Source organism: Toxotes jaculatrix, chromosome 14, assembly GCF_017976425.1.
Source record: "Toxotes jaculatrix isolate fToxJac2 chromosome 14, fToxJac2.pri, whole genome shotgun sequence".
Taxonomy (NCBI): Eukaryota; Metazoa; Chordata; class Actinopteri; family Toxotidae; genus Toxotes; species Toxotes jaculatrix.
Window position 1 is genome coordinate 18,395,909 of NC_054407.1, and position 142,806 is coordinate 18,538,714.

The 142,806-nt window shown below is 39.2% G+C and overlaps 7 protein-coding genes and 1 long non-coding RNA gene across 10 annotated transcripts in view; 4 read left to right on the forward strand and 4 right to left on the reverse strand.

The window, feature by feature from the left end:
* Positions 1-3,996: 3,996 nt before the first annotated feature.
* On the forward strand, positions 3,997-22,246 carry LOC121193079 (voltage-dependent L-type calcium channel subunit beta-3-like). Its single transcript, XM_041055203.1, has 14 exons — positions 3,997-4,073; positions 12,848-12,913; positions 14,320-14,442; positions 14,608-14,747; positions 16,198-16,259; positions 16,359-16,384; positions 16,772-16,852; positions 17,037-17,095; positions 17,215-17,324; positions 17,866-17,874; positions 18,747-18,898; positions 19,108-19,203; positions 19,823-20,011; positions 21,217-22,246. The coding sequence occupies exons 1-14, from the start codon at positions 4,056-4,058 to the stop codon at positions 21,919-21,921; spliced, it is 1,836 nt and encodes a 611-aa protein (XP_040911137.1). The 5' UTR covers positions 3,997-4,055; the 3' UTR covers positions 21,922-22,246.
* A 2,840-nt stretch (positions 22,247-25,086) lies between these two features.
* On the reverse strand, positions 25,087-39,535 carry LOC121193593 (macrophage mannose receptor 1-like). Its single transcript, XM_041055984.1, has 33 exons — positions 39,363-39,535; positions 38,149-38,496; positions 37,648-37,818; positions 37,259-37,414; positions 36,956-37,066; positions 36,691-36,828; positions 36,407-36,583; positions 35,968-36,122; positions 35,616-35,729; positions 34,792-34,907; positions 34,480-34,628; positions 34,190-34,389; positions 33,584-33,699; positions 33,334-33,406; positions 33,079-33,232; positions 32,809-32,847; positions 32,189-32,352; positions 32,011-32,072; positions 31,573-31,673; positions 31,289-31,431; positions 30,974-31,079; positions 30,265-30,389; positions 30,060-30,101; positions 29,859-29,897; positions 29,654-29,689; positions 29,059-29,161; positions 28,109-28,341; positions 27,488-27,653; positions 27,129-27,299; positions 26,900-27,016; positions 26,146-26,304; positions 25,964-25,990; positions 25,087-25,876 (listed from the first exon to the last, which is right to left on the reverse strand). Exons 1-33 carry the CDS (start codon positions 39,466-39,468, stop codon positions 25,614-25,616), a joined length of 4,380 nt encoding a protein of 1,459 aa, XP_040911918.1. The 5' UTR covers positions 39,469-39,535; the 3' UTR covers positions 25,087-25,613.
* A 2,416-nt stretch (positions 39,536-41,951) lies between these two features.
* On the reverse strand, positions 41,952-57,012 carry LOC121193596 (macrophage mannose receptor 1-like). The gene is made up of 32 exons (XM_041055986.1): positions 56,902-57,012; positions 56,254-56,613; positions 55,838-56,008; positions 55,431-55,586; positions 54,962-55,078; positions 54,053-54,190; positions 53,741-53,920; positions 53,309-53,463; positions 52,542-52,655; positions 51,647-51,762; positions 51,335-51,483; positions 51,039-51,238; positions 50,597-50,718; positions 50,134-50,212; positions 49,835-49,988; positions 49,601-49,639; positions 48,859-49,022; positions 48,690-48,751; positions 47,975-48,075; positions 47,540-47,682; positions 47,143-47,248; positions 46,497-46,624; positions 46,320-46,352; positions 46,127-46,171; positions 45,533-45,635; positions 44,784-45,016; positions 44,091-44,256; positions 43,709-43,861; positions 43,505-43,621; positions 42,988-43,146; positions 42,471-42,500; positions 41,952-42,379 (listed from the first exon to the last, which is right to left on the reverse strand). Exons 1-32 carry the CDS (start codon positions 56,972-56,974, stop codon positions 42,171-42,173), a joined length of 4,275 nt encoding a protein of 1,424 aa, XP_040911920.1. The 5' UTR covers positions 56,975-57,012; the 3' UTR covers positions 41,952-42,170.
* Positions 57,013-60,952: 3,940 nt separating this feature from the next.
* LOC121193595 (macrophage mannose receptor 1-like) lies at positions 60,953-77,219 on the reverse strand. The gene is made up of 31 exons (XM_041055985.1): positions 77,067-77,219; positions 76,190-76,546; positions 75,589-75,759; positions 75,184-75,339; positions 74,048-74,158; positions 73,404-73,544; positions 73,113-73,289; positions 72,489-72,643; positions 72,136-72,249; positions 71,725-71,840; positions 71,491-71,639; positions 71,197-71,396; positions 70,595-70,710; positions 70,268-70,340; positions 69,944-70,097; positions 69,287-69,325; positions 68,483-68,646; positions 68,298-68,359; positions 67,861-67,961; positions 67,555-67,697; positions 67,190-67,295; positions 66,049-66,176; positions 65,692-65,736; positions 65,449-65,551; positions 64,857-65,089; positions 64,451-64,613; positions 63,456-63,620; positions 63,226-63,342; positions 62,831-62,986; positions 61,780-61,809; positions 60,953-61,601 (listed from the first exon to the last, which is right to left on the reverse strand). The coding sequence occupies exons 1-31, from the start codon at positions 77,167-77,169 to the stop codon at positions 61,357-61,359; spliced, it is 4,293 nt and encodes a 1,430-aa protein (XP_040911919.1). The 5' UTR covers positions 77,170-77,219; the 3' UTR covers positions 60,953-61,356.
* A 27,138-nt stretch (positions 77,220-104,357) lies between these two features.
* LOC121193530 (peptidyl-prolyl cis-trans isomerase FKBP1A-like) lies at positions 104,358-107,472 on the forward strand. Its single transcript, XM_041055873.1, has 4 exons — positions 104,358-104,495; positions 104,601-104,648; positions 105,422-105,534; positions 106,172-107,472. Exons 1-4 carry the CDS (start codon positions 104,459-104,461, stop codon positions 106,295-106,297), a joined length of 324 nt encoding a protein of 107 aa, XP_040911807.1. The 5' UTR covers positions 104,358-104,458; the 3' UTR covers positions 106,298-107,472.
* A 1,369-nt stretch (positions 107,473-108,841) lies between these two features.
* LOC121193566 (plexin domain-containing protein 2-like) lies at positions 108,842-116,132 on the forward strand. Its single transcript, XM_041055932.1, has 14 exons — positions 108,842-108,938; positions 110,310-110,524; positions 110,866-111,009; positions 111,264-111,333; positions 111,663-111,785; positions 111,923-112,038; positions 112,116-112,215; positions 112,347-112,442; positions 112,669-112,750; positions 113,452-113,512; positions 113,613-113,838; positions 114,656-114,691; positions 114,991-115,148; positions 115,728-116,132. The coding sequence occupies exons 1-14, from the start codon at positions 108,842-108,844 to the stop codon at positions 115,941-115,943; spliced, it is 1,740 nt and encodes a 579-aa protein (XP_040911866.1). The 3' UTR covers positions 115,944-116,132.
* Positions 116,133-116,368: 236 nt separating this feature from the next.
* On the reverse strand, positions 116,369-141,451 carry LOC121193565 (rab effector MyRIP-like). 3 transcript variants are annotated; one of them, XM_041055930.1, is made up of 16 exons: positions 141,206-141,451; positions 139,751-139,916; positions 133,048-133,269; positions 129,874-130,010; positions 126,037-126,117; positions 124,930-125,027; positions 123,473-123,553; positions 123,044-123,187; positions 122,651-122,786; positions 121,707-122,260; positions 119,241-121,334; positions 118,633-118,812; positions 118,143-118,304; positions 117,577-117,675; positions 117,396-117,456; positions 116,369-117,280 (listed from the first exon to the last, which is right to left on the reverse strand). In XM_041055930.1, the coding sequence occupies exons 2-16, from the start codon at positions 139,858-139,860 to the stop codon at positions 117,267-117,269; spliced, it is 4,173 nt and encodes a 1,390-aa protein (XP_040911864.1). In that variant the 5' UTR covers positions 139,861-139,916; positions 141,206-141,451; the 3' UTR covers positions 116,369-117,266. The 3 variants fall into 3 exon arrangements, with proteins under 3 accessions (XP_040911864.1, XP_040911863.1, XP_040911862.1); XM_041055929.1 differs by having other exon boundaries at positions 116,370-117,283; positions 126,037-126,114; XM_041055928.1 differs by having other exon boundaries at positions 116,370-117,283.
* A 1,348-nt stretch (positions 141,452-142,799) lies between these two features.
* Positions 142,800-142,806, forward strand: part of LOC121193582 — a 1,285-nt gene continuing 1,278 nt past the window's right edge. Inside the window, exon 1 of the long non-coding RNA XR_005895297.1 lies at positions 142,800-142,806. This exon is cut by the window's right edge and continues 118 nt beyond it. This is a non-coding gene — a long non-coding RNA (uncharacterized LOC121193582).

Genomic DNA, 142,806 nt, shown 5'->3' on the forward strand with positions numbered 1-142,806 from the left:
CAAGCAAGCAGAAACAGTTTTCTAAGCTCAGATATCCCTAACAACCCCTGAATTTGGGATTTGGGATTGACAGGGAGAGACATTTATCTATAATAACATCAACCTCTGATTCTGTCAATCCTTCTCTACCTCTCTCCAACTAGTCTCTGCTGTAGAGCTCAGCGGCGTGATTACAATCAGAAACATACATGTAGGGAAAACAGTCACATACAAAATTACAAATGAAGTCTCTCACTGTCTTTCTTCTATCTTTGTGGGAAATTAATGGTCAAGAAATGGCGATTCTGTGTTCCAATTCAACGTAACATGTTTTTTTCTTTAATCTCATGTTAGGGATCAGTAACCTGCCCTCCAATCTGTGTTGGCCTGCCATGCACTCTGCTGACTGGCCCTCTACAGTCGTCTGCCCTCCCTCCTCCTTTCTGTCACCTCCTCCTTCCCCACTCGCTCCACTTCAATCCTGAACCACTCACTACCCCTCCATCTCTCTCTGCCACGGCTGTCCCTTCCCTCTCTCCTCTGAAACTCATCATTGTATTCCTCCCTTCTTTCCTTACCCCGTCTCTCCCTCCATTCGTCTCTTCTCTCCCATATGTTAGGAGGGCAGGATTGGCCGTTTGCTGGCCCCGGCCTCCAGCATCATGGAGGAGGAGCATCAACCAGATGTTTGGTTGATAATTCATACAGTGTTTATGAATCTGAAGAGAGCAGACAGCTACTGACAAGGAGGAGGATTCAGATGGAAGACTGAAGGAACTTTTCTGCATGTTCTGTTTCTGCCTGTGACAGGCAGTTTTGGAGTTATCCTATCTTTGTTCCTCTCTCACTCCCACTCCTCCTCCTTCTTGAGTCAGTTTTGGAGTATATCTAGCCGGGGTGTGATTGGAGGGCGATGCTCCAGGCAGATGTAAATCTGGTGAGGGTTGTTGGCACGGGGGAAACAGTGGAGGACGTCAAATGAAAAGCCTGTCTCCATCTCTGAGTGGGCTGCTGCTGCTGCTGCTGCTAAAGGTGGACTGGCAGTTGTGTGTGTGTGTGTCTGTGTGAAGACGCTGGGTGTTATCAGAAGTTGGGCCCTTGGCCTCTCCTCCTGCAAGCCATGTCAAAAGTGCCCAAGAACAAAAATGTCTCCTGGGTGAGTACTGCCTTTCTGGCTGGTAGGTGGGGGGAGGAGTGGGCAGGGGGTGGAGGGGGAGGGTTTTGTCGGTGGAGTGCTTTTTTGTCAGTCTTCAGTCTGCTTTGGAATTTTGTCATCTCTGGCTGCATTTTCTTATAATGAATGCTCTATTAGAAATTTCAGCATGCAGCCGTTTGGTCTCATGCTTATCCAAAATACAGTTGCTCTGGTTCGGATCAAATAAGGAGCATGTTTTATAGGCTAAGATTCAGGATTCCAGATGGAAAACTGAACAGACATAAACCATTGTCTTTGATGGCTCCTCTGCACATCTGCCTTAATGTGTCCAACAGTAGAGCGGTCAAAACCACCATCCTGCCCAAAATGAAAGCTCATCAACCAAAACAATTCACACCAAAAACCTGTAATAAGCCTCCAGTCAATGGGCGTGGAGTGGGAGGAGTTAACGTGTGCTGAGTTTGCATGACTGCATGTGAATGAAAGTACTTCAACATTTTGGTTCTGTCCACTTGCTACCAACAATGAGTCTTCTTTTTTTTAGGTCAGGGCAGACTTGTAGTTTCTAGCTGTGTGAACACAGTGTAGGACAGAGTGGGAGGTCGGGGTCTGGAGCTTTGCCTGAAATTGTACATGCCATCCATCTCTGCCCCAGCAGCCCTGCCCTGCTCTGGCCCCAGCTTGACAACACACATATATATGTATACACACATACACATGTTGTGGTTGTAAGAAGCTGAGGGACAGATGTTTGTTTATGTATGTGTGAGAGCACATGTGCACATGAACACGTGTCGTGTGTATGCACAGGGGGAGGGAGCCGAGAGGCCTGTGCTTTATGGGTAGGGTTAGGGCTCTGTGGATGATGCCGTGGTAACAAAAATTTAATTTGACAAAACAATCTCAACTTAAGGTCAGCAGCAGATTGAGGTGCCTGAATGGAAATAAGTTGATTTTCAGAGCAGATTTTCACAAAAGGTTCAGTGGGTTCAGATTACTGACAATATTTTAGCTTCCTCGTGTGTTTCACGAGTAGCTCCTTCAACAGCACAGGACGGATGAGACATCCTTATATAACATCTTCACAGTTGTGCTGAGAGTCAAAGTAAGCATGGACTCTGTTTGGGTGCTTTCCCGTCACTTGAGGAGAGCTGGCTATTGCTGGAAGAGATTTTGAGGTGTCATGGAGCAGATTTAGTAAAGCCCTGAGTCTGGTTCCATCCCAGGTCACAGGCTAAATGTCAGGACCTTGTAAGAAGAATTCTGTCTCTTCTCTCTAAAGCAGTAGAGATATTGATAAGGACACTTTTCTGTGTGTACCATCTGGTGCCTGTGTGTGTGTGTGTGTGTGTGTGTGTGTGTGTGTGTGTGTGTGTGTGTGTGTGTGTGTGTGTGTGTGTGTGTGTGTGTGTGTGTGTCTGTGTGTGTGTATGTGTGTGTCTGTGTGCAGCTGTGTATAGTGTAGGTCCAGATGAGTGTCTGACCCAGCGGTCAGTGTCACAGCTCCTTGCTCCACACTGTCACAGCCAGACCCAGCTGACCCAGCCCAGCATTTTCTTTTCCATTCTCACTTATGTAACACTCTCATCTGTGTCCCTTGGCTCCCGAAGCCCTCCCTGGTGATTGTGATACTTCACCATATCACCCATCTGCTGCCTGGCTGTCCGGGTTCCAGACAAATGGACCACGCAGTGTTGCTTACTTTTAAACAGTGGTGGAGGAACTATTCAGATTCTTCTTCTTCTTCTTTTTTTTTTTTTTTTAGGAATACCACAATATAGAAATGCATAAAATTAAAAGTGCTGTATGTAAAGCTTCACCAAAGCAAAAGTATGTAAGTATCACAATTAAAAGTACTTATTTTTCACTGTCCCCCTTTGGTGGTGGTGTGTTAAGCACCACTGTCGGCACCATGTGAAAGGGTCACTTCACACGTTACAATTATTATTATTATTATTATTATTATTATTTGAGTTTATCACACATTAAACTAAAAACTTATACCGGCGAAGGTGAAATAATCCATTATTTACATGATTTTACAGAAGAGTAAAGGCAGTTCCACTCAGTCTGGGGTAACTTGAGGATACAAGAAGAAAATCAGTAATGTGCAGAGGGCAGCCTCTGTGTGCGGCTGATGCTTGGCAAGTACAGAAGTTTTAAGTAGTGACATAATGACACTGAACCAATGTGGTGAGAGAATATCGTGTTTGAGCTCTCTGGGTGATGAAAGCAGGGTTTGCCTGTAGTTGTAGTTTACGCTGTAAATCGGACACGCAGAGGAATTATGCACTACTAGCTTTTTAATTTCATCTTTCTATTTTGGAGTCAGGCCATTATAATACTCCCATTTGCGCAGCCAAACCTCGGGAAGTTGTTCGGATGCACACGCACACACTAATCAGGCATCACACGCGCAGAGGACGGAGCCAACCAACTCTGGTCAACAGCGTTAATGAGACGTTCCTCACTGCGCGTTATTTAACAGTCATGAGCAGCGCGGTCGGGTCGGACACCTTCTTCGGTGCTTGAGGTCAGAGTGAGCGGTCTGCGGCGCAACAGATGCCGCACCGAGAAATAAGCCTTTAATACCCCTAGGACTCGGGAAAGGGTAACAACACTCAACTCACAATAGAGACTTAAGTGAAACCCCTCACGCAACTCATCCGTGTCTCCGGCGGTGTCCTGTGCGTCGCGGTTGCTTGGGAGATATCTCACCTTTACGCACGAAACGACGCTCAAAGGAACGACGTTTTTGTAAAAATATTCAGCGGCATCTTCGGATACATGCACCTGTTCTAGAGGTAAAACCAGTCTCATGGCATACTTGTCCATGCCCCTTTTACTGGAGCCAGGTGAACGATAATTTGAACTGGTCGTTACAACCGTGGGATAAGACTAGTGGACTGCTTTAATCACCATGCCACCCAAGAAAAAGGTAAAATATTTAAGGTTCTTGTGTTTTTCGTGTGCGTGTGTGTGTGTGTGTGTGTGTGTGTGTGTGTTTGTCTATGTGTGTGCTGAACAGGAAGGGTAGGAGAATACACCATCTGTTGCACTGGGCGTTAATCCTTGTGTGAGGCCTTTCCACATCATTGCACTCACTGAAACAGTCACAATGCGCATGGCAGAGAGAGATGCATATCCACATGCATGTATCATGTCATGTGTCCAATTGAATACCACAGGCTTCAGAGAGAGTGTTGCATAACTAATGGCCTGTAAAGATCAGATGGATTAAATCTCTTTTCTTGCCCATTTCTTTCCCTTATGACTCTTGGACTTAGTGTGAACTTGTGAAATTGTGTAACTTGTCCTTATTTTCACTCCATGTATGATTGAAGTTTTGCATTATAGCAGCAGCAAGTGTAGTTAGGTCTCATTCCCACGTTGCACAAACCATATGCTTACTGTACATCTTTGTTAAGTAAGTAGAGCAGTCATTGTATTATTTTTGTAACCTATCGGTCTTGTAGTTTGATTGAATGTGGAAAACCAAAAGTAGCGCCACAGTGAGAGGAAAACTAGCCCTGTACGTTTCTCACTTATTACTGTTATATTCAAATGACCAAACTAAGCATCCACCTAACAGTCTACCCCGTAGAACAGCACTTACTGCTGACTTACTGCTGACTATTCAAACCATCTGGATGAAAAAGATTTTCTATCCACTGCATGACAAAAAAGATTTTTAGCCTTCCTTGGCTGCAACAAATTTTTTATTTGTCATTCTGAACGAGGAAGATTTTGTGTCCTTCTGGCTACTTGTAGAGGAGAGAACCTGAGAAACTATAAGCTATAGAAACTATAAGCAAAATGTTTATATTAGAGTCTTTCAGCTCAGAGCTTTTAAAGCCTGCAACTTTACTGCTTTTGTTCACTGTCAGCACCTGAAGAACCAGATACTTCCCTCATGAGTTGGTGAGGACCCAAAAGAGCTAAAAGCGAGTGAAAACTGGGGGTACATTCAAGAGGTGGCCAGGAACACAACTCCAAATGAACTCTAATGTTGTTCAGAATCTGCAGGATGTGTGAATAACCAACACTTTGGTTGCTAACGTGTTGGCTGTTGCAACTTAAAGGAATGTAATGAAAAGACATGAGAGACTCAAACTGGAACTTGAGGCATACTGTCTTGGATTTCAGTTTGCTGGTTAGTGCTGGCCCACTATTTGTTGCCCAGAATAGGAAAAGCCTCTTAGTAGCCGTTACTGGGGCAGATACCTGCTCCTCTTCCAGGCAAGAAGTGGAGCAATAAGGCGCTGGAGCTGTCTGGAAAGTTCCAGAACACTCCTTGGTAGAGCTGTTTCATTTGGCTTCCAAGTTTATAATTGTATTGTTTTCGTTTTCCCCCTGCTGTATGTCCGACTTTCTTGTGTTGACAAAAAATTTGCTCAACATTTTTCATATTGCAGACGAGTGGCAGAGATGACAGTTGCAGTGACAGAGGTGGTTTAATAATTGCCTCAGTGCAAACGGGAGAAATGATCATAACAGGAATGGTTGGCAAAATGCTTTTTTATAATCCCCACACTAACCCCCCCACCCCCTTACACCAACTCTAATCATGTTGCATCACAGTGCTGTGCAGCACGGAAGAGTGGAGAGACTTGCTATCTATGAACTATAAATGAAAACATATCTTTTACAGGAGGCAATCAAGCCAGGAATTAAGTCATATAGATGATGTTAATGCAGCTATTGTATTTCTGTCTGATGACTGTCAGGGAGCCTGAGCACATGGAGTCCAAGCAGCAGTGTTGGCTGTCTGTGAGGAGTTTGCATTTGTCTCTCTCTCTCTAAATCCTGGATTGACGCATGCTATCTTAATCTCCTTACTCAGAGACAATCATGACCCAGAGAGAGAGAGCCCAGATACACATTGCTTTTTCCCTTGTAATGATTTTTTCCTTTGCAGTCTATTTTTTTTCTTTTTCACATTCTTTCAAATGTGCAGATTCTCTCTAAAGAACAAGTTAAATGCCACGAATGAGTATTCATTACCTGCAAATTGGAAATGGTGATGTTATGTTACTCTACTATCATTATTGTTGCATTTACATTCAGGGTAAGGCCTGAAGTCGCTCTACAAGAAATGAATCCAAAAGGTATTGACTGTTTGCTGAACCTCCTCCTCTAAACAGAAACTGTCCACTCATACCTGAGCAAACCGGACTTACACTATAACAATGTGATCCATATAGAAAGGGTTTGGATGATGGTTTCGTTTTTTTTTTTTACCCTACCCAAAACCGAAAATACAAAAGCAAAAATAAAGGTAAGAATTGGATGAAGCAGTGTTTCTATCTGCTCTAACAAAAGCTGCAAACATTAGCATCCATTCATTTCAGAAACAAATTATATTTGTGAGTGTTAAATTTGCCACAGTAATCAATGTAAAACACATATGTTGTGTGAGAAAGGAAAGCTTGACATGTAGGGGATTGGGGCTTAGGTAACAGTCGATAAATTGAAGTTGTTTCCACTTTTAAACTCTTCGTCTGACCACAAACTGGAAACATCAGTAGTAAAGATCAAACCCATATTAACATACTGTACAGATTTGCTGCCTCTTTCGATCTATAATTGGAGATCTAAAGGGCTGCGATGCAGCCTTTAACTCCACAGACGGAGTCTCATGCCAAAGTAAAGGTGGCGGTGCCAGCCTGGCCATATCTGCTCTATGGTAGCATCAGGCTGAGGGCGTGGAGCCAGTCTTCTTCAGACAGATGATGCCAAGCAACTGATTAGACAGGGCTTGGAGAAAACCAAATTGGAACACACAGTGCATGCAAATGAACGGGCTGATAATGACCAAGAGATCGAGTTGCAAAGAAGCCATCAGTGGAAAAACATAACATAAGTAAATGAGCAGCAGCTAAAAATAAAGGTTTTTCAGAATTCCTCACCTACAGGCAGAGCCAACACTCGAAAATATTTATAGGTGAAAATGAGGAAGTTTCGAACACCTGGGCTCAGTGCCAGCAGCTCATTGGAGGGCTGACAGGAAATTAGTCACAATTAGATTAGTGACCTGCTCTACAGACAACAGTGAACTGTTTTAAAGGGTGCTTCGGAAGCAGGCAGTGTTTTTGTCCTTTCTCATGCACAATTTTGTCCGCTGGGCCTCCCCCCTCAGCAGTTGAGATTCACCAAAGTTAACCATAAAATCCTGCATGATGAACCTATTTGGTAGGAAAGTTGACAGTGGCAGTCATGGTGTTTCCTCACACAGCAAGATTCAGAGCTCACTGTTCTCCTCAAAGTTGTCGTTTCATCTTATACTCAGATGCCACAGATCTGCTCATACTGGAGCCGCTGTGTGGTGATGTGGAAACTCTTCACCTAAGGTGTCTTTTCGTAGCTACAAATGAGCCATAGGTAATGGCAGCACCTGGGGAGCAGCCAGCAAGGTGCAGAGAGCTGCAGGGAGAAAGTAGCAGGAGCATGCACACTGCATCTCCCAGTGCAAACAATCAGAATAACACTGCCTACTAAAGCAAGCAGACTCTCTCTCTCTCTCACACACACACACACACACACACACACACATCCACCCCCTGTGGTCTGTCATCCACCCTTTATCTAGAAAACAGTGTGCTGAACCCTGCTCTCTCAGTCACTGTGGAGCTGTATGTTCACATAGTTCAGCCCAACACTGCTGCTTCCATGTGGACTCTGTTCTGATTCTGGATCAGTCTGAGGTGTGTGAGAAAGATGCACATACCGTGCAGGGTAAGCAAGAATCTGCTGCTGCTCTATTATTAAATCATCTTCCTTCCTGTTCGTCTATGTCTTCTTAAAATGCTCATTTATGCCATTTGTGCATGTGTTTATCAGTCTACTTATGGACGAATAAAAGCTTGAAAAGCTTGGCTTTTAACCGACTTGAACGACAGTTTGTCGTTAGATGTTTGACATCTTCAGCTGTGAGAAGTACAGTAGCAGTGATGCTGAATGCTGCCAAGCTGACCTAATAATACTGACATTCTCTATGGAGATCTGTCAGTTCAATAGCCCTTCATTGGATCTCCCACTGATTTAGATGTACTGCTCGATTACAGCGTATTTGATTAGTCTGTGAGGATGTAGTGGATTTCACTAAACACTTGGAGTTAAAGACTTAGAGCTGGAGATGTGGAGGATAAATTATTTCTCATGTCTTACGTGTATTTCTCTGAGGATCACAGCATATAGATTAAAGTATTTTCATCTGTGGGAGTCATTTATGCTTAGGTGGCATTTTTCTCTCAATGGTTGCCATGGAAACGGCTCCCCATTTGTTGAGGGATTGTGCAGCAGGAATGGTATCTTTAGTGACACAAGAGCACATTATTTGCTGCAATGGATAATTTCTACTTGTGCTGAACTTGGGATATTTTGCCAAGTCTGGAGAAGAGGGATGGATGGGTGGATCATTTTTCTGTCAGAGATACTGTATACTATTTCTGCCCTAGTGAGGAGGCATTTCGTGAATCATCACTGTTACAGCTTTACACTTTCTTAAGCTCCTATTATATTCACCAGCTTTAACGTCTGAGATCTGGGGAGACAGTGACATCCTTAGACATATGGTAGTCTTATAGTTGAGGTCATTGGGGCAAACAAAACCAGCAGACACATAATCAGACAAACTGTGAACAAATGCAATGTTTAATCATTATTGTTAGTTCTCTGATTTTTTTTTGGAAGACAGAAACATACTGCTTGAAAAGCATAAATCTTGTCCTGTGTGTTGGTTGTCTAAGTGAGCATTTCTTTGTGTTTTTCTGGTGTTCCAAAATATAATGTGCTCGTTATCGACCCCTGAGACGGGGTCGATAATGAGGTAAAACACCCACCGCAACTAAGGTACAACTCCATTGCTCACTTGACAAACAACCTTGAGCAAACCACTCAAAGGTGAGATTTATGATTTGGGGTTTTTTTAACTGTTTGTTTCTGTTTCACAAGAAAAAAGTCTTCAAGGATGAGGATTGTCTGGCAAACGCACAACACACAGCACATAACTTCTTCCTTAATCTTTTCTTGTCCTCAGCTTCAGTATTATGTGCGACAGGTCGTTTCTTAGATTGTCTTTGTTGATTTTCTTTAGTCTGAAGCTTATGTTTTTTTTATTATTTTTATTTTTTATTTTTTATTTCTTCTTTCTGTAGTTTGTTGTAAATATGTTCTTATGAACAGAGAGAGAAGAGGATCAATGCAGACATAATTTTCTAAAGTACTAAAACAAATGAAACAATAAAGACGTAAATATGAAGAAAAAAAAGGTCAGTCTGCTGTATATGTCTTTAATGTGAATATCATTTGCATCTCAGTCTTTCTTTAAGACCTAGACCAGAGTTCAGTTTGTCCTCTGGGGAATTGCAGTGCTCCAGGCCAGCCAGCTGGCTCCTGGTGACTCGATGGCTCTGATTATTTCAGTGTAGGGATGGAATCCATCTCCCCAATCAGACGCTCCTTTCCTAATGTACTCCCCTGGCATGTGCCGAAAGAGCTGTGTAAACGCTTTTGAGTGGGAAAGGAGTCACCTTCAGGTAGCACACGAGAGGCTTTACTTGTTCACATCATCCTTGTCCTCCACCTTCCTTTGCCCACCCTCTAAGCCATGTAATCACACTAATGGGCTGGGATGGGTCTCCAGCAGGGAGGGACACAAGGATCAGCAAAGGGAGAGGAAGGTGAAGAGATAGAGGGATAAATAAAGGAGTGGGTTGGAGAGTTTTAAAAAAGACAATAGGAATAGGAAATTCAACTTCAAAAAGTTAACTCTTCCGCTATGTTTTTAGGGCTAAAAAAAAAACAGCTTTCATATATTTCAAATAAAAGCACTAGCATATTTGATAAGCTGGAAACAGATTGTTTGTGGCATGTTTGCTTGAAAAAAACTGGGGTTTGGAGCTATTTAACTATATAGTGAAAGTAAAGTCGTAGCCTTTTGATTTACAAGTTTGAGCACTGCTGTTGATTTTAAAGCTCGTCCTTTTGTAAAATTCAGCCTAGATCTATGCTGTGATGTCCGTGCTCTAGGCTATTAAGATGGCCATGAAGTTATCAAGTAAAGATATGTGAATGATTTTGACATTTTCTTATAATACTCTAAGGTAAGACATGACTTTCATACAAGTGTAAAAATCCTATCAATAATTCATGTGATTCCCTAATTTTTGCTTCTCTTCTCCCAGACAGTACACATCTCTAAGTCACCTGCAGTAGTGAGCTCAACATTGTTTAATAATTCAGCGGGGGCGTTTTGTACTGTTGGCTGGGTGACTTTGGCTTGCAGGAGAGGCGGGTGCTGTGCGAACAGATGTCTACACCAGTCATGGGTAAACAAAAACCCATGCCTGGGCATAATTCTGCTCCAGGGAGATTTACTTCCTCCTCCGCTCTTATTCCCTCCCCATCATGTTGAATTCTCAGTCTTGACATTGTCTCCGCTGCATCCTCCTGCTGCTCTGTATACTCTAATTACCAACGCTGTCCCACCTTGTTAATACATCATGTCCTCTTCCTTCTTTTGTCACATTGTTTGAGGCCTTATTTGCATCCAAAATCAATTTTTCAAATCATTAAAAAAAATCTCTTCTATTTTATTTTTTCAGTTTAACTTTCAAAGCAATTGACTAGTTTTATTTGGCTCTTTTGCTTTGGCCTTGGTAGCGCTACTTTAGGTGTGTTTTGGTCTGTACTGGACTCGTCTTCACACAACTTTGACAAATTACACATTGTTTGAAAGCTCTAAGTCTTCTGACTCTATTTGTTCAAAGCATTTTAGGATCCTCATATCACATATTATTTTCATTCTTGTGCACAAAAACAGGAGTGTCTGCAGCAGCTTTATTCATTTTTAGGCTCCGTTTGTAATTGAGATTTAAGCACTTATACTTTTGTGTCCATCCTGAATAACTGACATGTCCTTCAGCCTCAGCTGTAGTTTGTGTTAAGTGCACAATAGCTTTGTTTAGCTGTAAGCCAGCTAACTACGAATTTCTCACAAAAGTATCTTTGCATCAGCTTGCTCCAGCTCTCCTTCAGTCTTCTCATTTAATTTCATAATACAGGCTATTAAAGCGGAGTCTTTGGGACTTGAAGATAGTTCCATCACAACTGTTGGCCTATAGTAATGACATGCTGCATAATCCATCATTGTCAAAGTCAGACCATCTCACGAGAGTCAGGCAGCGCAGCGTACACTCATTTGTAATAACGCAGAGAGCAGGACTGGGTGACGGGGTAAAGGAGAGCCAAAGGGAAATAGTTCTTTGCTGGTTGAGCATGAGGTCTGCACAGGGATCACAGTCTGGACTGACTTTCATATTCATTCAGTGTAGCCTCATAAGCCTCTTTAATGAACATAAAACACTTTGTGAAATATGGTTTTAGTAAAAAAAAAAAAAAAAACAAAAAAAAACTGATAGCCCCACTGCAACACTAGACTGATTTATCATTTGTGATCACGTTTTATATAAAATGTATTCATACTTTGATGGTCGGTAGTGTGCATACTTATAGAACTTGAACTACATTAATGTAATTTCTATTTCTACATGTCTCTTACATTAGCTAGAGTCTGTGGCATACACTAGCTACTATCTTGGGAAAAATCGTGATTTTGTTTAAATATTGTAAAGGTTATTACATTTTTAGGCTTTGAGTTGCCTGAAGGACGTTAGGTTGTCAAAAGTTTCTTCAGTAAAAAATCCACTTTTCAGTCAGTGCGACTTTTGCTCTACACCATGAACCAAAATGATAGACAAATGAAGGAATCGTTTTCAATGCTCCAGCATATGTAGATTATGTAGATTCACAAATCACACAGCTGGTTGTTCAAACTCTGGCTTCTCCTGTCTATGTGCTCAAGTGTCCTAAGACACTGAACCCGGAATTGTTTGTTGGAAAAAGACACTGGATACAAGTGTCTGGCAAATTAATGTAACTTAGCAAAGGTTCTATTAAGTAGAACAAAAACTGTGAAATGTATGTAACCATATGAGATACAGCATGAAATATTGAAGCTATTACTAAAGTTTCATGTCATTGGTGTGCACAGGATACAAATGTCACCATGTGTGAAAACATTTTGAAATTAGATTTGTGAATATTGACTTTGACACACCAAGGACTCAGGATCACTGTTTTGTTAAAATGCACCAGACTGTCTACAACGGAGAGAGCTGATTTGTGACTCTGGGATACAAGTGTGTATCTTGAATGCCAGATTGACGCGGGGGGCTGTGCCACCTCCTGGCTATGACACAGAGGGCATTAATTAGCATGTCTTTGAGGGGACAATCTAATCTCTGGGACACATGGCACATAAACCTGAGCATCCCAGGAGGGATCCGCTGCAACACCTCTTGACAGTTAAAGGCAGGTGGGTTCCAGGAAAAGGAACAGCAAATGAGAAGGCACATCTAGCAATTGTTATCAGTTCACAAGCTTAAAAGTGAAGTGTCCAGTCAGTCTGGGCTGGGATTGAAATAAATTTTTAGGAACTGATGAAACAAAATAATTTTATTTATCGTTTTGACCTCCCATAGGTTAAAGCACTGGCACAATCTTATTTGTCAAATCAGTCTTTTAAATTTTGCTACAACTTCTAAAAAAAATTTTTAAAAAACCTTCTTGTCTGACCTATATTTGACTTGATTCTTCTCATTATTTTGGTGTTTCATATTTTTTGATTAATCATCATCATTTCTCCTGCAGGGAGAGCGTCAGGATTCGGATGTCGTTGAGGAAAGAAACGCCCAGGTGCAGCTGGAGAAGGCCAAGGTACTTTCTCCCTGTTGCATCATGGTCTCACCCAACCTGACCCACCACTGCTCTCACAGACTCATTTTCCAGAGAGGCTGCTCTCAAGGACATGATTACATCACACACAGGACACACAGACATCAGGACACTGGATTAGCGGAGCAACATTCTGCTATTAAAATCAGTCATTGTTGTCTCCATCCTTGTTATCACTTTATGTGCTCAACATCTGGAGAACAGATAATAATGAAGGATGCTGATTATTGTGTTAAAAACTTATTTGTATTGCTTTTAGTGATGACAGGTTATGACGGGTTAAAAAAAAAAAAAAAAGACCAATCTGAGACTAATCCAAAAGTGAGCCATCCACTTTTTACCAGATATATACCTATTAATCAATAAATGAAAGTCAATTATAACTTCTTATAAAGGTGTGGGTGGGGTATCCACTTTTCTGGAGATATATTGACCATGAAGTCCAAACACACAAACATATCAAAATATCACAGCTCATGTCAAACTCTTCGTCCCTCTTTGCCTTTTAAGCAACGCCTGCTGATTCACATCCCGTTGAATATTGAATTAAATCCTCCCCCACAGATTTAATGTGCTCCCACTGGTGCTTTGTAATTAAGGCGGCAGACGCACTCGGCCTGTCCCCTGCTGACCCCACAGCCTCTCCCACAGCCTCATCTTCCCATAGTGGAGTAATTAGCAGCTTGATCGGGATGCCACTGACATTTGACTCTGATAGGATTACAGCACCAACATGCAGGCATTCAATCAGGGAGAAACATGCAGAAGCTACTGTGCAGCAAAGAGGAAGATGCAGTGGACTTTTTTTCACAGTAGACAAGTTGACTTGTCATAGTAGGAAAAGCACAGGGGTTACTAATAACATTAACTATGGCTCTGTTCAATTCAAGTGTCCCAGTAAGTCATGACAGTGTGATTGTGAGCTGGCATGCTTAATACCCTGATCCTGAAACTGAGGCAGCTAAACAAAGTTATTATTTACACCTGTTTCATGCTGTGCATACAGGTTCATGCTCCCAGGTATGCACACCATCATTTTATCCTAAATGTATAATGGTGTTAGTATTGTGCGGCCTGCAAGGAATAATTATAACTTTGTACCTACTGTACACAAGTACACAAACCATTTGTAGCAGATTACAGTATTTAATGTACTATATGTATGAAAATGTGCTTCTTTATGGGTCTAATTTTACATTAGTTCCTCTTCTCCACTACATCATTGGTTCTTAGTACTTGTAAGAAAAAATATTTTTAATGTGCAAATTCATGATAATGTCGGTTATCAATTTAAAGTGAGTGAAATATGAATTACTTTTTGTGTGAGCAGTTTTTCGACATCCATTAGTGACAACATTTTGTTCTGAACACCTGTCCTATGTCCCCAGTACAAGCCTGTGGCGTTCGCTGTACGTTGCAACTTCTCTTACACTCCAGCAGACGACGACAACGTCCCCGTACCGGGCCAAGCTGTCACCTTTGAGGCCAGAGACTTCCTACATGTCAAAGAGGTTTGAGACAAATAAAATTTGGATCATGGTGCAGGTGGATACAGAGTACAGTAGATAAGAAAGGCATAAAATGCAATAATACTGAAGTTAGTGACTAACATTGTCAGAGCAAAGAATGTGAACTATGTCTAGAAATCAATCTATTTGTTTGTTTTTAATTTCCAGAAGTTTAACAATGATTGGTGGATCGGACGGCCGGTGAAGGAGGATGGTGTGGTGGGCTTCATCCCCAGTCCAGTCAATCTGGAAACCATTCTCATCAGAAGAGAAGTCCAGGCAAGGAAAGCTGCCAAGGCCTTAGCCAAGTATGTATATCATGCTGCTCTTTCCACTGGATTCACCACAGGAGGGTTTTATAATAATCTTCATTTGTACAACACAGATGCAAACAAAACATCATTACAAAGTGATATACAGAGGATATTTCGGGCATTCAGCTGATGCTCTTTGAAAACATCAGGAGATTAGTCAAACTACATTATCATTAGAAAGATGATATCAGCATGATAAGGATCACACCAGGAATTGTTCTGTAGATAGAAGCAAAAAGTAACAATGGGGGAAAATAGAGAAGAGTGAAAAACCTGTTAAATGAAGGAATAACAATAATAAAGTAAATTCTGGCAATGTGCTGAGCAGCTTCTTGTCATATCTGTATTTTAAGCTTATCAAAATGTATTTATTCACATTAATTAGGTTGCCATTCAAAACTGTAATATTTCTGTTTGCATCCAAACAAAAAGTGATTACTGATCAAAATTGGATCTTTGTTTTAGTTATTTATCATTTTAGTGACCTACAAATGTTAAAAGCAAAACCTAATTAGATATGACAAGGGATTCAAATGATATTAAACCACAATCGTACACACAGTAGAATACAAACAACATCTTAATCATATTTTGCCTCGAGCCTCAGAGATCATCTACTAATCCTACTACCTGGTGCCAGGTTGCTTGTTCTGTCAGTGTTAGTGTGTTAGTTTGTGGTACATGCACATTTATTTGGGAACTGAGTCTTTTTAAACAATATTTGGCCCGTTATATAGAAAGGGCCCAAGATAATGTCAGCCACATGCATTTAGGTCCAAGTATAGTCAGTTTTATTTTTTATAGCCCAAAATATCAAAGCACAAATTTGCTTCCAGCTGCATTACAATCTGTAACAACAACCGCTGTCCTTAGGCCCTTATCATGTCAGTGGTGCATGTTCCCCAGCAAATTTGTGATTAATCAAATTACCACAAACAGAGTCATAACAGATTCTTTTTGTTTTTTTATTAGTTTCCCTGGTTTTCAGGCAGCCTTTGGTGTCCATTCATTCAGCACGGTGTATAATCAACTTTCAGAGAATTGTCATTCTATGGAAATACAAAAGTACGAATCGTTGGTCAGTCAATAGGTTGTTTTTACTTTAATCAGCTCAGCAGGCAAGAAGATCCACTACACGCTGCCAGATTTTGGCTTGACCTATTTAGGCTGACAGAAACACATCTAGAGGATCTTGGAAATTTGGATTTGGTGGCAACTGAATGTACTGAATCACTTCAAGGGATTTACTCTCTTAGATTTACATAGCCGTGTCTCATATAAGTAGATAAACAGTCTGAAAGCACAAAATCTTTTATTGCATAGACATAAAGTGCTCTATTTCCATCATAGCTGAATAATTGGAATTCAGGCTGTAAAGAAAACCCCAATTTATGAGTGAGAAAAATGAAACATCATCTAATTTTGGACTTTTCTCTCAATTCAGCAAAGCAGCAGCTCAAACAGCTCAAGATATGAACTCAAAGAAATACACTCCTCCATCACAAGGTCAGTGTGTAACACACAGTGTAAAAAGATTTTTTGTTGTCAGTTGTAATGATTGGTGGGTTAACAATCTGTACCGTTCTTATCATTCTCTATGAACAGCCAATCAGCAAGTGAAAAAGAAACCGGTACGTGACTGTCTGTTTATTGCTGTCTAGGAAAACTATATTTCTGTGGCAGCTGATCCTGATACATTGTGTTTTGGACATACATAATATTAAATTAAGAGTTTAGGTAAACTAGAAACATAACATAGCTTTAATCAGTTTCTCTCCCAGTTTCAGATTGCTAGAAATAATCCATGTTCATTTAACAAAATATTTGTGTTAGTGTCACCAAATGCAGAAAGATTATTGATCCAAAGAATAAAAAAAAAATAAAGAGTATTGACTGAGGCTGTCAAATAAAAACTTAATCCACTGTTAGTTATATGTTGCTTGTGGTTTGAACAGATAACATCTTGATGTACTGTATCTAATATACTGAATAAATCTTCTGTTTCTTTGTGGCTATAGGGGGAGCAGGTGGCTATGTATGATGTTGTGCCTACAATGCGTCCTGTGGTTCTAATGGGACCATCCCTGAAGGGATTAGAGGTGAGTCTCCCTCACACACAGTCTCACTTAGTTCCCAATAAGTTGTTTGTTTGTTTGTTTTTTACTTGTTAGGGGCCTAAGATGCTGTAAAGCTGAGAAATATTTTCAAATAATTATTGGTAGTTAGTGTTGAACTTGGATAAAAGGGGATTTTATTTAAAATCTGTTTTCTGTGTAATTTCAGGTTACAGATATGATGCAAAAAGCACTATTTGACTTTTTAAAACATCGATTTGAAGGCAGGTAAGTTCTGATTTAGTTCTTCAGTGTCACACCTTTTACATGGAAATAAAACATAATGAAAATCATGGCTGTAATAATAGTATAAAATAATAATGCTTGTTGCTTTATCTCTCCTCCAGAATTACTATTACACGGGTCACAGCAGACATCTCTCTGGCTAAACGGTCCATCCTCAACAACCCTGGAAAAAAGGCCTTAATTGACCGCTCCAACACCCGGTCCAATCTAGGTACATGTTTTTATCATCCTAACCTGCAGCCAGGAGTCGTGGCAAATAATCTTTGGTACCTCGTTTATCTGTTTGTAGAGCCTGACGGTTGGAGTTTACCTCATCAGGACACTTCAGATTGTATCAGTCACAGCAAAACAACACTTAATTGATTTTTAAAATAACTTCTTGTAATTGTCTTAGCCCTCTGGCGGTCTTTGTATTGTCCCTTGTGGTAAAGCTCACCCACTTGGAACTCTAATTAGGTTAAAACAAGCAACCGATACTCTCTGACCCAGGTGTGAAATTAATGTGTCAGACACATTTGCACTTTTTTTTTTTTGAACTTGAAACACTACTGTTACAACACCACAAAGATGAACCCTCATTTTACATGATAATAGACTGTCTTTGCCCCAGTAACATTGTACAGTAGGTCTAAAGTCTAAATCCCCCTGTCCCCCTTTGGTTAGAAGGAGACAGAATAGGTATAGAACAGAAAGGGGATAAGATTTACTTGGTTTTCTCTACTCTTGTCTTTCTCATTGCTCTCTCATCCCAGATGCTGCCGGTATGTATGACTGAAAGCACTGGTAGTCCATGTGTGTTTGAATGCTCCACCTTCCGTCCTTTCTTCTTTTGATTACCTCATATCAGCTGCCACTATTAACAGACACTGTTTTCATTTTTACATATACACAGATATTATCTTATCTTACTTATCCTACAAAAACTAGACTGAACTTAGTCAAGATTATTTGTGTTAGTGGGTTCACCTTTATGTCAGATGTAATTTGCCTTTGTTTGTGAACTTTATTTGTGAAATTTGTGAAAAATTCTTAAAGGGCTGAAAAATCCACAGTCTCCTTCATGCCCTGTTTTCCTGCTCTCCCTCTAGTGGCCAAACTTTATACTACTCCTCCCATGAGCGTAACACATCCTGGTTGTCATCATGGATTAGTTAGAAACATAAAAATACAACAAAGTTTTATTAGGTAGGCGGTCTAATCTGTTTAGGTTTTTTTCTGTGCCATTTGTGACAGGTTTGTGCACTTTTTGCTTGATTGTGTATTTTTTGATAACTTGATTATGTATTTCCAACCAAACCTGTTGTTGGGTGGTTTAACTTTCAAATTAAAGGATTTTAGATTTATTCCTCCTTTCTGGATCATGATTTCAAAAAATAGAGAAAAAAACATTGATTCTGTTATGCTCATATGTACCTTTGTACCCGTGTTCCAGATGAATTATAGGTAAATGATCAATACAGGAAATTACGATTAAAGGCTATAGGTCAATAATCTAAATACATCCTCATAAGCTAACTGTGAGATATGGCGTCTTGTTTCGAATGTAAGCAAGGAAAGAAAAGATGCACAACTGATGGATGGATTTCCGGGACCTTAGGTGTTAATATCATGCTTCTACTGTCTGTTTTTACAGCCCAGATCCAGGGGGAGGTGGAGCGTATCTTTGAGCTCGCCCGCAGCCTGCAGCTGGTAGTTCTAGATGCAGACACAATCAACCACCCTCTACAGGTGTCCAAGACTTCCTTGGCTCCAATCCTGGTTTACGTCAAGATCTCCTCACCAAAAGTAAGCTTCAACAGAAAGTGCTGTAGAAATAGATAAAGTACATTTTCCTAAAAGTGAGCTCCACTTTTTTTTTGGACTGGCTGTTCCTCAGTTTTCAGTATTTTGTAGTGTGTGTGTATCATGATCCTGGAAAATGCCAACAGCTACTGTAAACATGTGTCTTTCTCTGCTTCTTTGATCTCCTCCTTCTTTTCACTCCTGTTGTGTAGGTGTTGACCAGGCTGATCAAGACAAGAGGGAAGTCTCAAACCAAACATCTTAATGTTCAGCTAGTGGCAGCAGACAAGCTTGCCCAGTGTCCACCAGTGAGTACCATCTAGTGGCCACTGTGTAAAATTGGTGAAGGGAGTTAATGGACATTGGATGAACGAATGGATGCTACTGATATTGTGTCAAATCATGTCAGATGTCTCAGTTGTTGTCCAGAATTATACATTTGGATTTGTGAATCTGGGAATAACTGACTATGAATTCGGAAAAAAGCAGTACTGAGAAACAGCACTGATGTCATTTCCTTGGAATTTTTTTTCTGGGAATTTAGGGGATTTAGCAGCTCGGGGGGAGTTCACACATGATTGGCATTTTGTTTAAGCTGATTTCAGTATTTTTAGATACAGTCTATTTGAATTTTACAACTGTTAGGTCAACCAAAAAAAAAAAAAAAAAACATAAAATGTGGGAGGGCTTTGAAACAGCACCTAGACCTTCATGTTGGGAAACAAAACTAACAGAAAGTATAATTTAAGAGCTAATGAGATGAATAAAATATGAAAAATACTAATGAAAATTTTTGAAAAGACTTTTGGTGCCCACATATGCCCTGTCTTACAGATTATATTTTAAAACACTGTCTCAGGTGCGTTCTGCCTTGTTTCCTACTGTTGATCTTTAACTTATTCTTGTCCCTTTTTTGTTTTACTATAGGAAATGTTTGATGTCATCTTAGATGAAAACCAGCTAACAGACGCCTGTGAGCACATTGCTGATTACCTGGAGTCCTACTGGAGAGCCACACACCCTCCAGAAATGGAGCCTACCAACGCACTGGTGGCCCAGCTGGCTGAGAATACACTGCCCACCAATCCTTCAGGAATATCCATACGTCAAACACAGGTACATACTGTATATGGGGGAAAAGGCTATATATACAATAAAGTAATAGACTATAATATAATTTTGAAAGATTTCACACTGTCATCTCATCTCATCCCACTCATCTTATCTGTGCAGAGGGTCTGCTGAAGGTGGAAAGACTGTTTGCTATATAAATTCTGATTTCAGAGGGAATAGTTATGTTTAATGACAGAAACTTCACAGTGTGATGCATCTGTATTTGTTTCCATTTTCATCTAACATTTTCATTTCATTTCTTCTCATCCTACTCCACTGGAAAGTTGCTGAAATGAGATAGGTCTACCTCTGGTGAGTGAGATACCTTCAAATTCTACTGTAGCTACATTTTCACCATTCCACCGCTGTAATGGAGATGAGTTACAGTAGCGCCTTCTTTAGAAGTTAGCTAAAAATGATGTGTATGTGCTGTCTGAAAAAAACTTATATGCAAACATTTTCAATTGAAGGATAAAGAAACTCGCTGAAAATCAGTAAAATGACGTTTCAGAGTTGAATTTCCATTGTTCCCATTACCTTTGTAAGTTGCACAGTTTATGGCAAAAACAAATTTCATGTTCATCTCTCCATAAGCTCTCATCATTCTAGTTTATTTTCTGCCTCCCAACTTTTTCTAACATCTACAGTGAAATTACTTTGAAACCTTCAACTAAAAAAAGTGGTTTTAGTCAATTTTTTTCAGAGTGTAACAGCTGTAAGATTAGCTTGTCTAATTTTTTTTTTTTTCTGGTCTGCTGTACTATATAACTTTGGTTAATTTGGTCATTGTTGGCTAAGCTACTTACAGTTATGATTATTTTTGACATTTTATACAACAGATAATTTAGTAATGCGGTTAAGTCAAAAGTGAAAACTATATTACTAATGTAGTGAAATAGTGAAAATAAATAGTAGCTGCAGAGAAGCCTGAGGCAGTCTCTTTTTTTTTTTTTGCACAAGGCTGCGCTGAGTGTTCCAACATCCCGTGAGAAAACTGAGTATTATCATCCAAGAATATTCAAATTGCCTCTGATGTGACTGCCAATGTAGGCACATGGGGGCCAGCTGCCTCCCAACAGCAGCTCTGTGTGTATATTTGAATTTGTGTGGGCTTGAAAAGTGTAGTTGCCTGAATTTGAAGACACATGTATAGTACATACATGACGTGAGTAGTCAGATGACATCATGCTGCAATTTTTTTGTTCCAGGATGAGCAGAAAAACAAAAAGTCAACTGCCCCCAAGAGGAAGGGCTCCCGTGAGAACCATCTAGACCAGGACCCCCCTTCAGCCCAGGCTCAGGAGCAGAGGGCTGAGGAGGGCCAAAGAGAGGAGGAGGAACGGCTCCTGAGGACTGAACCAAAGAGACCCCAGCACACGCACCACCATCACCATCACCACCACCACCGCCGGATGGAGCACCACAGTCACATCCAGCACAGCCAAACATCCGGTGGCATGGAAATACAGTCGAGCAGGGATTATAGCCAGAGGCTTCCCCGCAGGCACCTGCCTGAGGAGAGGGAGGAGGAGGTGGAGGATCTGGCAGAGGAGGATGAAGAGGAGGCTCGCTTTAACCACCGGGGCCATAACCACCACCACCATAACAGCAACCACCATCATCACCACCACCACCATCAGCATCACCGTGGGAACAGTCAGCCACACGTCGAAGAGGACTACGAGCAGGAGCACAATGAACGCAATCGGCAGCACAGGCATCACCAGCATATTCCACCACGGACACACCACACGGATCACTATCCTGTACACAATCATCACAACTACCATCACCACCACACCAGAGACAGAGACAGACACAAGGACAGGGAAAGAGACAGAGACAGGGATCGCGGTAGAGATAGAGACAGAGATGCAAGACAATGGCACAGAGATTCTTATATACACTCATGACTGTTGTTTCTACTGTGGTTTGGTGCATGGTTTTATGCTGCTCATATTATAATGCACTAATGGTCAGGGCAGAGTGTGTCATCTTTGTAGAAAAAATTTCTCCGTATATTGTTTGCCATTTTTACCCTCTGCCACATGCACACACTTTGTCCTTCATTCTTATTCTTTACTAAAATGAATTTTAGCACTTGTAGGATACATTTTTGTCAGTTATTTTTCATTTAATTCATATGGCTCTATATGTATTTTTGCACAAACACTGTTCAAGATTAAACTGCATCTGTTCACTCATGAAATATTCTCTTCCAAAGAAGGGCGGCATTTTACTTTAGCTTCAGTTTCCATTAATCTGTCAATTGTTTTCTTTGTTAATTGTTTTGTCAATAAAATGTCAGAAAATAGTGAAGGTTACAATTTCCCAGGTCTAAGTGACATCCTCAATATCTTGTTTTGTCCAAGACCAAAACCCAAAGATATTCAGTTTACTATCATATATGCCAAATAAAAACATTATGTCTGCACATTGGAGGAGCTAGAACCAGCAAATATTTGGTATTTTTGCTTAAAACAACAACAACAACATTTGGTTTCAGCTTCTCAAATGTGAAGACTTGCTGCTTTTTCCTCAGTTTTATATTATTGTAAATTGTGGATCTTTGTTTTAGACAGCTGGTCCCACAAAACAAGCAAATTGAACACATCACTGTGGCCTCTGAGAAATTGTGATGTGTATTTTTTCACTATTTTGGATATTTTATATACAAAATTATTAATTAAAGCAAGGTTAATCCAAATGAAAGTAATCATTGGTTGCAGACGAAAACAGATTATGAAGTAATTAACTCATACTCTCAAGATAACAGGACAAAATAAAATCACTGAATCACAATCTGTTCTTGGCTTCCCATTCAATCCATTCTATGATTTCAGTCTCTACAAAGTTACACAATGTTTTGTCTAATCAAATGGTCAAATATGGGATCAACTAACTTGTATGTGTGTTTCAGTGTCATGTCTTACTCTGCCCCGTGTATTTAAAATCAGATGCGTATCTTCAGAAGCCAACAGTTAATTTTAAACATTGGTACTGAAAGTCAAACTATTTTTCTACTTGATTCTAAAGGGAAGTCATACTTTACTTCCTACTTTTTAAAATGGTGTTCAAGCATATTTATTGACCTGCATTTGCTCTGTCTGGAAGCATGAATAATCTTTTGGTGACACTGACCTGTGCTATATGCTGGATACTCTATGCATCTTCTTGTGATAAAATATATTGCTTGAATACAAACTCTATGCATTTGTACATACTTCATAATTGCCTTGTTAGATAAATGTAAGGAGAACCAGAGAGCCTGTTGCACTGTCTGGTAGAACTTGACCTACTGTGTATAATTGCTTTGAGTTGAGTTCCTTTCAGTATTATTTGTTATTTTTGTTTTGTACAGCATTCAGAAGTTAATTTTGACAAATATGCATTCTATTGTTGAAAATCATTAAAATGTAAAACAGAGAATGCGTTAAGTGGCATTTTGTTTGAAGATACTTGCATTCTGCCTTATTACTATTTAGACAACTAATTTTGCCCTTTCGAGAAAGATATTACAACAAAATAGCCTACTATCAGCTATCTCGCTGCTAATTCCTGTAATTACTAATAATACTGTATAAAATAGTGCAGTCACTTCTTCGTGTGTTGTCACTGCCATGTCGGGAAACAGCGCCCTCTGGGATGTAAGCGTTGGTAAATGTCATCCAGCCTGTGTGGACAAAAACGGTAATGCAGCCTTTTACCAACGTCTAGAGATGGAGGGAAACGCAGGTGAAGGTGTAGTTCTTTGATTCAAATGAAACTGCTAACGCCACGGAGCAAACAGTTAATGATAAATTAGGATCTAACCTTGAGAAAACGTCGATGGAGTCCGCGGAAAAGAAACGGCGAATTAAATTGTCCTACGCTGACCTCACGGCGAGCTTTAGAAAGTTAACGAGTCATTTAATCTTGAATGAAACAAGCGGGAGAGTTGAAGTTGGCTTAGCTAACGTTAGCTTAGATGAAGGACTGGAGATTTGTCAACAACCGATGTGGATACTTCAACCGCACGAAGGAAAGAGTGGATTACTTCGACTTCAAATGATGTGAGTTATATTTAACTTTGTGTCTGCCTGTTCGTCCGCGGCCGTGTGAGTGTTTACATCCTTGTGTTCAGTGTGTTCTTTTTGATGTGGGGGCTGTATCATATTGTGTTGTGCAGCCTGGACTCTGGAGCTAGTGTTACAGTCACTGTGTACTGTACATAGTCGCAGCAAGAGAACCAAAAGGGCTTTTATTTTTATTTTCATGCGTTTTTATTGGCTGTTCACTCACCCTTTGACTGTGTGTGGTCTGTGAATGAGCGTGCATAGAGTGTCTGCGTTAGTGGCTTCAATCTATGACTTGTACTCTGTAGGGCTTGTAGGCTTTCTTTTGTATACCAAGCATATACAGTTGTGCGCACAGGTTTTATGCTCTAAAAGTGAAGTGAAGACGCTTTCAAAAATAATGTCATCAGTAGTTTTTATTTGTCAATTAACTTTATACAAGGTGCACCTTGATTTGTGATTAAATCAAGGTACTCAGCAGGTAGGTTGTTCTGGGATCATCTTGCTTGGATCATCTTGGCGTGGTTTCCACAGTTCTTCTGTGGATTCATTCCAGATTGACTCCATAATGTTGTTATCGTGTCTCTGTCGGGGCCAGACCATCTGCCGCAGGACTCCTTGTTCTTGTTGCTGAAGGTAGCTCTTTATGACTGACTGTATGTTTGGGGTAGCTCTCATGCTGCAGAATGAGTTTGAGAAGGATGAGATGCCTCCGTGATGGAGAGATAAGAATCGAAATATCTCTGTCTAAAACTTTTTCATAGTTCTGTAGGTAAGAGTGCACAGGCCATGATGCATGTATTGATGGTTTTTGATGTGAATAATAATATCTGTGATTGCTCTTGGTCTGACTTACATAATCTATATCAAAGTATAGTTTTGTAATATTGTATTGTACATCATTTTATATGCAGAGAAGCAAGATAAGAAACATGCTGAACTCGTGGATTTTTAAATGTATTGAGCCATTGAAGAAACTCTTTCTCCTGCTTCTCATGGTGAATCCACTGGTACCTTTCCACATCAGTATTATCATTTATCATTATTAGAGACATAAATTTGCTGCCTGTTTAATAAAATCTTATGCAGAAGCAGTGAGTAATCTGGGACTCAAATATTTGATCCCTGTTTGGTCACATGCTGCTTGTCAAGCGGTTACATCATGATGAATGATGGTTCAGTAAGAAGATCATTGTTTGCCTTATTTACAGTTAATTAAACGTTTCAACGTCTCAACTTTTTATCTTATCATATCTTTAAGTTTTACACTGTGAGTAATCAGTAGCAAATGCAAAAATCCACAGCACATTCCAAGCAGTTAAAAACCTTAAAGAAAGGTGGATTAAAATGACACCCTTTACATTCAATGTTGTGTACATCAGTAAATTCTTAGTGGTTATATAATATACAACTAAACACAATTTCAAATTATCACAATTAAAGATTGTATGTCAGGTCAAGCATTGTACAGCTTAAATTGTTTTGTTCATTAAGGCCAGTTAGTGCCAACTGCAGTGAAACGTATCACATTTGGTCTACTGGTATATACATTACACAGTTATAACAGGCTCAGTGTTCTCTTCCTCTGCATTTGCGACCAGTTTATTTGTGTCCACCAGATCAGGCTGGGTCCGTTCATTGCTGAAGAAGAGTGGGTTGTCAAAGGCAGTTAACTTTTCAGGGATGGGTAGGCGGTGACCAGACTTCTTGAAGAAAAAGATGACGATGAATATCCCGATGACAGTCACAGTGATGACCAGTACAGCTGTCAAAATTATGTGGCCACGGGTTGGAGGATCCACCGGATGAGTTACTGTACAGATTGTACACATACATGTTCAGTGAAAAGAAGTAAATTATAATAACGAGTCAAATAAAAATGATGATAGATATAACTTACCAGCTGTTGTTGGCACTGTTCGTAATACTAGAAAGAAGACAAACATGCTCAAATGAACTTTTCTTTGATAGAATACTCCAAACATCTAGTTTCAGCATTATGTGGCACACACTTCTGTAACTGTGAAAACATTATTTTAAGTGAAACTTAATAATAAGTCCTAATAAGTATGATGGTCTCACCTTTGGGTGTTTTACAAATATATGCTTTGTCATGCCAGTTTCTGCCGCCCCTCCATTTTCCGTCTGACACTTTGATTGATCCATAACTGTTGTCATCAGGTAGACCTGCATCCCAGTTACTGTAGTCCATGACAGATTTATCCAACCACTGCCACAAGCCTTGGGACAAAGAAAAAATCTGTTTTGTTTTGTTTTTTTTTTTTTTTTGGACCAAATCAATCTTTAGTTTGATACTCAACATCATTTCTTTTAGTGTGAAAGGAAATAAAACTTTGTAACTGAAGTTTTACCACATGTTCTTCTATAATCTGTAACCTAACATTTCATACCTTCATTATATTGCGAAAAGTAAAAACAATTAATGAAAATAACAAATTGAAACAATAGATATGAAAACCTTGGTTTTGTAAAATGTCACGTCAAAGCCACATTAATTGGCCTCTTAGACTCAGGAATTGAAAACAATATTGACACATTAGCACCTTATAAAGTTGTTTTGGGAAAAGGTGTTGGCAGGCATTTGCCTAACAGCACACACAAAGCAACCTTAGCATCTGTTGATGTGTTCAATCTTCAGTCTTGTTTTAATCTTAACCAAATTGTGGGAAATGTGAGGGAATCTTCAGCTGCTTAATGCTGCACAGTGTTCCCCCCAGCAGTGTTGGGGCCAGAAAATCAAAAGAAAGTCAACTGTGGGCAACTGTAAGAGCTTAATCTTTAGCTTAATGTTTTTCCACTGAGAATGTGACTGTACCTGCGTGAGTTTTATACAAGCCGATCCAGAAAGAAGCATGGCTGTCTTGAAATTGTTTCACATTGCCTTGAATAAATTCTTGCTCAGTGGGGTCTTCAATGCTGGCAAGAGTTCCACCTTCACAAACAGCCAAGCAAGCAAACAAGAAAACATTTTAGATCCTTAGTTAAAGCTAAACACAGCTGAGTCATTAAAAATATGTTTTACATCATCCACAGAAAATCCTTACCATGTCTGACACAGCTAGCAGATGCATCTGGCCACTCAATCCTGTCTGTGAGAAAGAGATAACAATAACCCCTAAATGGTTGCCAGTTGGATCTTTGGCTTGTGTATCTGGGTGTTTCTGGGTCATTAGGGCAAAATCCTGGGAAATCACTTGATTCTGTTGGTGGTACATCTGTGAATGATAGAGACGGTGATGACACTGAGGTTACTTAATTATAGTACATGCTTTCAAATCTAATGCAAAAGCACCTATTTGTACGTCACATCTGAAATAGAATGGTGACCAACAATAAATTAATCTAACTTTCTGTGTTAATATTAAAACAGTATTCCAAATGTTAAACTTGACATGAGCTCTACCTGTAGACTTCATACAAACACTGGTCTTGTTCTCATTGCAGTCAGCAGTCTTCCATTTTCCATCCACATCCACATACACACAGTCTCGGTCTGTTCTTGGTTCCCCTCTATCCCAGTTGGATGAGGTCAAATGCCAGCCATCAACATATCTGAAATATCCACTAGTCTGGAAAGCAAAAATTGATCACTCTCCAAGGTCACAACATTTTTTCATGGAAATCTCTAATCTTTGGGATGTTTAGAGTGAATGATGAACCTTTTTTTTTTAATTAGATGACTCTTTTCCCTGTTCTTACAATTAGCTAGCAGTCAGCACTGCTGGAAAGTCTGTTAAATGTCTTCTTTTGTAAAATATGCCTCTTGTGGATCTAAATAATTAGTTTACATAAGTGTAGTAATATTGCTCCTAGTTATTTGTCTATTGATAATTTATATAATAAATATAAATGTCAACAATTACAAAATACAGTTTTTAAAGTGAAACTCTGTTATCAGTCATTGTTGCCAGTTATCAGCATTTTTGCTTGAACATTTACTGTACTCAACAAATATCAAATTACAAGCAGAGGTTATTTGTGTTATTTTTGCGCTGTGCTGTCTGAGACGCTTTGTGCCCTGTACCTGCTTTTTGTTCAGTCCAATCCACAGAGGACCTTTGAGATTCAGAGCCATCAGCTCTACATAGAGCTGTGACCACCCATTTCGAAGGCTAGCCAGGTTTGCACCATCACCTCCACAGTGCTTCTTGGCTTCATCCCAGGTCATTGGCTGAGCAACAGCCTTGATGGAGTCATTAAATATTTTGACATAGTCGGTGGGAACTGTTGGTTCAGGAGAGTCTGGGAGAGATGAGTCTGTTTAGGGTGGGAAATTAGACAAATTTAGCTCTTCAATTCGTCAGCTCTGTTATACAGACTCTTAAAAGTTACTATTTTCCATTTTCCTGAGAAGAATAAAATTACTCAGTCACACAATCATTTAACCATTCTGTCTGAATAATCGCCATGTTTTAAAATCTTATTGCTGAAATCACAACTTTGATCATAAATGGATTTGGAAATACTGATTACTATACAGTACAGTACACACAGCAGATCAGTTGCTTTAGGACAATTAGTGGTTTTAATTATCCCTCACACTTTAAAATGTAGTGAAAACTCCAGTGAGGCTTCTGCAAAAATCAGGCCTTTTGTCAAAGCTGTGAATTTAGTCCTTTTTTAGTTCCACATAAGTGCATTAAATGTCACTACGTTTCCCCAAATGCATTCCATGGAATAGATCTAGCCAAGCAATTGGAAAGCAGGTCCTGAATTTCAGAATTCACTTCATTACCACTTTTCATCACCAACAATTATCTGTTCTAAAATACACCAGCTGTTGTTTTCTTAGTCATGCACATGCCATACACCATACGCCTACTGTTATAGTGCAAGCACCCATAATGCATGCATTTTGTTAGTTACTTAATTAGTCATTTAATTAATCAACAGAAAATTTGATTGATGTTTTCTTTCTGACAAAACAATTAATTGATTAATCTCATTTAAGAGAAAGGGCATGCCTATGCTCACCAAGATTTCTAGCACAGACATATCCATTGGTGTCATTGCAGGACATTGATATCCATTTCCCAATGCCAATGTTAGAATCGGTAGTCATGCCAGCACACGTACCCTGTTGTAGTACAGAGAGAAAAGAGCATAATGAGCAAGCTATTGTGAGAATCAGGGTTATTTTCGAGTGATCGTAATGCATGTTCTACAGATAAATGCAGCCATGAAGAAGGATCTTTTGAACTTTGTTGCTCTTATGCCTTAAGTGTGAACCTTTGGCCACAGTGACAGACAGCGTAATTACTGTAAAAAATTCCAAATTTATAATAATAAAAAAATATGATCAATAGTTCACCAAGACACCAGTTATCTTAACAGGAGGATAAATTACCACTGGCTGATAAAGACTAGTTTTCCACGTGAAACAGCAGAGTTTCTATTATAATTTCTATACAGTATACTGTTATTAAACTTCACAGATCTTAGAATTCAGTTTTTTCAGCTGTTACAGTGCTTATGATGAAGTATGATGAATTATGGTTGTTTGGTTGTCACAGAAGCTCCAAGTCATTGCACAGTAAGTTGTATTTACAGTGTATAAAGAAAGCATTACCTCTTGCAGTGTATGAGAAAAGTGATAGTAATCCATCTGCAATCAAAAATCAAAAATCAGCACAGATGCATTTAAGTCATCCAAATGCTAGATAAACATTGTGTATGAGGCAAAACTTATGATAAGGGTGTGATGTATTTTTGCTCCAGTCAAGACAAATGAAATGGTATTACACATTACAATCAAATTATCAAAGTGGTTTTACCTCCTCATGGAAATAGTGGAAATGGTGATACCTGTGCATCTGAAAACCAGGATGTCAGAAATATTTAGCAATACACCAAAAATGTATTATAAACAATACAAATGCATATAATTAAGCTGTGGGTACATGAAGCATAAGCTCAGCTGTTTCTGCTCTACGTTGACAAAGCTATGCTTCAAGTACAGTAAAGTTAAAACGTACTGCCCAAGGATGGTCGTCCATCAATGTGATTGACTGCCGGCGCTGCAACAGTGGAGAAACAAAGAGTCATATTTTCATAAAGATACACACAAGAAACCTTTTGCACTACTAAAAACATTTTCAGTGTAGCAAAACCCTTTTTGGTAGTCCAGCACGTAACCCATGTGCTTAACATTTTAATACAAAAGTCACAGTGTCCACTTACCCTAGACCCCCAGTTGGTGTATCGCATTGGTCGGCCATCTGTCCAGTGATACCTAAGGTGTCTATTATACAAACCAATCCACAGGTTTGTCGTAGGTGCGTTGGCCATTTCAGTTGACAAGAACACTAAAAATGTAACATAAACTTTACACAATTTTTTGGCAGACCTGTCTCAGTTTATATTCTATGCATGTACTAAGACTGTTTATATGAAAGTGGCAGCATGGCTTTTATTGTTTGTCTTTCTGCCTTGTTCATTCCACGTACACAGGTGCAGAACATACTGTACATGTACAGGATATGGTTAGCTGGATATTAGCTCTAGCCGTTGTGATGTGTATACCATTTACTTGAAGACAGAAGATAATGTGAGGCTATTCACAGCTTGATCATCACGTTCTGACACCTTTGCTCTATTGAAGTTGTTTTTAATAAATGTTTTTTTACTGGATAGACCCCTAATGCCTGATTGTCTATAACCAAAAACTATCAAGATCTACCATATGTAAATTTTGTACTTGCAGGCAAACACGTTGAATAAAGAATAATATTGATTAATATTGATTAACGCAGCAAAAATTCTTATTGTCTCTGGCTAACACCAACAAGAAATTTATATGAAATATATAGTTTTATGAAATATGCATGATGCGCACTTCTCTGTATTATAGAAATGATAGTCTACTGGGAAAAAAATTTGTAAAACAAACCTTGCACATCCCTGGACAGAATTGAGGCAAGATTTCCTCCCATTGCTCTGCACTGAGTTCTTGCTCCTTCCCATGTCTGCCTCTGGCTATTATTGATGCTGTAACACTATAGGTGAAAAATCAACAGCTTTGTGTGATAAATGACAAGTAGATTATTTTTTAATCCAGTAACAGATCAGTGCTTAAGAGGCAGTGTTGTTAAGATTGAACGTTCATTTCATTACAGGTGCTGAGAATTGAATTCTGTGCATCTGTCAGTTGCATTCCCATCCCATCAAACAACTTTAACAACAGAACATAAAAATGACCTCATACCTTTGAGTTAATTTTTTTCCAGTTTTGTGAACAGCCACCTTTTGGAGGAACTGTTGGTGCTACAGTGGCATTGGGAGGCGGTGAGCCACTGCGTTTACAAATGGACTTATGCTCATACCCACAATTATAATCATGCCAGAACCCTGTGAGCCAATCAGAACATGACATAAATATTTAAGCAAAAACGATGTGCATTTTTACATCTAATTTCAGATGTATTTTTTTATTAAATTCACACATATGAAAGTATGCCACTGAAGATGAATCAGTTTCAAGTTACTCACCCATAGAGCTAGTCATAGCAACACAATTTTCATCATTGTTCTTGAAGTCAGGTTGATTTTCATCCCACCTTTCAAACACCACTGGAGAACCATCTATCCACCTTTTTGGAACACAAGACAATCAGTTGAAATTTTGAAGGACACATTCTTTGCACACTTACTTTCATTTCAGTAACTGAGTTGCGCTATTATTAAACCTGCACAAATCAGCAGAGTTCAGCAATATGTCACATAATTTTGATGCTTTTCTTTGGTTTGACTTTTTTATTTTTATTTTATTTGTTTATTTAACAGGAACGGTGCATAGCTCTCAGCCATACCAGAGTTAGCTACCAGCTAATTTTCATCTGTAGTCCCTGAGCAGGAAAAGAAACATCAAGTATTAAGACTTCTTTTATATCTTGTATTTAGTCCATTGTTCATGTAGTTCATACTCACGCAGATGTTCCATCAAGATCTACAGTCAGGCCTATCCAATACGGCTCATGACTTCTGTATGTCTACACACAGATAGCAGCATATGGTAAAGCCAGCACTACTTAAATTTCAGCATGTTATGCACTTAAATGCCATGATTGAGTAATGTCATTAATGTGGTATAAATGTCACTGCTTACCCTTTTCCATAAAAAGACACTTTCAGCTTCACTGCTGATAGTTACCAAGTCACCGTGCCTCTGCTGGCAGAAGTGACGAGCATCTTCCATGGCCTCTGACATTTGGTTAATATAATACTGATCTCCGTTCCATTCTATCCACCCATCTGATGTCCTGTTGTAGTCTGAAAACATGATAGAAATATGCAATGTATGATCAGATTATGAGTAGGTTCAGATTTCTAGTTGCTTTTTAGCCATGCAAGCAGCATCGCTCTATGGATGCCAGTATTGGTCAGTCAGTTGGTTGGTTGGTCCACCACTCTGGTCTAGACAGAAATATCTCAGCAAGTATTGATTTGATTTCCAGTCGTTTTACATCTGTGGCTTTGAATGAAATGTCTTAACAGCAGTTTGGCTTGACATGAAATTTGACACAGACCTTCATGTCCCCATCAGTAAATAGTAAAAATTTTGGTGACTTTAACATCAGCATATTTGAGCCATATTTAAATTAACATGATCATAGAACTGAATGTTAACAACAAATTTAACAAAACCATCCATTTAAAAACAGGTTTGGCTTAAGAGTGTGTTTCTAGTGTCTACTGTGTGGTTGTGTCGAGAAATGGCCCACTTACCAGGAGTGACAGGATCTGGAGGTGGATTTGGAGTCACTCCTGTAAGGACAGGAGATAATTATGCTCAGATCACTGAATAGAGTACTGGAGTGGCAGTAAGCATTGGAGAATGCATACACCATAATAAATGTGAGGAAGACATTGTTGGGAAGTCAAACTTGCTTGATTAACCTGCAGCAAATTTTACAAAAGACTTACACACTCTTCAAAACCTTGATACCCAAACAAGACAGAAAGAAAGAGATTCAGCTCATTCCTCAGTCATTTTACCTGCACGGATCTGGCACAGCCATCCATGGTACGTCTCACAGTGCACATCGTTCCAAGACCCGCTGCTTCTCTGCCTGTGCATTTTGAATTCAGCACAAGATTCCACATTATTTTTATTGTTTGGCTCGTCTTCCTCCCAGTGTTGGAATTGCAGCTGCAACAAAAGCACACAATAAAAGATACAGTGATTTAGAATTTCATAGTCTCCTAAACTATAAGCTAAATGACTATTGATGTAGAAAACTATTTACTCACTGGGGATCCATCGCTCCATACATAACCGGTGTCTGGGTCAGGGGCACTAAGTCCAATCCAGACGGTTTCATAGCTGTAATTGACAAACTTATGTTAATCATTTAAGTATAAAACCTGTTTGTAGATGTTTAAACAACAAACTTTTGTCTAACGTGATAGTTATCTGTTGAAGAGATGTTCAACTAGCCAAACTTCATCATCTGCTACAACCAGTTTTGTACTTTTTTGTATTTGCCAGGTCCTACTGTACCGTTCAGGTAGTGTTTCAAGCTCAGCAGCACTATGGATACTGAGTAAGTCTCCACCAATGGCCATGCAGTAATCTCTGGCCTCATACCAGGTCCTCTTTTGTGATGAATCAAACAACTTGACAAAGACAAGACAAAGAGGTTCAACATGTCACTTCACACAAAGCTCTGCTTCAGTATTTAAATTGAAAAGCAGTGTTTTATTGTCTTTGCACTGTTTGTATATATAAATGTTGGAGTAGTTTCAGTATTTTGTTTAACAACTAACCGCACTAAAGAAAACAAATTTTTGATTATTTGAACCATTATATTTAAAAGTGTGTATTTTAGATCAGTTAGATAATTACACCAAAATAGAATAGAATGTGGAATAGAAGATCTTACTAGATTTGGTTTTGTTATAATTCATTAATTCAAGAGTTCATACTAATGGGTGTTATGTCCGTATTCCTTTCAGTGTAGCTGCACCATGAAGTTATATCACTTCATGGAGGAGCAATGATTGCAGCTGTCATTAACTCTCAGTGTGTGTAGGGTATTAGAGTATTGTATAAAGATCCTAAACTTATCCTTTAATCTGAAGTAGATATTTATTCTAGTGGCTGTACCTTAAAGCAGTAGTTTCTTGGTCCCACTTTAGTCCAGCCGTCGGCACACCGTGGAGGTTTAAGAGTGGGCGGGGCAGGGGTTGCAGCTGCCCCTTCGGCCTGGTGCTTGCAAATGTATTTCTGCTTATTGTCACAGGGCAGCACATCCCAGAGGCCCGCAAAAATCCCAGTTGCCAAGGCAACACAGCCCTGTTGGTGACCTTGCATTGTCGTGGATAAAATTGTGAAGTGTCAGTTGTGATACCACTTTCTGTCACATTTTGCAGATGTAGTTTAAAATTTCTCCATACCTGGCATTTGAGCGTTCCAGTGAGTAAACCTCACCGAGTCTGTGTTGGTCCACACAAATTGATCAATATTTTTCTGGTTTGAGAGTCCTAGCCAGAAGTATTTCTCTGGCCTCAGCCCCACCAAGCTGACAAGGAATGCATTGTCCACCCTGGAAGTATTTACAATAGCAGTATCATAGTCATACAGTATCAAAAGCTTACGTAACTTGAAACTGACATAAACTGTTTTATTGAAATTCTGTTTTTAAATTCCAAAACTATTCTTAAGTCTCGCAAGCTCAGAGTATTTGGAATACAAATAATTGTTCTTACGCAGTTGAAACATCAGCCAAGTAAGAGCCTGAACTCTTGCAGTCATGTGTAGCTTCATCAAAGGTTTTGGTCTCTGTCCCTACGAAGTAGCAGTATGAGCCATGTCTCTTCCACCCCTGCATTGTTGGAAAAACAAAAACAGCAAAATGAAGATGAGAATCATGCAATTTTTCATAATTTAAAACTGTTATTGTTTTAAAAAAGAGAATAACACCTAGAAATGTTTCCATAGTACAGTGTATCTGGGATATGAGAGGATTGCCTGATTAGTGTCTAAATGTGACAACTAAAGCTACACATCAGTTTTCACCATATCTCATTTTTCAATAACTTTCCAAATTTATTCTATATCAAAAAAAATTGAAAGATACAATCACTAAAATCAGACAGAAATATTCTGTAGCTTTAACTTGGCCTAAATGCAGTGTTATAAAGTCAAACACTGGGGGAACTCTACAAAGAGGTCAAAAACACACACACCCCTGACATGCTATTGTTACTATTATAACATAGTAAAAAGCAACATTAGCATTTAGTTAAAGCTGTGTCTCTATCCATGTAAGTGTAACATTTAAGTGCCTTTTCAGTTTTCGCCTTAGTAAGAAAAAATATCTGGCTCTTAAGCTGCCAGGTGCTCCATTGTGTAAACTTGGTAACATAGTTTGCCTGCTTTTTCAAGCTGGAAAGATTGTGTACTGCCTCTATGCAGTACATATTGCTGCTTGAGTTTGGTGTGGTGTCTGGAAATTTACAAATTTTATTTTATGAATTAGAGATTATTTTATTTTTTGATAAAAATATAAAAATTAGTAAAGTTAACACACAGCTTTGCATCCTGCATCCTGCTCCACTTCATCTCCAGTGGGTCTTGAAGCACTCCTCTTCATACAAATGAAACCATGCTTTTCCTCACAAACGTGGTCAGCCCAGTTCCCTTTCTGCAACAGAGGACCATAAAATATTAGATACAGTAGATACAGACATATACAGTACACAATATATGTCCAGTTTAACATATGTACAGTTAAGTGGTATGTAGCTGTACAATTTGCCTTTTTGCTGCCCGATAAATCAAGTTAGTGTTTGTTCATTGTCACTTTTCCTTAGTGGGTGGATGTTTTGTGCATGTACATTGGTTTAATATTCTCACCATTATACTCACACAATGCTCCTTACCTCTCCGCTGATGAGAACACAGTCCTTTATATTGCCGGAGACGAAAGGTCTCCCATACTCCCAGCTAGTGAAGGTGACAGTAGACTGGTCACTCCAGTCAAACAGCTGCTCTGTCCTCCTGTCATTCAGTCCAATCCAAAGCTCATCAGTGGATGCTGCAGACATGAACAAAAAAATTATCTTTCCATGAACTATTTTCCAATAACGTAATGTTTCTTTTATTCATATGTATTTCTTGTGGAGCTTTCAAACTTGCTTGTTCTGCATTTTCTGCCTTCATTAGATAGCAGTACAGGAGAGATGACAGAAAATGAGGGAGAGGGCGATGCACTAAAGGTCCCTGGCCAGACTCAAACCAGAGACATTGTGGTTCATCGTAACCCAAAGAATCTCCTCCTTAAAGGTAAACTTGTGTAAACTATTCTTTGACTTCCCGCACCATATCCAAGTTGAGAGATGACAAAGCTTTGGTCCTCCACATTGCGCATGCTGACTAGGTCCCCTCCTTCAGTACGGCACTGTCTCTGAGCATCAGGCCATGTTATCTGAGTACGATTAAGGTGGAAGCAGTGGCCATTGTAGGGAATCCAAGGACTCGAACAATAGCCTGTCTCCACTGAAGATGAAAAGAACAAAGAAATAGAAGGACTAAGTGACAGATACACTATGTAGCTGTACAGCAACCAGAGGATGTCTAGAATATAAATAGTTATTTTTCTTTACCTTGTGTAGGAATTTCCTCAGCCCTTTTACTATAACAGATGTAGCCCAGTTTCTTGCTGCAAGGTGCACTCTGCCAGGAGTACTGTACAGCAGGATCGAGAGCTGCACAGTTGTGTCCTGGATCAGGAAGTGGATGTCCTAAAACCAGATGATACTGCTTGAGATTGCTGATAGAGATTGAGTATTGCTAATAAAATTTCAATATATTACTGTTTTAATTGATCAGAATATTAACACATTGTGGTGAAGTGGAGGAAAAACATACCCGAATCCCATTTCATATAACGGTAAGGCCCCCCATTGGACCATTTCCAGCCATGTTCTGGATCCAGGATCAGCCCAGTCCAAAGCTTACTGCCATCTCTCCCTAGTTGTACTGTTGGGGGTATTGGAAACAAAAAAGTTCCTGACTGTTTCAACAGTATCCATTCACACATTCATATTTATCATTGAATTTTATTAAGCAAACTGCACAAAAGGAACTGGTGCACAGTTATTGCATATAGTTATTGTATATTCCAAATACATGGTTATCAGTACATTCAATACGAAGTCATTACCACCTTACCTGTGATGTAAGCCTGCTCATGAGGATCATTGATACTGAGCACGGAGGCGCCCTGCTGTTTGCAGCTGGTCTCAGCCTGGGACCAAGTCAGAGCTGACTGTATGTTGAGCTGGTAGTAAGCTCCTGTTACTGGGTATACATTCCAGTCTTCTTTGGCTGTTAAGTAAATATACAAAATATGGATATGCAACTGTTGCTGCTGCAAAGTGTAATAGTCTCTCCTTAAAGTTGTGGATTTTTGTCTCCATTAAGTGATGGTGGTTTCCTTGACTGTGAATTACTGGACTACTAAATCAAATGATGCTTGTAGGTGCTCCGAAAAATAATTAGCTCCCAAAAGCTTCCATTACTCAGTTAAAGTACTTTAATTTTTCACAGGCAGTACTCACAAGTAGTTGGGCAGTAGCCCCAGCGTTCACTTTGATATTTTGTTTCAACTGCACACCAAGAGCGCTTTTCTGAGGAGTCAAACGTAGTGCAGTTTGAGAACCACTGGTCTCTGTACATGAAGGGAAACATGCAGGGCATTCCAGCTGCATTTCCACCGAGGGCATAAAATTCTGAACAAGAATAAGAATAAACAACATATGACAAACCACTTCAAAACGATCTTTTCCACAATTCAAACTAAGACTTATAAAACAATTATGATTAAATGGCATATGTTAAGTAAATGTGAATGCATGAATATCTATTAACAAGTTTACAAACCTAATATGTAAATATTACTTATTACGTCATCTTCATACAGTGATGGCCAATGCAATGGAGTCTCAATGGTGTTTTATTTTTACTAGAGTACTTTAACTTGAATTTCTGTGACAATAGTTATTATTCAACTGTGGAAAATACAAGTCCAATCAAAACGACAGTTTTATATAATACTGTACCTCTGTATGTTCTTGTGCAAGCACCACTGGACGTCCCTGAAATTGTGAGTTGGTTATTGGGTCCTATTGTTTTGGTGAGAGCAGCTGTGCTATCTGCAGTGAGCTCAATGTACAGCTCTTGGCCTTTGAGTGCAAGCACGGTTTCATTCTTGCATTCCCACTTTTGGAGTTCACTGTTTTCGTCACAATCGTAGAGGCTTATTTCACTGCCCACACTTTTCCCCTGGACTCCCAGGCACTTATTCTTCGTTTGAACCAGAAGTCGATCACCAGTCGTCCAGCGTATGTCATTGCAGTTGTTGACCAAACAAAAACCAGTGGCCTTGTTAGTTAGTTGAAATGGTGAGTCTGTAGAGAAAGAAGTGGTGTAAACACATTTTTGACAGATTTGGCAGTTTGTTGCCGAAGAACTCTGTTTATCTGTTTATACAGTCTGCCCTTGGAGTCGTTTTTGCTGTGTCTAAATTGTTTTCTATAATATGAACAATTGTATTGAGCGTTATTCACAGAGTAAACAAAAATGTAATAAGCAAGCATAGTTTACTTATTACATGTTCTTAAAACAATCTTATATCTGGAAAATATTAGTGCTAAAAGTACAACAGCCTTCAACTCAGCTCAGCTCAACCCAAAGTGCTTCACATGGCAGGATTAGGGAAATAAACACGAGGTGTAAAAAGTCATAAAAACCAGTGATTAAACGTGAAAAACTAAAACAAAAGCTGTAACATTACTCCAAAGTCAAGTTAAAGTTATTAAGGTCATAAAAGTGTGAAATGATGTTTTAATGACCTTGTTAAAATGAGAATTAAAAGTAAGATCTGAATCTAAACCCACTCTCATATTTGAGATTTCTGTTTTGATTAGTTTGCGAAGACCTCCAAGCACCATACTGCTTTTGGTCCCGTTAAAAGAATTTTAATGTTTAGTGTTTTCCTCCTTTAATTTTAAAAGGTTTTTATTCATCCTTGTATTAATGTCAGTGAAACAAGCAAATGAAAGCAAGCAGTTCATTTGGGTTATTTGGGGAAACAGAAACAAACATTTCTGTACAAAACTGAACTGTAAAAAATGTACAAACTTCATTTGGGTAGCACAGGTGACAACATGCAGTACACACTGACGCATGGTGAAGGACAATCTCATATACAGTGTAGAGTCCGCGTTTACTAAATCTCATGAAAAGCTGAAAGTTTAAAGTTGGAATACTGTACCGTCTGAAGCAAAACCCTGGAGCATTTGGATGAGGAGCACAAAAGCTGCACAAGTTATCCTCATTGTTAGCCTTCCTTTGAAATGTCTTACAGCAGAAACCTTCATCCATGCAATTCTTGCAGAGGATTTAGGAGCTGTGTGAATGATTGTCGAAAGTCATTCTTAATAGGACTGACACATTGTGTCTCGCGTGTCATCATGACGTTTATTTGTCTTGCATCTGACTTTTTTCTTCTTCTTCTTTTTTTTTTTTTTTTAAACATTATGCTTTAGGTGAACAAGGGGGGGCAAATTATTTTTAACAGGAACCCAAATGCTGATATTTGCACACGTAGCTGTTTCATTGTTAAATACACTGGATTCCCAGAAGAAAGTCCACATTACTATGTGGATGTGTGCCATTGCATAATAAACAGACTGTGGAAAACAGGAAGTGCTAGTATCATGCTCCAGCAAGTGACCTTTTAAATGACAGACTGTCTACGCAGATACCAAACACATGAACCAGAAAAAAGATTTGGGTTTTTTTTGTGGTAGTTTTAGACCCCCATTGGTTGTAATTAAGGTAACCAGTTATTCCACAAATAAATTATCTACAATAGTGTTCTTACTGTTAATTTTTGCTCATCAATTGACAGTTAATGTGACTTCTGTGATTCACCCTATGTAGAGACAGAAGCAGATGTGATTCAAATTGCGGTTGATGCAGCTGAAACATGATTCACACAGATTCTTGAGAACATCATGTTAGGCCGTTAGAAATTCTTGTCAATTTCAGCTTCCTGGAGAAAGTATTGTGCAATATTCGCAACAAGGAAGCTATCATAATGCTGACTTTGTGTTTTTTTTTTTTCTCCTCTGTAACGGATGCTGGACTTTCTCAGGAAATGATGACCAGAGTGTCCCCAATTTTCTGTTTGTTTTTTTTTGTGGTTAAGTCATTTTTGAACATAAGGTGTTGTTTTAATGTGTTTGATGGAATGGCTTAGTTGATCATGTAATGTTTTCAGTGTAGAAAACTTCTCAGCATACATGGCTCAGCAGTACAAGTGTGGTAACAAATAAAAGGAAAAATTACGGGTAATGGTTGGCCACTGACAACTCAGCCTAATGGCACCAAGTGATTGACTTTTGGTCTGGTGTGTCATAGCTCAGCACTGTCTCGTAGATAAATCTAAGATGCTGTCAGCCGGACACAGGAGCTGGCAGTACCTGACAGGTTCCTTAGGAAATTCTCCACTGACAAACGGAGATGGCATGGTCATGGTTGCTGCTTTCGGATGCCAATGCAGGCTCAGTTGAACAACTCTAGGCCATGCAAAATCAGGGCTGATGCACAGTTGTGGTAAATGAATCTGTCAGCTTAGAGAGGAAGTGCTGCAAATCTGTTCTCATTGGCCCACACCCTTAACCATTGGTTTGCTGATGCAACAGAGGGAAGTAGGTTCACATATATGGAAAACAGGGAGAGAAAACGTGTTTGTTTGAAGTAGTGATTTGATGTTGGAAAAACTAGATTAAACACACCTATCTCATGACTAATATGTACTCTATGATAATTATTTCTGTACTGAAAAAGATTTATACACTGTGTTAGAGTTTATTAGTAAAGGGATTCTAGACAGTAGGATTCAGTTGGACCAAACTGATGAAACTCGATGCGAAATCTTTCTGCTTGTTTCAGCACTATTTAACCATAACATTTCCTCTAGAGAGCTTTGGCCTCCTGCAAAATACTTCTCTTGCCAATTTTGTTGATGTTGTGATGTGATGTTAATCATGATCAGCAACTAAACTAAACTACAAGCTGACCAGCTGTCCAGTTCATCTGGTCAGCTTGTAGTTTAGTTGCTGCTGGACTGAGTGAATGCCATTCTGAATGACAAATATTATATGATACTATATGACAGTTTCCGCTTTTTTGGTGTAATGCTTTTGGGGAAAGAAACTCAGTTGTCTTTGTTGGTTGTTTTTTTTTTTTTTTTGTGAAATTTATCGTTTTTGCCTTACAAGTTTTAGGTGAGTGACCAGAACTTCTAGCTAAATACAGCTATGTATCATGATTCTTTAAGCAGGATGAAATGCACTAATGATAATATGTTATATTTATTGATTTGTTTATTGTTAACAAGACATTGCAACTCTTAGCTTTACGTAGCAGCTGAAAAGCAAAGATAAAAATAGACAGTACTATTCTAAGAAACAAAAGAAGGAACATGTTGAATTCTTCCCTGTACATTCAATCAACCAGTTTTTTTTTAGTCATGATAAACTGTGATTTTAAAATGATTTCAAGACTATCAGCCAGGGGTGTGCCATCTAAGTCACCTCACGATTCTATTTGATTACGATTTACAGTGCTATGATTCGATGATTCACCGATTATCAATGCATCTCGATTGATCATTTTTTTTCCCACATAGAATGTTTCTTTCCTCACTCTGTAGTTACTTGTAAACGGCCCTATAAATTCCTTTTTATTTTTTCCCAAATTCTGTTTTTCCCATTTTAATTTCTGGGAATTATGTTTTTTCCATTATAGTTTTTTGGAATCTACCCAAAAACAGTGTGTTTTTAATTTAACGATTATTCTATGAATCGATGAATCAGGCACACCCTTACTATCAGCCCAAGTTATACATCCTGGAGTAATAAATTGCTTTAACCAATTTAGCCACTCGTGACAAATTCTGATCAAACCTCTCCCATTTCAGAACACACTGAAATTATTGGATATGCAAATTTGAACTATAAATGTGAAATCTATGTACCAAGCCCAGGATGCCCTTCTGCTGCTTTCATACCAGCTAACTGGTGTCAGCCACATCAGGTGAGGACTGCTGATTGCTGATGAAGAGTGGGTTGTCAAAGTTGGCTAATCTGTCAAGGATAGGTAGATGACGACCAGACTTCTTGAAGAGGTAGAAGGCAATCACTGCCCCCAAGGCAATCCCAGCCATGACCACCACAACTGCCAAAATTATGTGGCTATGGTGATGAAGTTCTAACCCAGCTCCTGAGCAGTTTGAAAGAATAGGTGATGATCAGCCAAAAGATTTTATTCACAAAGCTGAGTGAAGTAAATGAGATCAAGAGGTGTTACTTACTGGCTGATGGTGTTGGTTTTGCTGGTAATACTATAGAGAAAGAAGGAAGATGTGATCAAATAACACTGATGTTCACAACAGTACAATTACTTCAAGTGCACAACTATAAACTAACATAAAATAAAACATATGTTAGTGAACCGAAGACCATGTGACTATCATGCACAGATAAGGAGCAGTGTACCAAAAAAAATCATACCTGTGGGTGCAATGTCACCCTTTGCACATTCACATATACTGCTCACCTACACACTCACCCTCTTTCTACTAGCTGGGAGTAAAAAAGAAAGAGCCTGCCGTAATTGCAGAGTAATAATTAATTGTTCCAGGACCACTTTTATTTATAAAGTGAATGTGCAGTGTGGAAACATTTGTTGTTGGTGCTGTGAGTTGAAACAGTGAAGTCAGTCCCTGACAGTCAGTCATCTCAAAAGACAGATATATTGTGTTGTGTGATCTTGGCATTATAGAAAACATCATTGCAATTCAAACTGTGTACATATAAAAAATATTTTACCTTTGGGTGTTTTGCAGATGTATGGTCTATCATACCACTTCAGTTCTGCCTTCCATTTCCCATCTGAAGTGCTAATTCCTCCATAGATGTTATGATTAGGCTGATCTTCTTGCCAGTGAGTGTACTCCAGGACTGTTTTGTCCAACCACAACCAATCCCCTGGAGAGACACAGATTCAGTTTAAAATGTTAAGAATTTTATTTAATTCTTTCTTTTTTTTTGTGCAGAATTTTCTTGATATGCTTGTGCTGTAACCTAAAGAATTATCATACTTTGTGAATCATTAAAAGAAATTATGAAAAAGATTGATTGGAAAACACATTAATTTAAAACAATAGCATTTTCCCCCAAGAACCCTTAAATGTATGTATGTATGTATGTGTGTGTGTGTGTATATATATATATATTATTATTATTATTATTATTATTTTTATATAGAATAATTTTTCTTTTTGTACAGTATTTTCCCTGGAGCTGAATATTCTTTTTCATATTAGAGCAGGCAATGTGACTGTACCTTTGTGATTTTTAAACAGGCCGATCCAGAAAGAGGAGTAGCTGTCTTTAAATGTTTCCAAATTACTTTGAATGAATTCTTGCTCAGAGAGATCTTCAATGCTGGCTAACGATGCACCTTCACAAAACAAAACAAAAGAGCATTGCTTAGGCAAAGACACAGGCTTTATATTTTCTGAAAGTATCTTTCATTGAAAATGCTTACCATGTCCTGCACAGCTAGTAGCTGCATGTCCCCACTGTTTTTCCACCGCGAAAAATATGTAACAATTACCCTTAAATGGTAGCCAGTAAAGATTCTGGCTTGGGTCGTCAGGGCAAACTCCAGGAAAAACACTTGACTCTGTTGGTGGCACATCTGTGAATGAGAGAGAGAGAGAGAGATAATGCTTGATTCAAATCCAGTACTTTGATGTAGACATTACAAGGTTTTTTTGTGCAGTTACAACCATCTGATACTAACACAGATAAACGCAGCAAGTAACCTGATGTTTACGGGATACTAAATTGAGTTGAGTCATGTTGGCTTTTAGGATGAGTTACGTATTAATTTATTTAAATTAACATTAGACTGTCATTAGCCATACCTGTAGACTTCATACAAACGCTGTTAATAGTCTGGTTGCAGTTAGCAGTCTTCCATTTTCCATCCACATCTACGTATACACAAGGTCGGTCCATGCTTGGTTCATTTTTACCCCAGTGAGTAAATGTTACGTGCCAGCCATCAATAAAGCTGAAATAACCATTGGTCTGAAAGCAGAAGAGATCATCCTTCATTCAGCTTTATGATTCAGCTTTTTGTTTTCAGAAAGATTTTTAAGGCAGTGAATGATGAACATTTTTAGTCATGTTTAGCAGCATGCCTGCATGGATGAAAACGTCTGTTGGTCAATACACGCCTTTAGTCCAGACTTAAAGATTATGTTAAGTATTGGTTGGATCATCCATGTCACTATACTGTAGACTTTCAGGCTACAATAACTATGTTACTCTATCTTGCAGTTCCTTCATTTTCTCTACAATACTGTTGAAAAGTTTTGAGATTTTATTCTACTGTACTAGATGGTATTTATGAATCTAATTATACCAGTAAATTAATTCTTCATGAGAAGTTTTCTTCTAATCACCAATAAAAGCAAAATCCTAACTGGGTAAGTCAGTGTAGCCAGAAGTAATAAACCTTTTGGTATGAATTTTTACTGCGGTCAGTAGTAGTCTCAAACAAGCATTAGCCGTTACTTTGCTTTGTGCTATATTAGAGGCTTTGTGCCCTGTACCTTCTTTTCTTTCAGTCCAATCCACAGAGGAGCTTTGAGATTCAAAGCCATCAGCTCTACGTAGATCTGTGACCACTCATTTCGCAGGCTAGCCAGGTTGGCACCATCATCTTCACAGTGCTTCTTGGCTTCATCCCAGGTCATTGGCTGAGTCACAACCTTAATGGAGTCATTAAATATTTTGTTATAGTCGGTGGGAACCGTAGGTTCAGCAGAGTCTGGGAGAGATGGGTCTGTTTAAGGGGAGAGTAGAAGCAAACTTAGTTTTTCCATTTAACTTAAGGTCAAGAACTGTTGTATAGAGGCTTAAGAGTTATTCAGTTCCATTTTCCCTAGATGAATGCAACTACTTAAAAAAAGCAAAAAACAAAACTGTTACATTTTAATATGCTATGTTTAAAATACTGTGCATCCTTTCTTAAATTTTGATTGTTAAAATTTAGTTTGAATCACATTTTCATTACAGGGAAATATTGATTATAATACTAAAACGTCACAGCAAGTTATCAGCTGCTTTAACATTGCTTTAATGGTTATTATTTAATTTTATTGTACATAGATTATAAGTGATTTTTCATTTTTGGGGAGGTAAAGAGTAAGCAAATAATAAAGGGGATGACTAGGCCATAATAGAAGCTGGTAGTAGGCAGATGCATTAACAAATCTATTAGATCAACTGAATAGGAATTGTGGACTCATCAGGGTTTTTTTTTTTATCTTTGATATCGGTATACACAGTATAGACTCACCAGGGTTTTGAAGACAGACAAATCCATTAGTGTCATTGCAGGACACAGGTATCCATTTACCAATACCAAAGGGAGGACTAGTATTGAGCACAACACATTTACCCTGGGGAGGTGCAGGCAGAAAGCAGTGAGGAAAAGGGAATACTGTGTCAGGATCCAATGTAATCACAAAAGGCATCATAAAACATTTCAGTTAAGGAATTCAGCACTTTTCCAATATTAGGAATAATAGTATGGTCTTGTTTACTGAAGGCCTAATATCACATGTAAAATCTAGAAATCCAAAAAATTTTGCCTTCGTACAGAGATCAGTGTCAGCCTGGCATTGTCTTGGCCTTTAAATGTAAACTGATTAGAGGATTGCCTGAGGAAATGTGAGGACACTCACATGATACTTAGGTAACAAATGGAGAGATGAATGGATGGATAGATGAATAAGGTCACCCAGAAATATAATATTTTTCTCTTTTTTGTCCTGATTTTGACTTGTTACAGTGTAAAATGTGGTGTTCTGATCACAAAAGTGAACTGTAATTTCTCTCCAATGCACGATAAAATGAGCAGCATTGCCCTCAACAGTAAACAACATCTTACCTTTTCCTTAGACATTACTTTTAGCCTTTGAAAATAACTGGTATCCTGCAGTGGAAACCCAGAGAAATTTTTATAAATACAGAAAAAAAATATCATCATAAACCTTACAAATGCATTTGACTTTTCACAACAGTGATCATAATACACATTTGTACATGACTATGCCTGATATAAAGTTAAATTTTAATGTTACCGAAAGCCTGTAGGATTGATGATAGCCGCGTCTCTAAAATTGAGACAACAGAGAATGGAGATACAAAGTGTCACACACACGTACACACACACACACACAACAAAACAAATTATCAGGAGTGCTACATAATCCACTTGCTTCACATTGTAAAACACAATTCAGACTGTGTCCACTTACATGAAAAGCCAAATTGAAATATGAGTTTGGTTGCCCATCAGTCCAGAAGAAGCTTTTGCTATGGAGACTATGAAGACCAATCCACAGGTCTGTAGTAGGTGTGTCAGCCATTTGAGTCATCAAAAACACTGAAAGTTTGAACAGTGATTTCAGATTCAGATATTTTCTTGTAGTTCTTTTTTTTCTTACCATTTTACATGAAACATAATATAATGTGCTGTTTCAGTGACTCTTGGAAGTACACTGTACACCTTTTTCTAATGTGTGGGTCTACTATGAACTACAGAAACCAGTAACATTCACAAATAACTTAATAAACAAATAGAGTCAGTCATTTGCCTTATTCAAACCAGTTTATTCTGGTTTGGTGAACAGCACTACCAGAGGCCACTTGCAGAGCTTTAGTTATGATTTACATTTTATAAACACCAGTCATTTGAGTATTTTAATAAACTAATTATTGAACCTTGAGCCTCACAACTATTACAAGCCCTCCATTTAAATCAGTTGTCTCAAAACAGTACAAAAGAAATAAGTAAATAAAATAATCAAATATAGGCTCAGTTGCCAATGTATCTTTGTTTGCTGCATTGTTGCACCCTGAACAGGTGCAGAGGTTAAGAGGAAAAAATTATGAGAAACAAACCTTGCACATGTCTTGAGGGAATAGAGGCCAAGTTTCCACCCTTGCGTTGGCATTCATTCCTTGCTTCATCCCATGTTAATTTCTGTTTTTTAATGATGCTATAACACTTGAGGAAAGAAATGATAAGTTGATTTCCAACTTCTGAAATACTCACTGTACATTGTAAGTACAGTACGTATATCCCAATTTCACATGACAAAACAACTTAATGTGACATCTTCAAACACCATTACAAAAAACCTACCCTTAAAGATCAGTACTTAAAAGATTTAGAAGTGTTGTCAAATCAAAGGCCTGTGTCAGTGCAATCACTGAGAATTTAAATCTGTCCTACAATCGGTTTCATTTCCATACCTTCAAAACAACACATTTATAAAGGTTAAAAACCACCTCTGACCTTGGAGTTAACTTTTTTCCAGGTGGGTCGGCAACCACCTTTAGGGGGCACTGTGGGTGCTACAGTGGTGTTGGCAGGCGGTGGACCACTACGTTTACAAATGGACTTGTGCTCAAACCCACAATTATAATCATGCCAAAAACCTGTAAATCAGTCCAAGACATTAAAATCAACACACATGATAATCAGCACTCAATACAATGTACATTTTTAGTAAACATCCAAGTTAAAGTTACAGTCTTTAGATTTTCACAGAACTAAACCACATTTTTGATTCTATTTGTAGGCAGCATTTTTTATGTAATGGTCGTTGGTAACCACCGGTGTCACCAAATCAACCAGTACTGAAATTCTAAGGAGTACAAGTTAATGCTTTGTTAAATTTATGATTTGCATGTGTGCCAGTGAAGATAATTCATGTTTTAGTTTACTCACCAGTATAACGTGACATGGCAGCACAGTTCTCATCATAATTCTTGAAATCAGGCTGACCTTCTTCCCACCTTTCAAACACCACTTGAGAACCATCCATCCACCTTAATGTAACACAAGCAAATCAACTGAGATTTTGTAACAAAAAGAGCCTGTGAAAATAATGACACACTGATTCAAATCTAAAGGGTGAAGCTATATATTGTTCTTGTTCCAGGTACAAATCTCCAAAAATTACAAATTAGATAGGTAGTTGAACAAAATAAAGAGCATCTTATTGTTTGGACCAATAACTCTGCCATTAACCTCTTCTGTCTATAATTCTTTTTCTGTCAGATCATTCAGGAAACACACATTCAGTCATTACACAGTTGTATTTCATTTCCATCCGTGGCCTTTTTTGTCAAGTTTAAATTTAAACTTTGATGCGGAATTAAAATTGTTAAGGACAACATGCCAACAGACACAGGTAACTTGTAACAGTATACTATACTCTATCTACTGCACCTTCCTCTTAGAGACTTGCAGCAGTTTGGATCTGTATCAGGCCAACCTTGCACCAGTACATATTTGAAATTCAACAAAGAAATTACAGAAAAGAAATGTCACATAAATTTGATACTTGTAATCACTCAGGTTTGAAATTACTTTCTGCCTATGAAGTCTGGATTTATTTTTATTACTGCCTTTTTTTCATTTATATTTATTTCATACTCACTCGAATGTTCCATCAAGATCTACAGTTAGGCCTATCCAGTAAGACCCATACTTTCTAGATACCTACACACAGAGACAGAGGAATATGATAAAATCAGTGATACTCACATTTCAGTTATTCCTGTAGTTAAATGCCACATACATAACACAGTATAAAAGTCACTGCTCACCTGATTCCATAGAAAGACACTTTCTGCTTCAGTGTTGATAGTTACCAAGTCACTGTGCCTCTGTTGGCAGAAGTAGCGAGCATCTATCATGGCCATTGACTTTTCATTAATAAAATACTGATTCCCATTCCATTCCACCCAGCCGTCTGAGGTCGTATTATAGTCTGAAAACATGTTAGAAATGTGTAATATATCTTCAGTGTTTGTTTAATATCTGATAATATCTAATTTTATCTAATTTCTTATTTATTTTATTTTATGTTAGTTGCTCTTAATGAGAAGTCTGGTGACTGTTGCTGGCTTGCTTGCAGCAAGTGTGCAATGCTAAAAAATCAATTAAGTGTTAGGACATCATGCTAATGCCACTGAGTCCTCAAAGTCCAATTGAAGTTAAATTGCATTTTTTCTGCTGTAGCATACATATCTGCTATGTAAATCATTTGTCCTTTGAGAAAAAAACCAGGAATCATAAGGAAGAAATTTGATATTTTATGTTGTCTTTGTGATGGCGCCCGCTAGTTTCTTAGCCAGTTGAACAAACACAAACATTCACCAAGGAAAAGTGCATCAGCAAGACAAAGTTCAACAAAAGATGTGTTCATGCTTGTAAATAAGGAGATACACAGAATTATTATTTTTCAGATTGTATCAGGATGATACAGCAGAGTGTTTGACTTCAACTGTTGTGTAAAAATACTGTGTTTCTAAGAGGTCTCATACTTGTACATAATAGCACCCTTACCACGAGTGACAGGGTCTGGAGGCGGCTTTGGAGTCCTTCCTGTAAGGACAGACAGGAGATTGTAACGTTTAGAATAGTGAGGTGATAGTGGGCACCCCGGGTTGAAATTGTGTTCATCTGAATACCTGAAGAGGATATTGCTGAAAACAAGTAACCCCAGTCACTCAGCTCACTCAACAACAAATCACACGCTTTTCTCTGAATCCCATGAAACCAAATGGCTATGGACTTTACCTGTACGGATCTGACAAAACCAGTCATTGTACTTCTCACACTGCACATCGTTCCAAAACGCAAATCTGTGCCAGTACCCTGTGTTCAATTCGACACAAGATTCCACATTATTTTTATTGTTTGGCTCTCCATCCCCCCAGTGTTGGAAATTTACCTGGACACAAAAGCAAGTAATAAATTGTGAAATAACAAATCCAGTTGTTTTTATGCACTTGAGTCACATAAACTACAATTTATGTGACTAACTTGATTTATGTGATTTACTCAGTCACCAAAGAAAGGGAAGACTATTAACTCACTGGGGATCCATCGCTCCATACATAACCAGTGACTGGGTCAGGGGCACTAAGTCCAATCCAGATTGTTCTGTAACTATACCTGAAATGGACAGGTATAGTTACATGTTACTTATTTAAATGTCAAAATATGTTTAAAAAAGTAGATTTAATAGTTACCTGTTAAAAAACTGTCCCAGTGCTCTCTTAGGTTCTAGCCAAATTTGAACCAGTTTTGTGTTTTTGAATCCCTTCAATCTAATTTTGTAATTTGCCATATACTATAAACTAACAACTTTTTCTGCCAACGATAATGCTTACAACCTCATTTTTATTTCGACAACCAGGACAAATTTAGAACATCTAGAAAGAATGAGAAGAGGTCTTCTTTGATGCAGTGTAATTTAGTTCAGAAAGAAGGGTGGAATTTTTACAGAAAATATTGTCTAATGCTGCCCTATTTGAATGAGACAAGGTCATACTGTACATTAGTTCTCTCTGTCTTAGCTCATCAGCACTGTGGATGCTGAGCAGGTCCCCTCCGATGGCCCTGCAGTAATCTCTGGCCTCATACCAGGTCCTCTTGTTTGATGATGACTCTGAAAACAGCTAAAACACAAAGCAAGAAGATCAACTGTGATTTAAGGTTTGGTAGTGTCTCTTTAATATTGATGCATCATTTTTTTTGTTTGTTAAATTAATCATGAAAAATGTGACATTTTCCTAAAGCCAGTGCTGACTTCAAACAGCTAATTTTGTCTGACCAACTGTTAATAAACCAGAGGTATTCAATTTGCTGTCATGAAAGACTGAGAAAACCAGAGGACCTGGAACCAGTAAATACCCCCCGGGGTGGCATGGGCGGTTCTTTGTGGTATAGATCAGTAGAGCAGATCTTCGTTTTTCACTCGTGTTGCATTTGATCCTACCTTATAGCAGTATGTTCCTGATAACACCGGAATCCAGCCATCCGCACACTTCGGAGGGGGAACAGTTGGTGGTGCAGAGGTTAAAACTGCCCCCTCTGCCTGGTGTTTGCAAATGTATTTCTCCTTATTGGTGCAGGGCAACACATCCCAGAGGCCAGCAAAAACCCCAGTTGTCATGGCAACACATCCCTGCTGGTGACCTTGTATTGTCAAGGGAGGAATTGTCAATTGTGATGCCACTTTTCTAACACACCTTAAAGAGGGAAGTTTAAAAAAAAACAAAAACTTTTCTGTACCTGGCATTTGAGCATTCCAGTGAGTAAACCTCACCGAGTCTGTGTTGGTCCACACAAATTGATCAATATTTTTCTGGTTTGAGAGTCCTAGCCAAAAATATTTCTCTGGTCTCATTCCCACCAAGCTGACAAGAAATGCATTGTCCACCCTGAAAATATTTACACGAATAAAATGACAAGATTTTGCATATCAGTGAGTGATGTACAGTCACAGAGCTGCATTTTTTTTTAGTTAAATCTGAACCTCTAAAATCTAGCACACTTGTTTTTAAGGATGTTCAAAATGTCTTGAGTGAAAATAAATGCTTTTACCCAGTTGAAATGTCTGCCAAGTAGGAATCTGAGCTCTTGCAGTCGTTGTTTGCCTCATCAAATGTCTTTGCCTCTGTCCCTACGAAGTAACAGTAGGAGCCATGTCTTTTCCAGCCCTGGGTTGTTGGAAAACAAAAGTGGAAAAACTTCATTAGCATGTCGTATTTTAGTATCATTTATCATGAAATGCAGATTGCATCTAATCAGAAGTGCTAAAGAAAATTATCATTTACAGATAGGTGCAGGTCTTCCTTAGCCTGCTGGTGCTGGCAGGCTCCTGTACGCCTGCCAAATGGCAGCCGACTAAAGAGTCCATGGCTAGGGTGGAATACATCCTTGATAATGCTTATTGCCCTCCCCAGGCAGCATTTATGGTAAATGTTCTCAATGGTGGGCAGTTGGGTCCTGGTGATCTGCTGGGCAGTTTTTACCAACCACTGAAGTGGTTTATGGTCTGATGCATGGTAATTGCTATACCACACTGAGATGCAGTTAGTGAGTATGCTTCCAGTGGTGCACTGATAAAAGCCCATCAGACCCAGTGAAATCGATTGAGATGTAGACTCCTGCCAGCTGTACATTCACCTTTCTCGGGGTTGCCCGAACATCAGAGGCTTGTCATGGCTACTTTAGCATTTATATCCCATGCATAGCACAAACTTCACTATATATACCCTTTTTCATTGGATGTTTCTTTCAACCTTTCAACTTTGCCCCTTTGTAAACTGCATGCCAGATAGGAATGGGTATTTCTGTGGAAGGTACCAAATATTCGCTTTACTTATTCAGAAACTTTGCCCAAGATGCAATAAAAAAGAAACAAGAGTTGGAATGTAATCAGTCATCTTAAGCCAGAGATAGACTTTTTTTCATAAATAAGAAGTAGTTTACGCACAGTTCTGCAGCCTATATTCTGCTCCACTTCATCTTCAGGAGGTTCAGATTCACTCATCTTCATACAAATGAAACCATGCTTTTCCTCACACACACGGTCAGCCCAGTTTCCATTCTGCAAAAAAAAAAAAAGTACTGTAAAATGTGTGGAATGCAGATGTACTGATGCACAGGCAATCTACAGTGTACAGTATAGTGTTAAACAAAAAGCCCTTAGCCTTCAATATATACAAAGTTATTATCTTACATATAAACATGTTTAGTCGACTATATGTATGTATGTAGGTCCAAACCTTATACCTGGTTTGGGCCTTGGCCTGTGGTCTCATTCTGAAGTGCGGCTACAACCGCTGTGACTTTTCTGCGAAGGCTCGCTACAAGATTTTGCAACCTAGCTGCAGGGATTTATTCCCATTCAGCCACAAGAATATGAGTGAGGTTGATGACTGATCTCTCTCCAATTCAGGGCATTTAAGGCCAGGCCAGTTAAGTTCTTTCCCACCAAACTCAGAAAATCATGCCTTTTGTCATTCTTTGTACACAGATTGGTATCGTGTTGAAACAGGAAAGGGCCTGCCCCAGACTGTTGCCTCATAGTTGGAAGCACAATAAATATATAACAATATGCACTGAACAAAAACATGATTTGTGGCTTTCTGTTTTTTGACCCGAAGCAGGTCAAATAAATAATGATAAATAATAAATAACAAATTATGATACTTTTACAAGAGGCCAGTCTGTGTACCATACCCACACAATGCTCCTTACCTCTCCACTGATGAGAACACAGTCTTCTTGGTCTGTGAAGACAGTAGGTTTCCCAAATTCCCAGCTAGTGAAGCTGACAGTAGAGTGGTCGCTCCAGTCAAATAGTCCCTCTGTCCTCCTGTCATTCAGTCCAATCCAAAGCTCATCAGTGGATGCTGCAGACATGGACAGAAAAATTTTTTATTTCCCTCAAGAAAAGTACAACAGTCTTGTTTCCCATGACATATTTCAAATGTGACTACTCCTTACGTTTAGAAAGCAGATATTTAGGACAATTACATTTAAGCCATTATTACTGAGACATACTTTACACTGCATGTTTTGTTTATATATTCTGAAGCACCCAACTTTTTGCATCAGGGTGGCACCAGAGGTGTGTTTTTTGTTGTAAAGACTTATTTCAAGCTACACTGTTTTATTGTCTTCATATACCATATCCAAGTTGAGAGATGACAAAGCTTTGGTCCTCAACATTGCGGATGCTGACTAAGTCGCCTCCTTCCTTGCGGCACGCTTTCTGAGCATCAGACCATGTTTTCTGAGTATGATTAAGGTAGAAGCAGTGGCCATTGTACGGAATCCAAGGTCTTGAACAATAGCTTGTCTCAACAGCTTTCATGAAAAGAAAAAAGAAATAGAAGAATTGAGTAACATACATCATACAATTAACCAAAGACAAAATAGTAAATCAGTAACTTGAGGATGGCACCACTAAAATGGAACAGAGAAAGGTCTTTTCTTTACCTTCAGTAGGATTGGCCACAGCTCCGTCAATGTAGCAGATGTAGCCCAGTTTCTTTGTGCATGTTGAACTTTGCCAGGCGTACTGTAGAGCACCATTAGCAATTGCACAGTTGTGTCCTGGATTAGGGAGTGGATGACCTAAAACAAGATGATAATTATACTTGACACGATGACACAGACTCCACTAATTCAGTTTCACACTAAGTGTAACGCATAAACAAATTATAAAGCTTGATAGCTTTATAATTTATGTGTTACAAGTAAAATGAAATAGTCACTGCATAAATAGGTCTAATAAGAATTGTGATATAAATAGAAAAGTTAGCGCTGTATCAACTGTCAAAGAAAGAAAAGAAGAAATCTGACTTAAATGTAATTTTGTAAATAAAGGAAATTTGTAAATATTTAGCAATTTGTGGAAATTAACGTGACGAAGAAATGATAATGATATTCTGGTTAATAGCCAGACTGACTTTATTTGGCAGTTTTTTCCACTGTAATGATAGTAATCTGCCTGACAATGACTTGGCATGGGTACATTTTTGTTGTGTAGTGTGTTAAGATCAGATCTAAAATACAGTAGGTTTCCTTGCAAATGAAGGTGCTGTAATTACAATGGTGTGATTTGAAATGTACACCTCATTCATTTCTTCATTTTCATTAATTTATTTACTGCAGTGTGAATCTAAACTGCTGAACTCTCAGAAATCCTCAGCTTCCATAAATATATTCAACCCATTCTGTGGGTTTTAAATATTAGGCCAAATGATACCAATTCTACAACTGGCTGGAAACATGATGTCTATAAGGCAGAGAGGATAAAAGACAGATGGAACAGATCAAACTTACAATTTATCTTAGCATTATCAGGGTAGCAACAAAAAGTTCTGAAGTGGAAATAAAACCTACCTGAGTCCCAGTTCAGATAACGGTAAGGCTTCCCATTAGACCACTGCCAGCCATGTTCTGGATCCAGGTTAAGTCCAGTCCAAAGCTTGTGACCTTGTCCCGCTGTTGCTAGTAGTGCTGTGAGTGTGTGTTTAAAAAAGGCACGGGAAATGAAAATGACATAATAATGAGTAAAGCTTTCTTTCTTACTGTCATAACAGAAAAGTATCCATGCTTTCATTTAAACATATCTATACAAACAGGGCATTGAAGAATATATAACATGCATATTTCTAGTGAAAAATTATACAGTAATCTTTTTTTTTTTTTTTAAGTATATGTTGATTTAAGTATTTGGAATTTTATAGACTCGATCACTTTATGTAGAAGAAATTATGAATGTTTTTGGTAGATATTCTTCAAACACCCCTGAACCCAGACATATGCTTCCTTTATCAGTATACTCAAAATAAAGCCATTACCACCTTACCTGTGACATAAGCCTGCTGGTGTGGATCGGTGATACTGAGCAGGGAGGCGCCCTGCTGTTTACAGCTGGTCTCAGCCTGGAACCAAGTCAGAGCTGATTGTGTGTTGAGCTGGTAATACGCTCCTGTTGTGGTGTCTTTGTTCCAATGTTCTTTGGCTGTGAAACATCCATGCAAAACCAAGCAAGTACCTTTAGTTTTTTTTTATGTAAAGTCAAGTTAAAGGTTAGAGACTGACTTAAATGTAAAGTCAGGGTGTCAGTCCGAAATCAAATGACACCCTGTTTATAGGAGCATTATTATCCTCAAGGCCTTCACATCAAAGTACATTTAAAGAAATATCCACTGTAAATAGGCCCTTCTCTCACTACAGTGTAATAAAACTCTATTTCTCACAGGCAGTACTCACAGTTAGTTGGGCAGTAGCCCCAGAGTTCATGCTCATATTTTGTTTCAACCGCACACCACTGCCGTTTTTCCGAGGAGTCAAACGTAGTGCACTCTGAGTACCACTGGTCTTTATACAGGAAGGGAAACATGCAGGTCCTACCATTTGCATTTCCTCCAATGGTGTAAAATTCTGAAAGGCCCAAACAAGGACAAATAACATAACAAAGAATAGCTTAATTAGTTTGAGAAAATATACTGGTAAAGTGTGAAAATGTGGAATGGAATCCTTCAGATAGTCTGTTTTCATTGACTGAGAATTTAACACATGCACAGTAAATTCCAGTGGCTTAGTACCAGTTTGCTGGAGCTAGCTCATATAGTAAAAAAACTGCATCCAGAGTCCCAAAAAACTGATTATGAATTGCAGTATTGTACCTCTGTAAGTTCTTGTGCAAGCACCACTGGACGTCTCTGAAATTGTGAGTTGGTTATTGGGTCCTATTGTTTTGGTGAGAACAGCTGTGTTATCTGCAGTGAGCTCAATGTACAGCTCTTGGCCTTTGAGAGCGAGCACGGTTTCATTCTTGCATTCCCACTTTTGGAGTTCACTGTTTTCGTCACAATCGTAGAGGCTTATTTCACTGCCCACACTTTTCCCCTGGACTCCCAGGCACTTTTTCATTGCCCAGTGTTGAACTAGAAGTCGGTCACCGGTCGTCCATCGGATGTCAAAGCAGAAAAAACGTTGTCCCAGACAAAAACCAGTGGCCCTGTTAGTTAGTTGGAATTGTGAATCTGCAGGAAAAGTTTGTTCAAATCATCAGTTTGCAGTTCTGTTTGTGGCAGAATGCAGAAAAAATCAGAAAATCCTCTCAGTAATATATAATTACAATGACAATAACCTTAATATTGAATTGTAACAAATCTATAAAAAATAGGATAACACAGGCAACAGACTGACACATGGTAAAGGCCACAGTCAACAGTCTGACATACAGATAGGTTTATCATGCGGTAAACATGACATAACTACTCTGTAAAAATCTTACAAAGAGCTTAAAATTAAAAGTGGCAATACTGTACCATCTGAAGCCAAACATCGTAACGTTTGGACGAGGAGCACAAAGGTTGTACAAGTTATCTTCATTTTCAGCATTTTTCCCAAATTTCTTAAAGCCAAAGACTCTATCCACGCATTGTGTGCAGAGGATTTGAGACTTGTGTGAATGACCATGGAAAGAAGAGAATTTAAATTGCACAGAAACATCCGGTTATATCATGTCATCACACCTTTTTTTTTTTTTTTTTTTTTGAATCAGCATCATTGTCAGATAAAGTAGTCAACAATGTATTTCAGACGAATAGGGAGGAACAAGCTTTGCTAAACCCAAATGCTGATGTTTGCATACTTGGCTGTTTTACTGTAATGTGCTCTCCTCATCCAGGAACACACATACAGTATATTGATATTACATCCATTTCTTGAGTGAGTGTGCACATGAATGCTGAAAAAAAAAAAAAAAATCTGAACAATTAAACTCTCTGTAACTGATGAAAAACGGATTAACATTGTATCTGAAGACCCCTAGAATAAAACAGAAAAATGGAAATAATGGACAGTGAGAAATGAGAAATAAATCTTTTTTTTTAATATCAACATGGTTCAACTATAGGACAAGTAGAGGAACATGGTACAAAAACAAGTCAAAGTCTTTCATCCAAACTGAGGCAGATCAATCAGTTATTTTTAATACAAAGTATTTTGTTTAATTGAGAGTATTAGAAGGAAGATATTAGATCACACAACTAAAAAATATCAAAGATGACACAATAAAAAAACCTTGTAACCTTTGGCACAATGCCTTGGCAAATTAGCAGTGCAACGCCGGTGAGAGTGCATTGGAAGACCTGTGACATTGTAAACATTGTTAGCGTGTTAACTATATCATATATCAGTTATGGCAATAACACAAATATACTGGTGTTATGTGATATTAACTTCATGATGCTATCTGTAATAATTAATCAAGGTTCCTAGTGTCACTATGTGACTGTAGAGGGCTCTGGTAATCAATTATATTAATTAATAAATGCATAAAAACAACAATGCAGATATTTTTCTGCTGGGCTTACACGAAAGCTAATTCTTGTTCTTAGTTTCTTCACCATCACTTTCCCACAATATGGAGAGACAGACCAGTACAGAAGTGACTCAGGTTTCGGTTGGCTACACAGAATATGTTTTAGGAGGTTTCTAGAGAAGAGAGCGTTTTGATCCTTTGCCCTTGATTGGGTAAAGTATTGTGCAATATTTACAAAAAGGAAGCCACCATAATGCTGACCATCTGTTCCTCTCCTTAGTCTGTGTGGGCAGACGCAAACTTCTTAGAACTGATTGACGTTCCAATGTCTGTAATTATTTTGAGGTAATATAATTTTTGGACAAAGGGTGTAAGGGTAGGGGGTTGTATGTGCTGTACAGATTGTAAAGTCCCTTAAGGAAATTTTGTCTATTGTGTGAAATTGGGGTATATAGATAAAATTGACTAAATGTGACTTGTACATTAATTACTGATTGGAGTGTTTCAGGTAATGTTTGATGATTTCTTGGTTGCACTTTGGCATACTAGTCAGCAGAGAGAACCCAGTACAGGGGTATTATAATAGTCTTTACAAGACTGAAAGGAAGGCTCATAGTCAACAACAAGGAATCAAGAAGAAACCCAGAGGGCTAAAGGTCCTGACTTGCCAAGCCAACTCAAACTGATGGATGCATTGTCCCACATTGTCTCTTTTTCCAAGAGTATCCTTTGTTAAGCGCTACAGTATGAGAGACATGTATTACCAGTATTACAGACATGCTCAGGCCTTTTGCACTTGCGTGATAGGAAACAACCAGTCCAATAGTCTGCTTTCTTATGCTGAAAATATGTTTGATAAAAAAGTTGCAGCTGGAACTATAAAATCTCACTTTATTTGGCTTTGCACAGGTTAAGTTATCGTGAATGTCCACAATAACAGATGTACTTTTCCTGCTGTGGCCTCTTAATATATCTGCTGTTAGAAAAGACCATACTGTGCTTGAATGCATCCTGTGTAGACACTTATGGAGGACTGAAGTTCCTGCCACTCCTCTGCTAACCTTCTGCTTTTGCTACATTGCCTTTAAAGACATTGTGTAAGTCACACAGACAGGAAAGAGTCAAAATGCAGAAAGACATTTTATCGGGTGGTTCTTCTGAATTAATGAGGTGTCACCTGGTGAATCAGAGTGATGTCCTGGAAAAAAGGAGACACAGGAAGGAGGACATGTTTAAAATGAATGAATCAACCTTAGCTGGGGAAGTGTTGTAACACTGATTAAAGCAATGATTTATATTAGGGATGCACCGATCCACATTTTCTCACGTCCGATCTGATCCCGATACCTGAATTTGGATATCTGCTGCTACCGATACTATTCCGATACCAGAGCTCTGTTTGCTTTAAATTTATTATTATCATTATTGTTAATTTTACATGATGCTGTAATAAATCTTCTCCACAGGCAATTATGATATGTATGAGTGTATGCATGTATGTCTGCATACTGTTCATTTTCTTCCTGCTGTCTGTGGGTAATATATTGCTGGTGTGTGAATCACCTGTCTGTGTTTCCTGTTATGGTGTCCCGCTTTGGTTCCCCCGCGGTGCTGCTCAATGCTCGCCTGCTAGCTGGCTGCAAGCTGTGGAATGGATTTCCTTTGCGGCGTGTTTCATTACTCAGCATCGCACTGAGACGCCTCCGTTCAGGAAATCCATTCCACATTTTGCAGCCAGTTATCAGAGAAGCTGAGAGGGAATCACTTATGGAGTCATTTCAGCAGCAACATTAGAGCACAGAAATGGTTCATGGATCGGAAATCTCCGCAGGTTGGATCTGAAATTTCCGATCCGTGAATAATGTTGGTATCGGAACCCGATACCGATACTGGATTGGATCGGCCCCATCCCTGATTTGTATAATAGTAGATTACTACTATGATTTGGCCTAATAAAAGAAGAAGTGGCCTCAGTAAATATGTGAAGCGAACTGTGAAAACTAGGGATGCACCCAATATTCGGCCACCGAAAATTTTCGGCCGAAAACCGAAAATGCACTTTTGGGCCATTTTCGAAAGACTTTTATCACGGAAACAACATGGCATGAAACAGGATGTTGTGATGACGCAAGCGAAAACCGCGGCCAGTACGAGCTTGTCTGGAAAGGCCAACATGACTGCGGTGTGGACGTATTTCAGTAAATCTGAGAAAGACACACGGATAGCGATTTGCAAAACATGTAATGTCGATGATCGACAGATGAACTGAATTCTTTTTGTTACACATGGATAATATATGTGCTTCATCTTATTGTAGTATTAACTAAGTAATTAATATCTAGTACCAGCATAGTATCTAACTTTTCACTATAATGTATTTAAGAACAATATATTAAGGAGCAGCTGGTTCATTTGCAGTTCAGTTGTTTCTGGACAGTGTAACACTGAATAACAGTTTAATTCATAATCACTGACTATGCAGTTTTTTTCTAAGCTGAGTGGATCAACATTCAGAAGCAATAAATTGTCATTGTCTTCAGTCCATTAGGTTCTGTCAGTTGCTGGTCTGCTTCACTGTTTCCTTCAGTTCAGTACAAAACACACATACACACACACACACACACAAAAACTTGCAAAAAGTAGGCAGCCCTATGAACTTGTACAGTTGTTGTTGGTCCTCTTGTATCTGAGTCCTCAGATTTGTTGTTGTAAAGGAGCACTTTCTTCAGAGTTGGCAAACAGCCCTATCTTTCCAGGAAAATTTGCTATCTATGGTGAATCCCCTCCAAATTTTTCCCCCTCACTGCTTCTCAGATGCTTGAGATCTGACCTGTGTGTTTCCTGCTTCATCCTCCTTCAGCCAACAGGTATTCTAAGTAGAACAGCTTAAAACAGGACAGTGGAAGGTTTAGACTTACTGCAGATGATTCCCAACATCTACAGGAATTACATTTTCAAAGAAGCTGCCTGTAACAGACCACCTTTAAAGGGAGAATCCTGTGAAGTGAACTGATCTGTTTCATTTTATTTAATAAGAAATAACTCAGTAAATGACCATTTATTATTTTGTGCCAAGTTTAATGCTTGTTTAACAGTGACAGGCAGAGAGATATTTGCACATATCAAATGTACAACCAATGAACAGCATCTAGTGGGCATAAGCATTATAACGTGACAAATCTGTACATTCAATCATAGATAAAAAGAAAAAAAAATCAAATACTCATTATTCCCATTGAGACATCCTAGAGCCTAAATTGTTCTGTTCCATGAGGTTAGACATTGCCAACTCCATTGAAACTCACACTTAGTGACATACTGTTAAATAAATGAATGTGGACTGTATATAGTAAAAAAAAAAAAGAAAAAAAAGAAAAAACATGAAGCATCAAAGTGTAATACATCAGTCTGAGATACAGTATAGTGTATGTCCCACTAGATTCTGCTACTATGTAAATCACAGAGTTATAATAGGCTCAGGGTTTTCTTCCTCTGCCTTCTCTATCAGTTTATTGGTGTCCACAACATCGGGCTGAGATCGCTCACTGCCAAAGTAGAGTGGATTGTCAAAGGTGGGAATGAGACGAGGGGACTTCTTGTAGAGGAAGAATGCAGTGACTATCAGCGATGAAGTGATTAGTATGATCAGCACAACTACCAAACTCGTGTGGACACGACTGCGAGGATCCTGACCTTGAGCATCTGCACAGATTCACCAAGTAGTGATCAATCCATACAATTCAAAACTAAATTTACGTTTAAACAGATTTTTTAAACTTACATGTAAATGTTGCATTGCATGTCATATTTTGTTTTCAGATATTACCATCAAATAATTCAAACACTACACAGCTTAAGGAGATACAATGGTGGAACTTACCAGGTTTTAACTCTTGATCTTGGGGTTTCACTGGAGGGAAAGAAGGGAAGAATGATCACATAACTAATCTCTTTTAAGGAATATAAATTTATAATTTTATCTGCTCTGCCAGTGCCCCTGCATCCAGGTCTAAATTCCCTTGGGAGCAAAACTCTGGCCTCGTCATTCCCTAGCCTACCAATAAAATTGTAGTATTAACTATTCAGCAGTACATAATATACATAAAATAACCTGTAGAATAACTGAGATATAGGAGAGGATCTGAGGTTGGGTTTTATTAATGTTTGGGAACAAGCGGGATAACTAGTTGCAAAGATTTCCACATATTGGTATACACTCAATACCCAGTGATAACAAAGCGAAAACAGAATTTTAGAAATATCACATTGACATAAATACATGGTGCTTAGTTGAAGCACATTTGGCAACCTCAAGTCTGCTTGGGTTTGACTCAACAAGCTTTCCACACCAAAGTCAGGGCTTAGGCTGGGCCACTCAAAGACATTCACAGAGTTGTCTCTAAGCCACTGACTTTGTTCAGCATTGTTTAAAATAAGGTTAAAATGGCTGGTAGTGTGATGTCAGAACTTTTTTGGAGGTTTAGGGGTAAAACCAATTCAGTGACCAATAACATGTAAAATGGGAGTTTGAGAATGAACATCAGTATCCACTAAAAACTAAAATTATTATTATTTATGTTTTTTTTTTTTTTTTTTTTTTTTAGCTTTTTAAAAATGGACTTTAACCAAGTCTTTGTTATGGTTCTGTCTTACTACAGATTAGTGAACAATTGACATGTGTGAGAAATGTTTATGAAAAGATCATCTATTATTCATATTAGAGCTGTGTCGATAAAATCGAGCGTACGAACTTGCGTCATCAAATTCACGCATGCAATGCGTGTCTGACGCCATGTTCATTGTTTGGACGCGAGTTCGTATGCGAGCACGTATGAATCGATTTTTACAAAATAAAATGAGAATAGGAGAATCGATTTTATCTACACAGCTCTAATTCATATATTTCAACTACGTGGGTATGATGATCTTACCTTTAGGTGTTTCACAGATGTATGGTCTATCGTGCCATCTGCGACCTGTTGTCCAAGTCCCATCTAAGGTTATAATGGCTCCAAAATCAGAATTAGGCTCATCTTCAGCCCAGTTAGTGTAATCCAAGACTGTTCTGTCCAACCACATCCATGTTCCTGGGGGCCAAACAGAAAGTGTGTTACTATTTGATGGTTTGCTAAATAACCATTTTATATAATTTATAATTTGCCTTATGTCTGCTGTGGTAGTCTGGTCAAGGTGTGTAAGAAAAGTAAACAAGGCAACAGAAGGAAAGAAGAAATGGAAGAAAATGATTTTGCTAAAACTGGTTTCATTAAGTACAGTGTTTTTTTAAAATGATCTTTTCATGCAGTGGCAAAGAGAGTGATTTTACCTTTATGGGTTTTATACAAGCCAATCCAGAAGGAGGTGTAGGTATCTTTAAATATTTCCACATTATTTTTGAGGAATTCTTGCTCAGAAGGGTCCTCAATGCTAGCCAGGGCTCCACCTTCAAAATGAAAAACAGTGCAGTGATGAGTCTGATTGTAACAATGACTAGTCAACTACACACCACTCGCTCAACTATCTTTTGATCTAAAATTGTTTTGGAGTATCTCTTACCATGTCTTGCACAGCTGCTGGCTGCATTTGCCCATTCAGTTTCATCCACCACAAACAAATAACAACGATCCTTAAATGGCAGCCAGGAATTACTCTGGTGGTAGTCTACATTCGTCTCTTCAGGGCAGACTCCTGGGTAGTTGGTTGACTGAGTTGGTGGCACATCTGTGAGTGACAGACAGTGATGATGGGATCGGCTAATAACAAAATCACCTACTGTGACATTCAGTGCAGTAAACTTGAAAACTCTATATATTGGGACCCTTGATCATTGTCATAACTATCTCTGATCCAGATCCTGGATGCAGGCTACAGTATTGTACCTGAGTGAACTGACCTTTCTCAAAAACTCAGTGCTCATGAATTTCTTTAACAGAAGACAGCTGGAATCACAAACTAAATTAAATGTGTGTATAAAGTAGAAAAACCACACAATTAGAGTTTGGGCGATGTTCACTGAATTCAGTAAAATGATACTGATTTAGGATCATGGGGCTCTGCCCATTGGAAAGGTCTAATTAGGTATTACTTTATGGCTTGAAAGAAATTGTTTCTTTTTTAGTCCACTTTATCTGAAAACTAAATTGTCTTGAAAACAGGGCTGTTTTTCTGAACTCACCTACACTCCATCAAATTAAGACTTGTTTTTAACTTTAAACCCTCCAGTCACGGGACAGTCTTTCCTGATAAATTGGTGAACAGCTTGCCTTCTCTCCAGCAAAGTCTCACTTTCAGTACTGTTCTGTTTAAGACTTTAATGAGCCCTAAATGCTTGACATTAGTCATTTTAGTGATAAGGAACAACATGAATCTAATACCTTGCATGGCAGTCATGCATCTGGGCTAGGTTAACTAGCTAACATCAGTGTGCCATAGATGTAGGAAAACTACAATGTAATTCAGCATTTCTAGTATAGTCACTTAAACCTACAGAGATTGACATTTAGTATGACTGATGGACTGCATTCATTAACATTGCCTGCAAACGATCATACCTGTAGACAGCATACAAACACTGTTCATGGTCCGATTGCAGAAAGTAGTTCTCCATTTTCCTTCCATATCCACGAACACACAAGGTTGGTTACTGCGTGGTTCATTTGTGGCCCAGTTGGCAAATTTCAGGTTCCAGCCATCAATGTACCTAAAATAACCGGTCTGAAAGCGAGGATGGATCAAATTATTCATATGCTATATGCTACAAAAATTCATCAGTGTATATGTAGCTTTTTAAAATATACTTTGCAGTATTGACAGATTAAACAAATGTACAGTTTTATATTTTTGTTGTAAGAGTAGACAGCTGCCTTGTGGGGCTCTATGCTGTGTGTCATGAAGGTAATAATTTTGGTAAATTATTTATGCAATAACTTAAAAATCACTTAACATAAAGGCTTATACCAGCTCTTTGTTCAGTCCAATCCACAGCGGAGATTTCAGATTCATAGCCAGCAGTTCAATGTAGGCCTGTGTCCATTCATTTCGCAGACTAGCCAGGCTGGCTTTATCGCTTTCACAGTGTCTCTTGGCATCATCCCAGGTCAGATTTTGAGTCACAGCCTTGATGCTGTCATTTCCCAGAGCTATATAGATGTTAGGATCTGTTACATCTGTTTGAGCCTTGATATTTGGGTCTGTTGAGAGGAAGACAAAAATCAAGAGATACATAACTTTTTTTTTTCATTATTATATTATTGTTGTCACAGGAACTATTGGTTCATTTTGTATAATTGAGCCAATTATTAACAAATTCTGCCTTGATATTACAGCTAACCATTTCCCAAACTATCTTTTGTCCCAAACCATTTGTTGCAGCCTAGCACATGGGCTGGAACTGAAATACACACTGATTTTTGGAAAGAATGGTTCTGTACACCAGTTACACTTTGGGGCTTTAATGTACGACATACTGTACTTTTGATGAAGATGAAGATTTTGCATGATTCATCTTAAGCTGCAAATCATTTATAAAACAGAAAAGGGGTAAACTCACCAAGATTTCGAAGACAGATAAATCCATTGGTGTCATTGCAAGACTTAACCAGCCATTTACCGGTGCCAAGCGAAGGGTTGCTGTTCATCACAACACAGTCTTCCTGGTTAACCACAGAGGAGTAGTTAGGATTTCAAAATATTTTCACTATGACATTACTATTTAAAACAAACAAAGTTACTTTCATGTCAAAAACTAAGTAGAAGTAGTATTTTACTTTAAACTCAATCTAGGAAATGTTACCTCATTCCATCTTTGATAAAAAGTCCCAGGACTACGTCGTAGTTTCTGAAGAGCAGAACAAATGTTTAAAATCAAAATATTAACATAGAAAATATACAGTATGTCCTCTCTGGTTGGAAGACTGTTGGAAGACTGACCACCCCCAGCATCACTCATGGGTGTGTTCAGCAGTGTTATCTCTTCTCTGTCACACTTAAAACTCACACCGAAACAGTGATGTAATGGTGTACTAACACACCCCGGAGTACACTTCTGCATCATTGCAGCAAGATGAGAAGTTAAACCTCTGGAGGTCAGCTAAAACAGGAATTACATCTGGTAATTTACATGACAGATGCACATATTGTATGTACTTACAGAAAAGCCCCAGTTGGTGTATCGCCTTGGTTTTCCATCAGTCCAGTAAAAACCATCTTTATTTATGCCGTTCAAACCTATCCACAGGTCTGTAGTTGCTACATCAACCATTTTGGTGGTCAAAAATGCTGAAAATTTCAAAGGTAGAAGGGACTGGTGTAATGATTGCAGTAATTTTCATATTGTTTTTCTTAATTTTGGCATAATTTCCAACATACAATACAACAAGGACAGTTTAATGGTTGATATACAAAAGAAACCTAACAGAAAACCATAATTATGTGTTCAGTCATTACAATAGATATTCTTTTAGAATAGAGAGAGTACCAATGTAACAACAGTAAATTACATGTTATAGCTAGGCCAGCAAGTGTTTTCAGTCTGTTTACAGAAAGTCTATCAGAGTAAGTGAGTCCTGAAAGTGTTTCATTAGCCTATTTAAGGAGGAGCCTCCAAAGGCTCGTGTAACATGTTATGCTACCACAGTGGAAATCCATTCATAATGAGTGAAAACAAGTTCTTAGCATCTCCTGGCATCTTCACTGTAGAAATAAACCATGGAGAAAATCTAAGAATTACATCTGTCACAAATGATGAGCTCAAAAATGTCTGAAAAATGCTAACTGCCACAGAAGATAATTATGCCAGAGGAATGGGAGTGAGAGGAACTGACTCACTATTGTAACTTGGTCAACTGACTAGTGGGTACTAGGAACTTGAGCCGTTTAAGGACATTCAACTGAACAACTATTTTTGTAAGCAGCCTAAACCTATTAAATTGTCAAATAGCTTTGGGAGGATGAGAAAATTGTAGTTCACATTCATTCACTATAAGTCTTGTTTTACCAGTGTTATTTTGTATGGCTCATAGTACGATCACTCACAAAAAATGTGAAGGATTACTTCAGGACATAGCACTTTCTTCATCAGTGAGAATATTTGTTTTGCTTTTCTTTGTGCTTGTGCCTGAGTGCGCTGTGAAGAACAGCAACTTTGTTGTGCTTTATAAATAATGTGGTGATAATAGTCCAAAACCACCTCCAAGCCACCACAGTGCCTAACCCATCTAGAAACCTATGAAAAACCCTGGATTGTATATGATTATGATCATCATAAAAATACATAGAAAAACAGACCAAACCTTGCACACGTCTTGTGGGAACTGAGACTAAATTTCCTCCTATGGAAATACACTGTCTCCTTGCTTCTTCCCAAGTGGCCTTCTGGGCAGTGTTGATTTTGTAACACTGTAGATGAGAAATTAAATAATGATTTTTCACTCTATAACCAAATGCAGTCCTTATTTCATTAAGGTTCCTTGCCATATGGTCCAATCATATATATGTTTTTTCTCTACTCAACTCTGTTAACTCTTAAATCTTTGTTGTAGCTGTGATATCATTGTCACCTCCCTGTGAAACCATGCCAATGTTTATCTCTGTAACAATCACAGAGAAAGTTAGAAGCTCATTCATTCAGGTCTGAAGGCTGACTGTGATTTCTAACCTTTGAGTCAAAATTTGTCCACGTCACTGGGCAGCCACCTTTAGGTGGTACTGTGGGGGCTACAGTGGTGTTGGCAGGCGGTGGGTGTCCTCGTTTACAAATGAACTGGCGCTCTTGTCCACAATTACAAGTCCGCCAGAAGCCTGTGAGCACAGCAGAAATACCATGACATCATTTTACTTTTTTTTTTTTTTCCATTTAGAGGAGCATGTTAAACTTATCCGGAATGTCTTCTCTCGCTTCGACAATTTGTTAAAATTGTTATTCTTCAGTTTATTAGTACATAGCGCTCTTTAGATCACGTACCCATATAATAAGTCATGGTAACACAGTTCTCATCAAAGGCATTGGAATTAGGTTGATTTTCATCCCATCTTTGTAGTCCCACTGAAGAACCATCCATCCACCTTGAAGCACACACAGTTAATATGAATTATGTAATCATGTAAACCATAATCACTTGACATCAGACCTTTTCATCCATCCTGTTGGCATTTTGCATGGTAAATAAACAGAGGACAGATAAGTTATTATTATAAGTATTAAATTTGTTTTTGAGTGGAAGGAGTGAGTTTGGGTGAATATTGTCATGCAGTTCGGTAACAGAGTAATATCTTAGTAGGATCTGGCAAGATGATCTAACTTCTGTTTTACTGTGACTATAATCTTTAAATAGGCTCAGCAGTTTTCTCTCTCCTTCTTAGATCTAGCTGTTACATTTTATAGCATTTATTGATACTTACCAAAATGACCCATCAAGATCCACTGACAAACCTATATAATAGTGCCCATAGCTTCTGGAAATCTGTGAAAACACACACAAGCTTTAAGACCCACTTTTCTAGTTAGTAAACTCTGTTTCACTATGTGCCAAATTTGAATGGGCTGTTTAGCAAAACAAAAAACAAGCAAAAAAAAAGAAACCTACCTGTTTCCATAAGAAAGAATTTTCATCTTTACTGTTGATAGATACCAAGTCACCATTCCTCTGCTGACAGAAGTGACGAGCATCTTCCATGGTCTTTGACCTTGTGTTAATTAAATACTGACTCCCTCTCCACATGAGCCAACCATCTGAAGTGGTATTAAACTCTGCAAAGGTTTTAGAAACATTGATATTTTGAGTTTTTAAAACTTTTTTTAGCTCCTTTTATAGAAAATGTTATGTTTTTAATGTTATTAAATACTAGCGATAGAATTGTATTAGCGACAGTTATTTAATTAAATTTTTTATTAAATTCTTTTTAAAATGCTGTTCATGACTAGTTAGTGCATGTCTGAGTTCATATTTCACTTTTTTCCAGGGTTAGGGGTTAAAAGTGTGGATTTGATGCTTGTCTTGGTCTTACAGTATAATAAACTGAATATCTGTGTTTTCGATTGTACGTAGGACGAAACAAAACATTTGAAGATGCCACCTTGGGGTCTGAGGAATCATAAACATTTTCACTTTTTCCTAACATTTTTGAACAAAATGATTAAGCAAGTGATTTAAAAAATAATAAGTTTATGAATTGATAATTGATAATGAAAAGAATCATTAGATGCAGCCTGACTGACCATTAAGATTATTTTGAATTCTACTCATCAGTACAGTCATCTTAACTGTAGGAAATTTTGAGCTACTACCCAGTTATACTTGGTCTAAGCAGCTGTGACTGGTTTCCTAATATGCTGCGCTCTATGCTTTTGTCACCCTGGGTGGGTGTGTGGTGATACAAAGCCAACTTACCCGCTACTGTGGCATTTGGTGGCGGCTTTGGAGTCACTCCTATGAGAACACAAACAACTGTCAGTTTCATTTAAAAGACAACTAATACAACAAACACGTCTGCCATTCACCCTACTCTGTACTCTGCTTTGGTCTAATCTTCATGGCAGTAGCTACAATGGGTAAGAGTAAAATGTTTGATTTGCCATAGGTTTTTACACTGGATACCCTTCCTGATGCAACCTGGGTATAAATGTATCTACTAAAGTGGCCACAGAGTGTACACACCGGGAATCACTTACTGAAAATTAAAAAACAAAAGTTCCTTAAAACAAGCAAATAGTTAAGATGGCTCTGCTGCAGGCATGACACCACCAGGGAGGATACCAAATGTCTACTGATGTTCATGAATCGTAGACTTCAGCCAGTCACACGAAAAGGATTTTCAACCAAACATTGAACACTTTCTTTACATTTAAGTTAACTTCCAATTACTTTACCAATTACAATAACGTCCAATTTGTGAGAAAGATGTGGCTTACAAGAAGCTTTTTTACCAAGGGAGAAGGCATTCACTACAACACTGAAGCTGGAAGTAAGCATGAAAGAACCTCTATACTCAAACTAAAAATAATTTCTCTACAGAAGAGCATTCAGTACACAATTTCTCAACTGTACCTGCGCGGATCTGACACAGCCAGTCATTGTAACTCTCACAGTTCGCGTCGTTCCAAGATCCGGCATCATCCCAGTTATATATTATAAATTCAGCACATGATTCTGCATCATTAAAATTGTTTGGCTCTCCTTCCTGCCAGTGCTGGAAGTTTAGCTGCGAACAAAAAAAAACAAAATCAAAAACAAAAAGATAAAAAAAAATACATTGTTTTATAGTAAAAAATTCATAGATTCATATTCATAAATTCATAGATTTTTTTAAAAAATGAGATCAAATCACTTGGGTTATCAGGTTAGTTGTAATAGGTAGAACACACAACTAACCGGTGATCCATCACTCCATTCATAACCAGTGCTTGATTCAGGAATATGAAGTCCAATCCAGGCTTTCCCATGACTGCAGTACAAAAAAATCATATACAGTTATCTGATGATGCCTTGTCCCATTGCTTTTCTGTAGAGCAAATAAAATATCCAACTTTCTGCATGTTGTCGCCCCCTGGAGGCAAGACTCAAGTGATGAGAACTGCAGCAAAGATGGTGCGGCTGAATCAGCCATTGTTGACACAAGGCGACTGCTGAATCCATGCTTTAGATTACAGTGCTGTTGTGTTCAACTTTAAGATAAAACTGTTTTTAACCAGCTCATACCGTGCCACTCGTAGATCATTAGAGCTGTGGATGCTGAGCAGATCTCCTCCAATGGCCCGACAGTAATCCCTGGCTTCAAACCAGGTCTTCTCATTTGCACGAGGCCCTGTAAAAAACTTGTAGACAAGAGGTGTAGGTTGGATTAAAGTACACCAGATATGGACAGCATTAGAGTAAATAAACAATTACAATTTGAATTTGTTTCCTTAAAAAATTTTTTACACATCCAGCTCCAAGTTAGGGAGCAAATTTATAATTATATAATATTCAGTCTCTTTTAGTTACAGTTTTGGTCTCCATCAACTTGTGAAGGAAATGTCTGGCATTTTAGCTGCTAAATACTCCACTACATTTACCAGCTAATCATCAACTCTGTCTGTCCAGTCGTGTACATTGGGTTTTTAAAGCTTTTTCACTGAAAAGAGCTGCCTGCTGTGTAGTGTTTGCATTGTTTGAATTAGGCAGTAGCCTAACTGGTCATGTTTAATAAATCAAAACAAGGCATGTGAATGGAGCAGGGCACTGGCACAAGCCTTGTTTTGGTGATATTTGTAGGTAACATGGTTTAATTGTGTTTAGCTGAGGTTGACCTTTGGCTGTACCTTATAGCAGACGTTTCTTATTCCCACTCGACTCCAACCGTCTGCACACTGAGGAGGAGACTGAGTTGGTGGGGCAGAGGTTATAACTGCCCCATCTGCCTGGTGTTTGCAGATGTATTTCTCCTGATTGGTGCAGGGCAGCAGATCCCAGAGTCCGGCCAAAACCCCAGTTGTCATGGCAACACAGCCCTGCCTGTAACCTTGAGGAGTTGAGGGAGAAAATAGTCAAATGTAAGTAGTGGCGCCGCTGTTTATCCCTTATATCTAAAGATAGGATTTCATGTTGGTTCATACCTGGCATTTGAGCGTTCCAGTGAGTGAACCTTACTGAATCTTTGTTGGTCCAGACAAATTCATCAATATTTTTCTGGTTTGAAAGTCCTAGCCAAAAGTATTTCTCTGGTCTCAATCCCACCAAGCTGACAAGGAATGCATTATCCACCCTGGAAGTATTAATGCAAGTTTGTGAATGACTTATGTGAAATAGTGTTAATATTACATGACTAATAAAAACATCAGTTTTCTTACCCATTTGAAACATCAGCTAAGTAGGAGCCTGAGCTCTTGCAGTCATCACTAGCTTCATCAAAAGTCTTTGTCTCAGCTCCTACAAAGTAGCAGTAGGAGCCATGTCTTTTCCAACCCTGTAGGAAATCGAGCACTGATTAAATTCCTCCTTTCAAAGGCTAAATATACAGGACATGGATCTGCAGTTCACCAATGAAACTAACCTTGTATAACTTTGTAATTTTGTGTTTTTATTAGTTTCTTATTTATCTTCTTCGTATGCAAAATCCACGGAGCATGGATTTACATTAAAGAGATGGCTTCTAACTGAATGAAGTTTTAATTTCTTAGTTTTAATCGCACACCCTGAATAACGAGGTGCTCATGAAAGCCAGATACTTTTTTCATAGTCTACATGTAAACTTCACTCACCGCTTTGCAGCCTAGGTCCAGATCTACTTCATCTCCAGTGCGTTCACTTTCACTCTGCTTCATACAGATAAAGCCGTGTTTCTCGTCACACAAGCGATCCGCCCAGTTCCCATTCTTGAAAAAAAAAAAAAAAAGCACCGTAATAAACACTTGCATATTTGTAGTTGTATAGGATGATCTACACATAGTTAAATCTCATTTATTAATGCTTTAATTTCTTAAAAAAAACACTTAAAAATAGTTTCTATCTGCCAACAATTTGGAAATAAGAAAACACTGATGAATTACAGATACACATTTATGTAAAGAAGAAGGATTTATGCGCAGCATTATACCCATATAATGATCCTTACCTCCCCCCTGATGAGAACACAGTCTTCTGCATCAGTGGACACAGCGGGTCTCCCATACATCCAGCTGGTGAAGCTGACAGGAGAGTGGTCACTCCAGTCAAACAGCCCCTCCGTGTTTTTGTCATTCAGTCCAATCCAAAGCTCATCAGTGGATGCTGCAGACATGGACAGTGAAGAGAATATCACAGATAAACCAGAGATTTCACTTTTGTAAATGCTCTTCACATTGTAATGAATAGATTTATTGGTAGCATCTGTACATTGGTATACATGGAAAAACATTATTAGATCCGTCAGCAGGTATTGTGTAAATTCTGTTTTAATTGACATTGTGTATATGTTTCTTTCAGTATTTTGATATTGTCTTTCTGTAGGCTCCTAAATAGTAAGAATTATAAAAAGTCGTATTTCCTTCCAAAGGACCAGCTTACTGAAGTTAAAAGTCCTAAGACAGGTGGTTCTAAGTCTGTGTGTCCTGTTCAGTCTTCTTAAAATATTTTGATCTCTTATAGAACACAAAAAAGTAAAGTTTTAAAATCATCCTCCAGCAAAAAACAGACCATAACAGTCTCAGTTGTTTGAGAAGGTTGGACTGATCTTACTGTCTGTCGCCCTTTCACCTACCATATCCAAGTTGAGAGATAACAAAGCTTTGGTCCTCCACGTTGCGAATGCTCACTAGGTCCCCGTGTTCTTTGCGGCACTCTCTCTGAGCATTAGTCCATGTTTGAGGATTACGCTGAAGATGGAAGCAGTGACCATTGTAGGGAATCCATGGATTTGAACAAAATCCTTGCTCAACTGATGATGAAATGAACAAAGATATAAGGGACTAAGTGGCTGATATCATACAGTTTGTGTGTCGCTTGAAGAAACATTACAGTAGCCAGAGGAGGGTAGAATATTTTTCTATACTTTGTGGTGGAGGTCCTGGTGGGGCCCCATCTTTGTAGCAGATGTAGCCCATTCTCCTCACGCAGGATGAGCTTTGCCAAGAGTGTTGCCCCACAGTGTCAAGAAGTGCACAGTTGTAACCTGGATTCGGAAGTGGGTGTCCTAGAAAAAAAAAGAGGATGATTTAACTTGAGATTCCTTCTTTACCAATGGAGATACACATGCATAGTCTCCTTGCATTACATGTCGTTTTCATGTTCCTATGATGTAAAATAACAAAATCATTTCTAGAACTTTGTTTGATCTAGATATTGACAAGAGCAGCCTTGTTTTCTTGTATCCGAAATGATTAGATATCACAAGATGTGACATCAGTAATTCAGTGCAAAACATATAAAGGGAATTAAAAGGTGAGTGGACAAATACTAATTATGATTGACAGTATGAAAAGAAAATGTGGAAAATGTGTTAACTTATTTATATGGGTTTGCCTTCATTATTAACGTAATAACTGATTTTTGGCTACCATCACCTCTTAGTGGCTTTGGCAAGGTTGTAGTAAAACAGTTGTTTATTTACACAACCAGCAGACAGAGCAACATTAGCTTAGATTTTATGTTTCTGGCCACCTGACAAATTTAATTTTTTTTGGAGTGAAATCTTACCAGTACTCCATCTCAGGTAACGGAAAGGCTTCCCGTTAGACCACTGCCAGCCATGATCCTGATCCAGAACCACTCCAATCCAAAGTTTATATTTTCCTGATCCCAACAGTGCTGTGTGTTTGGGTGGTTGAGAGGGACAAAAAAAGGAAAAGGACAGAATAAAGAAATTGTTCCTCTTTTTCACACTGTTCCTCTTTTTTGGTGCTTTATAACAAATTTGCAAAAATACAGAGATCACAGTCAAACACAAAGTCTGTCGAAACACAGTGGAAGCAATATATTGTATAGAGAAATCTTATATAATCAAAATCAAGTTTAATCAAGCCCCTCAATGAATATCAGACTTCAAAATCTTTAGTACTTGAATAGACTCAGGGTGATTGGCCTGATGAGACCTTCAGATTTGCAACCAAAGTACAGAGGCTTTGAATCCCTCCTGAACAAAATGGATTGCACAATCTATCCTCTGTGATCACAGTGTCACACTGATCCTTGGACTATTTAGGGAAACAGTAGTTTGATCTTACTGTACGGCACTGGAGATCTTTTGCATAGAATAACTTGACTCTTAAAGGAGAGATTGTACATTTTTATTGTGGCCTAATCAAACATCAAGTTGACAGTAATAGGTGCAAAAAGTAACTGGTAGTCACTTTATTTATGATTTCCTGTTTGTTTGTTTTTAATAAAACAGGCCTACAATTCTTGTCTCTTCAGTTTAATATTATGACTGTCTTATTGTCTCTAGAAATCAAGAGACATGATTTTTGTGTCAGTGTAGCAATATGCCTTGTTTTATGTCTAGAAAACTCCTGAAACCCTGATAAATTTAATAATTTTTATATTTTTTTTTTATTTATCAAAAACCTGTGCATAGATATGATCATATATTATGGAAAGTATTTCAAGCACAATGTTATGCTTATTTAAGGCACCTTTAAATTAACAAGACATTTCATTTTACATGAGAAAATGTCCTGCTTGCAGTCTTTTGATTTAATAACAATTCCATAAAACATTTTAACCCATTGTGATATTACCAGTTCTTAATCATTTGTGTATAAGCAAACCCTTCTGTGTTGGGTCAATAAGTATCTGTTTCAGTACCAACAAAAATCCTCTGGGTGGCACCTTACCTGAGATAAAAGCCTGCTCATGAGGATCGTTGATACTGACCAGGGAGGCACCCTGCTGTTTGCAGCTGTTTTCAGCCTGGGTCCAAGTCAGGGCTGACTGTGTGTTGAGCTGGTAATACGCTCCTGTTACCAGGTTTTTTGTCCAGTGTTCGTTGGCTGATGAGTGATACAGAAATATGGAAAACTAAATTCTTCAGTCAGTCAAACATTTTAATTCATTACTGTAACCTAAATTTGTTCTCTTTATTCTGTCTGTTTTGCCTTGAGATTATACAATGTTGATGTTTAATCTAAAGTGTGAAACCAAATTAATCTGCCTGAAGATGCAAATAATGCTGACATGCACATGATTTTTTTCCTGCCCACTCGCTATAGTGAGATTTAAATCCTGGATGCGGTACTCACAATTAGTCGGGCAGTATCCCCACTGTTCATGTTCATATTTTGTTTCAACTGCACACCAAGAACGTTTTTGTGAGGAGTCATACGTAGTGCAGTCTCCATACCACCGGTCTTTGTACAGGAAGGGAAACATGCAGATCTTACCAAACGCATTTCCTTCAATGGTATAAAGTTCTAAAAGGAAAAAAAAAAGAGGTTGATCAAATCACTTCTTGTTAAATTGAACTGTAACAATTATTCTGCAAAGGTCTATTGTTTTGCTAGAACTTTTAGAGCAGACCTAAGTTGTTTGTTTTACCCTCTCTTCATTACTGATTTGCTCCAGGCAATGCAGAGCCAAAATGTAATGAAGAGACACCTGATGCATCATTCTACTTGATTATACCTCAGCTGACATTTTAGAATCAATAAGTTGTGTGGTTATTTATTTGATAAATCCATGTAAAGTAGTAAAGTAGTAAGGTGACATTCTGCCTGTAAGTAACAAGGACCTATTGTAACCAAACAAATTTATGTAAGCCAGTTTAAAGGGAGAATGTGTTCTTCAGCCTTATGATGTATAACCACATCAGGTGCCCTCCAAAGCATAGGTTTCATACTGTACCTCTGTGTGTTCTTGTGCAAGCACCACTGGATGTCCCTGTGACTGTGAAGTGGTTATTTGGCCCAACAGTTCTGGAGAGAGCAATCGTTTCATCGGATTTGACTTCAATATAAAAGTCTTGGCCTTTGAGAGCGAGCAGTGTCTCATTCTTGCATTCCCACTTTTGGAGTTCAGATGTGTCGTCACAATCATAGAGGCTCACTTCACTCCCCACACTTTTACCCTGGGCTCCCAGGCACTTTTTGGTTGTGGTAGCAAAAAGCCGGTTACCAGTCGTCCAGCGCACATTGAGACAGCGGCTCAATTTTCTCAGCAAACAAAAACCAGTGGCCTTGTTAGTGAGTGAGAATGGCTCATCTGCAGAAAGAAAAGTCAAATTAAAAATTTTAAATAATGTTGAGCACACTTATATCTTGAACATACGTAGCTCTATTTGCAATTTGTGTTAAAAACGTACCTTGTAATAAATCAAAAGTATACAAAGAGGCTTACATTCTATGTCTGTTTTATGGACAAAAGTCCAGAAGATAATTTTTCCAAATTATAGTTACTAAGATCACACTAAAAATCCAATGTCCTGTTCTTGTTTGCAGACTTCTAATTTGTGAAGATATATAGTTTCTCTAATCCTTGTTGTTTTCTACTGGAACTTCTCTCTTCAAAACATGTTTCCTGTTCAACTTTGACAGAGTTGCACACAGAGCATCCTTGAAACAGCCGTTGAGTCAATCTGTCTCTGCAGCTGTCAGTCCATTGTTTAGCCCAAATTTGCACTTTTTTTAAAATAATTTTTGAACATCATAATTTTTTTTCTTTTTGTATTTTTCTACTAACATACAGAATATGTTACATAAGAAAGCTTGAGCTCATACTGTACCATTTTCTGTTGAACACTGAGATGTTAGGATGAAGAGCACAAAGGCTGCAAGAGTTATCCTTGGAGTTAGCATTCTTCTGATAAGTCTCAGAGCAGCAGACATTGTCCATGCATTGCGAGCAGAGGACTTATGAGCATGACCATGAAAAGGAGGGTATCTTAATAGCACTGGCACTATCACTTTTTTTCCTCCTCCTTTTCATTGAGTAAGTGTCATGTTTCAGATTGGCACATTTCAGCATTTTGCTACTGGTGAAAAGGGGGGGCTTGGGAGGGAAGTAGGGGCAACACACACACACATACACACAGTTGTCACAAACCAGAAAGGGCAAGAAGTGGCCCCATTCACTTCCTGCCCTGACGAAAAAAAAAAAGAGCTTTGTAAGAAATTTATGCTAAACTTGACTCATCAGATTCAGTGGTTCAGATCAGCATCCATCCTCACAGACTTTGATGCACTGTTATCTGCCACTCATGCATTCATAGCATTTTTATGTAATTAAAAAAAAAAATTGTCATTGAAGAGAAGAATAACCTTGGAAAGAAGTGATAAGTTTTCAGGCTTATAGCAGCAAGGCCAGTTTTGGTTCTGTATTTAATGATGGCATGATTACACTGGTTTATATTGGTATTATTAATACATTGTAGGTCCAGCCCAAAAACAACAAACAATCCATCTTATTAGCTAAAAATCTGGCACCTTGCATTTTAATTAGTTACAGTTCAGTGTTTATGGCTTAAGGTTTATACCAGGATTGGGCTAATTTATCACTCTGTCTGACTGAATCTGTTACTGCATGATTATGTACTGTACTCTTAGGCACCCACCTGCTTTATGGATGGAAGTTGAGAAAGGTTCAGCTTTATGCAAATGTCCTCTGAGACGCAGGAAAGTCAACCTGCCAGCCGTCAATCGCGCCTGTTTGATTTGCTCTGGAAATGGAATTGTGTGTTTTTTACTCCAACCAGGATTACCTGTACCACTATTTTGCACTCAGTGATTTACCACTTAATAAGCAATGAGCTTGTGAATGTTGCATTGTCAGCAAGAATGAGCAAATTTTCTTCAGAAATGTTTTGCTTTTCTACTTTTTTTTTCTTAATTTCCTAGTTTTTCAGTAGTTTTGTGTTTTTCATTAGTCTGCGTGAGTTTGTGTACAGCACTAAGTTAGATTGCCAAACAAAACTATAATAACACACTGGAAATGGATCAGTTTGGATAACCTACAATCACAAAAAGAGGCTTAAAGTTGTTAATTCTCTGATAGCCTATACACCACAAAGTTTCTATGATAGGTGTAAGGAGGCTGAAGTTACTTGTGAGGTTATTAGACCAGAGTGGAATTTCATTGTTGCTGGTGAAGAGAACATTTTGTGCATCCTGAGTGTAGCAACACAGTATCCTGTTTTGGGGCAGAGACATTCAGATGTTGAGGTTTGTTCTCCAACTCGTCTTCAGCATCTATCATAGCATTTTGTATTTTCACTTCCTCTTTGGTTATTCTCCTTTTTGGTGTGGAGGACTGTGCAGAAATATTAACATTTGTCTGACTGCAGTGATTGCTTTATAATGCCTGTAAGTAGAACTAGTACAATTTTGTATGCTGTTGTAGATTGATACTGGTGTAGATTCTGAGCAGCTTTGTCTTAAGTCACTAATGTCAATCTCTAAACATGTTTGCTCTCAGTGTGGTCTAGTGATAATAAATGGTAAAAAAATATATATATTTAGATGTAATCATACCTGCAGTTACAGTATCTTTACTTCAGCTTGTCTGTGTCACAAGTTGGTTCAAATTTTGACAAAAAGTGGAGACAATACCCTGCAGTTACCCCCAGGATGCCACAGAGCTGGAGCAGCAACAAGCTCACTGTTGGAGCCTGCTGTCATCCCAAAATGAGAGACTAGAGCCCTTAATTTGTCACAACCCAGCTCGAGGCTGGACAAAAAGGGAAGACCTTACTCTTTTTACAGAACTGCATGAGAAATTAAATTAAAGGCAAACCACATGTTACCAAACAAACCAAAAATAGGGGAAACCGGGGAAGCAGTTTTACAGCTAGACTAGGCACCTTAGTGACAACTGATTAAGTGGCCAAGGAGTTCTGTTTTGAAAGGTCATAATAAAGGTAAGAGCCTCCCTCCTGCCTGCAGTCTACTACATAACTAACTCCACGTCAGGCTGGCCAAATGGAGCACAGCTGCTTACTTGCAGCAAGTGTGGGTGCATGGGTGTGTGTGTGCGTGCACGTGTGCGCACATGCTTTTTTCCCCCCTCTCAAGCGCTAACAGTTATCACTGATTCTGCTCTTAGTTCATGATTTCCTGAAAACACACAAACCTTTGCTCAGGAAACTAACAATGACAGCTTTCTGACAATGACAGAATGCTATCATTGTCAGGTTTATTGCCCAGACACCTGCACATCAAGCAGTGATGAGCCATCACCTTTGATAGAAGTCAGTTTACACCCACCCTAGAAGACAGAGGTGGAGGAAAGGAATGGTTATTGGATGGACAGGAAAGTAGAAACTTTGCTGGCCTTGGCTGCGCGTTTAATCAAATCTTATAAACATTATAGTTTTTCCAAGCTCTTTAGCAGGAACAGTTAAAGTACATAAAATCTGAGTTCTTGGGTCAAGGCTAATTTAAGTAGAGTTGAATGAACCCTTCAGTTGTCCCTACTGAGCTGCTTTACTCTAAATCAAAGATTATTATCGCTGACCCCACATACTGAAATTGGAACATGGAGTATCTGAGTATTACCTCCCAGTTGTTGGAAAGTCAGATAAGATCCAGTGAAGCTTGGCCATTACAACATATACAGTGATTAACAGGGAAAACCAACTTAATTTGACTTTACTACAATTTCTGGTAAAACGGTGTTCTCACTTCATTTCAGATGTCAAAGTTATTAACATTAACCGTCACATCAGAGTTTGTAGAAGTGCTTGTGTGTACAACAGGAGACTCTAAAATTCTGGATCTGTACTGTACATTTATATGGCATTAGGTCATTCTTGAGCCATAAAGACAAGCAACGGAAATGTAATGCAGTTTACTGAGTACACCCTGGACTTTAAGCTGGGGTTTACCGATAAGAGCTCATAGCCTTAGCACAATTGCTGTAAAAGTTGCACTCCAATAATTCATGCACAAACTGTTAATCAGAGGGTTAGCTGAGGTAGCAGTTATGCTTTAAGGATTTTGCCTTTTCGTTGGATTTCTTGCTGTGTGTCATGTTCCTCCAGATATGAAGCAATTATTTGTTCTGTCAGGTAAGAGTCTTCAAAACGAAATATCACACATTTGTCTTTATCACTTTTTATCTTTAAGGTAGTGTACATTCTTCTTTTTTTGCATACTAGTCAAACGGGGGTATAAAGGTGAGGGAGAAGTCACCAGAGTTGTGCAACATCTGTAGTGGCTGAAAAATATACATGTAATTGTGGACTTTACATGCTGTAGTGTTCTGGCAGGTTTTTTTGGTCTTTTAAACCTTTATTAGAAAGATGCAGTGGAGAGAGACAGGAAACATGGGGGAGAGAGAGAGTAGGGCAGTGATGCAGCCAATTGTCCAGCCAGCTGGGAGTTGAACTAGCAACCTGCTGCTTAGGGAATTGCACCTTTGTAGTGTGCACACCAACCATTCGGCTATTGGGTCGTCCCAGCTTTGAAATGTTTTAATGATGAAAACAGGAGGATGACTAATGTGTACTTGAACATTATGGTCACATTTCTTCCACAGGTTCTCTTCTTTTAATCTCTTTGTAATAAAACTCTCTTTATAGTATTGCTGGTCATTGTGTCCTCCTGTCCCGATGGGAAGTTCAGCTGCACATCTGGAGAGTGTCTTCCTGCTCAACTCGTCTGTGATTTTAAAGAACATTGTGAGGATGGTTCTGATGAGGAGTTTTGTGGTATGCCCACTTTTCTGCAGAATATGAAAATCTTTTGTCATAATCACATATTGTTTCACTATTTATGCACAAAAAATAAAGTGAAATTTATTCCAATTCCTTTTTATTATGTTTCGTTAAGTTACTGTAATTAAAACATTAAAACTCAGTGTATTTACTGATGAACAAATGGAAGCCAGGGGTTTTAAAATGACTAAAAACAATTTAACATGCCATCAACAACAGAACATCAACAACAGGACAAATAAAACAGCAGGATACTGGGAAGAAAAATGCTTTCAGGTTCACACAATCTGTGAATTTTAATTCTTTTTGGTTCCATTTTTTCTCTGTTGCCTCCTCTCCTCTTTAAGGATCGTGTGACTTTGAGCGTCACACCTGTGGCTGGATAGACACCTCCCACAGCTGGAAACGGCAGATGGTAAACATGACCTCGGTACCTGGACAGGATCATACCACAGGGACCTCTTTGGGTGATTATTAACTCCCTGTCATTTGTGATTAATATTAAACAGATGCAGTGGTATTTTAAACCAGTGATAAAAGTGTTTTATGTGTTTATAAGATCTAGCCTTTGATGATATTATTTGATGTTTGTCTGCTGGATATAGGACATGTCATGCATAATAATATATCAACGGCTAATTTGGAATATTATGTTGACAAGCTGACAGCTCTGGGATGCCAAATCAGGTACTGTTTTTTTTAAGATATGTATTTTACAGTTACTAGAATCTCACTCATATTGGCTGTTTTTGTGATTGGACTGCTAATGTGTTTCAGCTTCTGGTACTATATCTATGATGACAAGTCATTAGTATCACCTCGCCTTAAAGTAAAACTGGTCAGAGGCACCACTGAGGAAGAGTTGCTGGAGATTTCTAAAAGTAAGACAGAGAGTTGGGAGAATGCCACAGTCTTCATTGGTAATCAGCCAGGAGGATACAAGGTTAGTAAAATGTTCTGTGTGCCTTTAGGCTGTACACAGATATCGTATTCTAAAACTATTTAAGAAGGTTTTTTAGTCTGTTTTTAACACCTTTAATGCTCTACGTGTTTGGTATCTGTATGTAGCTTTAATTTAGATTCATGGTGTAGCTTTCTTATTTTTTTCATGTCTTTATTTTTATTGTACCTTGAAATTTTATTGTATCTTTATCTGCTTTCACGTGCTTCTATAACACCTAATTTCCCCCTGTGGGATCAATAAAGCAATTTAGGTTTTTATAATATTACTGGACATTATGTTTGTTCAAGAGTGGTATGGTGGTCCAGCTCTTCTGCGATCAAGCGGTATAGAAGATGAATGAATGAATGTTTGTTCAATAGATTAATGGTCCGGACAGCAGAGTCACTGCCCAAATTTTGCTGCAGACGAAAAATCTTGCACTTTATGTCTCAGTTCTTTAAAAAACAGATCTCTGAGTACTAGCACTATAGAAACTTTGGGGCTAGATCCGGCTCCTATGTGTGTGTTGCAAGTTGCTTTGGACAAAAGCATCTGCCAAATGAACGCATTGAAATTGTAATGTAATGTGACATATTCCTCTGTAGATTTGTGCTACCACAAACTAATAGACACACAGAAAACCTGGGCTAGGTAGCACTCAGGAATTGGATGTACTGTTTTGGGGGTTCGAGGCCAAATGAAGCTGCCATTCTTAATCTGTTGGGTGCTTTGTACTTGAAATGTACTTAAAGGTAGCAGTGTACATACAAAATACACAGCCATACTTCTCAGGAAAAAGTTTCTATCGTCTTAAAGTAAAAAACTGTTCTCTTTCGACAGCTGCTGTTTTCACTCAGCCAGTCATTGTTGGGACTCAAGGACGTTATGCTGGATGACATCAACTTTCACTACTGTGGAGAGGGAGATGTCCCTGCAGGATCAGACCAACTGTCATGTGATTTTGAAAAGGACACCTGTTCATGGTACCATGACTACACTGCCAGCCTTTTCTGGGAAAGGACTGATGGGAGATTTAATGATGGACCGACTGGGAAAGGTGAGTATCTCTTTGACAGGAAGAGTTTTTTTCATGAAAATGCACCATGAAAGCACAACATAAACTGAATTAATAAAGGCCTTGAAATTCTATTCTAATGCAGGATCACTCTCCAAGAATCAAGGTTATGTAACAATGCATGTGTTGATTTAAAGCCCCAATATTTTCATATGCATTAGTGCATTATAGTACCACTAATGCATGGTACATTACAGCCCCTGCAGATCAAGGGGTTCAGGGCTGTTGCCTGCTTCACCCTTGAGGTTGATAATCCAGCCATATAAACAAGTCAGCAGCACTTACATGTTCTTATTTACCCATATCAGCATGTTTTGTTCATTGTTTTTATTGGATCCTCATTAGCTTCTTCTATAGCAGTTCTTAATCTTCCTGGGGTTCACACACTAGCTCAAACTAAAATGTTAATACAACCATGAGATTGCAACAGTAGATTTTAGCACCAACTAGATGTTGCACATTCATCCCCAGATGTACAGTCTCAATGAAATTCCTAAATTCAAGTTGATCCACTTATCTCTTTTCCATGGGTACACTCTGATTACACTCAGTACTTTGTTAATCTTTAAAAATTGAAAATGATTTCCCCCCGCAGGCTATTACATGCTCATTGAAGCTACGCAGAATCTAAATATTTCATCAGCAGCCAGACTCGTCAGCTTCCCTCAACCTGCAGGCCAAGTCATATGTGTGAGCTTCTGGTACCACATATTTGGCAACAGTATTGGTACGTACCTCAATGTCCATAGCTGCGCTTCCAGACAAAATTAAATCCAGACATATAGTATAACCTATGTATTCTAAACACCTTTAGCAAGAGTGTTTAGCAATTCCTCAAATACTCAAATTCTGTTTATATTCTCCTGTTATCAGGTTCACTGAAGTTTATAGCAAAGCATTCTGGTGAACCAGACACTGTTGTGTGGATGAGGAGTGGCACCCAGGGAAACAAATGGCGATTTGCTGATCTTACCTTCAGCAGTAACAAACCAATACAGGTATTCTTATTGTTCTTTTTCATGCACGTCTCTCCTGTTGGATGTTGGCAAGAGCATTTTTGCAGACTATTTAGCAGGATAAAACTTCCTTTGAAGAACAGTTTAATGAAGATATTTTAGAACATAGGCAAGACTTTACGCACGTGTATCTTCAAGCCGGTGTTCCTACACTAACTCGTTTCATATTTCTGTTTCTTTCTTACTGTTTTTCTACAGTTAATATTACCTAAGCAGTAGGTTGCCGTAATGCATTTTTGAGAGTTGCGATTGTTCCTTTGACTTCCATAGCTGTTTGAAATCAGTAGTGTAAGGAATGTATGTCATGACAAAGTCTAATTCTTTCTTGTCTTGAAATCTACACTTTAATTGATTCAAATTGTTCTCCAGTTTATTATAGAAGCGGTTGTGGGTGGTAAACAGGGGAGCATAGCCATCGATGACATAGTGGTGTCCAGCACTTCAAATGGTTCTTGTCCACCTGAGAGAGAGTGCACCTTCCAGGGCTCCCTCTGTGGTCTGCAGCCGCAACCATCTGCAAACTTCAGCTGGAACCGGATCACGGGGACGTCTCAGCCAACCAACTCTTCAGGCCCCACCACAGATCACACCCTGGGGACAGTTCAAGGTTTGCATCTCCTTGAGCTACGGTTGCATCTGTGTGACATGTGACATCATGCACCATAAGTTTTAATTTGGCATGAATTTAAATCTTGAAAAAGAGATTCATTTCACACATTACAGTGCAGTAGGTGCTTTAAAGATTGTGTATTTATAAAGATCAGTATGCACTACAACATTACACTACAAACACACATTCAGATAAAAATCAGCATGTGCACAACTCCACCTTATGTGTAGGTTATTACCTGAGTGCCCAGCTGTGGAATCACCCTGTGGGGTCCAGAGGCGCGATGATGACTGCAGTGATGGAGCCGACCCCTCCTGACGGGGAATGTCTAATGTTCTGGTACTACATGGAGGGAAGTGGAGTGGGTGAACTCAGTGTTCACCTTCAGACCCTTGACAGCCACAGAAAATTCCTGAAGCTCTGGGACAGAAGTGGAGATCAGGGGAACCACTGGAGACATGGAAGAGTGACACTTCTCAGCCCTGACACCCCGTATCAGGTCGGTACTGATTTCAAAATCAGTGCACGTTTTTAAAAAGCATCTTAAAACTCACTTGGTTTTGACAAAACCAATTCATTATTATGACAATACAGTACTGAAGGAAGTAGTGCGGTAAATTGCTATCGTAAAAGCAAATTAAAAGGGAAGACAAACTGGTTGGTCAGGATTTCATCCTACAGCAAGATAATGACCCAAAACATTGCAAGAACTTGACAGTGGCTTCAAATGATGGAAGCCCAGCCCAGTCTCCAGACCTAAACCCCATGGAGCTGGTTTTGGATGAACTGGACAAAAATCAACATTGACAATGACATTCAACTCATCTTTTTCAGCAGAGATGCATTATATATTTTAAGAAATGTCTGCACCAGCTTCCTCATGCATACGTGTAAAAGACAAAGCTGTGTGTAAATAACTCAGATCATCTTATACGTTAAAATCAATTTGTCATTGTGAGTAACAGGTGATTTTTGAGGCAATAGTTGGGGATGGATCAAGGAGAGATATCGCTATTGATGACCTTACTGTCCTGAATGGGGCCTGTCCCCCGACAGGTGAGTGACCATTGTAAACTTCAAACTTTAAAGTTAAAAAAGAAAATGGATGAAAGATGAAAATTCTTGTGTACTGGTGTGGGTGGATGGGGGGGCTGCTTTTGAGCTTTTGTGCATGGCTGCATGCTGTATGTACATCTGTGTTATTCCATGCAGGATTTTGTGACTTTGAGATGGACTTCTGTGGTTGGGTGAACAATCCTCCAACAGACTCTGGAGTGGACTGGGACTGGCTCTCTGGGGACAGTAAGGGTAGTTTCATCCCACGAAGGGACCACACCACAGGTTCTTCTTTAGGTAAGTCACCATACTTAACAACTTAACAACCACCATCGTAATCAGTTCAGTGTGGCATTTAGCAATCCACCAAATAGGGAGCATAACAGGAATCTTAATACAGCCATAATAGGAATCTGAAATTAGGCATGTGTGCATGCACATGGCACTGTTGGAAAATAATTCACCTGGATGTTTCGTGTTGTTCTTTCTCTCTTTAGGCCACTTTGCATTCTTCATGGCCTCTCAGTCTACAAGGGAAGGAATTGCCCAACTGGAGAGTGAGTCGATGGCGGCTGTGGACCGAGCTTGCCTGGAGCTCTGGCACTATGTCAAAGGCTGGTTAGCAGATAGTGAGTACAGTCTTATGTCTGCTTTCCCGCTATTACTGATTTTTTTCATTTGTTGAAAAGTGAATATGTTTTTGATGTTTAGGTCACATATATTGTAACTGATTTTTCAATGTGTAGTTCATACTGAAACATGGAAATTTACTGGAAATGCTGGTAAAACTGTGGCCAACTTAGACACCTAAAAAAATATGTTCAATTTTAAGTTTTGGTCTAGAAGACTACACTACTTTTGGAAATTAAATGGCCACTGTGAAGGATTTAGTGGCTTCTAGAGGTGATGTTGCAAATTTTTCTACTGTAGAAATATGGCAGTGCAACATGGCAGGCTCTGTTGAAGAGGTCCCTCTAGGGCTCTTTCTAAGCTAATAAACACAATAATTCTGAGTTTCAGAATTACCTGAAACATGAAAACATAATTATGACTGTTATATTCCATTTCTGCCAATGGATCAACTAAATCCTACACACTGCTTTAAACGATTTTACAGGACTGTCATGGCCAAGATAGCATAGATGAAAATAATACTGCACACTGCAGTGGAGTTTCAGTCTTTTGATGGTGAATTGTGGTGCTTCTAGATCCCTCGTACATTACGCTGACAGTGTTTGTGAATGAGAGTGCTGGATTGCGTCCTGTGTGGAATACAAATGGATTTCTGAATGATACATGGATCCGAGACCGGGTGGATTACAGTTCATCAGAGCCTCACCAGGTAGCGATACATTCAGAAGTTAATGATCCACAGTGATGAAATTTCTTGAGAAAATTCTGCACATGTACAGTAAAAATCAGAGCAGAGTTTTGATCGAATTGTCCTTTAACTTTTATGACAGATTATTTTGCAAGCCAGTTGTCCTGCCTCAAAGGAAGGAAGCTTTGCTCTCGACGATATCCACATCATCAGGGGCAAGTTTTGTGATGACATTATCCCGACCACAACCCTATCCCCAACCACCATGACCTCCACTGCTCCTGCCTCCGCCATGGACTGCACCTTTGAACAAGGTGACACTGGGAAAATAGAGTTTCAATTGAGACAGTGAAATGTTAGTAAATGAATGTTTCACTCAGAATCACACACAGAATTACAAAATGAAACATCCACCAGCCTTAAAGAAATGTCAGTCAGTTGCTGGCATGATAACTGCAAGTCACAGCATGTGGTTGAGCTTATAAGATTTGGCGCTACGTAAATAAAATTGAATTGAATGAGTTACTTTTTGAGGTTTTTTGATCATTTGCAATTTTAGCAGTAGCATAATTTAGGCTTAATACTATGTCTCATCCATTAAAATTGGAATTTTACTTCTGTCCTGTTGTATTTGCATTTGGATATTTGCATACTATTAAATAAATATACTATAGTTTATTTATCCCATTGCTTGTGTTACAAATACAGTATTTTAAGATTTAAATTTATATCTTGCATAACAGGTCTATGTAATTGGGTCCAAGAGGGTGGTGAAAGTGGTGTCAAGTGGACTCTCAGTAGTGGAATTCAAGTGGACCAAGCATGGGATGGACCTCAGTATGATCATACTGTTGGAAATAATGAAGGTATTGACTATTGACAGTGAAAAACATGCATGTTTGTAATGTATTCATAAACATAATGTTTTTTTCACAAAGCCTCTCTGTGTTTTCTTTGTCTACCAAGGTTTCTTTTTGCTGTTCAATGGATCCGGATCCAAGAATGGAGAGAGTGCAGTCACCTCTGTTCCCGTCTTCGATCTTACATCACATATCTGTGTTGGATTCTGGTATTACATGCTCGGGCCTTCTGTGTCCTCCCTGGATCTGTTGGTTCAGACAGTATGCACCCCAGTTTGTACAACTACAAACCTTCTTTTGCAGGCTTTGCTTTGCAGTGTCTTTACCTCAGATCTACAATGACAGTTTCTTTGTTCTAGAAATTCTCTGAACTGTTAGTCTGGACTCGCAGAGGGACCCAGAATCCCGAGTGGATGAACACACAAGTAACCATCAGCACAAATGAGACAATGACACAGGTAAATACACAGGTGACACAGGTAAATACACAGGTGACACAGGTAAATTTTAACTAAACACCATGTTTTAAAACCTGCACTATAGCCTGAACAAATGCAGATATTGATATCTGAGAATTAAAAAAAATCAGATAATAATATTTCTGCCAAACATAAGGATCCATTACATTTGTTTTTAAATGAACTGTGACAATGTTTGTACTGAGCAGAACATTTTACTGTCAATAAATTAACTTGTCACTTCTCTTGGGGACAAAATTTTTTGGCACTTCTACACTGCAAATTCTTGTTACTTATTTCCTTATATATACAGATGTGATATTAATATATATGCATTATACTGTATATTTCCCAATATATTCAATAAGCTAATGCTGGCCAATTTATCACTTAGGCTCAAATTTGCACATACATTTTATGTATTTCATTTTGTTTTAGCAACCCCATTAGTTTCATCAAATCAGAATAGAAAAATAGAAGCTATAGAAGCTTAAATTCAATTTTGAAAGAAATTAATCCCCCTTTGTCCACAGATGGTGTTCACAGGCTATAGAAACACCAACAGCCGAGGATTTATCGCCATTGATGACATTACAGTGAGGGAGGGGGCCTGCACTGGTCAGAGTATGTAAACATAAACCCAGCACTGCCTGATGTCAACAAGAAGTCGCAATATACAAGTGATTACTACAGCTTTTCCTTTTGTCTTTTTGTTGTTTTTTTAATATTAGCTGTGTGTGGGTTTGAGTCCAGCTTGTGTGGCTTTGAGAACGATGTCAGTCATAGGGGCCATTGGGGTCGCAAAAGGGGAACAAAACATCACGTGGATCACACCTATGGAACTGAAAATGGTGAGTGAAGGACTTTGGTACCATGCATCACACTGTGAATATGTGACTGAAAGAGCAATCATGGTCTCACCACAACTAGATAAAGTTTATAATATAAAGTGAATCAATAGTAAGTCTTAAGTTAAACTTGTGATCACAAGCAGCTGTTTCCAAACCTGGGACTCCACAGTAACAGGGGTCAGGTCACAATATAAATCAGGGAACATTAACCTTAAGATGATCTGCTTGCAATTCATATTACTTATCAGCACACAAAAGCTTTATTGGCATATTGAACACAAGGGCCACGAGTAGACATTGCTTCACTTCAAATGGTCACTAGCAAAAAGGTTAGTAATACTCAAGTTAAGCCCTCAACTGTATTTGACACAGCTATAACTCTCTTTCCTGTAGGTTTCTATGTGACTGTGCTGATAACAAACTCTACACAGACCGAAGTAGCTCAGCTGCTCACACCAGAGTACATGTCAGGTACAAAGACGTGTGTACGCTTCTGGTGAGTGTAGTGCTGCCACCACACTCCTTTACACACATCACGCACGTCATCTGATGCAGATTTTAGTATTTGTATATCTTCTGTATTCCTCCAGGTACTGGTTACCTGTAGGCTCCTCTAACAGCCTTAGTGTCCATGTGCTGCGGAGTGGGGAGCCGGGTGATGCCCTTTGGCAACGATCTGGAGCGTACTCTACAGGCTGGGAGGTGGCAGAGGTCACTGTGTCCTCCCCGGCAAAATTCCGTGTAAGCTGCTTTTCTTTTTTTTTCAATCCCTGCCAATCAAACCATCTCTTTCACAACACTAAACTGCAGGCTGTATTTTTTTGTCATACCTCTACGATGCTACCTGAAACAATCCACATACCTCAACAGGTGGCGTTTATGGCAGTGCAAGTGCCAGGCAGTGATTCTGCAGTGAAACTAGATGATATTTCTGTGAGCGATGGGGCCTGCAGTCCTTCAGGCAGCTGTGACTTTGAGTCTGGACAGTGCAACTGGGTCAACACCCCCAAAGAAGACGGACATGACTGGGTGCTGGGCAATGGGGGCTTCCACGGTCCACCTACAGACCACACCACTCAGACCCCAGAGGGTACGACCTCAGATGTACCTCAGTGTAATAAGATGAACACGAAGAAGCCTCTGGAGTAGACAAAGAGACCATCCCACTGTTGTGAGATGCAGTTAATGCAGGTTCACGCAATACTTTACTGAGCCTCCAAAAATTATCTTTAAATACAGACAAACCAACAACACTAAATTAAATCTCATGGGTAAATGTACTGAATTTGTTGAATTTGGTTTTAAGTCTGGTGGGTGATGTTGGTCATTTTTATAACCACGCCAGCATGGACAAGGGTAATTATAGATTTAAAACCTTAAAGCTGCACTTATCAACATTTTTAATTAATAGAAAGTCAAATCACTATGTATAATGTGAAAGTGATCAGTCCTGGGGTACAAAAAGAATCATCAGAGAATAATCACTGGACTTTGCAGTTATCTCAGCTTTACAGAGTGTTTAAGAGTCTTTCAGAAACACAACTACAAATGGTAACACTTCCGCTTACTTTCTTCTCCCTCTGTGGAGAGCACAAAATGCCCTTTTTAACAATTTATTTGTTAAAAATAGAAGAACTCCAGGCAATTATGTTTTCTTGAATTTTAATTGTTTTAATTTTTTCTCGATTGTTTTGTGTTTTGAAAACGTGAGAAACCTCAGAAAACATTTGAATGTGAGTCAGATCACGTTCATTAGCTGACTAAGAGAAACTGCCAATGTTGCAATTAATGATTAATGTTAGCAACTGTAGCCACCCTTTAACTGTTATAGTCTGTTACTTATTAACTTCTCTGTTTATCCCTGACTAATGTCCTGTTACTGACCTCCTCCCCAAATAAAATTTCTTTATGTCCTTTCTCAAGAAGAAACTTGAAACTGACATAATATTTAACATGTTTGTTTTCTTTTACACGTAGGTTGGTTCTTGTTGAGCTCATCGCTGCACCTAAACCACAGTAGTCTAGCACAGGTAGTGTCAGAATGGATCCAACTGAAAGACACCACCTCCTGTCTCACCTTGTGGTACTATATGGATAACAGGTAAGAAAGAAAAATTTCCCTTCTCACATTATACAGTATTTGACAATGCAGAGGATGCACTTTATCCTGTTTACCCTGTTTAGTTTCCTTACTGACTTCCTCAGGAAGTGTGCACAAATGTCATTTAGACATGAATCATCTGCTTGACTTTGTGCAAGACTAAGATTATTCTGTGGCAGAGTTCAGTCTTTACACAAGAATTAATATTAAAAGATAATACTTTTAACCACTTAAGAACAGCTACCAGAAAATCTGATCTGTGTAATCCAAATGAAAACAAGGAAAGGAGTAGTTTATGAAATTAGTTTTTAAGGAAACGTGAAATTTACAAACTAGCAAAAAATTTCCAGAACTTCCCTTATTGCAGTGTTGATAGAAGTGTAACATCTTCTGTAAAAAAAAAAAAATATATATATATATATATATATATATGCTTTTTTGGGGGAGAATTTTGTGAAGTGAACAGACCCTTTTTGGTTAAACTAATTTAACTGAAGCTTTTTTCACATATCATAGAAAAACATGGCGTTTGTCTGTTGTTTGTCAGTGACTCCGGTACATTGCGGGTGTACATGCGTTCTGGGCCATCGGAGGAGGATCTCATGTTCCACGGTAACAGCAGTGGACGCAGGTGGAGCATGCTCTCTCAGTCTTTAGAGAGCATCAAGCCTTTCCAGGTACCCCAAAACTGGCATAGTGGTTAGAATGGAATAGTATAATAATAGAATGAATGGTTACTTTATCAGTGATATTCACTGACTCTCACTCAGCTGCTGATCGAAGCAGAGGCTAACAATAGAGGATTTATTGCCATTGACGACATCAGCCTCACACCAGGGCTCTGTCAAGGTACTGACTTTGTTTTTGTGTTTTTTTTTTTTCTTATGGTTAATTAATGAAATATGTCTAATGATAATTATATGGAAAAAATAAACGAGACTGTTTTCTTTTTCTTGTAGCAAATGAAACAAGTTTGGAATTTGTGGGCTGTTCATTTGAAAGTGGCACATGTGACTGGGAGGACATCAGCGTTGGCCAGTGTCAGTGGGTGAGAGGAAAGGGGGCTTCTGGGAACACTGGACCTTCTGTGGACCACACGTTGGGCACTGACATGGGTAGGAGCACACACTAACCACTCTATACTGACTTCATATACGATGGGTCAGGGTATCTGCATCCAGAGAAGTCCAATGTGGAGGTATGATTCCGCTTGTATTTCCTATTTTATGTATGGGCACAGTGATGTGATGGTATTTTATGCTCTCTTCTACCCTTCAAGGTTCGTACATGGCAGTGGAGTCTGACCGAGGTGATCAAATAAGCCCTGCTACCCTGCAGAGTCCCACCATGAAACAGGCCAGTGCCACCTGCACACTACACTTCTACTACAACATGTATGGAGAGGGTATGTTTTGCATATGTATGTGTTTAGCTATCAAAAAAAAAATCACCTTGTTGCCCCCTTCAGATGTGAATCAGCACTTATACTTCTGCATGTGATCTTGTACACTGATCTGTACGCTGTTTCAGACATAGAAGAGCTGAGTGTGGTGCTAAAGGAGGGCTCCAGGTCCACTACACTGTGGTGGCTGTCGGGCAGCCATATAGATCTGTGGCAACATGGTGAGGTAGTGGTTGGCAGAATCCCTCAGGACTTCACCATCCTGTTTGAAGCCTCCAGGACCTTCAGCAAGCCAGGACACATTGCCATCGATGACATAGACTTAATAAACTGCACCCTGCCTGGTAGACTACCTACATTACCCGAACACTCTACTTTTTATTTCTTTTTGGCATATTATATATATATTCATGACATATTTGTTGGTTTCCTTCTCAGAGCCCCAGCCCTTGTGTCCAGAGACTATGTTCATGTGCAACAACAGTGTGTGTGTTGAGCACAACCAAGTGTGTGACTTCAGTGATGACTGTGGGGACTGGTCTGATGAGAACAACTGTGGTGAGATATCGCAGTGGTAGTGAATAGTGACTGGTAGATTATGCACTGGTACAATAAATTCATATATAGTACCTGCACACTAAGCTGCATAGTTTAGATGCCCCCTTTATGCTGTAAAGAATTACGAACATAAAACAACTTCAGAAGTGACAATGACTTAAATGACCATTTAATCAGCATGAAATAGTATTTTTGGATACTTTCCCTTGTCCTAAACATTGTTTTGTAAATTCAGTTTCCCTAAAAAAAGATTAAATATTAATTCTATAAAACGATAAATTCACTTTCACTTTAAATTAAAGACATTTATTTGTGTGTCATTCTTGACTTGTAAGATTTATTTAAATGAAAACATTTGATCTGGATATAATTGTTTATGTATAATGTATTCACAGGTGGATGTTCTTGAGTACTAGTTTATAATGTGTAGTTATTTTCTTTCTTTCACTTCACTGTTACGTGGTGATAAAAAAAATGTAGAAGAACAAGGTGTGGTGGAGCGCTGCAGCTTCGAACAGGGCCTGTGTTCGTGGGCAGAGAGTGATGTGGACACTCCTGGAGCTAAGTGGACGCATCGCAAAGGGCTGGAAGCCTGGCCTGACCATGGGCCTCCCAGGGATCACACCCAAAACTCTGCTGCAGGTATTAGACTCTCTGAGCCACTTGCAAAGGGATGAAGGGTTTAGACTCTGAATAACTTGACTGGCTAGATAGTTTATGTCCTATGTTTAATTCTTCTGTAATCAGTAACGCCATACATCTTTCTATTTTATTGTCTTATTATACAGGTCACTATATTATACCTGAGACTTTCCTGAGCGAGAAGAACCAGACATCAGAGATTGTCTCCAAAACTTTACTGCCCAGCTTAAACTGCACCGTGAGTATACTGTATGTTGCTCAAATGGATTGTTTGCAAAGAAATCCTCTTGAGATGCACGAGATCTCGTGTCAGGTTCCTGACAGAAAAACAGAAATCAAAAACAGATAATAGTGAAAAAAAATGTATAACCCTTATACACATTACAAAGTCAGTTGTGAAAGGGACATTTCAAAATGACTCTACATTAACTATCATTGATAACATATAAGGGTAAAAGGTGGACAATATTATCATATACAAGATCAGCACTATTCAAAAGAGGTCACAGCAATTGGTTGATAAGTTTTTTCTTGACATTCAAAGGTTAAAAAACAGTGTGTGGACCAATAAGGAATCTCCAGACCTCGGTTTTCTACATTTTTGATAACAGCCTCTATGTGGAGGTTTTAAAAAAATCTCAGAATAAGTGGCAGTGCCACATATTTGGGAACAATACAGCTACTCTAACAACTGTTACGGATTAGTCATTATTTTCACAATTTTCCATTCATCCATGGACAAAAAGCACATATATCTAGAAATAATCTTGGCCGCTGAAGTAATGTAGTAAGTGTCACAAAAGTCTGATTATTTAGCTTTTATTTTCTATCTCATGCTTATCTCTGCTCTGTAAATGTGCAGTACATCATTAACCGAGCGTGCAGGTTGATCACAGTTCACGGCTTTTTTTTTTTTTTTTAAAGAACACTCTCACCTTCTTTTTTATGTTTATCTCACTGTTGCGGTACACACTCTCTCTACGTAGGTGAGATTCTTCTACTTCAGCCTCGATGATGCCACAGCCGGACTCAGAGCCCAGTCCAGGACACTACGGTCCGGCAGTGAAGACAGATTGTTATGGCTCAGGAAAAACTCACAGAGCTACAGCTGGCAGAGAGCAGAGGTCATGTTCTCCTCGTCAGCCAACAGCAAGGTCAGTGAGGACACAGACACTTAATTAGATGACAGATAAATGCTTTAGATAACCAGGGCCTCATTTATGAAAATGTTCCCAGATTAGTTAACGCTGTCATATGAGCCAGAAATTGGTAAGCAAGCTTTTAAAATAGATTCATGTCATGGGCTTTCACAACTTGAAAGTTACAGAAAATAGTTTTAGCTTGAACAACTGGAAAAAGTAGGTTCTACTGATTTTTGACTGTATTATGGTCATTTAATTATGTTGTGTTTTAACAATTATGTTGTATTGTAGGAATAGGAATAATAGGTAGAAACAAGGTCAGAATGTCTGGTATCTTCTCAGATTGTCTTCAGATATGAGCATGGGAACGGTCACAGAGGGCTGGTTGCACTGGACGACATATCTTTTTCCAAAGAGTGTGTATTTGACCCTGATAACAACGATCTCCCTGACACATGGCCCACCTCTACCCCACCTACTTCATCTAACGCACCCACCTCTCTAGCCACAACCTCAACCTCAACTGCACCAGTCAACCCTTGTCAGGTAAACAATTCAACATATCAAGAGTCTGTGAAACTTAAAAAGTATTCCATAAAACAAGTCTATGAAATTGTTGAAAATGCAACATGGTTAATGTTCCCTGTCTTTTGTGTTGCAGGATAATGAGTTTTTCTGTTGGGCATCAGCTGGAAATGTTTGTATTCTGGCTACCTTACAGTGTGATTATCATCCAGACTGCCCTCAGGGGGAGGACGAGGATGGCTGTGGTGAGGGCTGCACTTTGCATCGATCTAAAACAGGCTGTAGAGACTCTTAGTTAACTTGCTTTCACCATTTTCTTGTCTCCATCTTTAATGGCCTTTCATTTTTACTCAGATTTATTCATTAGTAGGCAAAAAGATGGAAAGTAAAGCGGAGTGGTAGCTCTCTCGCTCTTCAGTAGGGGAGAAAGAGACAAGTTGATTATTTGTTTAAAAATAACAGCTTGTACTTGCAGTGGACAGATACTCGTGTAATCACTGGTTGTGAAAGAATGTAGTGCATGCAAGCCATAAGATGACACATCTTACAGTATTTCTTAAAGATAAGAGAACTTATTATCATGTTATATTGAATGAAAAATCTGCCTGTGTGATTATTGGCTTATAAAGACATCTCAGCAAAAAGAGAAATAAAACAATCGCAACTAAAATTTTAGTTATCTGATAGAAAACTGACAGACAGTAGTTCTACATCTTGTGGATTACTGAATTTGCCTGAGATGTTCTATTAATGTTAAGGTACCAAAAAAGATTCTGCACCACTTGTAGACAAAAATAGTGCTGTTGAAATGTGATTGTCAGAAAAGAGAAGAAGTAGAGAATATTTTCCTACATGCTAACACAGCTGTGAAGGACTAAAAAGGCAAAAACAAAATGAATTTGTACAAATTTTCTCATTGTGTTAAATATCAAAGTCAGCCACAGAGATGTCGACGTGCCAGACAGACTCAGATCGGTTAAACCGTATTAGCAACAGAATACCTGTGTGACCTTCACTGTTGGACAAAACTAATTGTTTAAATGAGACACAAAATGTTGCAAAAGCAAATTATTCACAAGTTTTTTAACATCCTGTGATTCATGAACCAATGTTCACCAGCCCTCTTTTCCCAGCAGTATTACTCATGTTTTTTTTTTTCTCTTTCTTGTCATTTCAGGTCCATGCACATTTGAGAGGGACCAGTGCAAATGGACTGACACTAGTGAAGGACGGAGCAAGTGGCAGAGACAGAAAGCCAGTAACAACACCAAGCCACCCACTGATCACACTACAGAGTCAGGTGACTTTAGTGGCTTATTGACTGAATTGCTGATTGAGGGGTGACATGCTGAAGTAGGAGTAGGAGTCAGCTTGGTTGATTCAGGATGTTCGTCCCTTGTTCGCAGGCTACTACATGAGAGTGGATTTCAGTCAGGGGTCCACACAAAGCGAGGCCCGGCTTCAGAGTCCCCCATTTCTCTCTTCATCCCCCTACTGCCAGATTCTGTGAGTGATAACCATGGCATTGTTGGTCACATATCTCTTACTATCTTCCCTAATGTCTGTAAAATATTTGTTTTGATACAGATTTGCATGAATTGCTCAATGCTCCCCTCCTCCCCCGTCTTTCTTCCACAAACTGTCTTCCGTATCCAACACTCTCCCCTTCTTCCTTCTTTCTTTCCTGAACCCAGGTTTCACTTCCACATCAGTGCAGAGAGTGCTGGGTCACTCAGAGTGCTTATGCAGCAGGCTGAGGGGAGTGAAGCAATCCTGTGGTCACGCAGTCACAACACTGTCTCCCATTGGACTGCAGAGTCGCTGCTTCTAGGCCTGCACCAGCAGCCTTATAAGGTGTATGCTCACGTATCCACTAAACAGTCGAACGTTTACATTTGAGTCTTTATTCAAGGGACACATAGAAATGTGCATCTTAAAAATGTCACCCGTCTATATAATTAAACTGCTTGGAGATCAAAAATTTTCCATACAAAATGTAATATATCTGAATGTGATTTTTTAAAAGTATTATGTGCAATTCTGTTGTCACACTTTTATTTGTATGTGCTATGTTGCTGAATATGTCTGAAAAATTATCCAAATATTTCTGTTATATTGCTGTCACAGCCTGGCTTATAAGGCCATGACAAACAGGGAGGCACACAACTTTATTAAGGAAAAATAGCAAATTCAATACAAAGTATGGGATGTGAAAATCAGCAGTGTCAGTGGTGTAGGGTGTTCATGAAGGTGAGGATGATGTGTGAAGTTTGGAAAGTGAATAACATTTCTAACATCATCTTTGCTCCATCAGTGCCGTAAAATGTAGCATTTCATTTTATTATTTTTATTAGGGATACTGATCCTGCCAAAGAACTAATGCGATAATTTGTATTTTCAGGTTTTATTTAGTAGCATGAATAAAGCGACTCAGGGAGGCACGACCACTGGAGATCACATTTTTGCTGTGGATGATATCTCTTTTCTAAATTGTGAAAAATCTTACAAGCCACCGGGTAAGTGAGGTTTTGTTCAACATTACACATTACAGTTGATTTTGAGTGAGTCGTGGAGATATGGGTCGTATTTTTGAACCTACACTTACTGGTGAACAAAGTTGGCTAATTTTGACATTCTGTTTCCCTCCTCAGCCCTGTCTGCCTATGGCTGTTCTTTTGAAGATGGTCTGTGTGGTTGGGTGCAGGGGGCTGAAGATGAGTTGGACTGGCTCAGGAAATCGGGTCCCAGTGAAACCCCCAACACCGGGCCTGCAGGAGACCACACTACAGGCAAAGGTCATAACAATGCTAAAATTTCTGCGCAAGCAGTCTCTTAAAACATTAGACAGATAACTATATGTGTTATTTCCTGTATTGAGAATTTTTCTTTAAAATCAACCTTTGTACGTTTTGCTGAATTGCAGCCACTGTGGCCACAAGTGATCATTAACGGAAATACAGTGTCATGAAGGCAGAAAACTGATTCAGTAATGTCAGTTAAACAGTCATACTAGTCATTCCAGACCAGACAAGCACCAAAACCCCTGAGTGCATTAAACTGAAAAGTGATCAATTCCTGCTCTTCTGAATTCATCTTTTTATTTGTGAGGATATTAGCATTTTATTTCTACATTCAGATGTTATACAGAATTCTTTAAAAATGATAAGGTCGTCAGCCTTTGACAGTAAAACATAGATGCTCACCAAGCAGTAGCAGTTTTTGTGGTTCCCAGCGTGGGGGCAAAGGGGTTGCAAGAATAGTTAAGGGGCCACAAGATGATTTCCTGGGTCCAGACACAAAAAGAGCTAAATTCTTCCACCTAAATTCTGGTCTTTTTTTTTTTATTCTTTTCTACTAATATTTTCTGGGGATTTATTTTTTCAGAGTAAAATACTGGATAGTTTCACCTCTTGAAGCCTAGGAAACATGTTCAAATGAACGTCACACTTTGCTTGAAGCCTGAAGCCCTCACAACTCAGAGATAAATGCAGGGAGCTGCAAGTAGACAGTTCTTTGTGTTAAGCGTTAAGGTTGGGAATCATTGTTGTATTTTGTTTGACAGGGAAATACCTTTACATCAAGAGTTCCCCACCAAGTGTGAAGGGAAACATGGCCCAGCTAAAGTCTTCACTGCTGCCACCTGCTGGAGAAAAAGGGTACTGCCTCACATTTTGGTACCACATGTTCGGAGCAGCTGTGGGCTCTTTGAGGATGCTTCTACAAACAGCTGATCCCATGAAGAAAAAATTGGTAAAACGGGCATGGAATTAGTAGTTTTCTTGATTCATGATATGTTTAATCAAATTTGCTGCATGGAAAACACAGAGATGATCGAGGAGGGCAGCGAAGGCCACATTTTTTTTCCATTAATGATTCAGTTTGTGTCTGAACACATTACTTCCCTTTACTACAGTGTTAGAAAAACGGCTGTGAGGATGATTGAGAAATATTTGTGGCCATTTCCACTGTGTTTTCTCTCTGTTATTATACTTTTCAGATAATTGTGAAATGCTTATTGCAAAATGACATTAATGCATGGTCTACTGAGTGCAAGTTGCACCGTTTGCATACTGCGGTGTTGCAAAAACCTCCTCACATCCTCATTGCGACGAGTGAATCAGCCTCCTTTCTTTCCTGTAGGTGTGGCAAAAATCAAGAAATCAAGGGGATGAGTGGCTGCTGGTTCAGAGCCACGTGACACTGCAGAAAGTCCACCAAGTGATTTTGGAGGCTACCGTGGGAGGAGAGGCAGGAGACATAGCCATTGATGACATCTCCTTTATCACTGGACCGTGTCCTGCCTCTGGTAATAAAGATGAATTTGAAGAAGAACACATTTTTATTCGACTGTACTGTAACACTGTAATGCTTTGTTGACAATTTTTTTAAGTGATTCACACTGCAAGTAAAAGACTGAGAAGAAGTCAAGTCACGTTTTTAAGTCTCCCCAGTGAAACATATCCTCTCAACCATATCTTCTTCCTGCTTGCTCTAAATGACTTGAATGTTGTGGGTCTCCTTCTTTACCCCTCATTTATTTTTGTTTTTCTGGCCATTTCTATCTGATCAGTTGTGGACCAGACAAATGTTTTGACACATCTTTCAATTGGACGGCAAATTCTTAAGTTGCATGTTGTTGGCTCTGATACTGCACTTTTAAAGGATAAGTCTGGTGATATTCTATATTTTTCTTATTCTCAGAGAATCCCATGAAGAGACCAAAACCAACAGTGAACTGATCCTACTAACAAGTATTGTCTGTGTAGCCAAAGCCTGAATCAGCTGATTGTTTTATGCCACAGACCTCCATTGTTGTCCAAAAAACTGTTTAAAATACATCAGTGAGCCACACTATTACACTGGGTGACATGTTCCTTCATTTCAGTGAACACAAAATAAACTGCAGCCGTACGTACTAACCAGTGCACCAAATCTGCAGCTGAAACTAGTTCCTAGTAAATTTCTTCCTGTTTGAGCAATGTTCCAAAATTTCCGTCTTTACAAATATGCTTGTGGCTGTGAATCAGACATGCTCAGGAACACCTGTTGGTTTTGGTCAGCATTTTTTTTTTACTTTTGAAGGATCATCGAACGGATGGATGTCATAATTTCCTGGCAGTGCAGAACTCAAAGACAAATGATTACTAAACTAAAAGAAAAAAACAGGAAAAAGACAAACTGTATATGAACAACCATTTTTATTCTTCATGTATGCATACGTTTTATGCTATTTTTGTAATCTGTTCCAAAATACTGTCTTGTAGAATTGTGTGACTTTGAGGAGGGGAGCTGTAACTGGCAGCAGCAGACCACTGATGACTTTGACTGGGTCCGACAGTCGGGCTCCACTCACAACCCCAACACGGGTCCAGACGCCGACCACACCACCAACACACCCGCGGGTCATTACTACTACCTGCCCTCGTCTGTTGCTGACCGTGCTGGCCAGACAGCCACAATGTCTTCACCACTGTACCCTGCAGGTCAGAGGGCCGCCAGTGTGTTCTCCACTGTCATCAGCCAATTCCTTTGAGATCTACTTTTCTCTAAAGAAAACTCAAATAACTAAGCAGTCTAAAGTTTACCGAGGTAAAGGGTTTAACAGTGACAGTGTTATGCTGCTGTGGCTAATTGGTGTAATATTTCACAAAAAAATGTTTTTTCCTTCCTATGGTCCTTCAGGCAAAGGAGCTTGTGTGCAGCTGTGGTATCACATGTATGGTAAAGGCATGGGGACGCTGAATGTTTACCAGCAAAGTGAAGAAGGGAAGGAAGCCCTGATTTTCTCTCAGACAGGAGACCAGGGTCGGCTATGGAGGTTCGCCCAGGCTTCACTGCTGCCCCGGGTTCAGCCTTACAGAGTGAGTACTAAGACTAAAATGATATCTAAAACTTTCTGTATATCCATTGAGCAGTTTCCATCATCATGTTGCTTTCTGTTTCAGATTGTGGTGAAAGGTGTGAAGGCCGGCCCCACCCAGGAGGGAGACATGGCTTTTGATGATGTACAGCTGACGGACGCTCAGTGTCCACCTCCTGGATTTTGTGACTTTGAGGGCAACATGTGTAGCTGGAGCAACCTTGGTGGAGGAGTCGACCAGGGGGACTGGCTCCGCAGCAGAGGAGCCTCTCCGAACCCCCACACCGGACCCAGTGTTGATCACACCACCAACTCAAAACATGGTTGGTAATAATTTACATAGTACATGGATCATAGTATCAGTACAGTTAAAACCAGCAAAACCAAGTCTGATCAGACAGTGAAATGTGCAATATTGTAGCTTTAGTGCTGCAGACCACCTGCACATACTTGTTCAAAATGATATTGACTACATCCACTTAAAATAAAATAAATATAAGAGCTTTTCTTGTCATTTATATTTTTGATGTCTCTTGCGATGCTTCCACCAGGTTACTATCTGTATGTGGACAGCTCAGTGGGTGAGTGGGGAGACACGTCCTTCCTGATTAGTGATGTGTTCCAGCCGTCCACCAGAGGGCACTGTCTCAAATTCTGGTACCACATGTATGGCAGCCATGTTGGGACTCTCAGAGTTTATGTAAATGACAGGTAACTGTTAACATCTGAGGGGGAGCAACATTAAACATGAACTGTGTATTAATTAACTGCTACAATACCCTAATTTAAATTGGTAATGTCCTGTCCCATAGAAAAATGCATACTGGTGGCAACGAAGAGGGGATTCTGAAGTGGATTGAGACGGGAAACAAGGGAGACAAGTGGCGGATGGCTAGTGTGTCTGTTAAACATGAAGAAGCATTCTGGGTAATGATAGGTTTCATCAGAGCAAATGCAAATAGTTTTATGACGAAAAAGTCAGGTTTTTTGTTTTGTCAGAGTCTATGGTCAAGCTTTTCTTGCTGTAGTTGTTTTGTTTGCTGGATTAACAGTCAATAACTACACATACACTTAAAACACCATGCACGGTTTTGGATCCATATTTACAGAAACAAAACTTCCCCCCAAAAATTGTATGTTCTGTGACACAGAACTGTTTTCTAATAAACTACAGCTGAAATGCAACAGCTTCATTTCAGTGGGGGGGGGAAATGTGTCCTCTGACCAAGTATAGAAGCTTTTACTTTAACCAGTTAAAGAACTGTTTTCTTGTGTGTTCTTTGAATTTTATCATTCATGTGCTGAAGTTGACGCCCCCCCGCCCCCTTTTTTTCTTTTTTAAATTTTTTGTCACAGTTTGTGTTTGCGTATCAGAGGGGGATGAATACAGGTGGGGATGCTGCTCTTGATGACATTTCCATCTTCCCTGGCGGCTGCTACTCAGATCCCCCTATCAACCCTCCTGATGGCAACAGTGGTAACTTGAAATCCTCCTTAGCTACTTCAACTGAGCATCTATCATAACTACTTTACTGTGGGGTATTTTACAGGAAATTAGAAAAAGAAAGAATCATTCTCTAATGTATAAGCTCATGTAAAATCATCATGTGTCTCTGTGTCTGCAGATATGTTGTCCATAGGCCTCGCAGTTGGTCTGACTCTGCTGGCTGGAGTCATCATCTCCGTGTTTCTCTTTATGCTGAACAGGAAACGTAGTGCAATGTACACGGCGATTGAAATGCATAAATAATTAACATAATATGCATAATAACATTGAAGAATTATCATTTATGTTGTTGGCTGACATTTCTGCTTGTGTGTTTTAGGAACCAGTCGACAATTATGAATAACGACGTAATTGACCAGAATTCTATGTTTGACCTCTTTGACTGCAAAATAGATGTAAGTAAGAGAGGATTTGATAACCAAGCATTTTGTCTTGACTCCAAAAAACACAGATGATAAAAGATGTTTTTCTTCCCAGGGCACGGAACATGGAACTGAATCTGACTTTTCTTTCTTCAACAAGCTGTATGATCCGTCGCCTGACACCACCATGGCTTCATCTGATGCTTAATCCAGATCATAGTCCAGATTAATAGTTATAGTAAAACAGATACCCCATAACCAATTTGTAAATAATGCCTGTGTACAAGGTAGTTTAATTCCACTAACATTTATTTAAGAGATGAAATGTTCATGTCATTGTGCTGAGAAAAATGGATAAAGGGATGTGATGGCAGTTCAGTGAGAATACATGTTGTGCCAAAAGTTTATAGTGTTTTAGTTCTAAGAAAATATTGTTTTCATTTTCCTTGATCAATTGACTGTTTGGTTTATGAAACCATCACAATTATCCCACAGTGACAAATGCTTGCTCTTTCCAAATAAATAAATAAATAAACTAAAATTACTCAAAGCAGCAAGTCCTTGCATCTGACAAGTGGGAACTATGTTAAAGTTACCTTTTTGTCAACTGAGTCTGGGATTGCTTGGCTCTGTTTCTGTACTGCTGTCATCTACAATCTGCTCTTAACAGCTCAGGAGAACTCTGGAGCTCGCTCACATTTAAGAGCATTTTAAGTCAGAAAAAGATTAACACCTTTTATTTCTAAATTGGTGAGTAGGAGTTAAAAAAAAACTGAGGAATTCTGCTTTTTCTTACAAAATCCAAATTTTCAGTTTTTTCAGGGCGCAGGTTGTTAAACATTAAGTGCTTTTGGAGACGACCATAAAATGCAGGTACATCTTCGCCGCTCCTGCGTATAATTTCGGATGAATTTGGGAGATTAGACGCCAAGAGCTGGGATGTACAAGCCTCCCTATCGCTCGGTCGCAGTCATATTTTTTTCCCCTTTCAGACAAACGTAGACATGCGAACACATATATCCACAAGCAGAAAAAAACAGCAGACATTGCTTAAAGCCAGACAAGCCCTGTAAACCATGTGAGACATGTTACGCTGAACGGACCGACCCCTTTTACATGTGACTGAAGTCGCACAGGGAGCCGCAGGAAGCGTCTGAGAGCTGCACGGAAAGAACAATGGGAGTTCAAGTGGATACCATAAGACCAGGAGACGGTGAGGTTTTCTTTATTATTATTATTTTAATATGTCGATGTTTTAATATTATATTTTTCGTTTTTTTAAAATACAGCATTTTAAACCAACGTTTTCTCCCTTTAGGAGCGACTTTTCCGCAAAGAGGGAGGACTGTTACCGTGCACTACGTTGGTAAGACACGGTGAAAGGCTTCATTCACCCATTTTTACTTGAAATAGCCGATATTACCCGGTCAAGTATATGCCTTTATTCGATTTTAAATTGAAATCGCATTGTTTCGCGGTTGGGGAATATGCCCATTTGCTTTCTTGCGGAGAATTAGACGAGGAGATCGTTGCCACTCGTGTGAATGAGGCTAACGTTATAGCCTATCTTATAGCCTAGCCTAGCCTAGCTTAGCTTAGCTGGAAATGAGAGCGGAAACGGATAGCCTGGCTGTGTTCGTCTGCTAACCAGCGCTCACCAGTCAACGCGTTATGTAATTTCTTTAAAACCGAAATGTAACATCAACATTTTTCTTGCCAGATCCAGGCCAGCGGTTTCCCCATATGCCCTGTGTTTGAGCTAAGCTAAACCGTGCTAACGGGATCCTGGCTGTAGCTTGAACATGAATGCACAGACACGACAGAGGTGTCGATCTTCTCAACCTGAACTGTCGAGCTATCCCTTAACCGGTGTAATTCTGCCTCAGTGTGTGCACCGATTAATGAATTTAACAATGCTGTATTTTAGTGCTACAAACACGCTTGAGATGTAATATTTGTGGAGGCATTATGTAACCATAGGGCGTATGGCTGCAGCAGATTATTGGAGAATTGGATCCTTACATTTTAGAAGTGGAAATCAGGGAGTGTTCGGCATTTTTGCCTTAGAAGTTGCTGTTAATTAATCATTGATCAGCTAATTCTTGAATTGACTAACCGTCACAGCGTGTTGTTGAACAGGCACGCTGACAAATGGGAAAAAGTTCGACTCCTCCAGGGACCGGGGCGAGCCCTTCCAGTTCAAACTTGGAGCGGGCGAAGTAATTCGTGGTTGGGATGAAGGTGTAGCTCAGGTAAGGAGAGGAATTTTGAAGGGGCAATCCACTGATTTTACACATCAAAATCGGTTTACTTTCAATGATAGATTCACTCCACGATTGCCAGAGCCAGCTGGCCACCTGAGACAGCATTTGCCCTGCAGCAGGTTCATATATAATGTAACTGTTCACATTGTCAGATTTATGGGCAAAAATGGCAAATTTATCCATTTAAAATGAAATCCAAAACACTGTGCAAAAAGAGAAGGGGCCAAATCACTGTATGTTGTATAGACATTTTATATATTATGCAACCTTATCTGGATAAACTGGCCAGCTCTGCAAACAGTTGTATAATTTCTCGGGAGAAGATTTTCAAAGCCCGAGAGACTGTCTAACAGTGTCTCAGTTCAGTTTATAACAGAAGGTGTGACTTACAAAATGGTTAAGAGTTTAAGAGCGGCATTTAGCAGACAAACAAGTATTGCTATGTGATGGAAAATCTAGACAACAGTGTTTCTGGATCTTGATGCATACTAGGGACTTAAAGCCGGGATGTCTCTGCCTCTGTTGTGTAACTCTCTGTAACAGATGCCATAAAGAAAAATTATCTACTCAGTATTAAAACCACCTTATTACCTTTTATGTAACTTGGTCTTTATCTTCTCAACAGATGAGCCTTGGCCAGGTGGCCAGGTTGACCTGCACGCCGGACTTTGCATACGGCAGCAGAGGATACCCACCCATCATCCCAGCAAATGCCACTCTCGTCTTTGAAGTGGAGCTTCTTAAATGTTGAGTGTTTAAGGCGAAGGTTGCCCTCCTGATTTTTTTCATTCCACCCACATCTTTGACACAAATAACTGTTTAATTAAAGGTGCTGTCATTTATACACAAGGACAAATCATTATAGAAATAATTTTGATATCCTGATATAGTTGAGACAAATGAGACCATGCTAATGCCAGTGGTATTCTTGGTGCTAAGATGACAGTCTTAATCAATCTTAAAGGAATAACGTGACATTATGGGGAAAATACTTATTTGATATATATATTTTTTGGTAGAGAGTAATGTGAGAATTAATGGTTTCAGATCAGCCTACCAATACCTCTAAAGCTCGGTCATTGATACATAATATTTTGTTTGCTTAATCCATCCAAAAAAGTGTCATAATGACGTGGTTTTAAAGGGGTGGGGGGGTGGTGTCTTGGGCAGTTTCTTGAGTGGGTGCAGTAACAGACTGGCTAGCTGTTTACTGTCTTTGTGCTACAGTTACAGCTACAAGTTCTGCTAATCAGCTGCTGTCTGTAGCTTCATGTTTACCAGGCAGACATGGGTGGTATCAGTCCTATCCAGCTCTTAGCAAGATATTGTCCCCAAAATGTCAAATTATCCCTATAAAATAAATAAATAAAAATCCAACGTGTTGTTTAGTAAACTTCCAGGTTTATTTGGCCTTTATTCTTATTTTTTCCTTTTGAATATTTGACACATCCTTTAGTTATAAAATAGCACGAAAGATACACAAAGGAATAAGAGCAAAAAACAATGGAACTTTAGAAAGAGTGAACCAGTGGCACTAAATACATGTTGGAGGATGCCAGCCTTTTCAGTATATATTGCATTTTATCAAAAAGTCACATTTAACACCTTTTAATAAACAGCTTATTTGTTGTTTTTTCCCCCCAGCATGAATTTATCCCTTAAATTGTTCCATTGAGTTGGCAGCTTAAACCTTTGACTCAGTGTAAAGAGACTTTGTATTTGATTTCTTTTCCATCCTTACCTGTGTTGCCATTTCTAATATTAGGAGCAGATTTTGAAACCCATTCCTTAATACAATACTCTTGGGTCTTTGTCGAGTTATAGGCCTGAAGTGCTCTTGTATTGTTTTATTTCTTCAGTGTATCATCCATTAGAAATCGACTTGTGGGTATTGCATTCTTGCATTAAAAAAAACAGGATACTGTATATATGTTTCATTCATGGTTTCATTTCACGCTTAATACACAAAGCTATGCATATTGGAATATGATTATTTTTCGAAAATAATATTGTCATCAATCTGGATTCTGTTCAGCAAGTTTAAGTGCTTTGCACTCAACAGACCACAGCGGGCTGCACAGATTCATTCAAAAAACATGGCCAGTGCTGGAAAGTTATAAAACACATGTACCCAAGTATTGTACTTTAATTGAATTTCCATTTTACATTGCTTTGTACTTGTACTTCTCTATAAGTCAGAGGCATATTACATTGTATTTTGTTTTTTTTTTTTACTTCACTGCTTTTGTTTTAAAACTTTTTACCAGTTGCTTTCCAGGTTCAATTTAAAAATACAGCATAGCTATTTTCTATCACTCTGATTACTAATATTTTGCCGTTTATGTCCTGATGCTGTACTTATGCTGGCCATCAAATACTCAAAAACACAGCTCTGTTTTCATGCATAAAGATGGTGCATGCTATCTTTAATTTACCAATCATATTACTCCTCCATTTACACAGATTATGGACAATAGTGTTCTAATGATATCCGCGTGTCTAGTTTCACAGGTTTATTGTAGCTGTGATCCACTTTTTGTGTGTTTGTTCATCCTGTCACAGTTTATAATTATGGGATTCTAAGCAAGTCTTAATTATAAATCATTACACTATCCATGATCCAGCGACATCGAGTGGAGAAAGCTGGTATTACATGAGGGACTTCTGCTGCCTTCACTTGCCTCTCATATCCTGATGGAAATTTTAAGAGAGAGCCTAACCACGCTGAACTCTGTATGGTTCAAGGACTCTCAGAAAGTTTTACTGTTAAAAAAAAAAAGACATTACAGATAGCTTGGTGCTATGATTTAGAAATTCAGATAATGTCTATTTGACCTCACATTAAATGATGGGCTTAGTCAGTTACTTGGTCTCCTCCCTCTTTTCTGCAAAAAGAACATAATGTAAGACGTGCACCGTTTATGTGGATACAATAGTATTCTGTGTTTGGACCTACAATTTTGACAAATCCGACATCACCTGAAGGCAGCGGGGTTTCTGCGAGGACAGGCATCACCAGCAGCGTTTCATTCCGGTCAGAGCTGAACCTGCGCACCGTTGTGTTTGCGGACAAAAGTTTAACATGACGAGAAACTTTGTGTTACGAAAATAGTTTGCCCGGTTTATTTTCCTTTTCCTTACTAGACAAGTGGGTACTTTTTCTTTTTATGTAAATTGACAGCTGCCTGCAGTGAGACGTTGGAGGTTCCCAGTCACTAACTGGCGCAAACACACGTTGCGCTTATTCGTGTGTTTCTTTGCGCCTTGGAGCCGCTTTAACGAAGTGAGGGGAAGGATGGCGGTGACCGTGTCAAAGACAGTTCATCTCATCACAGGACTGGTCATTGTTTTCCAGTTTCAAATAAGCTTCATGAAGCTGAAATCTGCCGGTGGTAAGTCATAAAAATTATTATGCTTAATCCGCAAAGATATATATGTTTACTACTAAAAGCAATGATTGTGATTGAGATATATATCCTAAAATGTATTAGTATTCAGTTTAGTACTCAGTGTTTTCACGTGTCTTTATTCTTGGATGAGTGATAACATTTAGACCACTGATGGATAACGAATATCATTTAAACAGGTACTAATTCTCACTTTAGAAAGACACCTTGTAAAATAAATACTTTTTCTCTTGCTGTGACTGTTGAAGAAATATTCACTTTCATGTATATCTATGATTGTTTGTACTAACACATCCAGCCACCAGGTGGGGAATTTTTATTTTGAAGGAGCTGATAGAGAATCTGACTAACGGTGTAATCAGGTTCAGGTGCGATGCTGCTGCTTTGACTGGCGGTCTTTGTGGTTTTCTGTGGAACATCTTATTTATTTTTAATGAAAAGGCAACGGAGGACTATGCTACAGCCACAGCTGGTAAGCTGTGTCGAACTCCGTGATACATCTGACTTTTACTGGTCTACTAACTCTGCATTTCAACTAAATCTCTGTAGCAGCTCCGCAGTGGCAGTAGCAGCAACTACTGATAAAATTTCTGTTGTTACCAGCAGAGCTGCTCTGTATTCTTGATATCTGCACTACTAGAGATTATGTAGCATCAGTGCACAGCCCACGTCACACCAACACACACACAGGTGGAGGGTTATGTGGCCTCTGGAGCCACGGGGCCACCCTGTGACAGAAATATAGACACAACACCCACTGCTGTCCGGCCTCACATGCCTGGTCCCGGACCTGCTGGTGTGAAGAATGCGAAGCATGCTTTCACCCTCCGCTGTGAAGAGAGAAGTTAGGACGCACTGTTGTCACTGGAGGGGTAGAGAGACGGGGTGGCCGCACATGTTTGCCACATGGCACAGGATGAGGGATTGTTTATGTCCTGTTGCTTGTGAGAAGATGATGCAGGAATCAGTTTACTGATGTTTGAGATGTTCGAGGAGGGGGTTCTGCACGATTTTCAGTTGTAATTTTAGCTGTTTTAGAGAGATGTTGATTATGATTTCATTATATTATATTATACTATACTTTTATTTTGTTTTCACTTCACTTATTCTAGAATTTTTTTTTCTCTTACCACACACTATGCAATTTTCCTCTTTTCTTCATTTTCAACTGGGAGTTGCAAGTAACAGTAAGAATTTCCCTATGGGGATTAATAAAGTTATTCTGATTCTGATTCTGATGGTCATGACATGGCATAAACTAAACTAAAGCTCCTCTTAAACAGTTTAAACACATTAAGACAAAGATATGATGACAGCAGCAACTTATCTCCCTCTCCCTCGTCTTTGATTCCTAAGGAGTCTACCGTACTGACACACAGGGGCTGCCTTCTCCAGAGGGAAGGCTGCATGTAAACATCGGGAGTCACAGGCCCAGGGAGAGGAGGTGGGCATCCAGGCCCCGGTCCGGGGCCCCTGGCTGGGCTGCAGATAAGAGAGGCCACTACAGAAACCAGCATCAACCAGAAGAGTCAGATCCAGACCTGCTGATGGGCAATTCTACACAGATAGTGGTAGGTTTTTTTCTACAGCCAAGAAAATTTTATTAGATGAAATTAATTAATTAATTAATATTCGTTTAAATATTAGATCTAATTCATGTATGCCTGTGTTTCTGAACACTTTAAAGTATAACCGCTAAAAGTTAATCTCCCAGAAGGTAATGAGATTTGAATAATAGACCAGTATATGGCAATGTAAAATAGAAAACATTTTTGGAATCTACTGTGAATCAGGTGTACATATGAAGACTTATGGAGCAAACAAAGTAAAAAAAAAAGAGAGAGATAGATAGATCGGAATATTTAGTGTATGTTTAAAGGATTTAAATACCTATACTCATATTTTTCCACAGCACATTGATCACGCCTACTACACATCTAAAATATACAGTCCTGGAGACACAGCCAGTAAAGAGCTGTGGGTGAACATCGATGAGATGGAGGAGGATGAGTGGAAGGTCCGTGGCTTCCTGTCCAGCACCCACAGACAGGCTGAGGTATGAAATCAGTCCGTATGAATAAATGGGACAATCTGTGTTTTTATGCAAATTAAACAGCAGCTGTAGAGGATATTTAGAAGGCAACATAGTTTACTTGGACTTACTGGAATAAGAACTGTCCATCAGTGCATTACAGTTGTTGTTGAAATGCACCATATTAGAACAAAAAAATGATTTAACTCTAACTTGGTTGCAGTGAAGCTTTATTTTACATATTTACATTGCTGCACTTTGCTTACGTTTGCTTCCAGAGAGTGAATCTTTCCTTCGACTTTCCTTTCTATGGACACATACTAAGGGAAATCACAGTGGCAACCGGAGGTGAGTCACATGATGACTCTTCTTCATAGCTCAGAATGATAAGACTGTAGTTTGAGATGTTGTCTTAATTTGAGCCTCACGTATATACTGTACAGAGCTACATTATATGATTTCAAAGTGAATTCTTATTCTGTTTTTTTAATTCCTTCCCTTCATTGCACAGTGCGTATTTAGGTTACGCTAGGCCAAGATTTAACTGAGTAAAGCAGTTTAAATATCTGGTAGGTAGGAGGGAGGGGCCCATTGTCTCATAAGTTAACCAGGATTGAATGTATGTCGTGAATTAAATGAAATGACAGATGCTAACTCTGCATGTTTGTCTCTTGCAGGTTTCATTTACACTGGGGATATAATTCACCGGATGCTCACAGCCACTCAGTACATCGCCCCTCTGATGGCTAATTTTGACCCAAGCCTTTCCAAAAACTCCACTGTGCTTTACTTTGATAATGGTAAGAGAGATGCAGGGTTTCCATTACCCCCATTTTACTTTCATCAATTGTGGTTTTTAATTTGTGGATCTGCTGTATAATATTTTTACTAAAGATATGTGCATGGGTGCACATGTGTGTTCATGTCTATCCTTTAGGGACTGCCTTGGTGGTTCAGTGGAACCAGATTCACCTCCAGGACGTCAGTCTGGGTACTTTCACCTTCCAGGCTGCACTGCACAGTGACGGACGGATTGTCTTTGCATACAAAGAGGTGACTTCTATTTTCTTCATGCCATCCTCGTTTTAATGCAGAACCAGTTTAATCAGCTCTTTCTTTTTCTTTCATAGATTCCTGTTGACATCAGCAACATCAGCACTGAGAACCATCCTGTCAAAGTGGGCTTATCAGATGCTTTTGTAGTCCTTCATGAGATAGAGCAGATCCCCAGTAAGTGGCAGATTTGTTCTGTAAAATCTTTACAAAAGTATTTTTCTTGCCACAATTTTAGCAGCCAAATTATTCAACAAAATTTCAGATATCACCAATAACTGACATCAGATCTTTTCTGATGTTTCCAGATGTTCGGAGGAGAACCATCTATGAGTATCACAAAGTCGACATCCTCAAGTCCAAAATCTCCAGCTCTACAGCTGTGGAGATGCTACCTCTTCCTAGTAAGTTGATGGCACATTGTTTTCACACTCTCCTGCTTCTCATAAGTTCCATTTATTTTATTCATTTTAAAAATCTGTTACTTTTTAGAGCCAATCACATTATAGAAAAAAAGTGACTTTGTAAATTTAGCAAATATACAGAAACCGATAATAGTAGATGTTATGAATTTCCAGAGGCCAAAGCTGTCTCTTCCTCCTGACTCCTCACTGTTTTCCTCATTCTCAGCATGTCTGCAGTTCTCCAGCTGTGGTCCATGTGTCACTTCTCAGATTGGCTTTAACTGCAGTTGGTGCAGTCGGCTACAAAGGTAAACTGGGAAAGCACACAGAGAGCACATACCACTGAGAGGACTTCACATCCCTCAAAATGAAATTTAATAATATGTAAATGTTAGGAATCCATTAAAATACACGCAGAGATAGACTATCATGGCTAATGGCAGCTACGATTTGAAAAATACTTATATATATTATGAAAGTGTAAAATGTAAAATAATGTAACTTTTGGGGCCAGTAAAACAATGTACTGTATAAGATGAAATATTTTATTAGTTAAACTCATGTGACATCTGAGATGTTTTGAGTATAATATCAAAAATGATCTCAGATGATAACTTCAGACAAATATACAAAAAAGTTTTCATATATTTGTTTTTTACTGCATTCTGCCTACTGGAGTATAAATAGCAATAAGTAAGAAATAAGTGATTGTTGTCCACACCTTTATTCAGATCAGTTTCTTTTTATTTAAACATTGTCTGATAAATAAAAAATAGCAGCTGCCTGCAAAAGTTTTTCAAACAGAAAGAATTTGGTTGTGAAAAACCTGGAAAACTTGATTCAAACTTGTCACTCATATACTTCATACCTGGATCAATTTATGTTTCTAAATAGATTTATGTTTGTAAACAAAACATAAAGCTGTAGTTAAACCTTTCCGTATTCTTCATATGTGTAAAAATTTATATATATATAATTGTATTTATTTTTTTATTTTTTATTTTCTCAGATGCTCCAGTGGCTTTGATCGTAACCGGCAGGACTGGGTCGACCTTGGCTGTCCAGATGAGGTTCTCATTATTTTTGCATTTCAGTTTACCCAGAATAGAACTCAGTTACATTTCTGTCTTTCTGCACAAAAGATGATGATACCGATGTTTCTTTTCCCAGAGACGGGATCCCCGGTGTCTCCAAACAACAGACGTCACAAACACCTCATCTCACCATCTGACGCACACGACCACTCCTGTTACAGCGACCGCAGTGCAGCAGAGGACCTCCATCATGGCCTCCACTCCCCTCAGCAGGACGTCCATTGTCACCAACCCCTCAACACACAGCAGCACAAGCAGAAGAATATCCACTCCACAGCCTCCTACCAGCAAACCTGCAGAGAGTAAGCTGACAGATGAACAATCTTGAGTTTTCTTTTTGTTTTCTAATGTATCCTACAACCAACAATCCAGACAGACATTGTACAGCTCAGGGCAGGACAGATGTCATTACCGTCTCTTGAATTAATGTTTGTTGTCGTTGCACAGTATCCACACCCAGTGTGTTCTGTAAGGTCCGACAGTGTGAGGGTCAAGTGGTCAGCTATTTCCCAGGCCTCTGTTAGCTCAGAGCTGAGCATATACAGCGCCATGTTAAATACTGCATAGTGTCCTCAGCTACTGAAGGATGACTCAATATATGTGCATCACTCTGTGGCCTGGTTGGGTCAGAGTATAGGAGGGCTGTTATCTTTGGCTGCAGTGGCTATTGTTTGTGACCTGAAAGGACTGGAATGTCCTGCTCAGACAAAAGTATAGCAGTTACTTTACTGATATTTTACTTAAGCAGAAGAAGTACGTGATTGTTATTTGTAGTATTAATTGTAATTTGTCTAAGTGAACTAATTGTTTACTGCAAATGGCTCAATCTTTCGTGTTCTACGTGAGGAGTTAACGTGTGCATTTTATGAGATTTGACCTGAAGTCAAGTGCGCTATATTCCCTCAGCTAACACACGAAAGTTGAATGAAAATTGCTGCCTTTAAAAACTACTGCACTGTTGGATTTTCTCTTGTAATTGTAAGACTTGTAAAAATATTATTTTCCCAGAGATGTTTTTAGATTCCCCACACCACAAACAGTTAAAAAAATGGATGCATAGGACAGCTGTCATACTAAATGTCGTGCCATCATGTTTCATGTTTTTGTTTTGTTTTCTAGATGACACAAAGATCTCTCTGCACATCAATGAAACACGTAAGTCATTCATTGTTGTCTGCCTCAGTGTGTATCTTTAAACATATTGATCTGTAGTGGATTTGAGAGCTCAAAGCACTGCAACTTAGGAAAACATCTTTTTACCATTTCAGTTACAAATGTGCAGCATTTAGTAAAAAAAAAAAAAAAAAAAGAATTTAAAAATTAAAAATACAGATATTTTACTGAGATTATGTATTTGTGCATAAAACCTTCAGTGCAACTCTCAGCATCATATTTGAATCTGATTTGCTTGAAACTTGAGTCTGACTCCCTGAGTGTCACCCTCACCTGTACAGCAGGAGACAAGGAGAACACAGGAGAGCGTGATGAGCGGCTGCAGATCGGTCTCCTGGTGGGCATCGTCATGATGATGGTCATCATGGCAGCAGCCGTCCTCCTGTCCGTTTACATGTACAACCACCCCACCTCCAGCGCCAGCCTCTTCTTCATGGAGGTCAGTGACACACAGCTGCTGTCCACATCTGTACTAACCATTTGGATAAACTGAGGTCTCAGAGCTCGCAATAATCAACCTCCCTGAAGAATCATGCTTTTTTTAATTTGGATTTTATATCTTCTGGTTTCAGTTCATGTTCTCATGCAATTAAAATCACACGCAGAGACTTGAAAATTAATGTTGTACTGAACTACACTATTCTGTTTCTAATTTTTTCTGTCTTTCCCGTTCGAGGTGGGAAGGATATTAGAAGCAAATCAGTATATCAATATAATGAAGTCCAGTACAACACCAACATCACTAGCTATAATCTCAGTACTAAAACATAATTGAATTAACTCTTAGGACGTCAGCAAAATCCGAACTTAAGAAGCATCATGCAAGTAGGTATAGTGTGTGTGTGTGTGTGTGTGTATATACACACACATATATATGATACAGTTTATTTTCCCCAATACAGCTCAGAAAACACTGATTTATATTGATTTGACAATAACTTTCTCAATACTATATGCAAATTTTTCTTTAGCATTCCCATTTGTGTACTCATTTTGTTATTCTCCCCACCCTCCACAGCGGCGGCCAACCCGCTGGCCAATCATGAAGTTCAGGCGGGGGTCTGGTCGCCCCTCGTACGCCGAGGTGGAGGCTCCCGGTCAGGACAAAGACAGCACGGTGGTCATCGACCCCAAACAGTCTTTTGTCATGTCAGACAGAAGAGAGAGCGAACAGAAAGAAGGATTCATAGTTCCTGATCAGAGAGAGCGCTTCCTAGTCTCAGAGAGCTCCTGACCAAAACTACATATCCCAGCAGGCTTTGGGGACAGAGCTGGTTCTCTATGTGAGTTAGCATTCCTTCCTTGAATGCTGATACATTTTTCAGTTTAGTTGTCGCTCAATCTCACTTTAAGGACAGAAATTGAGCATTGAAAAAGGAAAATGTTAAACATCTGAGAAAACTGTAACTACAAATTATTTTATGCAGCAGTTTGGCTTCATGTTTGCATTGGCTTGGTGAACCATAGAACTGTTTTAATGCATAAAGAAAAAGTACTTGGATAGAGACTTGTTTTTACTTTGCTCAGGACATTCACTTGTGTTTACGACAGAATGTTTTGAGATCGTTTCTCTCAAAGACGGACGTTATTTTTTTGCTCCCACACCTACTTCACAAGGAGGAATGTCATATTTGGGTGTTATTTCCTCATCTCAAAAATACAGTATAAATTCCTCAGCATTGCACCCACCTTCATCTGAGGGTCAGACAGGGTGCAGAGCGTTTCCACTGCTGGTTTGTCTGAGAGCATAACATCTGTTCGCAGCTTTTAAATTCTTTTATTTTCTGTACTTAAAAATAAAGGCAGGAAACAACATTTACTGATTGCTGTACAAATATGTACACTACAACATCCACAACCATGGAAAACAGGTTTATCCATAGCATTAATTTTAGACAAGATACAGTCTTGCAGCATTTTTCTAACATACTATAATTGTTCCCGTGTGTGTGATCTGTATATTTATTATACACAGTAAAAGCAGTGTAAAATGAAGGTTTTATCCAGTAGCTCTACTGCTGATACTGTCTTCAGTCACTGCACACTATTTGTATAGTGCTATTCATCCGTAAGTTAAATGTACAACTAATGCTGTTAAAATTAAGTCTATAAAAAGTATTAATTATTTTTACACAAACTGTGTAATATATTAATTTCAGAGTTATCTACTTGTTTTATAAATATAAGTCTTAAAACTCAAGTGTTAATGATTTTCTTGTTCTGCCATATAGTGAGCTGAGGGTTCACCTACTCTTTCTCTTTATAAGCTTGATCAGTGCTGATGAAATTTCAAAACTGTTTGGTCTCCAATCTCAAAATAAAGTCGTTTCATCTACTGTACATTTCTGACAAGATCGGTGACATAGAGCATATCTACACAAAATCTACATACAGTAGTAGTGTCCCGTATTATCTGAGGCATGTTTAGTGTAGGATGAAATTAAGGCAAAAGGGTATCTGAATGGATCATTTAAGACTGGCCTGTAGGCTGCGGAGTCACAGAGTCAAGGCACTGCTGTGTTGGAGGTACTGCAACTGTCCTGGCTCTGGTCCTGATTTAGGTTTCTTTGTCTTCTGAGATAGAATCAAACAAATTGGGGAAAATATGCATTACTGTTAATGTGAAAATGAATGCAAAATACTAAAAATAAGTTAACAGTGTTTGGTCAAATGATTTGGCTCTTACCTTTCAGTGGTGGTGCAGGTAATCGCCTCCTCAGCTGTCTTGATGAGTCCAGGGTGATAGGCTGTGACAAAGTGAATAGAAATTAATAAATTATTTGTGTACAAGGTGTCTGACAAAGTTCGGTTGGTTGCATTGTAAACTCTTATGATACAGTGTCTAATGATGCACACAGGTACTGTACCATAACCGGAATGGTCCTGGTCTTAGTGAAGCGTGACTGTGTGTCCACATTGAGGCCTGCGCTCTTCAACGCAGCAATTCTGGCAGAGATGTCACAAATCTACACCAGCAGCAACACAAACAAGTAACACAGTACATGTTTATTCCAAGGTGGGCATCTCAAACACTACTGGTCAGGTTGTTGTTTAATTTGTAAGCAGTACTTCACAACATCTAGTTATACTGATCCCTGTGTCCCCAACTAATGTCAAGACGTCATTAAAATCTGTTGCGGATATTCACATTCCTATCTATTCCATAGATAATAAATTTTTGGTGACACCCTGACCTATCATCTAGCACTTCCTTCAGTCCAGTTTATTTTGCAGAGCACAATTATACATCCCAGAGGAAAAACCTTTTCCAACATGGAACACACCTTTTGCGTCAACGGCAAAAATCATCATCGCACAGCTCCCAAACCCAGCTAAGTATTCAAGTCTAATGATGAGCAGCAGAACATTTTTAGGATCTCTTCATATTCCACTTACATCTCTAACTATTGGTGCATGTCCAGCTTCAACCCACCTGTAGTTCAGACTGTTGGACCTTGGCAGCTGCTGATGCCACCTGCTCCTCCAGGAAGGACAGCTCCATATCGGACGTGGAGCTGCAGATTCCCCTGGCACACTCCTCGAGGTCACTCAGCTCCGCCTCCAGACTGTACACCGAACCAGCCGCCACGTACACCTGCAGCATGTCCAGTGCAACACAGGCTTTCCTTCACAACCAGGTATTTTATATTTGCAAATAGTTTAGTTGTTGTTATTTTTGTTACCTTGTCATTCTGTTTATTTATACAGATATTTAAGAGAATCTTTAATTGCCCTTATCCTATCAATCCTGTGTCTTTAGACCCTGCAGATAGTGATGCATGTGATGGATAGAAGAATAGACCTGGATCAGAGTATATGACTGCACACTAAACAAGTGGCAAGCATCAGCTAAAATCATTTAATACAATTTCAGCAAAGAAGTGCAGTAAATATGATGTAAACTGAAATGAAGCCAAACTTACGTTCTCCTCCAGTCTGGAGAACTGCTGATCCAGCTTCTTGGGGTCGGCGTTGGGGGGCAGGGAGGTGGAGGAGAGTCGGGTGTTGTCTCCTCCCTCCACTCCCACCAGCAGCTCCTCAGTGGCGTTCAGCACCTTCAGCACCTCAGTGGTGATGCTGCGCAGGGACACTGCTGAATACCTCTACAATACATACACACACACACAAACAGGTGTTTTCTTACAACCGACTGGTGTCTGTGTAAAACCTGATGTTTTGCAGTGCCAAACCAAACTCTGGAATCAAACCAGTGTGAGAAGAAAAAGTGCAAAAGAAGTTAAGCTTCATCTTGACTGGCAATTATCTTCTGTATTCTCCCCTATGTTGCCCTGCCACAGCAAAACAAGTTCATTCTCACCTGCTCCAGAAGAGTGGATATAAACTGTACTGATTTGTAAAGCTCCATGTGATTACCCTACAGCGCACAGAGGGGAGAGAAGAAACAGGGCAGGCAGGGTGGCAGCAGTTAGCTGAGTGGTTAGTTAAGCAGTTAGTTGCAGTGATTTTTTTTTCTGGCTCTAACAGGCACAATAGCAAATGTATCAGGAAGAAAAGGAGCTGCGGTGCTTACATTTTGAATCTCCTCTGGTGACAGTAAACCCTCCTGAGGAGAAGATGTGCTGCTCTGCTCCTCGTCGTCTGCCCTTTTTTCTTTGGTTTCCACAGGTTTTTCATGCGTTTCTTTACCTTCACACTCCCCCTCTGCGGCGACTTCCTGCGTTTCCATCGTTTGCCACTCCCTCTCCGCTTTTCCTCCTCCATCTTCCACCTCTTCTCTTTTACATGTCTGCTGGGCCTCATCTGTCTCGAGGGCTAAATTTCTTCTTTCTTGTGGATCTATGTCTCTTTCTTCCTTCTCATTTTCGTTTCTGCTTGTCAGCTCTCCACTCTCCTGTTTTCTGGCAGCATCTCCTCCAATTTGTTCAGTTACATTTTCTCCTGCTCTTTCTCTCACAGCTGACTCTGACCTCACGTTGTCGCCTCGACTTTGCAGCTCTTTCGCGCTTCCTGTCTCCTCTGATGTACATGTACTTTCTGCATCAACAGTCCTTTCATTGGAACCATTTTGTCCTCCTATTTTAAAACACTCATCTGTCTCTGTGTCTTCTATCTCTCTATTTATTCCCCCATTTTCAGCAGCTTGATCCTTTAATGTTTCTACCTGCATGTCCTCTAAAGTCATCATCAACATGCTGTTGATTATTTGGTCAAATTCTTCATCTTCCTCTTCGCTGTCTGCTGATGTTCCCTCCCACTTCCCCTGATCCTCTTTGCTTTCTTTAAACTTTTCTTCTCTTTGTCCGTCTTCTTCATTTTTGTCTGGCCACTTTGCCTCTGGCTGATTCTCTTGTTCCACGCTTGCCTCATCTGAGTCAATTATCTCCTGCGTTTTCTCTGCTTCCACCACTGATTTCAGCTTCATCTCTTGTCTTTCCTCTGTCTCTTTTGCTTTTTCAGCCTCGTCTTTACACGTATCCTCCTCTACTACCATTATTTCACCCTCAATCTCTTCCACAAAATCTCTCTTTTCAGGTTCTTCTACCTCGGTTTCACCTTGCTGGACATCATCGATCGTAATCTGACCATCCAAATCATTCTCAGCTGTTGCTTTTTCATCACTTCTCTCAGTCTTTGTTTCCTCAGTTTCATCCCTCAAATCAAACATTTTTACATCCAAATTTCCGAATGATTCCCTCCGCTCCACTGCTCCTTCCCACACTTCTTCCAGCTCAACGCTGCTCTTAATTCCTCCTTCATTTACCTCCTGCTCTCCCCCACTCTTTCCGACTCTGTCCAGCTCATCCTCAGTGGAGGAAAACTGAGAGGCGCTGACTAGACTGGCCAAATCGCGCAGCTGAGCAGCCTGAACCGCTTTTTCTGCCTGTAACTTCCACAGCGTCTCCTCGTCTACCGCTTCCTCCCCTTCTCTGCCTGCTTTGTCCAGCTCATCCTCTGTGGATGAAAACTGGGTGGCGTTGACTTGGTTTGCTAATCTGCACACTTTCACAGCCAGCTCCTCCTCCTCCTCTTCTGTCTTCCTCTCTTCGACGCCAACTCTGTCCAGCTCGTCCTCTGTGGATGAGAACTGTGTAGCTCTGACTTCTCTTTCCAGTTGACAGAGTTTATAAGTGAGTCCTTCTGTCTTTTCGTCCTCCTGCTCTTTATTGTCTTCCTCCATATCTTCATCCCATTCTCCTTCATTCTGGCCAACTTTGTCTAAGTCGTCATCAGTCGAGGAAAAGTATGTGAGTCTGGACTGTGCAACGAGCCTGTATAATCTGTGTTTCATCTCTTCGTCATCTATTTCATCATTTCTCTCTTCCTCCTCTTTCTCATCCTCCATTCTTCCTTCATCCAAGTCAACCTCCATCTTCCACGACCTTTCATCTTCTTCATCTCTGTCCTCACTTCCTTGACTCTTTTCCTCCCTCTGTCCATCATCACCAGAATCTCTGTCTTCATCTTCTCGAGTGAAGGAGTCGGAAACTCGGCTTGCTAGCTGTAACAGTTTTAAGCCGAGCTCCTCGTCCATCTGACTGGCTCCATGTCCAGTCATGTCACTCTTCTGGTCAAAGGGTTCGGGGGTCATGGCTCCAGAGGTCAAAGTGTCAGGCGTCACGGCATCGGAAGTAGGTTGGGATTCGTTGTCTTTTTTGTTTAAATCCTGTGAAAACAAGGAGCCAGAGAGTAAAAACCGCATTTCTCTGGTGAATTCAGCGCAATTAGTTGTGCATAGTTCATATGGAATTTAGGGCTTTGGGCTCAACATGACACTTTCAAAGTCTTTTTTAGTTCAACCCAAAACCGACACCTCAAGACCCCAGAATAATATATTAAAAATGAAAACACAAAAAAGCTGGAAATCTTAACAACTCTGAGGATCAGACTTGAGCCTCCTTGAATTCATATCATTATTTTTGACTGAATTCCTTTCGGCTGTTAGTATTTGCCTCTTGAATGATCCATTGTCCCCCATATGAATCAGTAAGAGATGGTCCTGTCTCATTGCATCAGTTTAATGTGAGTTATTCCTTACCGTCACAGAAAAAGAAGATGCTTGTTCTTTTCTGCTCTTCCTTTTCTTCCGTGATCTCCTGACTTTTCCCAGCTCCGGCTCAGCCGCCACTCTGCTCCCGTCCTCCTCTCCTGCTCCTTCTACATTAAAGTTTACATCAATGATACTCGTCCTTGGAGATGATGAAGGTCGCCTGATCTCGGCCGGTACCTTCCTCTTAAAAAGAGCGAGCAGAGGTCTGTTAGGCTTCCAGTTTCCCTCAGAATCCGAAAACACGTCATCTCTGCTGCCTCGGCGGCTCGTTAGTGGCGGTGACGGGATCCCGTCCTGAGTGTCCTGCAGGTTGAAGTTCGAGTCTGTCATCTTCCTGTGAATCTCCTGGAGGACAGCACCCCAGGAGCTGTCGGGCTCAGGCTTGGTTTCGTTGTCAGAGCCCATGCCCTCGTAGGCGGACACCACTCCGGACTCTCTCTCCAAGGCACTGTAGACCAGGCTCTTCCTTTTGGTCAGCAGGCTGGGACGAGACAGCTGGGCACTCTGCAGGGCAATCCAATTCCCATCTGGGCTCTTCAGCACTGAGGACACACCTCCGTATGTGAGCGTGCATACACACAGATATCACACAGACAAGCAGAGACCATATGCCAAACAAACATTCCAAAAAAAAAAAAAGAAAAGTACAGTCACACATGCAGAAATATAAAACAAAGACAAACAGAAAGGAGGCAGGTATCATCTGATGGACTTTTGACCAGAACCAGGAGATGTGACTATATCACAACCTCTATAAGCTGCCTTTCACTGTTTTAAAACTTTGGAACAGACCAACGACCTCTGCCCGAAGATGTCAAACCATGTACAAACTCATATGGTAGTAAGAGGTTAGAGGCTGTATTCAAAGGATCTTGTCTTAGCACTGTCACAGATTTCATACATGAAATAAAACAAAATATAAACGGCCTTACCTGCGTTGTCCAGCCTGTCCACACTCTTCCAAGCAGAAATAGTCGACCCACTGCCTTCCTTCTTCAACGCCTGCAGAGAGTCTTGTATCACACCTGGAGGGTCACTGTTCAGCAGTGAAAAGGCAGAGTGTGACCTCTGGGGAGACCGATAAGACAGATTAAAGGTGTTAATTGTTGAAAACGATTGAATGACACCTCTGTTTTAATGTGTCTCAGTCACCCACTCTAGTGTATCTACAATAATTCAGCTGTAAAATACCATGTTTAACCAGCAGAGGTCAGCATGTGTCCCCATACAGATGAGAGGATGTAGCAAACACTTGTGGGTAAACATAAGCAGCTCTAATTCAAGTAATTGTGACTGTGTTTTTGCTTTGTTTTGTTTTGTTTTACCCAGAGGCCCGGCTGTTCTTTGAGGGAGCTGGAGGCTTGATCACAGGTGGACTGATGATGAAGAGGGTCAGTGTTTTGTTCAAGGGGCCAGTCCTGGTCGTACTCTGCCCTCATTTCAGCCAAGGTCTTCCTCCTGCTAATGATCTAACACAGATAGAGACATGATTAGTACTACATACAAAATATTAGTTTAAAAATATTAGTTGATTTTCCTTATTCAGGGCCAGTTTATTGTTTTATTATGAGCAGGAGGTATGAATTCAAACTCCCTGTAGCAAAACAGCTGTGGAAACCCCACTTGGTGACCCCACCTGGTTACAGGCAATGGCTCTTCACACACACAGTAAAGCAAACTAATTACACACTACACAACATCTGTTACTACACAAAGTGAGCTCACACATCTCATTAAAATCGTTTATTTCTTACTTTTTGCACAATAGTTTTGGCCAGTTCCTCAATGAGCTCTCCTCTGTGCTCCCGCAGATAGTGTGCCTCATTCTGCTTCTCCTGGTAAACCAACAAACGCACAAATAAGAACGCCATTCAGCACCACACACACATACATAATAAGCTGATTACTTTTCTAAATATACACTCTAAATATACATATTTGCTGTACTCAGTTCAAAAGCTTTGGATACTTTAAACAGATTAGTGACAAAGCTTTTCTAACATACATACGAGAAGTGTCTGCAGAACCAGAAATGTATTGGGATTTAGGATACACACTGCATTTCTGGGGTCAGAAAATAATAGTAATAATAATAAAGAATTTATTAAAGTAGTTGGCACCCATGATGCATCTTTAGCCACCACTGCAAAAACATAATGAGAGATGAACCAAGGAGCTACGATTAATTAAAACTGATTTAAATGGCCAATGAAGCATTAACAATAAATGTTGACATAGGATGTTAAACAGTGAATGGATTTTGAGACAATGGGCTCTGGGCACAGACATACATGTGTAAAAAGACCCCCAACTCTCCTACATAGGTTCAAGACACCCAGACTGAAAGAGATACAAAACTTTGTAGTTTTTGTTTGTGTCTCATCTCGTTGTTTGATGTCTCTCTGTAGTTGCTATGAGTCTTTGCAATCCTTTTGTGGTGGTAGTTTTGCTTCTCTTTGTAGTCATTTTATGTCTCTTGTTTGTAGCTACTTGATTGCCTTTCTTGGTGGGCATTGTGTATCTGTGCAGTTTTATGTCTTTTTGTAGTCATTTTGTGTCTCTGTGGTCCTTTTTTGTCTCTTGGTGCTGGTTTTGCATCTCTTTGTAGTCATTCTGTCTGTAGTTGTGCTCTTCTCTGTAGTGATTCTGTGTCTGTTTGTTGTTTTGCGCCTCGTGGTAGTCTTTGTGCGTCTCTTTGTAGCCATTTTTTCTCTCTCAGTACACAGGCCGTTTATGCAATTGTGACATAGGGACCACGTGTTCTGAAAAATAACTACTTAGAGGCCTATGATTCCTGTTATTTTGCATTTATGTTGGCCTAACAATGGAACTGACATTGTCTTTTACTGTGGTATTAAACTGTCATTTGGACTGCAGGATAATCCTTATGTTTCCCATAATCCAACTCAAAGAGAAAAAGCAGAGCAGTCAGATTAAAAAGGAACTTGGAAAAAATGTAGAGCAGATTTATCAAAGTGGATATATTACATCCCAACAAACAGTAACATACTGCAGCATCTACATGACTGAAAATCTACTTTCATGCATTACTATTTATAGAAAAAGTTTAGATTGTACAAAGTTAAATGTCAGGGAAAAAAAAACAAACCTATGAGTGAGAGGTTTTTGTAACACGAAGTGTAAGACAGTGTGTAAAAATAAGAAATTTACTATAACAGACTATTTATAAGACATGAGCGTGATCAATAACCTGACTGGAAGCGTCGAACTCAGCCTTGGAAATTGCCTCGTCTATGGCCTCCTCTGCCACCCGCAAGGCCACAGTGAGCGTCTCAGCCATGCTGTGCTCTGAAAACACAGAAACACAATAATCCCTTGTTTCGTTATTCAACTGAATTGTCCTCGAAGTGGAACTGAAATCAAATCAAAAACATAATTCACTCGCTGCAATTATGTAAAACAGGACAGAGTATGTTTGCATCCTTTTCACTTTGATTTTGTTTACAAGCCCTGAATTAGTCATCTGTGTTACAGAGCCACTACAGTCAGAGCCATGACCATCAGGCTGCTGCAGCTTTTCATTCACGTTCGCAGTCACTCATCCTGTTAGTGCAGTGAGCTGAGCGAGTGAGGAGAAGTGAGTGTGACACAGAGCAGATCAGACTTTACACAACTCTTTGAGATGCTACTGGCAACCTGCACTAGAAGATTACAACCAAGTTCATTTAACTATTCGTTCTCTGCTGCTTTATGTGCAATAAATTATTAGGTGCACGACAGCACGGCTGGGAATAAATACCGAGTGAGTTTATGGATTCATGAGAGGAGTTTTCACATAACCTTGAACTGGATAATGTGGCCTCAGATGGTCAGCTGTGATGACTTTCTTATGGAAATGGAATTAAGTGCTCGCTGCAGGAACGCTGGATTATCAATCAGGCCAAGAGGGCAACGGCCCCAGAGCCCCAAAGGTGCCACTGTGTCACTGTGTGGCAAATAGTTTTTGGTAATTTAATTAATTGATTTAATAGAAACTGACACTGAAAGGGTTTAAAGGCAACTCCAACAGTTTTACCTATCTAGTACCTCACTCTTGTGGCCCTGCCTTGTAGAGAGGGGCCTGTGTCAAAATATAATTTTAATTGTACAGTTTAACATTTTGGGAAATGCATTTATTTGCCTTCTTGCAGGCAGTGACCTGAGCCGACAGATAACACCCTTGTATCTGCCCTTTTAATATGGATGTAAAACTGTATAGATGTCACGTGTGTCCAAGGATGACTTCAACAAATCTTAAAAAAAAAAAAAAAACTCTAAAAAAAAGAGCAGTGAAAACATTATAAAAACACGTCTGTACCTTCACTTTGTCTGTAGAAGGTTGAGTCGCTCCCACAGATGCTGCCCTCATTGCAGACGCTCTCCTCGTAGGCGCTGCCTTCTGTATACACAGACACACGGACAGACAGATGTGACATGGATGTGAAAAGGCAGATCCAGTACATTCCCACGGAATTAATCTGAAAACCTGAAACTGGATGAGGGTGAACTTTTAACTCGGAGGGAAGATTAAGCAAAAGAGATGAATGAACAGAAAAAAAGTTTGAAAAAAAGCTTCGTTTGGTCAGCATCACTGACGACAAAAATCAAGAAAATTCAAAACTTCATTAGTTGATAGTATATGCAATGTAAACACGAATAACTGTGAAACCTCATATGCAGTATCTTTGGCTTTTAATATGTAGAGTGCAATATTAAACACTGTAATTGATTTTAGCGTTGGTGATTTGGCAGCAGAGAGTTCAGTCATTCTGTATAGTCTCCCCTTCCAACTCTGAGCCTTGAGCTCTTTTCACGTCATGTAAATATTCATGCAACAATGCAGCCATTTGTGGTTATATAAGTGCATTAGTGCGGCCTCGTGTGTGGCATTACCAGGCGACCTGATCTGTGTGCAGCAGGCGCTGGTTCAGAAGAACAGTAGAGTACACAGGGTCACTTCCAATCATTTTAAGAGAGGACTTAAACCAAGTGATACAAACTGTAGATTATTTTTGAAAATGCAGAAAGCACTCTGATTCTCTGAGCTTTTTAAAAAATATATATCAAAAAACTATAGGCAGGATGAGTTCACTGATGAGAGGTATCCTGTGAATGAAGGCAAACTTAGGATTTCAGGGGCTGGAGCATGGATTTTGTTCCTGTGACCTCCTGATAGATGTGTGTGCAGACATTTGTGTTGTAACATCTAATGAGTCAGGACATATTTGGCCCCAGCACAGGGACATGGAAAAGACTCATGACCAACACAGTTGCCTGTACCACAGCAGCTAAAGGTTACAGTAACCCTGAAGGCACCATGAGTCTCTCAGGATGAAGAACTGACAGGAGTGTATGTATGTCACTGTATTATGTTTCTACACTGAAACATAATACACGACTGTGATCAGTATTATCATAAATGTACAGTATATAATGGCAAGTTCACTCAGAAACTACAATCATAGCAGTTACAGTCATCCTTGAAACAGTAAAACATTTCAGTTTTAACCAACGATCCTAAAGAAAGATCCTGTCATTATGTCAGACCTATGAATAAATATAAATATCTTAAATATAAATCTTTGTACTACACAGTGTGTCTCAATCTCTACTGTAAAAAAAAATAATGCATTAGCTCTGTTTGTCTATTCATATCGGCCTCCCCCCGGTCCCCTGTGTTGTCGAAGTCATTTATAGTCAAGCGGTGCTTACTCACAGCCGCTCCTCACCGGGAGCAGATATCCATGAGCTATGAGCAGTTCAATCATAGAGCCCATTTACTCCTAACATTAACACGTGATCTTCACCTGGATAAGAAAAAAAAAGTCTGCTAATAGCAAGAACACCGACCGACGTTCCCTTATCAGACTGACTGAAATGAAAAGTGAAAACTCTCCTGTATTTCTCTCCTGTTATAATTGACAACCCGATCTTTTATATTATTTTGTGACCCTTAGATTTATCTAGCCTCCTTGTGTTGGTTTACTTGATATTTAGCCTAAATTTTAATAACGACAAAAAAAGAGAATGATAATTTAAAAATCAAAATAGCTGTAGCTGTAACAAAATACTGATTTATGGTTCAGTATCGCTTTGACTTCTGAGTATGATTTGTACTATGTCCGTGTTCTCTCGCCTGTTTCCTCTGCTCCTCGGGGTCACTTTGCTCTTTTACTTTACTCTTTATAGAAGCATTTCTCTGAGCACTGTTGAGTCACTGGGCTGTGGTGAAAAATGTTTCCCCGCTACATAAACCTCACACGTGATAATGCCTATACCCACAGCTTTTAGCTCCCAAATGTCAGCTCTGTTAATTTTGATGCTCTTCATGCCGCTCACATTGTTCTTATGCAAAGTAACATTAGCATGAGTCAGACTATGCAGATCGGATTTGGCAGCTGAATAAACACGGCTGAAGCGGCACGGGTCAGTCATAAACATATTAAAATCTGTGACACAGCGCGTGCTAAGAGTGTGCATGTGAGTGGAAAATGAAAACAGAGCTACCTAAATCAGAATGAGACGCGGAGCGGTGGCCTGATGCCAGCCCACATCAGTCCTCGTCCCACGGGGGTCACATCTCTGCATCATCTGCAGCCTGTGACCTCTCCTCCACGAAACATGCATAATTCTCTGAAACCCCATGTCTATTCAATCAGATCAGAGACTGAACTAATGGCCCAGAGACGCACTCCTCCTGCTCTGTCCATCACTAGACCAACATGCTGGAGCATATGCTGCTATTAAGGTACTGTATAGTCACAAATACATTTTCTGCATTGCTGGCAGCAGCAAAGCTCCTAACCCTGCCTGCATTTGTGCCGAACTCTTCATATTAATCTATATAGACCTGCTTTAATAAATAAGCTAAGACTGAAACAGCTTTCTCCTTAGTATGGAGTGTGACTTGTGTTGTCAAATTATTAGATATTGAAAAATATGAGTATCATAACAGAGCAAAACGTAATGCTGACGCCTGATCTCTCACTGTTATCTGTGAAATAAAATAATGTTGACATTGAAACCTCCAGGAGAAAATAAAAACTGTAGAGTAAGTAAAATTGAAAATTATATCACCATTCTACTATTTCTAAATGTCCAAATCTTTTCACAATCAATTTAAAATATAACTCACGGATTAAAAGTTTGTATCCATTAATATATTCACATCATATTCACTCTCCTTTTAGCTCTGTTCAGGATCTGACAGATTCCACAGGCTCGGATAAAAGAAAGAAGAAATAGAAGAAAACATATGGTAAGTGAAACTTAAACTGAAACTAAACTTCTTTCAGTTACAGTGATTAGTCAAGCGGCAGAAAAATTCCCATTACAAGTTCCTACAGCTCATTGTGACATTTTAAAATGTTTTGTCCCTATATATATTTACTTATAGTGACTGAAAGTTAAGAAAACCAAGGGATATTTACATTTGAGGAGCTGGAAAAAGTGAATTTTCATAATTTATATAGAAGAAGATATTATTTGATTGTAATTGATTATTTAGAAAAGCAATACTAATTGATTAAAGGGACTACGTTTCAACAAAATGTGTTTTTGTAACAGCACCAGTGAAATGTACACACATCTGTATAATAAAAGTGAAATACAGCAGGACTGGGTCCCTCATTCCCTGCTGAGTGATGATATGGAGAAAGCAAACAAACATTAATATACTTGGAGTCTGGCAGCAGCCTGAGTAATCTGCTGAAGTTATGTGAGATGAAAGCCAAGCAAGAGCTTAATCCTGTTTCACCCTCCTCCTCCTAGCTTCCTGTTCTGCTCTGCTTTGATATGAAAACAGCAAAAATTAGAGAAATTCAAAATAAAATAACGCTCACAAAGTTGAGCAGAGACATGGCCACATCATTCAAACACATCATTTCTTATGAGGGTAGGTTCTCCCAACAGTAATCTGTATACAGCATTCATTATAGGATTAGGTTTGTAGAAGAGATCTGAACTGGTCATATACAGGGTTTTAGGTCCCGTTCAGATTATAGCATAGCCATATTTTTTGTCATATACAGTTAAGTACTCTGAAGGCTGATTATTTATTGTTTTTATTTCTGTTTCTGTCCTGCACATGTTAAGTGAGCATTCGACTAGAAACAAAAAAATTAATAACAGATTTTTTATGAACAGAGTAGTTTACCAGTTAGCTCTGAGAGCGCACTGTGCTCTGCCAAGTGCTTCTTGTAGAGAGTCTTCAGAACTTTGGCGCTGCCGAATCTCTTGAAGCGTTTCTTCACATTAGTGTAGAACCACTCCAGTGACTGTGTCTTCAGCAACCTGAGAGACAGACAGACAACAAACCCGCAATTTAATTTTCATCTTTAACCTTTGGCATTTCATTTCAAGTGATGATAATCCTGCACACACAGACATAAAGACACAAAAGAATCAGCCAATCCCAGGGACCAGGTGATCAACAAACCCACAAGCAAACTCACCTGGGATCAGGTGGGGGAAAGAAAAAGAAAAGGTGGCCTCATCAAGGCAAATTCCCCAGAACTTACCCAATGAAAGTGAAAATGTTAAACTGAAAAATCAAAACAAAAATAAACAATACGTCCACAGTGTAATAATGCCACTGATAAAATGCTGGCATATTATTAGCAACATAATTATCATTATTTTAATCTTATGATTATTATTTTCTACACATATAATTCATTATGACCCTGTGTCCTAAGGGTTGTAAGAGGCAGAGGATGTGTACTATTTCTTTGCTGTTCTAAATGTATGTAAGAATTTAGCGATATTGTACATCAACATATTTTTATAAATATAAAAAACAGGGTTACAGCTTACATTTAAATGCACGTGGGGAATACTGTATGACTAATCAGATAAAATCCATCACATATTTACTGATTACTGATTTTTTCTGTTGATTTTGATCAGCCAGAGGCCTCAAGAAACACACACATATATACGTTAACCTGTAACCCATCACAGGTAAATGCAGTGCACATCCACAAACTGATCTAAATCCAGATCTGAGTATTCCTCTGCATACTGCACCTTTACAAAGCTAATCTGTCGTGTGCACAGTTTGACTCACAGGCACGGATGAACACATCCAGCTGCAGGCAGCTGTGCAGGTTCACCTCCACTCTGATGCAAACCAACATTGATTGCCAAACATTTGTTAACAGGAGACTCAGCTGGCCTGAGGAGCTGCTCCGAGAAATGTATGTGCATCAACACACACGCTTCCCTTTGAATATTTGCGCATAAATTCAAACCACAGACTTTATCTAACCATCAACGGAAAAACCAGTCAGTGATGTGAGAGCTAACACACTAGGGCTGGACGGTTAGTTTGGCAGTCAGGTCATTTTTATTTCTATGAAAGTTCCTCCTGAGGCTGGAAAGACATTTTGGGGATGGCAAGTTCAAATAAGCTAAAAATGCAATGCAGCTGCGGCAGTTTGGCAGCATGTGTATGTTTTACCAAATAACAAGTAAGAGCCAGAATCTTAATGAAGCCATTTGATTTGCATGAAGAAAGAGTCATAAACAAATGGAGCCATCTCAGAGTTTATCATCCTATAATCATCGTATAGCCATCTGCACAAACAACAACTGTGCAAGCCTAACAGATTCCATTTTGACGTTCAAGTACCAATACCACAGAAATATTTTTAATGAAAAGTATGAAAAGACTCAGTGAAGTGTAACAACCATCATTTGTACAGCAGACACTTAAATTCAGAATCCAGTATCTGTAAAAACTGCAGTACCTACTCATGATACTACCAGTGACAGCATCATGACAGACAGCAATACACACCATCAACAGATAAACCAGTTTTCACTGGGATCTTTTCATTTTACTATAAGCAAAGCTGTAGTTTATCAGAACAATTTGTAAGATGCTATAATCAATTAAAAACAAAATCTAAATTTTGTTGCTGTAAGTTTATGATTGGGTGTCTGTTTAAAATTGGTATATCAAAGAAAATCTGATTTTAGAGGTTAGAAGATTTGATTTATTTTCATGGTAGACCACTTTAAAGTAAGTTACATGTTGTTATAGTCGTCTTTCAGTAGAGCTCTTTGGAACCTTATGTGTTGCATTCAGTACATTGTCTTTTATAATAATTTTAATTCATTTGCACTGATGTAGATCTCATTTATGTGTAAACACAATAAGATTAATGTGTTTTCTTCATGTTGGCTATTTAATATTAAAATGAACTAGGACTTAATTGAATGTTTAGGAGTGACAGCTGTAGGATACTGCAGAGAGATTCATGTCAGCATGTGTAATGAGTTGCCATCTGTTCACTGTGTCACTGACTTTCCATGTGACGGGAGCTGAGTGAGAGTGTGCACAGTAGGTGTGTTGACGGGAGGCGAAGGTGACACCGAAAGTTAGGTAACTCCTGCGAGCCTACGGCGTGGTGTCTCCTCGCCTAGACTGACTCCCTCATCACCATGTTTGGAGGATCCTTTCTATGTAGATTTTGCATGTTCTCCTCATGTCTCCACAGATAACCTCAATCCCATCATCTGACAAGAACGCAAAACATGGTGCCACTTCTAGTAGCAGCTAATGTAGCCTCCAGCCACTAGCCTCAAGCAGAGATGAGGGGGAGGATGGGCAGCAGAGGTGTCTGGTAAGCTTGCTTTTTTCTTTCCCAATACCTGCACTTTTTTTTTTTTTTTTAATTTTCAAACTTGTGGTTTTCAGCCCAAACCGAAGCTGACTCAAATGATGTCAATTTATCCGATTTCTTGCAGCTCTCTTTGAAGCGACTAAATCCTTTGTACAGCTTTTATACAACAACCCCAAAGCTGAAGGATACCTTTAAGATTTTGTGAGATTTTACCAAATGTAAAAAAAAAAAATTCATAATAATAAGAAGGCATAGACAGTACAGAAAACTGGTGTTTAGATTTCTGAAGTAACTTCAAACGCATTTATAATAATGTTCTAGGTGTTCTGACAGGTCAGAGGCTGCATTAAACACTTCATTAGAAAAAACATCTCTGCAGAAGAAATGGAGAACAATTCCTTTGCACATATATTCTTCCAACCCCATAACCAAGCGAGTCCCTTTCTCTCTGTCATGTTTTACGTCATCAGGATGAGTATAAATATTCCAGCCAGTGGTATACTTTATCCTCCACTGTATCTTGGTGACCATGTTTCCTGTATTAAGTGCTAAATCCATCTTTCCAGCAGCAAAGTAAGACCTTAATAACCTTTGACGTCACTGTCAGACTCCCATCCTTAACTTAGCCCCCTTGTATGTAGCACACACACACTGAATCACCACACTACCGCCACTACTACTACCACCACCACCAACCTTACCTGGTCTTCTGGCAGGCGGAGCAGAGCCAGGCTTTGTCCCGCTTGTTGTAGACACGACAGGCCTTGCAGACATTGTAGTGGCAGTCTCGGCACTGCCGTTTGGGGTTGAGCAGGAAGGTGAAGGGCAAGCAGCAGCGGATGCAGCAGCGCTGGTTGAAGCAACTCTGCCGTGACAGCAGGAGGCTGCGACTGCCCTCCTCATCCAGCTCCTGCTTTAGTTCACTGTGGGGAGTGGAGGGAGGGAGGGAGTGGAGGGATGAGAGGGAGGGAGAAGTGATGGTTAGAGGGAGGGAAGATAGTGAAACCGGGAATGTGTGTGTGCGTGTGCGAGAGAGAGAGTTGTAAACAATCTGTTAAAAATAGGAAATATTTAAGTCTGGGTTTGTGTGTGACAGTGAGTGGGATGAGAAGAGGACGATATAGTTCATTTCTGTGGATAAATCAACAGATGTGGGTTTACTTTGGATGATTATCACAATGAGGACACAAACACACACACACAACCAGTCACATTAATCCTCTGACTCCCTTTAATGAAGATGGACCAGAAATTAAAGTGATTTTTACAAATTTAATCATTTCATTTTCTAAACGTCTTTTAAAACCTAAATGATGACAAAAAAACCCAACAATATCTAATATATCATAATTATTTCCAAGGTAGTAAAATGTCTTCATGATGTTATCAAAAGAGACACAGTCATTCATAAATGTCTGTTTGAATATTTAAGCAGCGCATTTTATCATTCTACACTCATTTATCTGCTGCCTGCCGAGCTCGTGTAAAGGTTAAAGCAGGAGGCTGAGCTGAATTCTACATCAGCGTGCTCCCTCAAAACATTCACATATCATCATCACCTCTTGAGTTGATAAGGAGAACTTGTTAACAAACAGCTACCTATTTAATTATTCTAAATTTACAGAAAAACATTATCATTAATTTGGTGTCATCGCTCTGTCCCCCTGATGAAGTCCAATCTTTTTAGCTCTGTTTTCCCCTCCACCAAATCCTGAAAAATATCTGGTGGCACATTTCATGAAGTTACACACACCACATTTTAAAAACAGATGCAGACATGTCCGACTGGGGCTAAAAAACAAGAAAACAAGATAGATGGAGGCAGAGAAAAAGACAAATGTGAAAGTGTGTGTCAAAAAAATCCATTATTTTCACATCAAGGCTGCGGAGGCATCAGCCATGACTGAATCATTTATAGGTGATTACTGCTGGAGACTGATGGAGTCTGACAGCATGAGGACACAGGCAGGAAAAACACAGACACTGCAGGTATTTCAGTTGGTTTTATTTCAGTCTGAAATGACTAAAATTGAAAATGTAAAGCAAAAATGAAATTCTCTGTTTGCATGGATTGTTTTCATGTTTGGCAGATGAGCTCCAGTTTTTGAACTCTGAGGGAAATCCACTTCCTGAAATGGTTGTATCAACATTAACCCAGCCAACTCAAACAGCACTAACCTTAAGGTCACATTTTCTGCAAGTCTCAAACTATAAAAATTTAACAGTGTCCCTCAGGTGCCTGTCTGCCCTCTCACTACAGCAGCACACTCCATTACTCAGGCTCAATGGACAGTATAAATAACTCTGAGACACAACACACACACACACTTGTGCACTCAGACAGACACGGTCATAGCAAGATGCAATATAGTAAAGTAACATGCAGAAATATACATGCACACAACAGCAGCCCATGAAGAAGAAAGAAATGCCAAAAATACACAATGCGCACACAAACAGCAACAATAATATTTCTCTCATTTAAAATAGCTATGACTCCACATGAAACATACAGTACATGTTCAGCAGCTCACACTGTACAGTGTCTGTAGTGGAGCTGTGTCCTCGCACACCCTCGTCTGAAGGAGCTGTTTAGCTTCAGGCATAAAAAGAGAACAGAGGAGCTCGAGCTGTGTCAGCTGCAATAATCCTCACAAAAAGTCTGTTTCTTTGCGAAAGCCGACGTGACGTCTCCTAACACGTACTCATGTTTGTGTGAGTTTGTTCATTTGTTTAATTTGTTTATTTTTCTGGTGTTGGAAGATGTGAGTGTGGATCTGTTTTATTTTCTTTTAGGGAGCAGGCAGTCGTGTTGTTTTTCATGCGGGATGTGAAATGTACCAGCCCTGCTCCTTTTCACAGTAGAAGGCAGAGTGAGACTGTGGTCTACCACTGACAGCCTTGTTAGCTGTTAGCAGTGTTAGAAAAGTATCATAGTCTGAGGATAAGTTATCATGACCATCATGTGTATCATGAATGAATTGTGAAACAAATCAGAGAAGTTTTAAAACTTATTTTCTTTTAAGACAAGGGACTGTCTGAAGGCTAGGCTGAAGGCTAAGGAGTCAACAGCAAAGTGTCTTTGGGGGTAAAAAAATGCCATATGAAAATAAAAATATACTTTTTAAGAAAGAACATTTTGAAATCAGTTGTTATTTGATGTATTATAGTACAATGAAATCCAATCCAGTACTGTGTAAATAAAATGATAAAGATGAGAATTTTCAGTAAGTTATACAATTATTTGACTGGTTTATTTATGCATTTGGTTTATTTTACTGTCTATTCACATACGTACTTGCAAGTGAATAACTATGTGTCCTTATTCCATTTAATTCCACTGCAAGAGACAGATTAAATGAAGACAGATTGCTGCAGCATGGGTAGACGTATCTTGACTTTTAATCACTGGTATGAGTTATGAGCTCCAGAAAAGCTGAATTATACATTTCCCATAATGCAAACTGATTGTGTCCTTTATTAAGAATGATAAATGTCCTTGCTTTACAAACTCTGTGCTAGTTCGTGATGCATGCTTTCATTTGAAGAAAATTTGAAGTCTTCAAGTCCAAACACAGACAATCCTGAAGACAGGACAGGTTATTTTCTCCAAAGACAGAAGACTTTAGATTAACTGTTTTCAATTTACTATCCATGACCAGTAAACTGAACGTCAGGTGTTAAAACTGGTGTTTTGACTTCCCCAGTGCACACAACATATTCATTTTTTAACTGTTATACTGGTGTTTTCACCTTCCACAGACTTCCTCTCCCAATCTACCAGGATTTCCATTTTGCCTAAGTCTCTGCATGTGTGAACTCCGGAGGTGCAGAGTGCCAAGCAACGAGTGTGTGTGTGTTTGTGTATGTGTGCTGTGTTTGTACGCTGTGCATGCTGTGTGTGGGCGAGAAGCACATGCCAGCGATCCCCAAATCATCAGGTGCAGTGGCAGTGAACTGACTCCCGTGTCTTGTTCCAGAGAAAATGTGAGTAGGCTTAACCAGATAAACACTGTCTGACATTCATGCCACGTCAAAATCACCACCTCTTATTTTAACGTTAGATTTTATTGTTTTACAAATCGGTACCCACAACACAGTCGGGGTTGTGTTAAATCCAGTAAATATTTGTTGAATCTAAAAAAAATTTTTAAGGGATACCATCAAGCTTACACACTCAGTGGTCAGTTTATTATACAGTAGTATAATAGTACACCAAGCAAAAACTAATGCAGTCAAATATTGGTTATGCTGTTTGTTACAAGGTTATAACCTTCATTAAGGAGGACTTATTACAGGAATGATGACTTACACTCAATTATCTTTAGCTCGGTGTACCTAATAAACTGCCAACTATGAGTGTCACACAGTTGGTTTATCAGAAACTGAATACAAGATGTGTGTGTGCACAGGTGTGTAAGCAAAATCTAAGTACATGCATTTACATTCCTTTACATGTAACGACTAAACTTTGTCTAATTTCAGAGATTATAAAATCTAATTAGTGTGTTCATTCCTCAAGTAATCTCACGATTTACACAGGATTACACTGGATTACTTGAAACTATAAATAGAGATTATAATTTATATGTATGCACACTAAATAGGTGTGATTAATATCGCCCGGCAATAAGCCCAGCTTTTAAAATAACCCACACAAAATCTTTCAATGTAATGTAATGTTACCGCAGTGTTGCAAAGTAAACACTCTCACTGTAGGCAAGTACATGAATCGTGCTAATCTCATCCTGAGGTCTCTCTTCCTTTTTCTTTATAGAGAATACAACTGTCCAAAGTAGTTATTGTGTTGCAACAATCTAGGGGACAAGGCAGGGCAGATTTTATCTTGCACAATATCAGTTTGGTTATCAATGTGTGTAATATTTCAGTTATCTGTCATGGACACCTGCACAAGCTTATGAGGAGTGATGCAAGATTCAGTCCAGATCAGCTCGCAATTAACCAATCGTTCCTCTTTGCATTAGGAAAAAAGGGAAGTCACCTTTTGCTAAGTAAAAGAAGCATAAAGAGCAGCAAAAATACATCATTATATTGAACATACTCATCTGTATTCCTTTCCAAACTTTGACTGTAGATGCGGATTGCTTTCCTATATATATATATGCTTTCCCTGTCTGTCACTCATCTCTGTTTGACATTCTGTGAGGCTGCAGAGTTTCATCTCAGGGGGTGTCAGCGCAGAAATTGAGAGGCAGCATGCATGAAGTCAGAGCCCGCTATACGACTCGAGGACCGAGGGAGGAGAAAACCTCGCAACCTGCATGACGAGGGATTTGCCTCATAGATGCGATATCAGTAAACGGTACGTGATCTGATATGTCAATGTACTTCTGCTAAAGAGGTTATGTGGTGTGTGCTCTGCTTTTGAGAAGTGCCATAAAGATATATATTACAAAATTATAATAAGATAGACTACAGTGGTAAGAAATTATTTTTTTGGCCTCTTATTACTCAGAGAAATAGGTATGCAGCAACTCAGAGAAATGTAAGCACACATCTAGTCATACCTGGTAAAGTAAACAACAGATTAACTGTTGGTAAGCAAACCTTGCTTGCCACACTTGTTAAAAATTACAGAAAGTAGAAAGCTCACCACTTAATCGCTTTAGATCATGTCACACGTCACATTAAGCACAAAAAAAACCTCCAGTTGCAAATATGATTCAGGTAAAACACACACACACACAATCACACAGGTCACAACACAACAAGTACATAAAATTACATACAACTAGACTGCAATAGTACTGTAATATGCTGGATGATGATGATGTTTCCCGGTGGCATTATGCGGTCTGTGAGGCTTTATTTAGGGAGGATTTGTTGCAGGACTCTGCATTAGTCTTAGCTAGGTGTACCTAATAAACTGACAACTGAGTATATATGCAATAAGCAGCTACTGATCATATCACCTTGGTCAGTTTACCTTCCTTTAATTAAAACCCAATGATATTCAGGTTGGAACCTGGATTAGATGTATTGTCCTAAAATCCTGCAGCTTCCCACACACAGCACAATAAATAGTAATAAAAATGCCAAACCATGTCGGAGGGAATTTAGAGAGTGTCTCCATTACATAGTCTGTCCACCAGAGCACAATGATAAGTTGATTTTTCAACTGTAAAACATCCTGCTTAGTATTGATCTTGGTCACAATTTAAAAACCAAACAGATTGCTGACAAAACAAGAAAATACTCTGATTTTATCAGTTTTGGTACATGATTATCAAAAGAAAGGAATAGCATATTTCAATGGACTGACAAAAGATTTACTTAAACCGTCAAACACAATCCATTAACAGCATTAACATTATGAGAGTGAATATAACACCAAATCAACACTAAATCACTCCAGTGTCTGTATTCACGATCTATGCATTAAGTGCTGAAAACAGACGTAGGTCAAAGTGCAGAATATGAAGCTTGAGTCACATTTTTACTTTAAGGCCTTCTGCAGTTGTAAATCTGATGCAAATTGTGGCAATTAAGTTTATCTTGAATGTGTGGTCCTTAAAAACCAATTTCTTTTCTTCTGACTAGGCTCTCAGAGCGTCCAGCAGGCAGAGGATTAATACTGTGTGGGCGAAATGTTCTGGAAATGAAGCACGAGGAGCAAGTACCAGCGTCATGGGGTAATGACCTAACCATGTTATTCTTAACTTCTGAATACAAATCATTTCCCACTATTATGAACCTCTCTCACTCTCTGCCCAAACTCAGGTCGATATACACCAGAGACTCAGTCCAAATCCAGCCAATTAGCATATCATTCTGTATTTCTGTTCAGGCTCCTTGTGTCTGGGCTCTGAAGGCTTGATGGAAGCTCTGAGGAAACTGGTCTGAGTACAACAGGAAAGGGCTGTCACTTCCTGTCCAGTGTTTTGAGGACAGGACCTCAGAGAGAGCAGAGAGGCAGGATGGGAAATCTCCACTAAAAATGCAAACTGAGTCCCACACAAACAACAGTCACAGAAAATGGGTATAGTAAGAATCCTGTAAATCCTCATTGCTTACACACTAACATACACACACATTTGTATATACACACACACATATATGTATATAGACACACACTTATCACTTGTACCGCTACACTGTAGTAAAAGTTCTGAATACTTCTTCTTCTAATACTTCTTCTACCACTGACCCTAGGTAGTAAATACAGATTTTCAGCATAATGACTTAAAGAGGCTGAGAATGAGTAAGCATGAGGGAATGAGTCATTATGAAAAAAGATGAACAAATCTATATCTATATCTATAGATATAGATATAGATATATATGATGACCACAATTAGCATAAAAAACAATACATTTGTCACTCTGAGTAATCAGTTTGCTGTTCAAGTACTTCCTCATAAACACTTTGAGGTCCACACTCACCTGAGACGCTCCTCCTCCTTCTTACGTAACTTCATGTCCCTCTGCACCACCTGCAGCACGTGCTCCGCCTCAGTGTCCGTCAGTCCCGACAGATCCAACTTCCGGCCCATCGCTGTGTACCTCTGGCTGTCACTTGACCCCTCTGACCAATCAATCAGCTTGACATCTAAATGAGAGAAAATTATACAGCACGATGAGAAAACCAACATGAAACAATCAGAGAAAACAAATAACACACTCATAGTTAAATTGCTTTCTCGGATAAGGATCACTGCCAGAGAAATGTTTATTTCAGTGAAATGTTTATTTCTCTGGCAGTATTTTCCATCTTATACCACTTAATATATTTTGTATTAAATATATATTTAATTTTTTTCACATTAAGACATAAAAAAAAACATGATAAGCTCATAAAATACAACACATTGTGAAATACTGATGCATTACAGTATGTGATAAATATAAAACATTTGTATGGACTGATGCATGGTGGGGTTCTGATCTGTTGTGATGAATCTGTAAGGCACTTTAAGACACCAGAGTGATAACATGCAGCATAAATTAAATTAAAAACACATTATTTAATAGCATTTATAACTTTCTCTTGACATTAAATGGAAACAAAGCAAAAGCAAAAGGCACCTCGCTGCTGTCTGCTTCTGTGGAAGTTTGTATATATCTCTGAAGAATAATCAACCAACTCTTGCCACTAAGAAATTACCCTTTAATGCTTGTATTCATGGAAAGCTCTACAGACTATAGAAGTATGGAGAAATACCGTCAGAACTCCTGCATGTAAAGGGGCCCTCGGTGTCTTGTTGACTGACTGTACTGCAAGTCAAGCTTTCCAGCATCTACTGCATGACAACCCTCTGCAGTTAGTGCAGCTTTAAATTGTATTACATGCAGACAACCCGGCAGCTCACACACAGACACCCTCCCGGTTGACGTTATGAAAGGTCAGAACTGTGTCCATAAGCACTTTAAAACTCATTTTGACGTCCCACAAGCCACTTACACAAGCAAATCAGGGGTATTAACAGCGAGCAGGATTTGGGATTTCTGCATTAGCATTCCTGAGGAGGAAATCTGTCTGTCTCAGTCAGACATCGAGCTGAAGCCAAGAAGATAGAAACTCGGGTTTGTCTGCAGTGAATACACGTGGATGTGAAGCTCCAGTACAGGCAGTTGAGTTAACCTCATTACGAACTATGGCGATCTTTGTTTGTTTGTTTTCACTTTTCATACATCACATCTTGGACGCTACGTTACCGAGATGTTAAACAAATCGAAACTAGAATAAAAAACAGAGATAAAGACACATACACACATAATATTCATAATTTTCGTCCCCGCTGTTGACAACAAACACTATAATAATCAGTTTCTTATTATCTTACGCATGTATCTAAAAGAGTGTCATAAAATTAAATAATAATGAAAACAAAAACTCACCGGCCTCCAAGCCCGTTGTCCTCCCTGGCTGAAACAAAAACCACCGGTGCAAATTCCCAGCCGCACACGGGTGGGAAAAACACCTCTCCAATCCGTTCACTCCCCGTGTGAACTGTGTGAGTGAGTCACTGCCAAAAAATCCACTAATACCCAAAATTCTCTTTTACTCCGAACCTGAGGCTGAGAAGAAGTTTGACCGCATGTGGTCCTGGTGTGTGACCGCAGGCGGGTCTGATCACCGCAGCCTGTCCCGGTCTCTGAGAGAAAATCAGGATAACGCGTGGTCCTGTTCTACCTCCTCTGTTTCCCTGCCGGACACGGCAAAATAGGCGACATGGAAGTTAAAATTACATTTTAAATTAAAGAAAAAGCGCATGTTTCTTATTCAGACAATTATAAAAGTGTAGAGGATTTATCTTTATGAGGAGATTTCCTAACACAACACAACAGTCCTCATTCCAATCAGCTAGAGACTGATGGGATAATAAGGAGCAAGAGCGCAGGTGTGAGGGGAGCGCAGGTGACTGACAGGGACGGGAACTCGCTGAGGGCACCTAGTGGACAGGTGGAGAAAAACACACACACTGGTTTATTTTATCTTTGTACTGTCCTGGCATTGAACTTGTGACCTTTGGCTTCTCGAGCCTCTTGGTTACCAGAGAAATGAGCGCATCACAGCATCAGCAGACTGTAAACACGTTTCTTTTCTCCAGGCACACCATTTACAGTAAAACCAGACACAATCTACATCTTGTTACTCAAGATGCTCATTATTGAAAAGGTTGGTCCCAGTCAGTGAATTTGTTATGTGTTGATCAAACACTGATATTAATCATTAATCATTTGTGTGTTTCTTCGTTCACGGCAACGTGCCAATTTCAGAGAATGTTTTCAACAAATTTCAACACAAAAGCAAGAAACCTGCGGAAGAGATGAGTAATATCTGGGATGCTGGATGTGGATGAGTGAGTGTGGCAGTACCAGGTAAAAGATGGGTGAAATGTATGTTTTAAAAAGTGAAGTTTTGCACATATTATAACTTAAAGGAGATGATCAGTTTCCAGTAAGATGAAAAAGTGTTTTGTTTATTTTGAAACAGATTAACGTGTGTCAGTGTGTAAGAGATGGATGTTTGTGTCCTATGTCTTATATTTAGTTCTTGACATTGCTTCTTTTCTGTGTTGCTTCCTCATTATTGTTCTGTGGTGCAACAACATTCCAACAGCATACCATAAAAACACATAGAATCAAATAAAATGTCCCGTCAAATGTATGTGCACACCTCTTCCCCAATTAGTGCGTATGACTCCATCTTCTGTCAACAACGGCTGTGACATTATTGATTGGGACATATGAAATGTGGTTTTGAGTTTTGTGGCTCATGGGCTGCATGTGTTGTTTTGTCCTTTAGCCTGACACTTATTATCAACATTTAAGATCAGCAAGGCCGTTGCGGCAGATGGCATGCAACTTATGGACATGACTTGCTGATCGTAATGCACCACAGCAGACATCCTGTTATTGCTTCATCTTTGTCTTTTTCAGTTCCAATGAGTGTATAAATGTGGACTTTGTGTCGGCCTTAGTTCATCAGCCATGGA

Excerpts from the sequence above, each read along its gene's own strand:
- LOC121193079 (XM_041055203.1), top strand. Across the intron at positions 16,260-16,358 it reads ATACACTCCTCCATCACAAG|CCAATCAGCAAGTGAAAAAG; the intron begins GTCAGTGTGTAA and ends CTCTATGAACAG. Across the intron at positions 16,385-16,771 it reads AGCAAGTGAAAAAGAAACCG|GGGGAGCAGGTGGCTATGTA; the intron begins GTACGTGACTGT and ends TTGTGGCTATAG.
- LOC121193593 (XM_041055984.1), bottom strand. The coding sequence starts at position 39,468 with ATGAAGGTTTCTGCTGTAAGACATTTCAAAGGAAGGCTAACAATGAGG. Across the intron at positions 37,067-37,258 it reads TGAGCAGGCTTACATCACAG|TACAACTAGGGAGAGATGGC; the intron begins GTAAGGTGGTAA and ends TACCCCCAACAG. Across the intron at positions 33,700-34,189 it reads CAAGAAACTACTGCTTTAAG|TTGTTTGATTCATCACAAAA; the intron begins GTACAGCCACTA and ends GTCTTTGTCAAG.
- LOC121193596 (XM_041055986.1), bottom strand. The coding sequence starts at position 56,974 with ATGCTGAAAATGAAGATAACTTGTACAACCTTTGTGCTCCTCGTCCAA. Across the intron at positions 56,614-56,901 it reads ACGATGTTTGGCTTCAGATG|ATTCACAATTCCAACTAACT; the intron begins GTACAGTATTGC and ends CTTTTCCTGCAG. Across the intron at positions 50,213-50,596 it reads CTAAGACAGAGAGAACTAAT|GTATAGTTACAGAACAATCT; the intron begins GTACAGTATGAC and ends TGTCCATTTCAG.
- LOC121193595 (XM_041055985.1), bottom strand. The coding sequence starts at position 77,169 with ATGTCTGCTGCTCTGAGACTTATCAGAAGAATGCTAACTCCAAGGATA. Across the intron at positions 71,841-72,135 it reads TGGACCTAGGCTGCAAAGCG|GGTTGGAAAAGACATGGCTC; the intron begins GTGAGTGAAGTT and ends GATTTCCTACAG. Across the intron at positions 68,360-68,482 it reads ATTCTTTCTTATGGAAACAG|ATTTCCAGAAGCTATGGGCA; the intron begins GTAGGTTTCTTT and ends GTGTTTTCACAG.
- LOC121193530 (XM_041055873.1), top strand. The coding sequence starts at position 104,459 with ATGGGAGTTCAAGTGGATACCATAAGACCAGGAGACG. Across the intron at positions 104,496-104,600 it reads TACCATAAGACCAGGAGACG|GAGCGACTTTTCCGCAAAGA; the intron begins GTGAGGTTTTCT and ends TTCTCCCTTTAG. Across the intron at positions 104,649-105,421 it reads TGTTACCGTGCACTACGTTG|GCACGCTGACAAATGGGAAA; the intron begins GTAAGACACGGT and ends GTTGTTGAACAG.
- LOC121193566 (XM_041055932.1), top strand. The coding sequence starts at position 108,842 with ATGGCGGTGACCGTGTCAAAGACAGTTCATCTCATCACAGGACTGGTC. Across the intron at positions 112,039-112,115 it reads TTGTCTTTGCATACAAAGAG|ATTCCTGTTGACATCAGCAA; the intron begins GTGACTTCTATT and ends TTTCTTTCATAG. Across the intron at positions 112,751-113,451 it reads TGGTGCAGTCGGCTACAAAG|ATGCTCCAGTGGCTTTGATC; the intron begins GTAAACTGGGAA and ends TTATTTTCTCAG.
- LOC121193565 (XM_041055928.1), bottom strand. The coding sequence starts at position 139,860 with ATGGGCCGGAAGTTGGATCTGTCGGGACTGACGGACACTGAGGCGGAG. Across the intron at positions 130,011-133,047 it reads TCCGCCTGCCAGAAGACCAG|GTTGCTGAAGACACAGTCAC; the intron begins GTAAGGTTGGTG and ends TCTGTCTCTCAG. Across the intron at positions 117,676-118,142 it reads TCCAACAGTCTGAACTACAG|ATTTGTGACATCTCTGCCAG; the intron begins GTGGGTTGAAGC and ends CTGCTGGTGTAG.